The sequence below is a fragment of the Carcharhinus amblyrhynchos genome, chromosome 6, assembly GCF_965287045.1.
Source record: "Carcharhinus amblyrhynchos chromosome 6, sCarAmb.v2.hapA, whole genome shotgun sequence".
Lineage (NCBI taxonomy): Eukaryota > Metazoa > Chordata > Chondrichthyes > Carcharhiniformes > Carcharhinidae > Carcharhinus > Carcharhinus amblyrhynchos.
The window spans coordinates 114,854,858-114,999,036 of NC_137329.1; the positions used below are offsets into that span (position 1 = coordinate 114,854,858).

At 43.7% G+C, this 144,179-nt stretch overlaps 1 protein-coding gene across 2 annotated transcripts; it reads right to left on the reverse strand.

Annotated features, from left to right (window-relative positions):
- Window positions 1-4,982: 4,982 nt before the first annotated feature.
- LOC145344553 (amphoterin-induced protein 2-like) lies at window positions 4,983-74,851 on the reverse strand. Of its 2 annotated transcripts, XR_013886884.1 has the most exons (3): window positions 74,236-74,851; window positions 71,894-73,895; window positions 4,983-5,061 (listed from the first exon to the last, which is right to left on the reverse strand). XR_013886884.1 is itself a non-coding variant. In XM_080191749.1 (2 exons), exon 2 carries the CDS (start codon window positions 73,764-73,766, stop codon window positions 72,213-72,215), a length of 1,554 nt encoding a protein of 517 aa, XP_080047875.1. In that variant the 5' UTR covers window positions 73,767-73,895; window positions 74,236-74,851; the 3' UTR covers window positions 71,742-72,212. The 2 variants fall into 2 exon arrangements, 1 of the variants encoding a protein (XP_080047875.1); XM_080191749.1 differs by lacking the exon at window positions 4,983-5,061 and having other exon boundaries at window positions 71,742-73,895.
- Window positions 74,852-144,179: the final 69,328 nt, after the last annotated feature.

The window sequence follows — 144,179 nt, forward strand, 5'->3', positions numbered from 1 at the left end:
GCGAAGAGAAAAAGCAAACTTCTAGCCTGGCTACTAAGCCAGTTCCTGTGCTATACTGGACAGGATCTCAAAAACAAACTGCAAACTGAACACATTGTTCCAAACTATATTTCAACCATTATCTCATTATTGTGAATGTTTTCCGCAAGCTGTCTCTGTCTAGAGAAAGCAGGTTTCACAGCTCTTGTTATCAAAACTTGTTTTGCTTGCTGTGTATTTTTCAGGAATGCGGTCAACTTTCAGCTAATCCAGCATGCCTTCTAAGTTTTAAAATGTAGTCAACTTAGCTTTAAAAGTTAGCAGAGTTAGTTAGCCCCTACAGTCGAGCATTTAAATATAATTGCATGGACAGAAATATCTTAAAATGAAATCTTTGCATTAATGAGGTCTTTGCATAGACTGAAACAAACAGAAGAAAGCATACATAGGATCTCACACTCATCTTGCATCCATGACTAGCTGGATGGTTTTCCCAGGGTTGAAATAGGCATTTGTTCAGCTTGCTGACAACCATTATTTGGTCCGGTGTACAGTCTGTTTCTGTAATGACATCCACCTACTTGGTGGCCTCTTTTGTCAGATCTTGTGATGGGGGTGTTAGGTTTGCAGGTGGCATAGCATAGCGAGATCAGGACTAAAGCAAACACAGTAAATTTACTTCTAGCAGACTCCAGACACCCTACACACTTTGTGGATCCTGAGCATTTGCAATATCTCTTCAACTTGCCAGAGATCAGATGCAATCCTCCTTCACTACTGAACATATGACTCAAGAATTTAATTCTGCTTTCATTGAACATGCACTTGTCCTTGTTCAAGGTGCGATTGCATTCTCTAAGACATTGTAGACAGTGCCTGCAGATGTGTCCTGAGTTTATTTTCAGGGTGAGAATGTCATCACTGATGTTGAACATGGATTCAAGTCTTTGAAGTGCAGATTGAATCATTAACTGAAAGACCTCAGCGGCTGAATGAACTGCAGAGTCTCTTGCACTGAAAGGGTCCAATATGAGTGTAAAATACTGTAAGAAACCTTGATTCTTCTCAAGTCGCACTTGATGCTAAGCTGCATTGAGGTCAAGTTTAGCACCGTGCACTTTCTCTATGATGTCATTGATTATCAGTGTCAAGTATTTTTCTGATTTATTTTAGTGACTGTATGTCAACACAGCTTTTCATCTGCTTCACATTCTTGGGTTTCTTCATGACTTAGATGGGTAAGACCCAAGGGGTTGGCTCATGCCAACCTTCGCAATGATATAAAGGTCACGTAGAGGCTGAAATTCCTTCTCAGTCTGTTTCCTGATGTGAAACTGCTGCTGGCACGTGACTGGGGAAACATTCGGATCGATGTCTAACTTGCATGTAACATGTCCTTGTTTGCTGTTACCAGTGAAGCGGTCAGCAGAACATTCATGGATGTTGCTGGTATGCCCAGGAATCACGTGTGTGCTGGCAATCATATGCAGATTTGTTGATGTATGGAAATGGATAAGTGTGTCACATTCTTCAGATATGACATAGAGTACAGCTTTTGTTCAGGGGAAATTTGAGTGGTTTGTCATTTTTGTAAGAGGGAAATTGTCACATTCCCTGCTTTGTAGAGAATGGAGCAATCTTGAAGTTTCTTGAACAGTTTCTCTCCCACGACACTGACAGAGTTCTGTACTTACGAGAGAAACCACATTGGAACAGTCAATGATCACTATCACATATGGCTGGTTGCATAGTCTGAAAGAGAGCACATAAGTACGTTCATGATGTTCATGGTCATGTCTCTACATTGGCTACATTCTCCCACCCTTTTACATGTTGGTCCCAACAGTTAATTATCCTGATGAATGATCAACATCGGCAAAGTGGGTGCTTTTTCCACAAGCGTGTCTCGTTTACTAGTGACAGGACGTTCTATCCCGTGTGGGTAAAAAACCAGCACGGATGAAACAGTATTCGGAAAAGCCACAACTCTGGTAATAAGAGCGAAATACTGTGGAAATCTGAAATAAAAGCAGAAAATGATGGATAAACTCAGCAGGTCTGGCAGCATCTGTGGAGAGAGAAGCAAAATTGACATTTCATGTCTGTGTGACTCTGTTACAGAACTGTGAGCCTACTTTTGCTGTTTTATTCCCTGTCACATAAAGTCTATCTATGAGTGACACAAGTAGGTTTACATTAACATTGCAATGTTGTTACTGTGAAAATTCCCTAGTCACCACACTACACTGAGGGAGAATTTAGTATGGTCAATGCACCTAACCAGCATGTCTTTCAGGCTGTGGGGGGAAACCCAAAGGAAGCCCATGCAGACACAGGGAGAACATGCAGACTCCACACAGACAGTGACCCAAGCTGGGAATCGAACTCGGATCCCTGGTGCTGTGAAGCAACAGTGCTAACCACATCAGGCATGAACAGTGTTCACAAGAGTTGAACCTGTAGTGTGGTAATTATTTTCAATGGACTCAATTCAGTAGCTCTGGACTCTGAAAGCAATAGCAATCCTGCTGACTCCAGCAGTTCTGACAGTTTCCTATCTTTATCAAATACGTTTTGATGTATTTTACTGGGGAGACAACCTTCAAGTTGTTTGTGCTTTGATTTGTCTTTCAGCATGTTGTGACATGGTAGCACAGTGGTTACCACTCTGCTTCACAGCGTCAGGAACCCGGGTTCGATTCCCGACTTGTGTCACTGTCTGTGTGGAGTTTGTATGTTCTCCCCATGTCAGCGTGGGTTTCCTCCAGGTGCTCCGGTTTCCTCCCACAGTCCAAGGATGTGCGGATTAGGTGGATTGGCCATGCTAAATTGCTTCTTAGTGTCAGGGGGGCTAGCTAGTGTAAATACATAGGGTTATGGGGATAGGGACTGTGGTTGGTGAGGACTCGATGGACCAAATGGCCTAATTCTGCACTGTATGATTCTATGATTTTGCTCGGATGTGTCTCAGAAATATCTTCCAGTGTTTCACTGCCATAGTGGAGATGAAGGGCCTTTGTCCTTCTGTCATCTTTGTCATTGTACCTTCAAAACCACTTTTGCAGCCAATTTACTATTGTGGAAATAGAGAAAGTGGGCAGAATTTTGCCTTCCTGCCTTGCCTCGGGAATCATAGCGGGCTGGACACGGATCATGCAAAGGTTGGTTGACCTCGGGTGGGATTTTCCGGTCTTGGGGCGAGCGCACCCGGAAAATCCCGCCCAATGGCTCAACATGTACTGCAAAAGGTGGTAGATTAAAGAAAGAAGAAAGGAAAGTACAGCACAGGAACAGACCATTCAGCCCTCCAAGCCCGTGCCGATCATGATGCCCTAATTAAACTAAAACAAATCTTCTGCTCTTGCTCGGTCTGTATTTCTCTATTCCCTCCCTGTTCATGTACCCATCCAGATGCCTCTTGTACTCAGTTGGACACATACAATTCCATCCTTCAGCAACAGTGAGGAAGAAACATATCTGAAAAGCTTTCCTGTTTATTTGATCCAAGTTTGTGCGCCTTCGAAACAGACGGAATATTCCCTAAGTCTGTATTTAAAATGCTGTGTCATCCATAGAGAGGAAAAAAGCCCTCCAAGAATAAGCATATCCCTTCATAATTTGCTTTGATAGCTTTGACAAAGGGGCATCTGGACTCAAAATAGCAGCTCTTTTCTCTCCTTACTGATGTTGCCAGACCTGCTGAGATTTTCCAGCATTTTCTCTCTTTTGGTTTCAGAATTCCAGCATCCGCAGTAATTTGCTTTTATGCTCCATAATTAGCATTTCCTCTTCATTAATGTAAGGTTCTTGAGAAAAGTTTACTTATTAGTCACACAAGTAGGCATACATTAACACTGCGATGAAGCTACTGTGAAAATCTCCGAGCCGCAACACTCTGGCGCCTGTTTGGGTACACTGAAGGAGAATTTAGTGTGGCCAAGTCACTTAACCAGCATGTCTTTTGGACTGTGGAAGGAAATCGGAGCACCCAGAGGAAACCCACGCAGACATGGGGAGAACATGCAAACTCCACACAGTGATCCAGACCGGGAATTGAACCTGGATCCCTGGTGTTGTGAGGCAGCAGTGCTAACCATTGTGCCACCATGCCACCCCAATCTTAGGGCTAAAACAGACGGCCCAGAGTTCAAGCGTAATGGCTTCATTTATTAAAACAGCTTCTTCAGGCTCTACTTCTGGGCCATTTCAGAGGGCAGGGTAGTTAAGACCCAGCCTCATTTCTGTGAGTCTTGGTTTCGAGTCACATAGAGTCATATAGCCTTGCAGCACAGAGGCCCTCAAGCACCTCTCTATCCCAATCCCATTTTCCAGCACTCAGTCCTTCGACTTGTGTGATGGCATTTCAAATGCTAAATGTTCCTTAAATATTGTGAGGGTGTCCGCATCTTTCAGGCAGTGAATTCCAGAGTCCCATCACTCTCTGGGTGAAAAAGGTTTTCCTCAAATTCCCTCTAAATCTCCTGACCCTTACATTAAATCTACGTCCACTGGTTATTGACCTCTCAACTGGGAAGATAACTTTCTTACTATCTATGCTATCAATGTCCTTTATAATTTTGCACATCTCAAATAGGTCCCCCCTCAGTCTTCTCTACACATAGAATAGAATCAGAGAATCATAGAATCCCTACCGTACAGGAGGAGATCATTTGACTCATCGTGTTTGCACCAAACACAATCCTACTTAGGCCCTATCCCTATAACCCATGTATTTACCCTAGCTGGTCCCCGTCACACTGAGGAGCAATTTAGCATTGCCAGTGCACCTAACCCGCACGTCTTTGGACTTAAGGAAAACAAACACAGCCTAACCAGCATAGGAGTTAGGTCATAGATCAGCCATGATCCCATTGAATTGCGAAACTGACACAAGAGGCTGAATGGCCTCCTCCTGTTCCTATGTTTCTTTGTTAACTTTTGAAGAAGTTAATTCCATGACTTCCCCCTGTAGTTCGGGTGCCATGTAATGCATGTGTTTGTGTGTGACTTGAATAGAACTTGGTCAAGAGGAAAATCCCATGATGGTCTAAGCAAGCTCTGCAGTACATTGTGTTCTGTCACCTGCCGAGAAAGGAAGAAACAAGCAAGAACTGTTAATCTCAATGTGTGTTAAGAACAATAGAAATCCTGCAGAGAAATAGGAGGATCAAAAGAAATCAGAATAATAACAGCCAATCTTAACGGTGCTGACTCAATTAGATCAAGAGACAGACAAGCTGTACACAATACTGCTCCATTTGAAGTTACTATTTCATCAGGTTTTTTTGTCCATTAAGCAACAAACACTGACTAGAATCATAGAATCCCTACAGTGCAGAAGAAGGCCATTCAGCCCATCGAGTCTGCACCAACCACAATCCCACCCAGGCCCTATTCCCGCAATCCCATACATTTACCCTGCCAATCAATCTTTGGACTGAAAACATGTTACATTACAAATGATGAGCAGAATATTTCTTGTCTACAAAATGGTGAGAGATTTGAACCCATGACTATTTTATAAATTTTACTTTAAATGGCTGCAGTGATGGAATATTTACAATTATACATTTAAATAAGAATTCAATGGTATATCTAACTTTCTACAACTGTGAGATTATGAGTTATCTTTACTGCGACTTGATAAACTGCTTTAAGATTTTTTTTGCATGAGGGTTTATCAAAAGATTTTTGTGGCATATGAGTATTAATCCTGTGATCTTTACACAGCTATTAATACAAAGAGTTGCACATCAGTCATTTTATTGTGAGAACATTTCAGTATACTTATGACATCAGTTGAAATCTTCATACGATGGGTGGCATGGTGGCATAGTTGTTAGCACTGCTGCCTCACACACACCAGGGATCCACTTCAATTCTGGTCTTGGGAGACCGTGTGGAGTTTGTATGTTGTCCCCATGTCTGCATGGGTTTCCTCCGGGTGCTCCGGTTTCCTCCCACAGTCCAAAGATGCACAGGTTAGGTGGATTGGCAATGCTAAATTGCCTCTTAGTGACCCAAGATTTCCAGGTTAAGGGGATTTGCAAGGATAGGGCAGGGGTAGGGTGTGCGCCTGGCCAGGGTAAAATACTCTGTCGGAGATCAGTGTGGACTTGATGGGCTGAATGGCCTCCTTGTAGGGATTCTATGATTCTATGAATAACTTTAGACAGACAAAATCTTGAATGTGCATCTACCAGTCACTTTTTTGTTATTCATTTGTGGGGCATAGGCATTGCTGGCTGGCCAGCATTTATTGCCCATCCCTAGTTGCCCTTGAGAAGGTGGTGATGAGCTGCCTTCTTGAAACATTGCAATCCACGTGCTGTAGGTTGACCCACAATGCCATGTTTATAGCAGTAATGCACAATGTTAATAAGTTTAACATTCTTTGAAGGTCTTTGAGGATGTAACAGGCAGGGTGAATGAAGGGAACAGTTAAATGTATAGTGTTTGGATTTCCAAAAGGCATTTAATGAGGAACCACATGAAAGTTTACTACACGAGGTAAAAGCTCATGGTGTTGGGGGTGATGTATCAGCATGGATGTAGCGTAGACCAACAAACTGGGAAACAAGAACTCAGGATAAATGGATCATTTTCAGATTGGCAAACTGTAACAAGTGGAGTGCCACATGGGGTCAATACTGGGGTCTCAACTAGTAAAAGCAAATTACTGCTGATGCTGGAATCTGAAAGCAAAAGAGAAAATGCTTGAAAATCTCAGCAGATCTGGCAGCTTCTTTAAGAAGAGAAAAGAGCTGACGTTTCATGTCCAGATGACCCTTAGAAGGGTCCAATGACACTCAAGAGACTTGATACCATCCAGGATAAAACAGCCTATTTGATTGTTATCCTTCCACAAACAATCCCTCCAGTGCCAATGAACAGTGGCAGCCGTATGCACCACCTTGAACATGCACTGCAGAAACTCATCACAGTTTAAAGTTTATTTATTAGTGTCACAAGTAGACTTACATTAACACTGCAATTAAGTTAGTGTGAAAATCCCTTGGGTACACTGAGGGAGAATTTAGCATGGCCAATGCATTTAACCAGCATTCCTTTTGGGCTGTGGGAGGAAACCGGAGCACTCAGAGGAAACCCACACAGACACAGGGAGAATGTGCAAACTCCTCATGGACAGTCACCCGAGGTTGGAATCGAATCCGTGTCCCGTGAAGCAGCGGTGCTAACCACTGTGTTGTCCATTTCATATGGAGATGAGGAGGAATTTTTCCTCACGGGGGATCATTATTCTTTGAAGTTCTTTTCCACATGGAGCAGTGGAGCTGGCTCATTGAATATAGTCAAGGCTGCATTAAGTTTTCAATCTGGAAAGGAGTTATGGGTCATGGGGAGCAGGTAGGAAAGTAGAGTTAAGGCCAAATCAGATCAACCATAATCTTATTAAGAGCAAGACTGATGGGTCAATTAGCCTACTCCCACTCTCATTTCTTAAGAGCTTATGATACTGTATGGTCTTCTGTGACTATGATTTCACATTGCCAGATAACTTGCTTGCACATCAAAAAGTGAGGATTCAATTATGTTTCTTGAACATCAATCATAATTGGTTCATCTCAAATGCCGGTTGCAGAATTACAATTGTATGTTGCATTTAGAAATCGCACATAATTAGTTTACTATTTGGCAATCAAAGCTAATGCAATGAAAGGAGGAAAGAACAACTTGTCATGTCACCACTACTGGATGCCTCAAAATGCATTACAGGCAATGGAATACTTTTTCTAGTGTAATCACTTTTTGAAACTTCGGGAACGTGACAGCCAAAGGCAGGAGCGATGGCCGAGTGGTATTATCGCTCATCTATCAATCCAGAAACTCAGTGAGTATTCTGGGAATCTGGATTCGAATCCCACCATGGCAGATGGTGGAATTTGAATTCAGTTTAAAAAAAAACTGGAATTACGAATCTACTGATGACAATGAAACCATTGTTGATTGTTGGAATGACCCATCTGCTTGACTAATTTCCTTCAGGGAAGGAAATCTGCCGTCCTTACCTGGTCTGGCCTACATGCGATTCTAGAGCCACAACAATGTGGTTGACTCTCAACTGCCCTCTGAAATGACTGAGTGAAACACTCAATTCAAGGGCAACTAGGGATGGGCAATAAATGCTGACCAGCCAGCGACGCCCATGTAAAAAATAGATGTTAAAAAAAATCTGCATGCAATAAACTCCCACAAACAACAATGACCTGTTTTTGTAATGCTTTCAGAGGGATAAATATTGACCAGGACCCTGGGCATAGCTCCCCTGCTCACTTTCGAATTAGCACCATGGGATCTTCTACATCAACCCCAGCAGGCAGATGGGGCACCACCTTTGCCAGTGCAGTCCTAGTTCAGGTCCACGATGGAGTGCTGGCCTTGATTTTTATGCTCAAGACTTGAAATGGAACTTCACGCCGGAACCTTGTGATTCAGGAACAAGAGGGCCAACTGTTGGGCCAGGGCTGAAAGAGATCATGCAACTAACCAAGAATAAGCTCATTGAAAATTTTAAAGGGCTTTCTGTTTACTGCTTAACTTCTAATTTTGAACCTGTTTACATTGTGGTGTTAAAAGGAAACATTTAAATATCACCATAAATAGATAACCTGCATTCCTTCAGCATCAAAATCACAATTTAAATTTATTTATTAGCATCACAAGTAGGTTTACAATAACACTGCAATAAAGTTACTGTGAAAATCTCCTAGCCGTCACATTCTGGTGCATGTTTGGGTACACTGAGGGAGAATTTCGCACCTAACCGGCACATCTTTCAGACTGTGGCAGGAAACCCATGCAAACACAGGGAGAACATGCAGGCTCTGCACAGACAGTGACCCAAGCCGGGAATCGAACCCAGATCCCTGGCGTTGTGAAGCAGCAGTGCTAATCATTGTGCCACCGTGCCGCCCATTTACCATGCAAATGACTGATTATTGTCTCCCCTTGCCTTCTGCAGGGTTAAACCTAAACATTCATTTTTGAGTCGTTCAGGACAAGATGCAGGTTGCAATGGATTTGGGTGGATTTCTCCGCGAGAAATAGCTGTAAAATAAATCTGACGACATTACCACATTGATGTTGTAAATTGTCGAGGTTTTCTGTTTCAGCCGAAACATGGTGGAAACAATAAGCTGTGAGAAACAATAATTGAAGAAGTGATCACTACGGCCATAAGAAATGTAATGTAATTTTACAGTATTGTAGCATGCTGAAACCTTGTTTATTTTTCCCATTTAGAATAATTACTGTACTTACTTAGAAGGAAAAAAGCAGGAGTCGTTAATTGGCATACATTTGCTTTTGTGTCAGATGAAATATTGGGCCACCCAAGACTACATTTTCCAGCAAACCCTTCATGTCGGAGGTTGTTATTCTAAGCATATTCTTACTACAGCTAGTAGATGAAATATATGTGATAATTCTATTCGCAAAACTATAATTAGCTTCAGGACTTTTAGCAAGGTGAACTTTGAACAGTGTGTAATCTTTCTTTTTGATGGGTTTCATGAGATACCTCAGTTATTTGCTTATTATTCTGTTATGTACCAAGGTTTCACTCAGTGTCTCTGAGGGTGGTGGGTGAGTGGAATCGGCTGCTGTTGGTGGTGGTGGAGGCAAACTCATTGGGGTCTTTTAAGAGACTTCTGGGATTTAATGGGATTGAGGGTTATAGATAGGCCTGGTAGGTAGGGATATGATCAGCGCAACTTGTGGGATGAAGGGCCTGTTTGTGCTGTAGTTTTCTATGTTCTATGTTTGTTTATTTATTTATTAGTCACAAGTAGGTTTAAATTCACACTGTTTTAAAGTTACTGTGAAAATCCCTGAGTCGCTACACTCCAGGACCTGTTCGGATACACTGAGGGAGAAATTAGCACGGTCAATGCATTTAACCAGCATGTCTTTAGACTGTGGGAGGAAACCGGATCACCCAGAGGAAATCCACACAGACTCGGGAAGAATGTGCAAACTCCGCATGGACAGTGACCCAAGCCGGGAATCAAACCTGGGCCCCTGGCACTGTGAGGCAGCAGTGCTAACCACTGTGCCATCGTGCTGCCCTGTTTACATAACTGCCTCTTGTCCAGGACCTTTCCTTTCAAAAGACAAATGGTGCCCACTCTGAACTGACAGTTCTCTCTGTTTTTTCCTAGATTCGCATATCTGAGCCCCTTAGGCAATGAATAGGAGACAAGCAGCACAAATTCTAGCTGTCGGGAAAGGTCAACATGTTCTGTAAACAGGCATCTGAAGGCATCCTGCTGCCTTCACTATAGGATTAACAGGAAAAGCAGTAGGGCTTTTTATTATGTGTGCACGGATGCAACAGTGAGCCTGTCTCTCAGATGACTCAAATATGGCAAGTTCAGTGGAAATTTCCATAGTATTCAAACGGGGCTGATTGCTCTGCATTGCCCTGTCGTCCACCTCTCACCAGAAAATCAAAAGTTCAACATAAGATTGTGTTTGGATACCACAAAGTAAATGATTCTCTAAAGAAACATTTAAACCTTTTCTATCTGAAGAGTCAAAATAATCCTATACTTTCCTAAAGCTTTAGTTTTAGCTCAGCTTTGTTCGCACTTATGTGCACAAAAGAACTTATTCACTTGGCAAAAGCTCAGAATAAGTGATAACTTTAATCTTGTGGAAAAGGCAGTAATGTCACAGGATTGTTCATATTCAGAACTAGGGATCATAGTTCCAGATGTAGGGATCACAGTTTGAGGATAAGGATAAAACCTAACAGTACTGAGGTGAGGAGAAATTTTTTTATCCAAAGGGTGGTGAATGTGTGGAATTTGCTAATACAGAAAGTCATTGAGACCAAAACATTGTGTGATTTCAAGAAGAAATTAGTTCTTGAGTTAAAGAGACCAAGGGATATGGAGGATCAAAATGGATGACGGAGCAGGCTCGAAGGGCCGAATGGCCTACTCCTGCTTCTAGTTTCGATGTTTCTATCTCTATAATTGGAATGATGAAACTGTTGAGCAACTCATCAAAAGACAGCATTTCCAACAATGCCACATTCGCTCAGTATGATCCTCTGCTCACCAACTCTTCCAAAGATCCCTTTCTGCACCCTGGCTTACACTTTTCCCACATCACGGAGACTGTCCTGATCAAACTCATCTTTCTGTGACTGTGCCTAAGATATGTTGGACAGGGTTCTTCACTCGTTCATGCCAGTGGGATTCTCCGATCCCGTTACAGTGAATGGAGACTCGGCCAAATTCTCTATCCTTGCTGGCCGAATTCTGGTCATTATCTCTACTTCTCTTCCTTAATCCGACAGGATTGGACGAGGTGAGCCATTCCATCCTCTTCTACCTCCAGGGCCCTCTTCATAGAATCAAAGAATCGTAAAATCCCTACGGCGCAGAACAAGGCTTTTTTTAATTTGATTTATTATTGTCGCATGTATTAACATTCAGTGAAAAGTATTGTTTCTTGCGCACTATACAGACAAGTCGTACCGTTCATAGAGAAGGAAATGATCAAACCTGCACCAACAACATTCCAACCCAGACTTTATTCCCATATCCCCACATATTCACCCTGCTAGTTCCCCTGACACTAAGGGACAATTTGGCATGGCCAATCAACCTAACTAGCACATCTTTGGACTGTGAGAGGAAACCAGAGCACCTGAAAGAAACCCACACAGACACAGGGAGAATGTGCAAACTCCACACAGACAGTGACCCAAGCCGAGAATGGAACCTGGGTCCCTGGCACTATGAGGCCACTCACATTGTCTGTACCTTTAAGACTTGATTACCTGAAAAGACTCGCATTCCAACCATTATTTTGTAAATTGAGTTTGTGTCATTATATGTCCTGTTTGTGAACAGAACTTCCACTTACCTGACGGAGGAACAGCGCTCCGAAAGCTAGTGGCTTTTGCTACCAAATAAACCTGTTGGACTTTAACCTGATGTTGTGAGACTTCTTACTGTGTTTACCCCAGTCCATGCTGGCATCTCCACATCATAGCTATGAGGCAGCAGTTCTAACAACTGTGCCATTGCGCCGCCTAATTGGTTCCATTCTTATCTGTGCTAACATAGCCAGAATATCTCCAGCAATGAGTCCCACTCCCGATTCACACAAATTCTTTCCGATGATCTCAGTATTCCATCCTTGCCTCATTTCCTTTTCCTCATTCCCATCCTGACCTTGGAGACAGAAGGCAAGGTGTGAGATTTCACTTTTCTGCAATAATTTCAGGCTTTACATTTGTGCCAAAACACTTTCCATGGTATCCTCTCTGTTCTAAAACTGTCTACCCTGCAACAAGTTGTGAGTTAGCTGGACATTTCTGGAAATGTAAACTGTGCAAGCCATGTGTTACATTTACAACATATAATGAAATCAAGTTGAGCTGCCAGACTGGAACTTTTGACCCTTTTGATTGTTTTTATATTTATTTGTTAATTTATACCCTTTACAACAGTGTAGCTACTATTTGGGGGTCTATACATTATTCCTACCAATGTCTTCCTTCCCTTACTGTTTTTTACCTCCACCTAAATGGACCCTACATCATCCCTGTCTAGATTTTCTCTCACAATTGACTTCATTTCATCTCTCACTAACAGTGCTACCCCACCACCTTTTCCTTCCTTCCTGCCTTTCCGAAAGGTCGAATATCCCTGGATATTAAGTCCCCAGTTTTGACCTTTTAACCTTGTCTTCATAATGGCTATGAGGTCATATACTTGTTGTAGACCCTGATGACTTCATGAAGCAATCGAGAATAGATCATTTGTTACATGTCTTTGAAACAAGGTAATTTTCCCAAAGCAGCCTCTGATGTGGAGGCCCATTCACTGGGAGGGAGCCTCAGAAATTCAGGCGGTTGCAGTGAGGAATACAGGCATGCTCCATTCACACGGAGGGCTGGAAAATTGTGGGAAACATGCTCTGAGTGGACATGGGCTTGGCATCAGCAGCTTTGAAAGATGTCAGGGGCGATTCTTCCAGCCCACTGCACTGTTAGAACAGCGCAGTGGGTCAAGAGACATAAGCGGATGTTTAGTGGGCTTCCCATGGAATTCAGCATGGAGCTGATTAAAATATTTAAATCTTTATTCACATCTTATTAGTGGGCTCAGGACTGAAGTCTCCAGATCTGCTAGCCTCTCCCCTCCCCGTTAGGAGTTGTTCATTCCAGTGGGGTTTACAACAGCTCCTCACTAATTGACCCTGCTGGAGTGAACAGAAGACATGGAGGCCCCCAGGAGGTTAGGGGTAAGGGAGGATGCTCCCTGGGCATTGCCACTGGCAGTGCCAGCCTTGGCCCCAGGCACTGCCCAAGGGGCATCTTGGCAATGCCCAAGGGGCACCTTGACACTGCCCACTGGGCACCAGGCAATGTCAAGTGAGGGTGAGGTCTGAAGAGGTGGGGCCTATTGGGGGGTGGGCCTATAGGGGAGATCAATGGGTGTTGGGGGCAGAGTTCCACTGCTACTCTGCACTTGGGATCAGTGACAGGGGGAGGCAGGACAGCGATTGGGCCTGGTCACCAGAGTGGTGGGGAGAGAAGGGGAGGTTTGACTTGCTGGGGGGGTTCGGGGTTACGGGGAGTGGGGGGATCAGGACTGCAGTTGGGGGGGTGGGTGGTCGGGGCTGCCAATGAGGGAGACTAAGGCGGGCCAGGGGGTGGAGTGGGGGAAGTGCTGGCCCGGAGGCCAGCGCCTGGTGGGTGGGAATATTAGAGGGGCAGCATTGCGCGATTTGCTAGCCATCGAGCTGGCCAGTGATTGGGAAGCCAGCGGTGTGGCGCTACTGCACATGCACGTGATCTCCACTCTGGTAGATTGACCATGCTCAGAGGCCCACTCAGCTCTATGCTGCCGGCCTCTCCAGCTGGAATAGGCCCCAGCCCTGGACTTATATTGCGATTCACACTGGGGCACCCTGCAGTGCACAGAATGTGAGAGGTTCATTGTGAAAATCCCACTGAGAAAACAGCGGGAGTTACTCCAATTTTGACGTGAATTTGACCCTTAAAATTTCTTTGGGAGAATCCTGGCTGACGGTTGTTCAATTGGTTGATGAAGTAATTTGGCTGATGGAACGTCAAATAATGAATCATTAACTACAGTGAACTTTCAAACGTTATTCCCTGTGACTGCCATAGAACAGATGCCAACTGGTGAGTGCCATCTGGTGGACACAGTCGCTGTTCGAAATGTACCTCTGAAATTGCACAGCTTAGCCCAGCACTGCTCACGTGAAGTGAGTGCTGAGAATTTGGGTGATGAGATTAGCACGTATGTACAAACAGTGTTACATCCAGGCCAAATCCCCTCAATGAACCATAGTCATTGCAAAGCCCAGCAACTTGCTTATGCAATCTTTCCCTGATCCAGCGCCACATTTTAATCACAGTGGTAGTTCATTTCACAGATTTTTTTAAATGCAAAATGCATACAGTTCTTAGTATATTTTACAAAATGGTTTTATATAATAAACCTCTAGAACTGCGGGGTCACTATTTAAAAATAAGTGGTTGCCCGTTTAAAACAGAGGTGAGGAGGAATCTTTTCGCGGAGGGCCGCCAGTCTTTGGGACTCTCTAGAACTTGGCAAAGGAAGAAGGAGGAGGATCTTTGAACTTACCTTTTAAAAGTTCAGTTCATGGGGACTAGGGTTCATGACTGAGGGGCCGTGAACCATGACACTTTAAAAACATGGCCTGACTCCATTTCATTTGTGGAGGAGGACAAGCCTATTTCTGCAACGAAAGTTGCCAGTTCGGGAGTCCCTGATGCAGGCTTTTGACAGGAATCAAGCCGTACCCTTTAAAGGCATTCCCGAAAGTCAGACAGTAGGGAATCCCAGAATGCGGACCAGCCTTCCATTCCTTAAAAGGCTCCTGAGTCATCCCAACTTAGTGGAAATCCAGCCCTTTGTCCTCAGAGTGGCCTATCAGACAATACTGCTCTCCCTCTGCACAGCACCAGAGTGACAGACTATTTTATATGCTTACGATTCTAGAGTGAGTCTGGGACTGTCCCCCCCCACCCTCCCGCCCACCCCCGCCATGCCAAGCTTCTGACTCAGAGGTGACAGTGTGACCACATGAGCCAGCACTGATAACTGAGAATGAGTGCAATGGGACTGTGCTGCTTTGTGTGATTAGGCACTAGCATCACGTTCTTTTGGATACGTTGAAGCTTCTGTAAGGTTGAGAAAAAAGTGTTCTAGTGATGGCCCAGCTAATAAAATAAATGTATTTAACAACTATGTAAAAAGTCCCAGCTTTAGATTTCAAGTTTTTTTTGATCCCAGCTGTGATGTTAATAGGTGTGCGACCATTGTCTTTAGTTCCACAATGCTAGAGAAGGAAAAATCATTGAATGATCTCATAGTCTACTGCAATCCTATAGGGAAGCATGTCAGTATGAATACAAGTTGAGGATAAGATTGGATCGAACTCTGGTATCCCCTCTCATGGCTAACCCCACCCTGCAACTTCTTAATCCTACTAGTGAATAGCTCATTCGGGAAAACACTGAGGACATTAGCTATCGATGGAATCATTTTCCAATCCATAGAATCCCTACAATGCAGAAGGAGACCATTCAACCCATTGAGTCTGCACCAACCACACTCCTACCCAGGCCCTATTCTCATAACCCCAGCATTTGAACCAGCTGGTCCAGTTGACATTAACCGGCAATTTACCATGGCCAATCCATCTAACCTGCACATCTTTGGATTGTGGGAGGAAACTGGAGCATCTGGCGGAAACCCACACAAACATGGGAGAATGTGCAAACTCCACACAGACAGTGACCCTAGCTGAGAATTGAACCTGGGCCCCTGGCACTGTGAGGCAGCAGTGCTAACCACTGCACCACCATGTCACCCCAATCTGTACCAATAACTTCAGGAAGTTGGGGAAAGAGAATTGGTGTAGGAAAAGCGGTGCAGTGGCACAGTGGTTAGCACTGCTGCTTCACAACTCCAGGGATCTGGGTTCAATTCCACCCTTGGGTCACTGTCTGTGTGGAGTTTGCACATTCCCCTTGTGTCGGCGTGGGTTTCCTCTGGGTGCTCTGGTTTCCTCCCACAGTCCAAAGATGTGTGAGTTAGGTTGATTAGCCATGCTAAAAATTGCCTATTAGTGCCCTCAGATGTCTACATCTAAATTAGAGGGATTAGTGGGTAAATATGTAGGGATATGAGGGTAGGGCCTGGGTGGGATTATGTCGGTGCAGACTCGATGGGCCAAATAGCCTCTTTCTGCACTGTAGGGTTTCTGTGATTCTATAAGCACTGATTTTTGCTTTAAATAATTTAATACTAACAAGATACTAGTTTTCTGATGATTATGGTACTGATAGCAATTAATGAGTTCCAATCTCACAATAGTGTTAATTCAATGAATGTTATAGGTTGCACATTAGCTTCACAAAACGTGCTATGAAAGCTGCTGTTTTATTATGACACTGTGTGGCACGGTGGCACAGAGGTTAGCACTGCTACCTCATAGCGGCAGGGACACAGTTTCAGTTCCAGCCTCAGGTCAGTAAGTGTGTGGAGTTTGCACATTCCCCCCATGTCTGCGTGGGCTTCCTTCATGTGCTCTGGTTTCCTCCCACACTCCAAAGATGTGCAAACTAGATGGATGGGCCAAGCTAAATTGTCCTTTAGGGCAGCATTTTCTGGCTGTGCTTGTCCCAAGACTGGAAAATCCCACCCTAGACCTTTGCATGGTTCATCCGCCCCACCAACTCTCGCCCGTGACAATTCCTGTGGCAGGTGGGCTGGTAAAATTCCTCCCATAGCAATATTCCTTAAACGGATTAGCCATGATAAATAGCATGGAAATAGGCCCTTCGGCCCAACTTGTCCATGCCGCCCTTTTTACGTACAGGATAACGGGGTTCGGGTGGGGGAGCTGGCCTCAGTAAAATGCTCTTTCAGAGAGTCAGTGTCGATAGGCCAAATAGCCTCCTTTTGCATTGTAGAGATTCTCTTCTAACTTAACTGACTTGTTCCTCATGGAAAGAAAACAAACCTGGTTGGACCTATACATTCCTATCCCCTAAAAAATGTTTTGTTCTTCATGGCGTTGAAGTGGCTAGTAAAGATATTTGATTGTAAAAACAATAAATGAGAGGAAAGCCCAGCACCTTCTCAGGACAACTGGTCATGAGTAATAAATGTGGTCTTGCCAAGCTTACCCTCAATCTGAGAACACATAACAAAAAAGCAGATTTTCTGCCTCGCTGCTCTCAATTAAATTGTGCAAACCCGGCCAACTTAATCCATTAGTTTTAATAAGGAAAATCACTAGCTGCGGATGATGATCTCCGGACCTGTGGAAGCTCTTTTTTGTACAATTAGCACCAAAGGGAAGTCGCAGCATTAAAATAACCTGAAGTTAGTTGGTAAAACCAAGTCGTACGAGCAATGTGGATGGATTAAACTGGATAAGATAAAAGATATCTTGTGACTTTGAATATTATTTCTCACTGAGAAGTTTGCATGTCTTCGAAGCAATGTTATGTAACATCTTTCTGTCGAATTAGCGCTCATTTATAATGTGATCTGCAGAGAGTTATTTGTCATTTATTTGATGTCATACAAAATGTTCCAAGGCCATTAACCGGAGCAATTAGGAACAATCATGTCAGAACCTTTGGAGAATTGTAAAATTTGGAAAACAATCACACCAGAACCAGAGTACAAGCAGTGGTATTGAAGGTTATGAAGTAAATTAATGTACTATGAAGGAAAAACTTCCCTGGTGAGACAGTCTTTCTTTTGAGTTTGAAAAGTTTCCCAGTGCCATCACAGTTAGACTTCAGTTAGAGTGCCAAACTGTTGTTTTCAATTCCTTCCCTCGCACATAACCTCAATCAAATCCTGTTTGTTTTCTATCAATGCCAGAGTAATTGCAATTATGCGCTTTGTTCTAATGGGACTAAAATCCGTAGGGCAGTGTTGTGTAACTCAAACGTGTGTTCATTTTAACCTGGTGCCCATTGGATTACAATCAAAATTCACTTCAGCTGAGATTGAAAAGTTTCCCCAAGAGCTGTTATTGTTGTCAGGGTACCAGTATGTGTTACCCCGGAGGGTACCATCCTTTATACTTTACCGCTTTAGGATTCATAGAATCCCCACGGTACAGAAGGAGGGCATTCGGCCCATCAAGTTTGCACAGACCACAATCCCACCTAGCCCCTTTCCCACATATTTACCCTGCTTGTCCCACTGACAGTAAGTGGCAATTTAGCATGGCCAATCAACCTGATTCGCACATCTTTGGGATTGTGGGAGGAAACCTGAGGAGAACTCATGCAATCACGGGGAGAATGTGCAAACTCCACACAGACAGTGACCCAAGCTGGCAATCAAACCCCAGGTCCCTGGTGCTGTGAGGCAGCAGTGCTCACCACTGTGCCACCGTGCCGTCCCACTGGGGTTCCTTACTTTTCATTTTTAATTATTTTACACTTTCTACATTTGCCCTAATTAGGTGTCACGGTAAGTCACACCAGCACAGGTACAATTTTAACCTGTAACCTGCCTGTCAAAAAACTGATGGAAATCGGGGGAAATGTTGGTTTTACACCCCACTCAATTTTACACTCCGCTGAGTCCCATGGATTTCCCGACTGGTGAGTTCAGTTAAATTGACCACCAATGTTCTAAGGCCCGGGGAGGAGGTAGGGGGATGGGAACAGGAGTGCAGACTGATGTTATTGGGACTGAATGCTCCCCTGGAATGATATCCCGGTGACCAGATAGCAAAGCACAAAAAACAAAAACAGAAAATGAAGTTGACAGAATGTTTTGTTAGTATAAGAACGTAAGAACATAAGAAATAGGAGCAGGAGTAGGCCATCTAGCCCTTTGAGCCTGCCCCGCCATTCAATAAGATCATGACTGATCTGAAGTGGATCAGTTCCACTTTCCCGCTTTCTCCCCATAACCCTTAATTCCCTTGTCTGTCAAAAACCTATCTACCTGTGACTTAAATATATTTAGCGAGGTAGCCTCCATCACTTCAACGGGCAGAGAATTCCAGAGATTCACCACCCTTTGAGTGAAGAAGTTCCTCCTCAACTCCGTTCTAAACCGCCCCTCATTTAAACTAAACTATGCAGCACGTTCTGGTGATCCAAGTTACTGACAGGTTTTATCCTGCAACCAATCATGATTATTAGTGCAGTATGTTTGGTACATATCATCAAAAACCACGGGTGGCATGGTGGCACAGTGGTTAGCACTGCTGCCTCACAGCTCCAAGAATCCGGGTTCGATTCCAGGCTTGGATCACAGTGTGTGCGGAACCTGCACATTCTCCCCATTTCTGTGTGGGTTTCCTCCAGGTGCTCCAGTTTCCTCCCACAGTCTTAAAGATGTGCTGGTTAGGTGCATTGGCCATGCTAAATTCTCCCTCAGAGTACCCAAACAGTCGCCGGAGTGTGGTGATTAGGGAATTTTCACAGTAACTTCCTTGCAGTGTTAATGTAAGCCTATTTGTGACACTAATTAAAACAAATTTTAAACTTTATCCCTGATGCTAGCAGCCAGAGTTTCTGTAAAAATTAAAAAATGCCATGGGATCATCCCATCCATGCTTCTGTTGAGGGCATATTTCTTCATGGTGCTGAATAATCAATCATGATAATCATTTCTTGAAACAATACTATCGAACACTAAGATTATTAAACATATGGTAATTATACTTAAGCATATAGATAATCATATGATACTTACAATCAGACTAGATAATGACTGGGAAAACAAACACGTAATAGCTTTGGTGTGACGATCCTGTGCCTTTAAGAAATGTATTTTACTCATGTTTCTCTGAACATTTTTCAATCAGGTCCAAGCATTTTATTGGCACCCTTATGCTTGTAACTGGTGTCCTCTAATTATTACTGAAGGAATATAATAGATATAATGCTGATTTTAATCTGGACTAATGCGGATTGTTCTCCGGAGCATTGAACCTGGTGGCTGTGGCTGTGGTGAGTGCCTGATTTAAATTGAAAACCGCTTTTTTCCTGTACTTCCGGTTCTCGGGGTTTGTTAGAGAGTAGTTTACTTCCGTACCGGAAGTTAGGCGAGGGGATTGTCGGTAAGGGGGAGCAGGGGGTATAAAAAAGGGGTAGCAGCACACAGCGGGCAGCGTCGGGAGCGGGCAGCGGAGTGAGTGGGAGCTGAGTGAGAAGGGCTTTGGCTCGCTGGGCTTAGGCGAGAGTAGGCTTGGAGAAGGGGCGTTGCACATTTCTACCTTTCGCCGCTTACAGGAGGTTGGGACATGGCAGGGAATATAGGGAGCAATATAAGCTGTGTCAGGTGCCGCATGTGGGAGTTCTTGGTGGCATCACGTGTCCCCAAGGTCCACATCTGTACTAAATGTTTAGAACTGCAGCGCTTGAGGGCCCGGGTCAGGCAACTCGAGGGCCGTCTGGAAGATGCGTTTCTAGTCAGGGAAAACGAGGAGTTCATGGCTAGGAACCATGAGCAGGAAGAGGTCCCAAGGGCTGAAGAGCAGGAAGGGTGGACGACTGTTAGGAGGAGAAAGAGGAAGAAGAAGAGTAGTCAGGGTCCCCCGGCCTCCCCAGAGGCCCCCCAAGGTTCGTTGACAGGGGCACAGAAAGATAGGCAGGAGGGTCAGAATGACTTAGAGGGACAGAAGGGGGCTGGCAAGGTGATAGTGGTAGGGGATGGGAGGGTCCGAGGCATTGATAGGAGGTTCTGTGGACAGAGGCGTGACTCCAGGATGGTGGTCTGCCTCCCTGGAGCAGGGGTACAGGATGTAACAGAAAGGGTAGAGGGAATTTTGAAAGGGGAGGGGGCACAGGCTGAGGTCATAGTACATGTAGGGGAGGGGGACATAGGAAGGAGGAGTAGGGTAGAGGTCCGTAGGCAATTTAGGGAGTTGGGGTCCAAACTAAAGAGCAGGACCTCCAGGGTGGCATTCTCTGGGTTGCTGCCCAGTACCAGCAGGGCTAGGAATGACGAGATCATGCAGCTGAATGCATGGTTGAGGGATTGGTGTAGGGTAGAGGGCTTTACTTTTGTGGATCACTGGGAGGTGTTTAGGAGAGAAGGGCAACTGTACAGGAGGGGTGGGGAGAATTTGAATGGGAGGGGAACTAGTGTCTTAGCAGGGAGGTTAGCTGGGGTGTTTAGGAATGGTTTAAACTAATAGGGAGGCGGGATGGGGATGTGGCTGGGAGAGAGTCGGGTGAAAGGAAAATTATCAGGGAGAAGGAGGTTCCGAGGGACACTGGTGGGTTGAACTGTGTCTGTTTCAATGCAAGGAGTGTGACAGGAAAAACGGATGAGCTTAGGGCCTTGATGTTTGTGAGGCAGTTAGATGTGGTGGCTGTAATGGAGACGTGGTTACGTGAACAAAGAACAAAGAACAAAGAACAACCCAGCACGGGAAACAGGCCCTTCGGCCCAACAAGCCCGCGCCGCCGCATCACCCTACACCTATCCTACCCTGCGTATCTACAAATGAAGGGCAGGACTGGCAGCTGAATGTTCCTGGGTGTAAGTGTTTTAGGTGTGACAGAGGAGGGTTGGAGAGAGGTGGAGGGGTGGCACTGTTAGTAAAGGAAAACATCACAGTAGTGCAGAGGGAGGACAATATGGAAGAGATAGGGATTGAGTCACTGTGGGTGGAGTTGAGGAATAAAAAGGGAGAGATTACGATGCTAGGGGTATACTATAGGCCACCCAACAGCCTGAGGTCAGTGGAGGAAGGCATTTGCAGGGGCATTTTGGATAGGTGCGGGAAGAATAGGGTGGTTGTAGTGGGTGACTTTAATCTACCTGGAGTGAATTGGAGGGGGCCTAGAGCTGGGGGTATGGAGGGAGATGAGTTTGTAAAATGTGTTTTGGAGGGGTCCCTAGAGCAGTATGTAACTAGCCCGACTAGGGGAGGGGCTATACTGGATTTAGTGTTGGGTAATGAGCCAGGGCAGGTGGTTGAGGTTGAGGTAGGCAAACATGTGGCTAACAGTGACCACAAGTCCGTCTAATTTAGGATAAAAATGGAAAGGGATGAGTGCCAGCCGAACGGGAGTGTGCTGAACTGGGGGAAGGCGCGCTATAGCCGGATTAGGAGGGAGCTGAAGGACACTGATTGGGAGGGACTGTTAGCTGGAAAGTCCACGGTTGGCAAGTGGGAGGCTTTTAAGGGCAAAATGAAATGGCTGCAGGAAAGGCATGTTCCGGTTAAGCGGAAGGATGGGAAAGGTAGGATTAGAGAGCCGTGGATTACAGGGGGTATTGAAGACTTGGTCAGGAAGAAGAGGGAGGCGTATGTTAGGTCGAAACAACTGAGTACGGAGAGTGCGCTGGAGGAATATAGAGAGAGTAGGAGGGAGCTAAAAAGGGGAATTAGAAGGGCGAAGAGAGGGCATGAAATGGCTTTGGCTGGTAGGATTAAGGAAAATCCAAAGGCATTTTATTCCTATATTAGGAGCAAGAGAGTAGTTAGAGGGAAAATTGGTCCTCTTAGGGACAAAGGTGGGGAGTTATGTATTGAGTCGGAGGGAATGGGGGAGATCCTGAATGAATACTCTGCGTCGGTATTCACGAAGGAGAGGGGTTTGGAATCGTGCGGTCTCTTGGAGGGAGCTGAGGATCAGTTGCAGGAAATATCTATTACGAGGGAGGAAGTGCTAGGGCTTTTAGGTAGCGTAAGGACGGGTAAAGCTCCGGGGCCTGATGGTATTTATCCCAGGCTGCTTAGGGAGGTGAAAGATGAAATTGCTGGGCCTCTGGCGCAAATCTTTGTCTCTTCTTCGGACACAGGTGAGGTCCCAGAAGACTGGAGGGTAGCAAACGTGGTACCGCTGTTTAAAAAAGGTAGTAGGGATAACCCTGGAAATTATAGACCGGTGAGTTTGACATCAGTGGTAGGGAAATTAATGGAAAAAATACTTAGGGGTAGGATGTATGAGCATTTGGAGCGTTGCGATCTGATTAGGGATACGCAACATGGCTTTGTTAGAGGGAGGTCTTGCCTTACGAATCTGGTGGAATTCTTTGAGGAGGTGACAAAAACGGTTGACGATGGGAGAGCCATTGATGTCATCTATATGGATTTCAGTAAGGCGTTTGACAAAGTCCCTCATGGTAGGCTGGTAGAAAAGGTTAAGGTGCATGGGATACGAGGTCAGGTAGCTAGGTGGATTGAGAACTGGCTGGGCAACAGGAGACAGAGGGTAGTTGTGGAGGGGACCTTTTCGGGCTGGAGGCCAGTGACCAGTGGTGTGCCGCAGGGCTCAGTACTGCGACCTCTCCTCTTTGTAGTATACATAAATGACTTGGAAGCGAGCGTAGGTGGTGTGATCAGCAACTTTGCAGATGACACCAAGATGGCAGGGTTGGCGGGTACTGAAGTGAAATGTCAGGTGATACAACAGGATATAGATAGGTTGGTGCATTGGGCAGATAGGTGGCAGATGGAATTTAATCCTGACAAATGCAAGGTGATGCATTTTGGAAGGAATAATGCAGAGAGGAGCTATGTGATAAAAGGTAGACTGATTAGGAGTATAGAAATACAGAGGGACCTGGGAATGCAGGTTCACAAATCCATGAAGGTTGCGACACAAGTGGAGAAGGTTGTTAGGAAGGCTTATGGGATGTTAGCCTTTATAGGAAGGGGCATAGAGTATAAAAGCTGCCGTCTAATGCTTCAGTTGTACAGAACGTTGGTTAGACCGCATTTGGAGTACTGCGTCCAGTTCTGGTCACCTTACTACCGGAAGGACGTGGAGGCTCTGGAGAGGGTTCAGAGGAGGTTTACCAGGATGTTGCCTGGTATGGAGGGGCTGGGTTACGAGGAAAGGTTGGAGAAACTGGGACTTTTCTCCTTGGAAAGACGAAGGTTGAGGGGGGACATGATAGAGGTATATAAGATACTGAAGGGATTAGATAGAGTCAATAGTGAGAAGCTGCTCCCTAGACTGGGTACAATTATGAGAGGTCATGATTTAAGGGTGAGGGGGGAGAGGTATAATTTGGATGTGAGAGGAAGGTTCTTTATGCAGAGAGTTGTGGGGGCATGGAACGCGCTACCGAGTAGGGTGGTGGAGGCAGGAACGTTGGACTCGTTTAAGGTTCAGTTAGATAGACACATGAGTGAAACGAGGATGGAGGGTTATAGTAGGGGCTATTAAATAAGGTCAGAACCTCGGGAGACACCGGAAATGCAGACTTGTAAGTTAACATTTTTGTCTTTATTCCGCAGGTGGAGGTCCACCTCGTTGTCAAACAAGGGGCATGCACACGGTGGGTCGTGCGTGGGCTGCTCTTGGAGGTTCCGGGAGTGGCCTAGTACTTCATGTCGGTGTGTGTGCTTGATCCTGGACCGGTAGACGGGCGCCGCAACAGCTCGGTGACTAGCACTGCTGGCTGTGCAGACACATGGATTTGGGCCTGTGTCTGTGGGAGTTTGTGCATTCTCCCTGTGGTTGTGTGGGTTTCCTCTGGGTGCTCCGGTTTCCTCCCACACCCCAAAGATGTACTCTTAGGCTGATTGGTTTACCAAATTGACACTATTCTCCCCTGAATCTGGCTAAGTTAGGGGTTCCATTCGTAGACACACAGGGTAGAATAGGTGTAGGGTGATGCGGCGGCGTGGGCTCGTTGGGCCGAAGGGCCTGTTTCCCGTGCTGGGTTGTTCTTTGTTCTTTGTTGTTCTTTGTAATGCAGTGTCCCGTGCATTTTAATGATCCCTTGAGATTGCTGGGTGGAGCTTGATTGACGGTTTATATCCTGTGGCTAGGGACAGCTGTGCTCCACAGAAAAGTCCAACTTTTAGTTTCAGTTTGTCAGATGTGGTTTGGACTTGAAGCAGAAAACAGTGACTCTTGATTTTCCCTCTCTGTGGTTAGAAATTCTGCTGCTGTTGAATCTGGTTGAAGAAGACAGTGACTCTCTCTCTCTCTCTCTCTCTCTTTCTATCCAAAGGCTTTTTTGGAATGTTTCAGGCCTGAGAAGTCTCAGAGTTTTAATTCAACATTGAAAGGGCCAATTCACATAGATGTTAAAAAGCTGCACAATCCAGCATCACATGGGCATATTTGCTTTTTGTGCCAAGTCTAGAAAGGGATGAATGTTTGTGGGATGTTCTTTGACTTGGAACATCATTGATAGCTAGCTGTTAAGGTATATGCTGTATCAGGTTTGAATCTTGTAATTGGTAAACACTATGCTAAATCTTTCTATTTCATTTAACTGTGTTCTAAATAAACTTTGTTTGATAAAAGCTTCATAGTGGGTCACTTTAATCATTCCTGTAGTGAACACCTAATGCTCACCTGTACCAAATTCAAATGTAAAAACTTCTAGTCTCGGATACCTTTGTAAAACACCTTGGAGTTTCTGGCCTAGGTCATAACATTTGATTTGATTTGATTTGACTTATTATTATCACATGTGTTAACATACAGTGAAAAGTATTGTTTCTTGCGCACTATACAGGCTTATAGAGAAAGAAATGAGAGAGTGCAGAATGTAGTGTTAGAGTCATAGCAAGGGTGTAGAGAAAGATCAACTTAATGTTAGGTAGGTCCATTCAAAAGTCTGATGGCAGCAGGGAAGAAGCTGTCCTTGGGTCAGTTGCTATGTCCCTCAGATTTTTGTATATTTTTCCTGAAGGAAGAAGGTGGAAGAGAGAATGTCTGGGGTCCTCCTAGGAAAAAGCTTCTGTCCTGCCCAAAATGACTTACGTGTTTCTCGACATGAACAGTGACTATGGCTGGGATTTTCCGGACAGGTTAGAGAAACTTGGTTTGTTCTCACTGGAGTTTCGGAAGTTGAGGGGAGACCTGATAGAAGTCTACAAGATTATGAGAGGCATGGACAGAGTGGATAGTCAGAAGCTTTTTCCCAGGGCGGAAGAGTCAATTACTGGGGGGCACAGGTTTAAGGTGCGAGGGGCAAAGTTTAAAGGAGATGTATGAGGCAGATTTTTACACAAAGTATTGGGTGCCTGCCACGGACAGCTGTCATTTGGATTGAGGTAGACCTGGGTCCTCATCCTCACTCTGCCCCATAGTAAAATTGAGGGCTGCAGAATGGAATAGAATGCAGTGGCATAATCCCTGATTTGATGACACTTAAATAATCAAGGATGCTAGCTAAAGCCGATTCTCCAATAATTTCTCTCTGCTGCTGTTAATTATCTTAAGTTCCTTCCTCCTATTAGCCCCTAGGTTACTGTCTTAAAATCTGGTGTGTAACTTGTGTCATATACTGCTAGGGCAGTCACAAAATATTTGTTCAACATCTCTGCCACATCCTCATTTCCCATGACAATCTCTCCTGCCTCTAATTTAATTAACTGCAATTAAAATCTTCACCTGCTCTGTGAGATTTAAAGTCATGTCTCCAGGTCATTCATCCATCTGGATTACAAGTCCAGCAACGCAATCTCTTATGTTATGCTGCCCATATGCTGGCAGGAAGTGGTGGCCAGGGATAACACTAACTGCAGAACAGATGGAGAAGATGTTTGATAGGTCACGATTGAAGGAGCGCAGAGCTCTCAGGGGCTAGGACGAGGTTGCGGAGATAGGGAGCGACAAGGCCATGGAGAGATTTGGAAGCACGGATGACATTTTTAAACAAGGCTTCATAAATCAATGGAACTTAAAAAGATGCTGTGTACAGTTTACAAGTGACCACTAGAGGAAGCTAAAGTCCACTCGAAACAATCCACTCTGCTATCTCAATTTATAAGAACATAAGAACATAAGAAATAGGAGCAGGAGTAGGCCATCTGGCCCTTCGAGCCTGCCCCGCCATTCAATAAGATTATGGCTGATCTGTCGTGGCTCAGTTCCACTTTCCCGCCCTCTCCCCATAACCCTTAATCCCCTCTCTTATCAAAAACCCATCAACCCGCTTCTTAAAAATATTTAGCGAGGCAGCCTCCACCACTTCAACGGGCAGAGAATTCCAGAGATTCACCACCCTTTGAGTGAAGAAGTTCCTCCTCAACTCCGTTCTGAACCGCCCCCCCTTTATCTTGAGGCTGTGCCCCCTAGTCCTACTGTCTTTTTTGAGCGGGAAGAGTCTTTCCACCTCTATCCTATCCATCCCATTCATCATCTTATACGTCTCAATGAGATCTCCCCTCATTCTTCTAAACTCTAACGAGTACAAGCCTAGTTTATTCAGCCTCTCCTCATAGCTCAACCCCCTCAACTCCGGTATCAGCCTAGTAAACCTCCTCTGCACTCCCTCCAAGGCCAAAATATCCTTGCGCAGGTGCGGCGCCCAAAACTGCACACAGTACTCCAGCTGCGGCCTCACCAGTGCCCTATACAGCTGCAGCAAGACCTCCCTACTTTTATATTCAATCCCCCTCGCTATGAAGGCCAGCATCCCATTCGCCTTCCTGACCACCTGCTGCACCTGCAGGCTGGGTTTTTGCGACTCATGCACAAGGACCCCGAGGTCCCTCTGCACCGTCGCCTGCTGCAGTTTTTCGCCACGTAAGTAATAGTCCTTCCTACCATTCTTCCTACCAAAGTGGACCACCTCACACTTGCCAACATTAAATTCCATTTGCCATTTCCTGGCCCATTCGCCCAGCCTATCTAGATCCTTCTGCAGACTCTCCACACCCTCCGCACAATTTGCCTTTCCCCCAATCTTGGTGTCATCAGCAAATTTCGACACCCTACACTCGGTTCCCTCCTCCAGATCATCTATATAAATGGTAAATAGCTGAGGCCCCAGCACCGACCCCTGGGGCACCCCACTAGTCACCAACCGCCAATCTGAATAGCACCCATTGACCCCCACTCTCTGCCTCCTATTTGACAACCAATCCTCTATCCACGCTAACACCCTACCCCCAACTCCATGTCCTCTGACCTTCTGCAGTAACCTCTTGTGAGGTACCTTATCAAACGCCTTCTGAAAATCCAGAAAGACCACATCCACCGGCTCTCCTCTATCCACCACCCTAGACACATCCTCATAGAACTCCAGTAAATTTGTCAGACACGACTTCCCTTTAATGAAACCGTGTTGCGTCTGCCCTATCAAGCAATTCCCTTCAAGATGCCTCGCAATTTCCTCCTTAATGACGGATTCTAACATTTTACCTACCACAGACGTTAAACTAACCGGCCTGTAATTCCCCGCCTTTTGCCTGGCACCCTTCTTAAACAACGGCGTAACATTAGCCGTTTTCCAATCCTCCGGCACTTCCCCGGAATCCAGCGACGTCTGGAAAATAACCACCAAGGCATCCACTATCACCTCCGCCATTTCTTTCAGAACCCTCGGATGCATTCCATCCGGTCCTGGGGACTTGTCCACAATCAGCCCCTCCAGTCTGTTGCGCACCACCTCTCTAGTAACAGTAATGTCATTAAGACCCTCCAGTCCTACCACCTTTCCATCGCTAACACCCGGCAAATTATTCACGTCCTCCTCCGTGAAGACAGAAACAAAAAAGTTATTCAAGACCTTAGCCATATCCCCATCCCCTACCACTAGGTCCCCTTTCTCATCCTCTAAGGGACCAACGTTCACCCTAGCCAGCCTCTTCCTTTTTATATATTTATAAAAACTCTTGCTATCCTTTTTTATATTAAGCGCTAGCCCAGCTTCATAGCTTCTTCTACCCTCCTTTATCAACTTTTTTGTCAATCTTTGTTGACATTTAAACCTCTCCCAATCCTCTTCTCGCCCACTGCTCTTAGCTACTCTAAATTCCTCCGCTTTTAATTTAACACTTTCCTTCACCTCCTTCGTTATCCACGGCTTATTACCTCTCTTCCTACTGTCCTTTTTAACCATCGGAATAAATTTCTGCTGAGCACCAAGAAAGATCTCCTTAAAGATCCTCCACTGCTCCTCAGCAGACCTACCTTCCAACGCGCTCCCCCAGTCCACATTCGCCAATTCTTCTCTCATCCTACCATACTCCCCTCTATTCAAACAAAGGACACGTGTCCGGGAACCCACTTTCTCCTCCTCCATCTGCAACAGAAACTCCACCATACAATGATCACTCTCTCCAAGAGGATCCTTCACCTCAAGGTCCCTAATTCTACCCGCCTCATTACATAGCACCAGATCCAAGATAGCTCGCTCCCTCGTCGGCTCCAACACACACTGTTCCAGGAAACTATCCCGGCAGCATTCCAAGAACTCCTCCTCGAGCCCACCTCGTCCAACATGGGTCGACCAATCAATATGCAGATTGAAATCCCCCATAACTACTGCCGTCCCATTCCTGCACGCCGCACTTATTTGCGCGTTAACAGCCCGCCCCACCTCCAGATCATTATTCAGGGGCCTATAGACGACACCCACCAGCGTCTTCCTCCCTTTGCTGTTCCTAATCTCCACCCACAACGATTCCACTTTCTGCTCTTTGGCTCCGATATCATCCCTTGCTACCACCTTGATGCTGTCCTTAATCAGCAGAGCTACGCCACCCCCTCTTTCCTCCTGCCTATCCTTCCTAAACACTTGATAGCCCTGTACATTCATCTCCCAGTCCCTGTCACCTTGCAGCCACGTCTCTGTAATGGCCACCAGATCGTATCCATTTGTGTCGATCTGCGCCACCAGCTCATCCACTTTATTCCGAATGCTTCGTGCATTCAGATAAAGCGCTTTCATCCCAGCCTTCTTCTGGACCCTATTTGCCGTAACGCCACCACTTGGGACATCCTCAGCCTCTTCCCTTACCTGTACCCTATCCTTAACTGTAGACCTCCTAACATCACCTACCCTCGCACCCTCCCCCCCCCTAATTAGTTTAAAGCCCTGTCTACAGTCCTCTTTACTCGATTCGCCAGCACTCTGGTCCCAGCACGATTCAGACCAACCCCATCCCGCCCGAACAAGTCCCACCTACCCCAATACTGGTGCCAATGCCCCATAAATTCGAACCCATTCCTCCCACACCAATCCCTGAGCCACCCATTCACTTCCTTTATCCTGTCAACCCTACGCCCGTCTGCACTCGGTTCAGGCAGTAGCCCAGAGAAGACCACCTTGTCGGTTCTACTTTTTAATTCCATTCCCAGCTTCTCATACTCCCTCCCCAGATCCTCAGTCCGCACTTTGCCTACGTCGCTGGCACCCACATGTACCACCACAACTGGGTTCTCACCCTCCCACTCCAGATTCCTCTGCAGCCCAGCTGCGACATCCTGTACCCGAGCACCAGGCAGACAACACACCCTTCTGTGCACTTTGTCATTGTGACAAAGGACAGTGTCAATACCCTTCACCCCACTATCCCCAATCACTACTACGTTCCTTTTCTCCTTCTCTTTGCCTATGTCCTGCTGCATCACTGTACCGTGTGCAGTTTGCTCACCAACCTCACCTGCCTCGTCCTCTTCCAGAGTGGAAGCAAGAACCTCAAACCTGTTATGCAGATTAAGAGGCTGAGGCCTCCGCTCCTCACCCCCCTTCCTCCTCCCAGCAGCCCCCTTTTGTTCCTGACCCTTAGATTTAGACAGTCTAGAGGGGGTGGATGTCACTTGCACCCCATTGACAATGACACCCTCTCTCCCCCTGATGAGCCTCAGTGTCTGTAGCTCAGAGGCCAGCTCATCCACCTTGAGCTGGAGCTCCTCCAGCAACCTGCACTTACTGCAGACATGGTCTCTGGGAAGGACCCTGGGGTCCACCAGTTCCCACATCATACAGGAACCGCACATCACATGTCCCTCCATTATTCAATATAATTTGTTGTGGGAAAAATTTTTTCCTTGTTTTTTGCTGTAGTAGTTTTGAAAAAAAAATTTTTTTTTTTCCTTGTTCTTTCCACCTGGCCTTTTTACCTTCCAGCCCTTTTTGATATTAAGCCCTAATAGCTCACTCTGCTTCCCTCTCACTCCGCTGCCCGCTATCTACACCAGGCCTCCTTTTAAACTTGGCGCTGATTTAAAGCTGATGGGCCACAACTGCCTGATAATCACTCCCTCACAATTCTTAAAGCAGTAAATACAATAAGTAAATGCTTTAAACAGTTCTACAAAGAACAAAGTGCTTTAAACTTATTTTAAACAGGTTTTTAACAGGTAAAGTCTTAGCTTTCTCTCTGATGCTCCTTCCTCGTCTGCTCCAGCAAACAATGTAAGGCTTCACCGTGTGGACACTTGATAATTAAAGCTGATGGGCCACAACTGCCTGATAATCACTCCCTCACAATTCTTAAAGCAGTAAATACAATAAGTAAATGCTTTAAACAGTTCTACAAAGAACAAAGTGCTTTAAACTTATTTTAAACAGGTTTTTAACAGGTAAAGTCTTAGCTTTTATCCTCAGTTACACCAAGAATTGGTCCTTTGAACCATATTTTGAATGCCAAATATGTTTTGATGAAGGAGATGCAATTTATAATACCCAGTTGTGCAGCAGAGATTGTACTGATCCAGCTTAGTAATCTTGGCCATATGCCTGACCAGATAGTGTGGGGAAAAAAAACTGCAGCTCTAATACTCCCGTCTTCGTGCTATTCTGAAGCATCCCTCAGTCTCTAGGTCCCACAGAACACACTGGGAGGATATTAAAGTGAAAAATGCAATAGCGTCTAGTTTGGGGATGAGGTTGGGAGGGGAAAACAAAATTAATAGGTTTACGGTGAAGGGGAGGAGAATTTCTCCTCTGGATCCTCAAAGATGGGCCGGAATTCTCCGATCTTGTACCGCCTGTCACCGTTGCCCAGTGGAAGTGGAGAATTTGGCTCTCAGCCAAGGATCTAACCACTGCAGTGGGACGGGAGGATCTCAGCCATGGATGAGGTCAGAGAATGCTGGCCGTAGCTTTTCATGACATTATTTGATGGCAGTTGTCTGCAAGCAGAGCAAACATGTCCCCAACTCCATTCTGCAACCCCCAGTTTGAAGGTGGATGCCCATTCCTGGCTTGGGTCAGTGTTTGTGTGGAGTTTGCACATTCTCCACGTGTCTGTGTGGGTTTCCTCCAGGTGCTCCGGTTTCCTCCCACAGTCCAAAGATGTGCAGGTTAGGTTGATTGGCCATGCTAAATTGACCATAGATGCATAGGTTAGAGGATTAATGGGTATAATATGTAGGGATATGGGGGTAGGGCCTGGGTGGGATTGTGGTCGGTGCATACTCGATGGGCCGAATGACTTCTTTCTGTACTGTAGGGTTTCTATAATTTTATAAGATGTGTCAGGGCCCTTATTTACATACGTTTTATATACTTGATCAAGTGCCTTCCAGAGTCAAACATGTACATTCACATTCACCCCCAGATGGGGTAATGGGAGAGGGCGAAACCTCTCCAAAATTCAGGGTAACGAGTCTGTCACTAAGAACTTTCATGGATTTAACTGGTGAGAAATTGGAGACTTAAAAAGTTAGAGTTTATTTATTTAGTTATCAGTCACAAGTAAAGCTTACATTAACATTGCAATGAAGTCACTGTGAAATTCCCCTAGTCACCACAGCCTGGCACCTTTTTGGGTCATTGCACCTAACCAGCACGTCTTGTGGGTGGAAACTGGAGCACCTGGAGGAAACCCATGCAGACACAGGGAGAATGTACAAACCCTACACTGACAGTGACCCAAGCCTGGAACCGAACCCGGATCCCTGGCGCTGTGAGGCAGCAATGCTAACCACCCAGAAACATAAAAGTAAACGTCCATTCTTGCGGTGGTTTTGATTGATTTTCTGCCAGAATATCGGAGGGAAATCGGGAGCATCTTGCAGATATTCTCCTCTGTGAGAATGCCGGTGGGATTATGAAAATGGGCCAAATGGAACCTTGTCGCCCTCGATACATCTCTAGGCATAAATGTGTGGAAGAATTAGTCAGGCGTTTTGACACTATCAAAAAAATGAGACGGAGGACAGATATTACTAGATATTTTGTTCTTAACATGCATCTAGATGATTTAATAAATGTTATTTTGACAATCTGATCCTCCCATTATGCTAATAATACACACTTGTATCATTCTTGGAGAAACCTGTGATAAAATATTGCATTGCAAATTGGAGCCACGGCTGATGTTGATTAAACTGACTCAATGATTAACATTTAATACTCAAGCTACCTGTTCTTTGAACTTTAGGTTGAGATTGATGATTCCATATTAATCATTCTAATTTGGATTTTCTTCAAAGGATCTTGGATCCTACACAATATGAAGAATTGCGTATTTGTGTCAGTTAATACAGTGCCAACCTCAGTGCCACAGAGAGCTATTTAAAGCTCACCACTGGGCTATTGCTCACAGACAATATGGATGAGTTTATAACAGGCCTGGAGTCATCAATTAATTAATTCAGGCAGAGGTGTCATTATTAATTATAATGAAGAACTTATTGTCTCCCATATATGATTTATTTTTCAATTTCATACGGAGCATACCAGTTGAGAGAAAAGCAAAGATCAGCATTAGCAGCGATCTGGATGATTATATAAGGGAAATACAGAATTCATCACAGATTAGTTGCAAATTGCCATTACTGTGACATGAGGCATCAATTTTATTCAATCATAAGTGAAGATACAGCAAAGTATCGGACATAATTATATTTCAAGAAAATGTGAGACAATGTGCTGTATGAGTTACTGGGCAAGTGGCAAGATTCATTATATTGGCTCTTTGTCTTCTGGTACTAGTGAATGACTAATGGGCGGCACAGTAGTTAACACTGCTGCCTCACAGGGGCCCGGGTTCGATTCCCAGCTTGGGTCATTGTCTGTGTGGAGTCTGTGCATTCTCCCTGTGTCTGCATGTGTTCTCTCTGGGTGCTCCAGTTTCCTCCCACAGTGCAAAGATGTGTTGGTTAGGTGGATTGGCCACACTAAAATTGCCCCTTAGCGTCAGGGGGACTTGCTAGGGTGGAAGTAGGGGGTTATGGGGACAGGTTCTGGGTGGGATTGTGGTCGGTGCAGACTTGATGGGCCGAATGGCCTCCTTCTGCACTATTGGGGTCTACGTTCTATGATTTCATGTGTCTGAAAGGTCAATGTGATGCATCCAATAAGTGGGATGAAGAGGGTTAGTATGCTTTCTGCTCTTGTGTGCTAATCTTTTTCTCGTTTTTCAGCCGACACTGGTGCCTAGCAGTGATGTGAAAGAGCCAAATGTGTAAGTCTCCCTCTATCTGTACACAGCCTCTCTATCAGCAAGTCCTCAGGTGTGCCTCCTTGCGGCAACACATGGAAACTGGATCCCGCACAGAGAAAGTTCGGCTCCCAGCTATGCAGCGCAGAGGCCTACCAGCCAGTGGAGCCTGGCACTCTTCAACTCAACTTCCAGCTATGGGCAAATACCTCAGAAGACATGAAGCCTGCATGAACTTCGCTGTCTCTGCTACAGGGAGGGGTCAGTGCTTCAGGATAAGCACTGATGCAAAGATTGTTACCCTGGACAACAGTGACTGCAGTGATTGTGATAACCACCATGGCATCTTCCTGTGGAGCATCCTGGGAAAAGTTGCTCTTATCAGTCTGCAGATGCTAACTGGATGAATCTATTCTGAATCCTGGTACAGTTTTAGAACTGGAGGATCTACAATTCACAGCATCTTCTCAGTCCAACAGCTGCAAGAGAAATGCTGTGTACGCCATCATCAATCTTACCAAGGCATTCGAGCATGTGAGCAGAGGGACTCCATTTAATCTGCTGGAGAAAATTGGCTGTCTGTTGAAGCTACTTAATATGATCTTCCGTTTCCATGACAACCTGACAGGAAAGGTCTGCTTCGATATGCGACCTTGGAAACCCTTTAAGATCTGCAGTGGGGTCAAAAAAAATTGTGTTCTGGCACTGATGCTCTTTGGCATGTTACTTACTTTTCTGTAATCATCTGCCTTAAGGCTATCTTTCTGGTTGTATCACAGCTTGGTATGGCTCCGACTCTGTCCAAGACCACAAGGAACTACAAAGGGTCTGTAATCATCTGCTTTAAGGCTGAACGAAGCCCAGTCCATCACTCAAACCAGCCTCCCATCCATTGACTCTGTCTACACTTCCCACCGCTTTGCCAGCATTGTCAAGGACCCCAAGCATCCCGGACATACCCTCTTCCACCCTGAGGTCAAATACCAACGGATTCAAGAACAGCTTCTTCCCTGCTACCTGAGGGTTTCCTACCCTCAGACAAGGCCCTCGACTGCTTCTGTTCCAGTTTCCATGTTACTGCTTTCACCTCTTCCTCTTGCTCCCAGACATTTGAATGGACCTACCTCATGTTAAGTAGATCTTTCTCTAAACCCTAGCTATGACTGCAATACTATACTCCGCACTCTCTCCTGTCTTTCTCTATGAATGGTATGCTTTGTCTGTATAGCGGGCAAGAAACAATACTTTTCCCTGTATACCAATATATGTAAGAAGCCTCACAACATCAGGTTAGTTACTGTGTTTACTCCAGTCCAACGCCGACATCTCCACATCATGACTACCAATATATGTGACAATAATAGATCAAATCAGAATCAAATCTACAGAAAGCATCCACTTACACAACAGAACTGATGGAAAGCTATTCAACTTTGCTTGCCTGTGGTCCAACCAAGAAACACCAATTCCTCATCGCTGCTCCACACAATAAGGCTGCATTAACATTCTATACTGAGGAGCAGCCACAAAAGATAGACTCTCTCACACTAGTAGAGTTTGGTTTGACCACTAGCATCAGGAAGACAAACATCATCTTCAGGATGTTGTCATTCTGCCATCTATCAGCATAGACAATATGACTCTGGAGGTTGATTGATAGTTTCACATACCGAGGTTCCACAACCACCAGCAATCTATCACGTGATGCTGAAATCACCATATCACATCCCAAAAGCTGTAGCTGTTGTGTCCAAGCTGAGTAACAGAATGTGGAGCAACAGCTCCTTTTTACTGGTAAAACCTGGGCAACATAGTCTGGTAAGAAGTCTCACAACACCAGATTAAAATCCAACAGTGAAGAAACTTGGTGTCCGTGTTGATATGCGCAATCTTCTTGGAGATCCTCTCCACTTGGAGCTGGCAGTTGTGAGACTTCTTACTGTGTTTACCCCAGTCTAATGCTGGCATCTCCACATTACAACATAGTCTCGGCAGAAGAAAAGACTGAACAGTTCCACCTTCACTGTCTCAGAGGTATCCTCAGCATCTTTTGGCTGGACCAGATTATCAATGCAGAGCTCCTGGAGTGTGCTAATTCCATCAGGATACACTCATTGCTAAGCCAGTGACTGCCACATCCATCAGACGGACGACAGCTACATACCCAGAGTCCTTCCACATAGTGAACTGGTCACTGGGCCACCTCAGCACCCATACCTCTGCTGCAAGGTCACATACAAGGGAAATGTTAACATGATGGATATTGAAGATGAAAATTAGGACACAGTCACTGACAGCGATAATCTGCAGAGGTTGACTGATTGGAAGGGCATTGGATGGGGCGAGTGTAATAATTCTTGTTCACCAGTTAAGGGAAAAACAAGAATTTTTAATTGAGAAGAAGCAAAAAGCTCAAAGGACTGAGCAGAGGACCCAAAGAAGGCACCCATCGCTGGAATTCGACTGTCCCGCCTGCCACAGAATTGGAGCGAGCAAAGGGCGGACAATAGAAACTTCCATTAACCTCAGGCAGGATTTTCCGTTCTCGGGTCGAGCGAGGCCGTAAAATCCCACCCAGTCAATCCAGAACCTTCTGAACTCACTACCTTGCTTTGCAGCAGAAGCTGTCAGGTCAAAGGGGAGCTCCTGAGCCACTGCTGGCCATGCCTAACACAGTTAAGTGTTATAGTGCAAAACATCATCATACGAGATGGAAGGCAGCCACCAGTAAATGGATTAGTGTTTTCCTTCTTTCAAGAAAATAAACCGTTCAACAAAAAGCCTGCAGCCTTTCAAATGCATAATTAATAACTACATATTGAGAGGCGTTTCATACTGGTCTATTTTAGAATAAGATAGGATCCCTACAGTGCAGAAGGAGGCCATTCGGCCCATTGAGTCTTCACCGACTCTCTCTGATATATCATCTTACGCTATCCTCATAACTTCATGCATTTGTGACACTAATCCCCCTAACCTTCACATCTTTGGACACTAAAGAGCAATTTACCATGGCCAATCAACCTACGTTGCACATCTTTGGAGCGTGGGAGGAAAGGCGTGTGGGAGGAAGCTGGAGCCTAAAGAAAGCCCTGTCAAGACGCGGAGAAAATGTGCGAACTCCACACAGACAGTGACCCAAGGCTAGAATTGAACCCTGATGCTGTGAAGCAGGAGTGCGAACCACTGTGCCATTGTGCTGCTCTTATTTTCTCTAAATATGTTAAGCATTTGAATTGGAATTACATTTTATTGGAGAACCTTTCTGCTTTAATTTTAAAAATGCACTCATTAATCAGCCTCCACAGCAATCTGCTGTAAACATGTTTACATAGCAGCTTTATTGCATTGTCACGCTTGTTCAATTATACAACTTTCATGTGACAAGTATAAATGAGGTACATAAGCTCACCATCTTAGCAGGAACAATTTTTGCAATTCAGCAGCACAGTAGATTGCATCTGCACTGGTGCCTAATTTGAGCAGTGGAATTAAGCGCAGAGACAATTTGCACAGCAACAAAACTTGCAATACTGATGTTGTCTATAAATTAAAGTCACTTTACACTTTGTGGCTGAAGTTGGTAGTTGGAATAAGACAGAGAGTGTGTGTGAGAGAGAGAGAGAGAGAGCGTGCACAGATTCACTAAAACCTACTCACAGAACAGTACAGGAATAGGTCCTTTTGGCCTGTGATGTTGTGCCAAACATGATGCCAAATTGTACTAATCCCTCCTGCCTGCCCTTGGTCCATTGCATATTCCTTGCATATTCAAATGTTTACCTTAAACCCCTTAAACGCCCTTATCGTACCTGCCTCCACCACTGTCTCTGCCAGTGCATTCCAGACACCTACCATGCTCTGTGTAAAGGATTTGCCCCTCACATCTTCTTTGAACTTTTGCCCTCTCACCTTAAGTGCATGCCCCCTGATATTAGACATTCCAACTCCAGGAAAAAGATTCTGACTGTCAACCCTATCTATGCCTCTCATAATTTCATAGACTTCTGTCAGGTCTCCCCTCAGCCTCCACCATTCCAGAGAAAACAACCCTAATTGTCCAGCCTCTCCTTATAGCTCCTACCCTCTAATCCAGGCAGTAAACCTCTCCTGCACCCTCTCCAAAGCCTCCACATCCTTCCTGCAATGTGGCAACAAGAATTGAATGCAATACTCTAAGTGCGGCCTTAGCAAAGCTTTATAAAGCTGCAACCATGACATCCTGACCTTGGTACTCAATGCCCTGACCAATAAAGGCAAGTATGCCTTCTTTACTGCCCTATCTACTTGTGTGGCCTCACTACTCAGGGAAATGTAACAGACGCCATGCTATTATTTGCAGAGCAGGAAAATTCTCCAACATTTATCTCTCATATTGTTTGAGTTCCAATTATACAGAAGCATTGCAGATTGATTCTCGATTGGCAAAGGAGTCCAAGGGGTCAACAGGAAAGTAGAATTGAAGCCGCAATCAGATTGTCCACGATCTTATCAAATAATGGAGCAGACTCAGATGGCAGAATTGACTATTTTTGCTCCTAATTGGCAGGTTTGAATATCTTTTGAAATACAAAAATTCCCAACTTCGAATAACAGCATTCATATTTTTCCAAAACTTGTCAGTAACATTGCAAACATAGAAGCCCAGGAATTTCAAGGCGAGACAATATTCTATGTTTGACCTTAAAGCTGTCAGAGCTATCATTTGCAGCAGTGAACATTTGCAGAGTGCAATTCAAAACAAAACCTCAGTCGTTTAGGATATGCCAATTAAAGACTAAATACTGTCACAATCGAAGCACAGAAAAGACATGAGGGACAGGAGAGGAAGAAAGACCATAAATTTAGGAGCAGAATTAGGCCATTCAGCCCATCAAGTCTGCTCCACCATTCAATTATGGCTTATATGATTATCATCCCCATTCTCTTGCCTTCTCCCCAGAACCGTTGATCCCCTTATTGATCAAGAATCTATCTATCTCTGCCTTAAAGGCACTCAATAATTTGGCCTCCACAGCCCTCGGTGACAAAGAGTTCCACAGATTCACCACTCTCTGGCTAAAGAAATTCTGAAGAATTACTGGCCTTTCTACAGTGCCAGGACATTACAATACTCTTTATAGTTGATGAAGTACATTTGTAGTGTAGTCATCACGAAACAATAGTAAGAGTTATGAGCAGTAGAATTGAAATGCAAGGTTCTTTCTCCCTTCAAAAGTTATCAGAAACATAGCTTGCATCCTGAGATTTGATAAAGAGAAGTCCAGCCTTAAAAAAAACAGATATTTCTGGCACTGTCTATTTAATATGCAAACACAACAAATGTCAGCAGAACACAGCAACCAGTTGTTCTCAATGAATTTGCTTCACAAGTGAAGCGGGGAACAGACCGGTTTTCTGCAAAGCGCACCAGGGAACAGATGGCTTATTTGTGGAGTGTTCTCTCGAGGCCACACCAGATCCAAAAATAACAACGTCTGAGTTTTCCACTTTCGTCGGAGCGTCCAAAAGCCCAGTGACAGTGTCAACTCGATTTGCCTCTTTCTGTTAATTACTAAGCTAAGGAAAAATCTGATGGAAAATACACTGGACTGATTTCACGATATCCCCTGACAGGACAAAGGCTTTCGATGAGCAGCGCCGTAGCTCAAAAGAACATTCCCAGTTTATGCAATGAATGCAATTGGGAAAATGGGACAGATCTGTCACATCTGGTGCAATCCTTGAAGTATATGCTGTAGCTGTTAGTGAGAGCTACTAATTGAGGAAAGGTTAGGACATCATTCTTAAGTGTACATATTTATATGAAATATATATGTACATATATTTAAATATATATATAAAGAAAATTACAGCACAGAAACAGGCCCTTCAGCCATCCAAGCCTGCACTGACCATGTTGCCCGATTGAACCAAAACCCCCTATTCTTCCGGGGACCACATCCCTCTATTCCCATCCTATTCATGTATTTCCCAAGATGTCTTTTAAAAGCAATGACCGTATCTGCTTCCACTACCTCCCCCGGCAGTGAGTTCCAGCACCCACCACACTGTGTGTAAAAAATCTGCCTTGTACATCTTCTTTAAACCTTGCCTCTCGCACCTTAAACCTTTGCCCACTAGTAATTGACTCTTCCACCCTGGGAAAAAGCTTCCGACTATCCATTCTGCCCATGCCTCTCATAATCTTGTAGACTTCTATCAGGTCGCCCCTCAACCTCCGTCGTTCGAGTGAGAACAAAGTTTCTCCAACCTCTCTTCATAGAGGGCTAATGCCCTCCATACCAGGCAACATCCTGGTAAATCTTTTCTGTACCCTCACCTTTCTGGTAGCATGGCGACGAGAATTGAACACTATATTCCAAGTGTGGCCTAACTAAGGTTTTGTAAGTTTGGAACATGCCAATTTTTAAACTCAATGTCCTGGCCGGTGAAATCAAGCATGCCATATGCCTTTTTGACTACCTTCTCCACCTGCATTGTCATTTTCAGTGACCTGTGTACCTGTACACCCAGATCCCTTTGCCTATCAATACTCTTAAGGATTCTGCCATTTACTGTATATTTCCTATCTGTATTAGGCCTTCCAAAATGCATTACTCATATTTGTCCCGATTAAACTTCATCTGCCATCTCTCAGCCCAAGTCTCCAACTGATCTATATCCTGCTGTATCACCTGATCGTCCTCATTGCTATCCACCAACCTTTGTGTCGTCTGCAAACTTACTAATCAAACCAGTTACATTTTCCTCCAAAACATTTATATATACGTTACAAACGGCCAAGGTACCAACACTGATCCCTGAGCAACACCACTTGTCACAGCCCTCCATTCAGAAACAAACCCTTCCACTGCTACCCTCTGTCTTTGACGAGCCAGTTTTGCCAGCTTACCTCTGATCACACGCAACTTCACCTTCTGCCATTTCACCTTTCAAAGGCCTTACTGAAATCCATGTAGGCAACATCCACTGCCCTACCCTCGTCAATCATCTTCATCACTTCCTCAAAAAACTCAATCAAGTTAAGGAGACACGATCTCCCTTTCACAAAACCGTGTTGCCTCTCACTAATACGTCCACTTATTTCCAAGTGGGAATAAATCCTGTCTTGAAGAATCCTCTCCAATAACTTCCCTACCACTGACGTAAGGCTGTAATTAACTCAATTATTCTTGTTACCCTTCTTAAACAAAGGAACAACATTGGCTATTCTCCAGTCCTCTAGCCAATGAGGATACAAAGATTTCGCTCCAGGTATATGTATATATATATATATATATATGGAACAGATTCTACCTGTTGGAGTTTGTGGGTAATGCAGGGGTGAGGGGGGAGTGGGGGTGTGATGGTAAAGAGGGAGAGGGAGAGGGAGGAGGGAGGAGGGGGTGGGGAGTGGGGGAGGGCAGGGAGAGTGGAGGGGAAGTGGCAGCGATGAAGGGAAAGCATATAGAGGGGAGGGAAGGGGTATGGGGAAGGAGTGTGGGGAGGGGATGGTGAGTGGAGGGGGGAGGAGAGAGAAGGGGGAGAGAAGAGGGAATGATGGAGGACAGGGGAGGGAAAGAGTGAGGGGGTGAGAGAGAGAAAGGGGAGAGGGAAGATAGAGAGGGAGAAAAAGGGGAAGGGGAGAGGGGAGGGAAGTCAAGGGGGAAGGGTGAGGGGAGACAGGGGGAGGGAGGGGAAGGGGAGGGGGACGGAAGGGGAGAGAGAAGGGGAGAGAGGAGGGGGTGAGCAAAGGGAGGGAGAGGGGGAGTGGAAGGGGAAGGAGAGTGGAGGAGATGGGGCCAAGGGAGAGACGAGGGAATGAGGGAGGGGAGAGGAAAGGGAGGATGAGAGGGGAGGGAGTGAGAAGGGGGAGAGGGAGGGTAGAGAGAGAGGGAAGAGAGCGGGGAGGAGGGAGGGATGGGGAAAGAAGGGAGGGAGGAGGGTGTGAGGGAGAGGGGAGATGGAGTGGGGTGAGGGGAGGGGGAGAGAAAGAGGAGATAGGAGGGGGTGACTGTGGGGAGAGGGTGGGTGGAGAGGGAAGGGAGGGGTGGGGAAAGGATTGAAGAGAAGGTGCAGAGTGGAGAGGAAAGTGGTGCAGGAGGAGAGGGGTGGAGGGGGACAGGGGAGATGGGAGAGGCAGGGGAGGGTGAGCAGGGGTGAGGGATGGGGCCTCCAGGCCTTGTGAACACAGTCTAAAAAATAGAGCGAGACATTTCAGGGTGAAGTTAGGAAATCCTTTCTCGACACAAAGGCTGGTGGATATTTGAAATTCTCTTCTGCAAACAGCAAATGATAGTTTGTTAATTTTAGATCTGAGATGGAAAGTGTTTTGTTAATTAGAGATATTAAGGGATTTGGGGAAAAGCCACAAAAGTGGAATTAGGTCACGGATCAGTCATGGATCTCACTGAAAGGTGGAACATATCAACATGGATAAATGACCTACTCCTGTTGTACTGAAGGAAACTGCTGTTTATTATTTAACCAAGTAAAATATTCAGGTGATCAGCTTACCCAGAAAGCAATTTAGTTTTATATCAGCACTCCTAACTGTATTCCCCAGGATCTGGGTTCCACTATTTACATCGCTGACCTGGTTTGTCTTTTACTACAGCCAGTGCGTACGTCATTAAACCACCAAAAATTCTTAAATTTCCAAAACTGTTTCATTTGGAAGGAGTGAGCAAAATAGAATCGAACCTGCCAGCAACAGGGAACACAACATAAAAAGATACCTCCCTTGCTGACCCTCGCAAGTACTGGGTCTGAGATGTATCGCTGGATTCTTCTTGTGCATCCCAGTGCTTCCTGGCAATTATTCTCCACATTATTGCTTTTCCTTTTGACACTGAAATTGGCAAGTTTCAATTCTGCTCCACTTTTTTAGAATCCCAGCTGACACCGTAAGTGTCTGACGCAGAAGAATGTCCTGTCAGCTGAAGCCAGACATCCTATTTTATCTGTTCGCATTTGAGAAGGAATCTTAACTAAGCTCGTTTCAGGCTGGTAGAGAAGTGCGACGGTTACAATTTTAGCAGCGGGACAGGTTATGTGAATCTATGCATGAGTTTGGGCCATTGTTAAATTCGTCAGTGCCTTTCTTCTAAGGCCTGCAACTCGGAATAACTGCATTGCGTTGTTAAAATAAAGATCCTGCTCTTGATTCAGGGTCCATTTGGGATATTTATCAGTGTCTAATTGCATAGCCCTTGAGTTTTCCCAGCTACTTTTTGTTGGAAGAATAAGGACACGGGCTTTATTTACAGCTCCATTAAGAACATGAGATAAGTCACTGGTTTGTTAACATAGGCTATTAGTGAGCTCTGGCCTTTATACAGTTAATTGGTGGGGTTGAAGGTCCTGATAGATTTCACGGGATGGCAAACATCAGTGCAAGATGGGTGGCCTTTTGTTCCATCTTTGGATCCACAACACAAGAAGGAAAGGTAACAACAGCAGAGAGCGAAGGGAAGAGGGGGTGGGGGAGACATAAGATCAGAATTTTGTAGCTCAACTTGACAAGAGGACACACTGCACCGGTTGGTTCCATTTCACAAGGGAGACGGAGACTGAACTTTTTAAAAACATTCATTCACGTGACATGGCTGGCTGGCCAGCATTTTGTTGCCTTTGTTCAGAGAATAGTTAAGAGTCAATCACGTTGCTGTGAATCTGGAGTCACGTGTAGGCCAGACCAGGTCAGGATAGCAGATTCCCTTCCCTAAAGGAAACCAGATGAGTTTTCCTGACAATGGTTTCATTGTCATCAGTATATTCTTAATTCCAGATATTTTTTATTGAATTCAAATTTCACCATTGGCCTTGGTTTGATTTGAACCCGGTCCACAGAACATTAGCTGAGTCTCTGGACTAATAGTCTAGCTATAATACTGCTAGGCCATCACCTCCCCTGGAACCGACAGTCACAGCTCAGGGCACTTACAGCCCTACCTGTGGTGTTGTAGGTCACTGAGCCCCCACATTTCTTGAAGCGCAAGGTCCTTTCGACATTCAGCAGGTAAACCACACTTACATCTGCCAACTTGCTCTTCACAATGTGAATGAGGAGATAACAGTTGCACTGCTTAGCAGGTGCCAGCAACTCTGCACAATGGAGGCTGCCAAGAAAGAGGACAACACACTGTGACCAACAAGAGATGTTGGCTTTCCTCAGGTGAGGCAGCATTGGAAAAAAAAAATAAACTTACAGTTCAATTCACACTTTCTAGAACAACATATCTTCCATAATATCAATCAATCTCTCTGCAACTACTTAGCACCATGTAAGCCCTTGAGGCCAGTTAGCACATGTACTCATGCATCACGTTGGCCACTCCAGTGAGGTGGCACCTGAATGAGTTGAGTGATAAGTGACTGTCATGGTGCTGCTGTAATATTGAAACCTCAGATGACCCTTAGGCAATCCTAAGTCCTGAAGAGCCAAAGGGGACTGGGTCCATGTCTGAAACTCTCTCCTGTTAAGGAAATGGCTGGGTGTCTTGACAAAGCGGCCTCAATGACTCACTTTGGGAACACAGCCACATCTTTTCCCACTGGTGCTGGGCACAGTTTGACGAGTTGGACTTAATGGTTTTAAATCAGGGCTTGAAAACATGGTGAACATATCCTCCATACAACATTGATGGCGGCAATGTGAGTGACCAAATTTCTCAGAAGCTTCTACCTTCATCAATGCAGTGGCATCAATTATTTGGGGTAGGTTTTAGAAGGATTATTAGGTGCATTGGCTTTGCAGTGGCTTTAAGGTGACAGCATCTAAGAACTTATTTTACTCCAGTTAGTTCCCCAAATTCTCCCCAAAACAGGCAATGACACAGCGGAAAGCCCAGGGCTGGGATTTTCCTGCCATTCATGCCCCACCATCACTGGAAGCCAGGATCCTCAGCCAAATCTCCATTCACTGCAACAGGACCAGAGAATTCCGCTGGCATGATTGGCCAGAAAGTCCTGCCCCAGGCCTTTGTAACTCTGGTGTGCTTGCAGATTTTGTTCATTCATTCTCTGCTTAAGGAGCAACTGCAATATCATTGCATTGCCACTAGAGGCAGAGCTGAACCATGGAGCATCATTGCTTGTTTACTAGTGAAGGAATTCACTTGCTGGTCCGCAATAATCTTTAGTGAATCTTAAAACATATCAATCCAAAATTGTTAGCATCATTCCTCATCGCATCATTTATTACTACAAGTCTTGTGTCTGGCCTAGGTAGAGGCCTACTCAAAACCTCTGTCAAGACAAACTATTAATAACTATTAATTACTGTGGGGTTTTGTTTTTACTCTGAAATCCTGACCCGATCCCACACTACACCTTAGACCTTGGACACAAATTCCCCCCTAAATTCTAACTGTGTAAGGGTGGCTCAGTAGTTAGCATTGCTGCCTCCCAGCACCAGGGACCTGGGATCAATTCTTGGCTGAGTGTATTGAATTTGCATGTTCTCCCTGTGTTCGTGTGGGTTTCCTCTGGGTGCTCTGGTTTCCTCCCAAAGTCCGAAGATGTGCTGATTAGGTGGGTTGGCCATGCTAAATTGCCCCTTAGTGCCCAGAACTGTGTCGTATAGGTGGATTAACATGGTAAATATAGGGGGTGGAAACTCTTTTGGAGAGTTGGTGCAGATTCAATGGGTCAAATGGCCTCCTTCTGCACTGTAGGGATTCATAGAATAGGACAGAATCCCTACAGGGCTTAGGCCCATTGTCACTGTGCTAGCTTTCTGAAAAAGTTATCCAATTAGTATCTTCATTAAACTTTTCAAATATGTTCTGGTATCTCCCCTAATCCTTTCCCTAACAACACCAGTCTCACTAACATATCCTTGCCAAAATAGCTGGAAATTCTATTTATAGAATTAACAGAGAAAGTTTTAGTGTGTTCACATATTTCTCTATCTGCTCCTTTATCAAACATTTATAAGATTGAACAAAATAAAGACAAAGTAAAATTTCCAAAGGATGCTGAGTCCTAGCAGTTAACCAGTTTGCTTGCTATTGTTTGTTGATATTCTTCTGTGTGTCTTGTCAAGTCTCTAAACCTATTCAGTTTAGCTCAGTTAACTGGATGGCTAGTTTACAACATAAACCAACACCAACAATATGAGTTCAATTCCTGCTCTGGCGCTCTGGCTGAGGTCATTCATGAAGGCTGCATCATCTCAACATTGCCCCTTGCCTTTAGAACATAGAACATTACAGCGCAGAACAGGCCCTTCAGCCCACGATGTTGCGCCGACCAGTTAAAAAACCATGACCCACTAACCTAAACCAATCCCTTTTCGTCCATAAACCTATCCACGGATCTCTTAAACGCCCCCAAACTAGGCGCATTTACAACCGCAGCAGGCAGGGCATTCCAATCCCTCACCACCCTCTGGGTAAAGAACCTACTCCTGACATCCGTCCTATAACTACCCCCCCTTAATTTAAAGCCATGCCCCCTCGTGCTAGCTTTCTCCATCCGAGGAAAAAGGCTATCACTGTCCACTCTATCTAAACCTCTAATCATCTTATATGTTTCAATAAGATCCCCTCTCAGCCGCCTTCTTTCCAGCGAAAACAACCCTAAATCCCTCAGTCTCTCCTCATAGGACCTCCCCTCCATACCAGGCAACATCCTGGTAAACCTCCTCTGCACCCTCTCCAAAGCCTCCACATCCTTCCTGTAATGTGGGGACCAGAACTGCACACAGTACTCCAAGTGCGGCCGCACCAGAGTTGTGTACAGTTGCAACATGACGCTGCGACTCCTAAATTCAATCCCCCTACCAATAAACGCCAAGACACCGTATGCCTTCTTAACAACCCTATCTACTTGATTCCCAACTTTCAGGGTTCTATGTACACATACACCTAGATCCCTCTGTTCATCCACACTATTCAAAGTCCTCCCGTTAGCCCTATACTCAACACATCTGTTATTCCTACCAAAGTGAATTACCTCACACTTCTCCGCATTAAACTCCATTAAACTCTAGGTGAACCTTAGGTTAAATCACCACCCTTTGAGGACAAGAGCAGCCTATTGTTTTCTGGGACTGTAGTGACTTTACCTTTACTATCCATAGCCATGGTTTCTCTGAAATCCCTACCATTTTGATGATTGGAACTTCTTGGGCTTCATTATCTCCTTTCCATCATGGATGTACCTCCTTCCTTACCTGATTAGTCTCCAAGTCCTTTCACTTTTCATCAAATCAGCCCAAACTATCCACCACCATCAGTACCTTCTGAAGGCCCAGGGCACCCACAAGCAATGAACCTCTTGATTATACTAATAGGATACTGAATACCTATTTCAGGATCCCAGTGCCAAACAGGGAAACTTATCAGCATGCTGTGCTGAGTTTTTTCCAGATCTCTGATGGCCATTTTCCCACCTCAGGACTTGGGAAATATGATCATAACATGGCCAAGCAGCTTGTTTATAAACTTGCAGTCATGCCAATGACAGGCGGTAAGAAAGACCCAATTCTTTTATGTGTTGTTCACATGATGGAAAGAATGTTGGCGCCTCTATCATCACTATCCACAGTGCCAAACTCCAACATGCATGGAAATGTGCATGTTGCCGTTGCAACTTAGGCACTCTACATAAACTGCAATACACCATAATAGACATTGAAGAAGAGTTGAGCTTTGCTTCATCACTTACCTCAATGTGGAGACAGAAGGTACAGAGTTGCCTCCAGTTCCTTGATGAGTGCCTGCAGATTGTCAGTGACAGACACAATGAGGTTGTCAGTGATCCTGTTACTGGCCTCTTAGCCACGTGAAATATGTCGGCACAATCTCATAGATACAGCCTGAATTCAGGGTGCTATTCGGATTGGCGGATGGTGACTAGTGGGGTGCCCCAGGGGTCAGTGCTGGGGCCTCAGCTATTTACCATTTATATAGATGATCTGGAGGAGGGAACCGAGTGCAGGGTGTCGAAATTTGCTGATGACACCAAGATTGGGGGAACGGCAAATTGTGCGGAGGGTGTGGAGAGTCTGCAGAAGGATCTAGATAGGCTGGGCGAATGGGCCAGGAAATGGCAAATGGAATTTAATGTTGGCAAGTGTGAGGTGGTCCACTTTGGTAGGAAGAATGGTAGGAAGGACTATTACTTACGTGGCGAAAAACTGCAGCAGGCGACGGTGCAGAGGGACCTCGGGGTCCTTGTGCATGAGTCGCAAAAACCCAGCTTGCAGGTGCAGCAGGTGGTCAGGAAGGCGAATGGGATGCTGGCCTTCATAGCGAGGGGGATTGAATATAAAAGTAGGGAGGTCTTGCTGCAGCTGTATAGGGCATTGGTGAGGCCGCAGCTGGAGTACTGTGTGCAGTTTTGGGCGCCGCACCTGCGCAAGGATATTTTGGCCCTGGAGGGAGTGCAGAGGAGGTTTACTAGGCTGATACCGGAGTTGAGGGGATTGAGCTATGAGGAGAGGCTGAATAAACTAGGCTTGTACTCGTTAGAGTTTAGAAGAATGAGGGGAGATCTCATTGAGACGTATAAGATGATGAATGGGATGGATAGGATAGAGGTGGAGAGACTCTTCCCGCTCAAAAAAGACAGTAGGACTAGGGGGCACAGCCTCAAGATAAAGGGGAGGCGGTTTAGAACGGAGTTGAGGAGGAACTTCTTCACTCAAAGGGTGGTGAATCTCTGGAATTCTCTGCCCGTTGAAGTGGTGGAGGCTGCCTCGCTAAATATTTTTAAGAAGCGGGTTGATGGGTTTTTGATAAGAGAAGGGATTGAGGGTTATGGGGAGAGGGCGGGAAAGTGGAACTGAGCCACGACAGATCAGCCATGATCTTATTGAATGGCGGGGCAGGCTCGAAGGGCTAGATGGCCTACTCCTGCTCCTATTTCTTATGTTCTTATGTTCTTAAATCAGAACAAAGTTTAATGGGACCAAATTACCCTTTAATGTCCCAAGGATGTGCAGGTTAGATGGATTGACCATGGTAATGTGTGAGTTACAAAGATAGGGCGGGGGAGAGGGCCTATGTAAGGTACTCTTTCAAAGAGCCGGTGCAGACTCGATGGGCCAAATAGCCTCCTTCTGCACTCCATTTACACGCCTAAGAAGATGGAACTTCACTCTCTTTGGCTTCTGACCAGCACTTCAAACTTAGCATTTTTATGAAGCGATTTAAAATTTGTGATGATGTTCTATTTGTTGAATGCGCAAACATCATTGGATCATAGCAACATAGAAAATAGGAGGAGGAGTAGGCCATTCGACCCTTGGAGCCTGCTCCACCATTCATTTTGATCGTGGCTGATCCTCTATCTCAACACCATATTCCTGTACTGTCCCCACAACCCCTGGACAACTCGATCATCAGAAGAATGCATGCGTGTTAGCAGAAGCTTGCACCAAAAGTTTCAGTGACTTAATCATTGGATTAACTGATTAATTAATTATAAGTTACCGCACGGCAGTTATGATAGAAACAGGATTGAGCCTCAACTAAAAATTCTGCAGTGGAGCTATCTTCGCAACATTTAGCACAGCTCGAGTCAAGCTTCTTTGTAAAGAAAAAGGATAACCTAAGTTAGAAACATGAAGGAAAGTTTATTGGAGGCTAATGCAGTGAGGGATTGCTAAACTCGCGCTAATAGAAGCTTCAAATACTGGGCAGACCAGTGACTTAGATGAAAGCCTTCTTAAGTTCCTTGTAAATGGGTAATGAGAGATGCATAATCACTTGATCACTGCAATGAGCAAGAATTAAGCTAAACTATCAGACACTACTCGAGCTGCCAGTTATCTCAGTCTGAAGCAGTGGGAAGGAGGAACACCCGATATGAATACGCAGTGAATATGATCCTGAAAATTATGAAAGAAAAATACTGTGGAAGCTGGAAATCTGACACGAACACTGAAAATGCTGATTAATTCCCAACAGCCAAGGCAGGTTATTCCTGCAGACGCTGCTTTTATTAGTAATGTTGATGGATCTGCTGTGTAAAGCCCGACGGCACTTTATTGTGGCTCTGAATTGCTGGGCGTGTTTGTCTGTCCCAGTGTTTGTCAATGTCACACACACACACTGAGTTGTGGTGGAAGAAATTCTTCTTCTCCCTCATTGCGTTCGATTGTCATATTTTGGTTCAATTGGCCAAATAGCTCGGCAAGTGTTGCCATCTATTAAAAATCATGTTGGACTGCATTATGTTGGGCTGACTGGAATCCCGCCCTTCGGTTGGAGAAATGACAGGGATCCCCGTCTGTTATTTGTGAGGGAGTGCGACGGGATCAAGAGCCCTTGAGGCAATTAAGTAGCCATGTTGGGCCTTGTGATCTGCAGAGAGCTGTTGGCCAAACAAAGACCAGCTCCTGATCATTGTCATGACAAGGGGCAGTTAGAGCTTTTTTTTAAATTTGCTCTTAGAACGTGGGCAAGTTTAGCATTTGCTGTCCATCCCTTAATTACCCTGGAGAAAGTGGGGAAGATGTTTCCATTAGTAGGAGAGACTAGGATCTGAGGGCAGAGACTCACAATAAAGGAATGCTTTAGAACTAAGACTTCGAGGAATTTCTTCAGCCAGAGGATGGTGAATCTGTTGCCACAGAAGGCTGTGGAGGCCAGCCCACTGAACGTATTTAAGAGACAGAGACAAATAGATTCTTGATTGGTAAGGGGAGCAAAGGTTATCGAGAAAAAGCGGGAGAATGGGGTTGAGAAACCTATCAGCCATGATCGAATGGCGGAGCAGACTCAATGGGTTTAATTCTGGCCTAATTCTGCTCCTTTGTCTTATGATCTTCTGGCAAAAGGCTAATAGCCAAGCATATTGCTCTGCATCTGGAATCGCATGTAGACCAGACCGGTTAAATGTGGCGGATTCCCTTCACCAAAGGGTATTGTGAACCAAATGGGTTTTTAGGGCTATTGATGATAATTTCATGTTTACTGTCACTGAGTCTAGCTTTCAATTCCAGTTTTTATTAATTTTGTTTTAATTCCAGCAGCTGCCGTGTTGGGATTTGAGCCCAGAGTATTATGTTGGGTCTTTGGATTACTGGCCCTGTGACATTATCACTGTCTCCCAAAGTGCTGCTGGCAATGAAGCCACCTGAGGCCTAGGCGCACTGATGGACCCCAGGCAAAAGGTGAGCAAATCTGGGATAGGGATTGCAAGATGTGGGAGTAGAGGGTTATGGCTGCAGGGGTGTGAGTGTCAAAAGCGAGGGTAAGGGCTTTTATTGATCTTCCTCCCACTTCCTGATGAGGGGTCCTTCAATCCAAGATTATGAGGGTTATTTTTGAATGTCCCACCTTCTCAACTTTGCCCCTCGCCTGAGATGTGGTGTTCCTCGGGTTAAATCATCACCAGTCAGCCCTCCCCCCTCAAAGAAGAGAGCAGTCTTTCATCATCTTGGACTTTATCTCTACGAGGGATCCCCTGCTATCTCAGGGAGGCTGCTGGATACGCTGCATGGGCCCCGTTTAAAACCTGTGCCACCTCTAAATTGCAGAGATAACGAGTGCCGATCGGCTCATTATTGAGTCTAGCTGACATCCCTCTGCTGCTGGCAGCCAGGAATCCCATGCCAACCCCATTCACCATACAGCTTAACAGGGGCGGGTAAAGCTGCTGGCAGGAGACAGACATGCGGCCTCTTCCATGACTAAGTGAGCCCAGCTGCTATGTTTCCTTCTGGGATGGGTTGGATTAAATCTAGCCTGTCCTGTCTGATGGAATCGTACTTTCATTCACGACAACATTATAAGGTTTAAGGTCGAGGTCTTGATGTTGGCAACACAGGAGGGTGCTAACTTTGCACTGGGAAGCTGCAGCATGGCATCGATCTTTGCTGAATTGGCCAATTAGTGGCCAGAAGACATGCTTGGCACTGAATTCAGGGACTTGTTATCAAGGGTCTATCAGGGCCCTGTAGGATCTGAAGCCAGTCGTTATACTCTACACTTCCAAAATATTTGGCCAGAGCTGCTGAACTATCATTTTAAGTCAGAGGTTTTAACTTACAGGGGAGTCAAAAGTTGTCAGTGATAGGTGACAGTATGGAATTGAGGCCACAATTGAACCAGCCATGGTTGGCACAGTGGTTAGCACTGCTGTCTCACAACGCCAGGGACCTGGGTTCAATTCTGGCCTCAGATGACTTTCTGTATGGAGTTTGCACATTCTCTCCATGTCTGCATGGTTTTCTTCTGGGTGCTCCAGTTTCCTCTCACACTCTATAGATGTGCAGGCTAGGTGGATTGGCCATGCTAAATTGTCCCTTAGAGTTCCAAAATGTGTAAATTGAGGGGATTACTGGGGTAAATTTTCTTTTCTTTAACATGGGCAGACAAGAGGGGTTCAACATCTGACTCTAAGTCCAGCACCTGTATAGTATTCCTGCAGGATGGAATCCACAATATTCTAACTGAAAAGGTGAGAGTGTTATTAATGGAGCCAATCTGACACCACAACATTTGCACACCCTGCCCAATATTACTTAAAAAATTCACTCAGATGTGAAGTGGGCCGTAACTCTAACGGATAACTTTAAGTGAACCCAATTTGACATGCTTCCAATTAGAAACCAGATGTGGAGTTTGTACCTTTAAGGCATCCAGCACATCACAAAATCTTGCTTGTGTGCCAGATCAGAAACCCCAAGGTATATTACGAAGCCAGATTAGACCCCAACAATTTTCTATTTGGCATTAGCGTGAGGGTAAAATAGTTCATTTGAGGTTTGATTCTACTAACAAAGTAGGAAGATTTATGAAAACAAATTTCATTTAACAACACAGTTTAACTCTAACAAATAAATTAACCTAACCTTTAACAATTGAACAATGTTTAAACATGACAAGAAACAATTCTTAACTGCCAATTTATCATTATCATTTCTAATCAAGCAATATTTCTCTTATAGGCATAAACCCCTTTTTAAAATTAGTCATCAAAACACAGATATACTTGCTTTAACTTGGGGTAACAGCCTTTATTAATAGTCTTGGGCATTTCAAAAAACTTCTGGAGAGAGTGAGAGAGCTTCCTCTGCCTACCAGCTCCAGGCAGCAACTGCTGTCTATTTTAGGAATGAAAATGAAACTGCTTTTTCTTGCAAGCTTAGCTCCTCTCATTAACCATGTCATCATACAATCCTGTCAATGAACCTAATCAAAAACTCACCTGACTACATGACCCTGTATACTTAATTCACTTTTCTATTATTTTAATCCAGAAGACACCTCAACGATCCTCTTCTTTGGTAAACAAAAACTCATTAAGCCTTTGGCTCAGTAAACAGTTACATAGCTAAAATGAGTGATTATCCTGCTTTCCAGACAAACTAACACTCTGTAGAAGAATTTTATATCTTATGGCAGTCCCACCTTAATTATAGAATATATCAAAATAACGCAACATCACCACAATACATGAATTAGCATGAAGTAAATGTGCAATACTGATTGGGCATTTTTTTGTTACTTTTAATATTTAATTATCAGAGCGCAAATGCTAAAATATGCTTATGTTAGCACACATTTTATAGGTGCTGGCAATTTATGGAAACACAACACATTAAAAACAGAGCTCTGAGAGCAGGTCTCCATGAATCCTCATGCATGGTCCCTTTGCAATATCATGGCAAGTGTGGTTTAGGTCTGTTACCAATAGCTGCCTATCTGTACCACAGCACCCTCAACCAGCATAGTGCTAACAGGTCACATCCAAAAGACAGAATCAAATATCCGGGTCACCTGTTTTTTATATTTAAGGGGATGTTTTTGCAATGCTGCATTTGCAATTTTTTTTTTTTGTCTTCCTAGCCTGCTTTAATGTAGAGGTGTTGGATTGGGGTGGGCATAGTACGAAGTCTCACAACACCACGTTAAAGTCCAACAGGTTTGTCTGGAATCACAAGCTTTCAGAGTGCTGCTCCTTCATCAGATGAGTTACCTGAAGGAGCAGTGCTCCGAAAACTCATGATTCCAAATAAACCTGTTGGACTTTAACCTGGTATTGTGAGACTTCTTATCATAGCCTGCTTTAGATTAAGGATTTATGAAATCATTATATGGTGCTTAAAAGGATCACATTGCATTCTGGATAGTGTTCTCAATTCACTTAAAACTTCTTCTCTATCGAACATGCATAAGTGGATAATCTGATTATTTTAACAATTACCACAAACACCACAGCAGGCCACTTAACGTGATCTGTTTCTGAATTATGCTAGTTGAAGAAAGGGCTATTTTCCAAAACCATGTTGAGTGTGGCATTTTTCTACACTTTGGAAAGTCCCCAGTCTGACCCAGAGAGGGTGGGCAAACATTTGAAATTTGTCAAAGCCCAGCTAAACTGCAGGGTATCGAATCTGACTAAAGATGCAATACAATTGTCATATTCAACAATTACCATGAACACAAGCAATATTGCAGACCATTTTCCCTATATTTTTGTTAGGAATACAGTGGCAGGGAGATGTCAATAATCTCAAGATCATGTTGCAGTAAAAAATTGGCCTTGGTTTCCAGACATTTCTATAGCTTTATAGACTTATAATTCTCTTTCTTCTCTCTCACAGATTCATAAGCTCATGATTTTTTGATTTATGTGCAGAGTTAAGAAAAGACTGGAGTGTCATGATTACAAAGTTGATTTCATCGCTGGTGTCAATGAAAGTGGTTCTTTTATCCTCCTTTCTGACCATATCTCATCAATACTGACTTTAGATGTTTGGCAGAAACTCAGAAAGATATATACTGCTGCATCGTCCTCCATCTTATGTATGACACAAAACAATAAAAGCCTTGATTGAATTCACCAATGCGCTGATAGATCCTTCTGCCTTTGCCACACTGAAAGGCTATTTTGTTTGTAAAAACGGTGTGGCAATGCGCAATTTTCTATGACAGCGGCACCTCCAGCTAATTTGACCCGATTGATTATCAGTGCCCTAGGAAGCGACGGAAAGAGGCCTTGATTCCCTCGCTGTCTCCAGTTCCCTCAGCACAAGTTGGACGTTCCCTCTTGTTTTGAAAATGGAGGCTGTGCTTCAAAAATGGCAGCAGTGGCAAATTCCTCTCAGAGAACAAAGAAAATTACAGCACAGGAACAGGCCCTTCGGCCTTCCAAGCCTGCACCGACCATGCTGCCCGTCTGAACTAAATCCCCAAAGAACAAAAAAAATTACAGCGCGTGAAGAAAGTTACAGCACATAAAGAAAATAACAGCACTTGATTACAGCTTCTGGTCAGAATTTCCAGCAGGAAATACCAGACTGCTGATAATAAAGACAGATTAAATTTGCCTTTCAAGATCAGAGCCATGGGAGGTGGCGGGGGGGAGTCTTACCAAAACGTCCCCAAGTGCCAGGCTCGGACAGAAATCCAGCATGAACTTCTCCAGCTCCAAAGGCCAGTTTTCTCTCCAGATTTGGAGTCCCATAGATAAACAAAAGTGAGTGGGTGTGGTTGACACTGTCACATTGGCGGGGTGCAGACTCATAGATCTGGCAAGGCAGACTCCACGAAGATTGGGGCACACTCCTCCCTCCCACTCCCACCCTCACTGTCCTCTCCCCCCCAGTTATCACTGGCATTCCAAAGAACAAAGAACAAAATCAGCCCGGGAAACAGGCCCTTCGGCCCAACGAGCCCGCGCTGCCATCTCAACACCACCAGTCCACCTCTCTACCCACGACCCCTGTCTAATGTTTTATGGCCATCCAGATTGAGGGAATCTGATTTAGGGACAATTTATTCCTGCCAATCAGCCTAACAGCGCATCTTTGGGGTGCGGGAGGAAACCGGAGCACCCGGAGAAAACCCACGCAAGCACGGGGAGAATGCGCAAACTCCCACAGACACCGGCCCAAATCCATGTGTCTGCACAGCAATCAGCGATAGTCACTGAGCTGTCGTCTTGCCCAGTATCTGGTCCAGTTTAGGCACACACTAACGACATGAAGCACTAGGCCAATCTCGAACAACCAAGAGCAGCCCCAGTACGGCCCATCGCGTGTATGCCCCTCGTTGGACACGAGGCGGACCGACTTAAAACCTGTGAATGAAAAGAGAAAAAACATTATTATCATGCCATATCCATTTACATTACCAGGGACACCCCAATGCTAATGACCCTTATTTAAAAGGATCTCCTATATCCACCCATCTCCAACTCAGTCATGTGCCCGTCTAAGTTACTCTTAAAGGATTCTAGTGTGTTTGCCTCCACCACCTTACTTGGCAGAGCATTCCATACCCCCACTACCCTCTGTGTGAAAAACCTCCCTCTAATATCTGTGTTGTACCTCTCCCCCCTCACCTTAAGTCCATGGCCCCTTGTCCTACGTGTCTCTATTATAGGAAATAGCTTACCTCTGTTTACTCTATCTATACCCTTCATAATCTTATATACCTCTATTAGATCCCCCCTCAGTCGGCATCTTTCAAGGAAAAAGAGCCCCAATTTCTTCAATCTCTCCTCATACCCCAGTCCTTCCATACCAGGCAACATCCTGGTAAACCTCCTCTGCACTCTCTCCAGAGTCTCCACATTCTTCCAGTAGTAAGGTGACCAGAACTGGACGCAGTACTCCAAATGTGGCCTAACAAATGTTCTGTACAACTGCAACATTAGACTCCAGCTCTTATATTCTATACCCCTTCCTATAAAGGCTAACATACCATAGGCTTTCTTCACCACACTCTCCACTTGCACTGCCACCTTCAAAGACTTGTGCACTTGCACCCCCAGGTCTTGCTGCGATTCTATACTCCTTACGGGCTTACCCTTTATCATATAACTTCCCCCTACGTTATTCCGGCCAAAATGCATCACCTCACATTTATCCGGATTAAACTCCATTTGCCATGTATCTGCCCAATCAACCAGCCTATCAATATCCTGCTGTATTGCCAGACACTGCTCCTCACTGCCTGCCAATCCAGCCATCTCGGTGTCATCAGCAAATCTGCTGATTCCCATCATCCCCATCTCCGCAACATTAATCCCGGTATTCACATCCCCCATCCCCACACCTTTACAATCATCACCAACATTCCCATTCACCTTTCGCCCTCCACAGGCATTGGCAACATTTCTGTCTCCCCCACACTGACAATCATCACCAGCTTTCCCATCCCGTATCCCCACCCCCCAATCATCCCCACCCCCCAATCATCCCCACCCCCCAATCATCCCCATCCCCACCCCCCAATCATCCCCATCCCCACCCCCCAATCATCCCCATCCCCATCCCCCAATCATCCCCACCCCCCAATCATCCCCATCCCCCAATCATCCCCATCCCCCAATCATCCCCACCTTCCCAATCGTCCCCACCCCTAATCATCCCCACACCCCCAAATCATGCCCACCTCCCCAATTACCTCCACCCCCAATCATCCCCACCCCCCAATCTCTCTCATTTGCCCAAACCTGTAGTGAACCTCTCTGATGTGTCTGAATACTCAGTGAGGGTGGATGGATCATGCAGTGGGGGATTTGGGGGGGTGGGGTGTGGCCAGTTTATAACATCTACTTGAGGGCGTGAACCTCATGATGTCACTGGCGAGTAGTAGAGAAAATCGGGAGATGTGATCTCTCTGGATCTTGCACTGTGCCGTTGACCCCGTGCACAGAGAGTAGAGGCTCAAAATCACCCCCAGAGAGTCATGGGGTGGCATTTTAGGGCCTTGCTCACCCAAAACCATAAAATCCCACCCAAGGTCAACTGACCTTCCCGTTGTCTGCCCCTTGCCCGTTCTGATTCCCCTGGCGGGCGGAAAAAGCCCGCCCATGGAGCTGTAAAGCAAATAAAGAGGCCATTCGGCCCCTCACATATGTGTTGGCCATCAAACACCTGTCATCCCATTCTCCAGCACTTGGTCCTTAGCTTAGTATGCTATGGAGTTTCAAAGGCTTTTCTAAATGCTTTCTAAATGTAGTGAGATTCCCGTCTCTACCACTCTTTCAGGCAGCAAGTTCCAGATTCCCAGCACGGGACGGGCATTAAATGCTGGCCAGCCAGCGATGCCCCTCTGGGTGAAAAAGATTTTTCTCAAATCCCCTCGAAATCTCGTTATCTTCAATCTAGATTCTTGCATCTCACACACGAAGAATCATAATGTAGGCTGAATTACGTGAATACTGTATCGCCTTTTTACATCATTCACAACGTGGCAACACCACATCATATTACGACTGACCTTTTCGAAGGTGAGTTGTAATGGGAAACTAGTTTGCTCAGAATGAGATTATGCAGCTGCTGAGGATTTATAAAACGGCATCGCACATAATCACTTCTCGTTACAGCAAATAGGTACAACTGTCAGATGATTACATGTGATACATTAGAGCGGGGTTGATGGATGAGAACATGTAGCCCCGCTTTTCCAAGGAACCAAACGTTAACTGTGTTCCCTTGGAAAGCTCAGCTGCTGACGGAGAGGCAAATTTAAATTCAATTTGGGGAACACGGAGGAAAGATATTACAATGAACAATAGGGATATGAGAATACATTTTCATTTTTAATTTAAATTCTATTCAGCAGTTCTGTAACCTTGTGGAAGATTTACCAAATTAAACACATTACTTCGCTTTAGGCTTCAATGCATGAGCACATTTAAATTCAATCTGTTTCCATTCTCACTTCTGTGCTTTGGCGAAGGCCATGATCTGGAGTTGCTGACTTTGGCCTGGAGTCGGCACAGTAAGCAGTCTCACAACATCAGGTTAAAGCCCAACAGGTATATTTGGTAGTACGAGCTTTCAGAGCGCTGTTCCTTTATCGGGTGAGTGCATGATGATACTCGTGCTACCAAATAAACGCTTTGGACTTTAACCTGGTGTTGTGAGACTACTTACTTGGCGAGGGCAAGACAGAATTGCCGGAATTCAACTGCCACACAATCGGAGGGGGCGAGGGGCGTACAATGGAAATGTCCATTGACCTTGAGTGGAAATTTCTGGTCTCAGTCGGGTGAGGATGCAGGCCTGGAGGAGTGTCTTAAGGTTGAGATAAACACAATAGTAATGGAAGTTCTAATTGTTTCTCCACGGATAGCATGAAATCTGCTGGCAGTCTTACCTCATATCATCAGCAACTACCTCCACCACCCCCCAATAATGTAGCCACTTAAGGGCCTGTTAGCCCAAGGGTGGACGGGTGGGTTACTCTGTATATATCTTACCACCAGCAGAAGCAGATAGACACTGTACATGTGCCCTCCACAGGGCCAGCTAACTTTACACAAAACTGTTGGCTATCAACCTGCCTCTAAAATTCCAGCCTCTTTATTTTTTATCCCTAATGGAATTATGTATTGATGAAAATAATGATTTGATATGGATCCTATGATTTTTCTTTCCATCCTGGCCTGCTTTGATGACTTTTCTTTCAATTCATTTACAGGATGTGGGGGGATCAGAGGGCATTTAAGAGTCAACCACATTGCTATGGTTCTAGAGTCACGTAGGCCAGACTGGGTAAGGATCTCCTTCCCTAAAGGAACCAAATGAGTTTCTACCACAATTGACAATAGTTTCATGGTCATCACTACACTTAATGATTTTTTTTATTGATTTTTTTTATCACCATCTGGGATCTGAACCCTGGCCTCTAGCTCTTGCCTGGGTCTCTGCATTACTCATCCAGGGACAATACCACTATGGCACTACCTCCTCACTGGTTTTTGGATTCAGCCTTCTATTCAATGCTGCCCACACTGGGGAAAGATACCTGGTGCTCTGTGTATCACAAAACTAGAAACCCAATTAAAGAGGGCTTTCTAATTTGGTTACACAGGGTACACAGAAAAAAAATTCCCTCTTCCACCTCCTCAACCACCCCCCCATTCTACTCCCGCACTGACTGCTTCCACACTCTGCTTTCATTTTCAGTGGGACTGCAATGGTTGGAGGCTGTGTGGAGGCTGTAAATGGCAGGTTATTCATCTGTGGGAAAGCACTAGATAGAGGGAGCTGGCAGCAAGCTGTCTTATCAGCCATTGATTTTGACTGTGGGCAGAACACTATCATACAATCATGGAATCTCTACTGTGCAGGAGGAGGCCATTTGGCCCATTGAGTCTGCACCAACCCTCCAACAGAGCACCTTACCCAGGCCCTATCCCCGTAACTCCACATATTTACCCTGCTAATCCCCTTAACCTACACACCTTTGGACACTAAGGGACAATTTAGCATGGCTAATCCACCTAACCTGCCCATCTTTGGACTATGGGAGGAAACCCATGCAGGTGAATGTGCAAACTCCACACTGACAGTGATCCAAGGCTGGAATTGAACCCTGGTCCCTGGTACTGTGAGGCAGCAGTGCTAACCATTGTGCCGCCCATAATAGAGAAATTCTAATGGCCCAGATCTTGCAGGATTTTAGCATCAGTTGGATTGTCATCATCATCCTTCAACTTGCAAATTTTCTGTACCACAAATTGTTGATAATGTGGCGATAGCATAGAGGCGTCTGGGGCCAAGGTGGATGACGGCACCCACAGTCTATTTTCATAACTAATGAGATTGCAGGATTGTGAAAGAAAGTGAGGAATGAGGGAGATGCATTAGAATCATATCAAGTTCAGGGAGCATGGGAAAGAGAGATTGGACAGAGAATGAGAAGTGAAAGAGAAAAGTAAGGGAAAATAATAACAACAATTTACTACCTGCAAGAATGAGGCTCCACAGTTTCAAATATCCTTGCTGAGCTGGAGAGGTCACTAGTGTTGCAGAAACGGAAACCTTCACATTTAAAAGACGCTGTTAACTTCCAGTCTTAATATTGTGCAATGACTTTCACTGGCAGTTAATACTCAAATGAAGTACCTTCTTGAAACTCACAGGGACGTTGATGGGGAGTGACCATTTTTGTAGGGCCTATGGTACAGCAATGCAAATCTCACCCCCCGCCCCCCCCACACTTGTAGATATCAACAACCCACAAGCTCTCTCTTCCTCGTCACAAGTTTGTTATACAATTAAAACGTTAACAACAGCACACTTCATTCAAATCACAGTTCTTTTGGCACCAAAATCTGACCCAATGCCTCTAGGAATAGTCAGCATGATTTGCAGGAAAATGGTTATCAAGTGTCTCAGTTACAGAATCTCTTGACAGTTCTACTGAAAATTGTTGACTAACAGGCAACCCGAGATGTCAGCGCTGTAATGAATAACGAGGATTTGTATTTAATGTGAAAATTCAAATTTCTTCTGACAAAAGCTACACAAAATCTTGATTCAATTTTTTTTTAATTCATTTATGGGACTGGGCATTGCTGGCTGGCCAGCATTTCTTGCCCACCCATATTTGCTTGACGGCAGCTGAGATTTAACAAATTGCTGTGGCTCTGGAATCACATGTAGGCCAAAGCAGACAAGGGTGGCAGATTTCCTTCTCTAAAGGACATTAGTGAACCAGATGAGATTTTCCAATAATCAACAATGCTTTCCTGGTCATCACTAGATTCTTAATCCCAGTTTTTTTTATTGAATTCAAATTCCACATGGTAGGATTTGAACCTGGATCCCCAGAATAGTAGCTGAGGTTCATAGAATCATACAGTGCAAAAAGAGGCCAGTTGATCCATTGAGTCTGCACCGACCACAATCCCACACAGACCCCATCCCCCAACCCCACGCATTTACCTAGCTAGCCCCCCTAAAACTAGAGTCAATTTAGTATGGCCAATCAACCTAACCCGCACATCTTTGAACTGTGGGAGAAAACCACTCAAAGGAAACCCAAGCGGACACGGGGAGAATGTGTAAACTCCACACAGATAGTGACCCAACATGGGAACCAAACCTGGGTCTCTGGTGCTGTGGGGCAGCAGTGCTAACCACTGTGCCACCATGCCACCCCTAAAGTTTCTGGATTAATATCTAATGATAATACCATTAGACCACCACCTCCCCAGTACTTTACAGTATGAAATGCTTATTAACTGAGAAATGGTATTTCCAGGATTCAATCCCACTGTTTTGATATTCAATCTAATAATTTATGCTATTTGATACAAGGCAAAAAATTGTGTTTCTTATTGATCTCATTTGGCATCTCTGAGTCTTTTGCTGCTGGTGAATACATGCAAAACCTTTTGGCCAATTTATAATTGATGTTGCATAGCAGTGGCAATTAGACACAGCATTCCATTTACTTGTCAATGAACTCTGAATGCCACTTGGATGCCTCTAAGCACCAATTACACTCAAAGAGTGACTACAATATCAAACCTGCAACCACAGCTTTCTGTGGGTAGCACTGATGCACATAAGGGGTGAGGCATAAAAGCACATGAGCGATAAAGATGTAGAATGATACCTTGATAGGGTTAGGGGAAGAAAAGTGGGAGGAGGCTCCCGCAGTAATACACTGTAATCAAATCCAAATGTGATTTCCAAATTAGGCTACAGACTCAAGGGTGGCACGGTGACAGAATGATTAGCACTGCTGCCTCACAACATCAGGTATCCGAGTTCGATTCCCGGCTTGGGTCACTGATTGTGTGGAGTTTGCACATTCTCCCTGTAAGGGTGGCAGATTTCCTTCTCCAAAGGACATTAGTGAACCAGATGGGATTTTCTGCGTGGGTTTTCTCTAAGTGCTCCGGTTTCCTCCCACAATCTGAAAGACATGCTGGTTAGGTGCATTAGCTGTGCTAAATTCTCCCTCGGTGTACGCAAACAGGCGCCGGAGTGTGGTGATTGGAGAATTTTCCCAGTGAGTTCATTGCAATGTTAATGTAAGCCCACTTGTGACACTAATAAATAACAAAATAAACACTGTAATGACTATCAGTTGGGAGTGCAGACGAGTAGGCTTTAAAGGGAGAGTGTGAACCTACACAAAATATTAATTTGGAAAATTTTTAAATATAGATTTGCTGTTGCTTACATTTTATGAGTAAAAACGGAGCTACAATTTTTAGGACTATGATGTCCAACCAGTGGATAGGTTGGTAACCAAGGGATACCAATTTAAAATAATGGGCAAAAGAACCAAAGGGGAAATGAGAGGATTTTTTAAAAAATTACATAACAAATTGTTATGAGATAAAATGCACCACCTGAGAGGGTGTTGGAAGCAAATTCAAACGTAACTTGCAAAAGGGAATCAGATGTGCACTTGTAAAGGAAAATTGGCAGTGCTATGGGGCATGAGCAAAGGAATAGGACTATTTAGATAAATCTTTAAATAGAGCTGGCATAGGCATGGATGGTAGAGAGGTTTTATTGTTTTTAGGCAGTGTTTCTCCGGTAATTACACGACAGAAATGGGGAACTTAGTTCGATTGAAATGAATAGTTCCGATCAGTAAATTCCCTGCCGAAATGATCAGAATTGCTGAGCGAAATCAGTTTAACTGCACAAAGCCGAGATATGTAAAGGAAAGTAAATGTTATTCTGAAAATCTGAAATTAAAAACTGAAAGCACTGAAACCTGTGAAAAGGGAAATCTCTCAGGTGAAACTCTACATGAAATCATTCTGTATGTTCCTTTGTTCAACTGTCCAGTATATAAGCAGTTTCATTTCTGTTACTCAAAATGAATGCAAGTATCAGCAGAAAGATAAATTATTCTGCATTAATTTTATCTCCTTAAAATTGTGGGTTAGGTGTACGGGTTAGGTTAGGTTGATTGGTCGTGCTAAATTGACCCTAATGTCAGGGGATCAGTGGGGTAAATACGTGGGGATGTGGGAATCAGGCTTGGGTGGGATTGTGGCTGGTGCTCACTCGATGGGCTGAATGGCCGCCTTCTGCTCTATAGGATTCCATGATTCTATGATTTACAACTTTTGTCTTTCTTTCTCTGTCAGTTCTGATGATTGTCAGGTAAGAGTGTGATGAAATGAATAATCATAATCATGTGAGTCAGTCTGACGGCAAAGCTTTTTTGTTTATGCAAATGTATTTGATTAAGAGATCAGGTTTGCATAGCAAATGATTGGGAACATGTCAGGACTTTGAACCCTTGTGCACTTCAACGAGCCACTTGACTAAGTGAAAAGAAGTAATCTCGCCTTTTGAAAAAGAAATGGTTTGTCGTTTTTGCTGTTGTTTTGTTAAATGGAGGTGCCACAGTCTGAGGGGAGGAACAGAATATAGCGATAAAAATGCTACATAGCACAGCTGTCAGAAAAATGGTCCCAAGTAAGTGAGAGTACATATTTCTGTATGATTATAATTCAAGGAGACCTCATGGAACAAAAGGATATTGGTATATTTGGCACATCATCAGCCACTGAGGAATTTTCTCTTGTTCTCCAAAGAAGACCAATAATACCTTAGTAGGCAGTGAAATGAAGATGTCTGGACATGTTCAGCTAACTATAAGTAGGTCAGTCGATACATTTTGATTGTTATGAGGTTAATAATGACCAAAGGGGTATTGCTTAAATAAAAACTGCTCTTCAGCCATTCCCTCTTCAAAAACCATGAACATTTATTGAGTGAGATACACAGCTTTTCCGTTGATCAGAAGACAGATTAGTTGCTTTGTATACTTAAACAGGCCTCATTGAGAAATTTGTTCCAATTGAATTACGCTCTGAAGGAGCTTAACAGGGGAAACGAGGACAAGATATTTCCACGTGCAGTGGTCCAAAAGTAAGTCCCACGTACATAAAAGCAGTCTCTCAGGAATTCAAGAGAGTCCTCTTTTAATAGCGTGGTTAGAATTTGAAACCTGCTACTTGAAGCGAATGGCATGAATGTGTTTAAGGGGAAAGTAGATAAGTGTACAAGCGCAATGGAATAGAAGATATGCTGATGATGGTAAAATGATCGATGCAAGGTGACCTGAGTGGACTACTGACATAACATGGACATGTGTTGAATGGTCCCCATCAGTGCTGTGAAAGAAACATAGAAATGAGAAGCAGGACTAGGCCATTCGGCCCTTCGAGCCTACTACGCCATTCATTTTGATCATGGTTGATCATCAAATTCAATATCCTGATCCCTCCTTCCCCTCATATCCCTTGATTGGGGCGGCACAGTGGTTAGCACTGCTGCCACACAGTGCCAGGGACCCAGGTTCAATTCCCAGCTTGAGTCACTGTCTGTGTGGAGTCTGCACGCCCTCCCTGTGTCTGTGGTTTTCCTCCCATAGTCTGAAAGATGTGCTGGTTAGGTGCATTGACCCGAACAGGTGCTAGAATGTGGTGACTAGGGCAATTTCACAGTAACTTCATTGCAATGTTAATGTAAGCCTTACTTGTGACTAATAAATAAAGAATTTTAAATGTCAAAACTTTAAACTTCACACTCCCAAGAGCTCTGTTTAATTTCTTCTTGAAATCACACAATATTTTGGCCTCAACTACTTTCTGTGGTCGTGAATTCCACACATTCACCAGTCTTTGGCTGAAGGAATTTCTCCTCACCTCAGTTCTAAAAGATATACCCCTTATCCTCAAATTATGACCCCTAGTTCTGGATCCCCCACCATTGGGAACTCTTTCTGAATCTACCCTGCTTAACCCTGTTAGAATTTCATATGTTTCTATGAGATCCCCTCTCACTCTTGTAAACTCCAATGAATATAATCCTAACTGACTTAGTCCCTCCTCTTATGACAGACCTGCTATCCCAGGAATCAGCCTGGTAAATCTTCACTGTACTCCCCTATAGCAAGGACATCCTTCCTCAGATAAGGACACCAAAACTGCACACAGTACTCCAGGTGTGGTCTCATCAAATCTCTGCAGTAAAACATTTCTATCTCTATATTCAAATCCTCTTGCTATGAAGGCCAACATATCATTTGTCTTCTTTACTGCCTGCTGTACATGTTTACTTTCAGAGACTGATGCACAAGGACTCCATGGTCTCACTGAGTATCCACTTCTCTCAATTTACACCCATTCAAGTAATAATCTGTCTTTCTATTATTACTACCAAGTGGATAACCTCACATTTATCCACATTATACTGCATCTGCTATGCATATGCCCACACACATAGCCTGTCCAAATCACACTGAAGCATCTATGCATCCTCCTTACAGCTCACCCTCCCACCCAACATTGTATCATCTGCAAATTTGGAGACAATACATTTAGTTCCCTCTTCCAAATTATTAATATATAATGTGAACAGTTGGGGTCCTAGTGCAGATCCCTGTGGACAACATACCCTGTAATAATGTAAACTTCATAATACAGTTGCATCTTTTCATTAAGATTTTTGTATCTGATTACAACAGGTTGTAAATATGCTTGGTTTGCAGGAGGTGAACTTAACCTGTCTGGAAGAAATTGGGAAGTTGAGCATTTAAAATGTCACCCTCATTCAATCTGGAGATACTAGGAGCTTACGTTTTTAACATATATCTGAAGAATTCTAATGATGTCATCAGGGCTTGGCAACAACTTTGACTGATAGGCCCGTGAGATAGAGACAGCAGGTTCTTGTTGGCCTGAGCAGCAAGGAACGAGATAGAGTCAGGGAGGCTTAAGGGGTTAGATAAATGTTTTATTTATTCCCTTGTGAAGTTAGGAGGAGCAGGGATTGTGGAAACCCTGAAAGGACAAGGCAGACTTACTAACTCTTTGCAGCTAGTGGTAGCATTTGCATAATTGCTGGGTATTAAAATATCCGGTGCCTCATTTTCCTGCATTGTGTGGTAATAATCATGCGATTGATATGGGTATATATATAAATACATAATATACATTTTTTGTGTTGAAGGGGAATGTTTAAAGATTCAGCTTTATGCTTCAGACATAAATAATGTCTGGTGGAAATGCAACTCAGATGTTAAGAGAGCAGGATAATTACTCACTTTAGCTTTGCAAATGGTTATATTCAGTAGAGTTGATGGACTTTTGTTTACTTAAGTTTCCCCTGGGATTTCTGATGAGAATGATAATGTGGTTTACGTTCAGCCCTGCATCTGTAGCACAGAAAAGCTTTTGCAGAGAGCAGTTTAGTTTGCAGCTGAAGCCTGCTTGAAGTTCAAAGGATTTTGCAGGTTTCTGGAATTCTATCTCACTCTGAAAGACAGGATGATCTAGACTCATTATCACAAGTATATTTATGTCGCTAACTGGATTTAAAATGACATTTAAGTTTTGAGAGGAATGTTGCTTATTTGGAACTGAAACAGTGATAAGTTAGAAATTAAAGTTGTTTCCTTTTCATTTTTAAGTATTGTTGAACTGTAATAAGTTAAGTTGCTTCATTTGTCAGAGTCATATTTAAACCGTGTTATGAAATAAAGTTTTCTTTACTATAAAAGATCCCTACTTTGTCAGTGGAATCATTCCTGAAAGGACGTACTCTTACCTCACATTTATGCCAAAATAGAAACATTGTTTAGGCTGGTATCCCAATTTAGGGTTCTGGTTCAAGACACTAACAATGGGATAACTTTCAAACTGACATCAACTACTAAAGATTAGCCTCGCATTAAATTCCGGACCTGAGCTTGTACTATTAGGTATACTATCAGTCTCTGAAAACTAGGTAGTCAAATGGAAACAAAATAAGTTTTATTTCAGAGAGTGCCAGCATAGGACTAATCTCTTTCTCAGAAAAAATGCACGATCTTTTGATGGAAATTATTTTATGTTTAAGATATTTCACATTCCATCAATTCCGTCTTCTAAAACTTGAGCATGAATTTATAAAGATACACTTAATTAATGTACTGTATAAATTGTCATTTGGATTTGTTACTTATCATGGAGACATGCAAATTTAATTTTGAGAAAATCAATTTCATGGTGTTCGAGAAATCTTTGAACCATATAAAACTTCTGGCATTTGCAAAGTTACTTGTAAAATAATGTTGATCCCCAGATGCTTTGAATGTTGACTGACAACTTATTGGAGTTATTTGAAGGTGTTACATGCGCTGTGGGTGAAGGTGAACCAGTCAATGTGTTGTTCTTAAATTTCCTGAAAGTATTTGATAAAGTGCTACATCAAAGTTTGTTGCAGAAAATAAAAGTCTGTGGTGTACAGTGTAACACACTGGCATGGATAGAAGGTTGGCCAACTAACAGGAAACAGAGGGAAACCATAAATTTGCCTTTTGCTGGCTGGTAGAGTATAATGAGTGACATCCAAAGGGCTCAGTGCTGGGATCTCAACTTTTTACAACTTATATTAATAACTTGGATGAAGAGACTGAAGGTACATTTGGTGATGACACAAAGATTGGTAGGAAAGTAAATTGTGATGAGGACATAAGGAAGCTACAACACAACATTGATAGGTTAAGTGAGTGGGCAAAGGCCTAGCAAATGGAGTATAATGTGGGAAAATGTGAAATTATTCACTTTTGCAAGAAGAATAAAAAGGTTATTATATACAGAATAACATTCTGAGATTCAGAGGGATCTGGGTATCCCAGTGCATGAATCACAAAAGACTAGTCTGCAGATACACCAAGTAATTAGGAAAGTTAATGGCATGTTATGGTTTATTGTGAGGGGAATCGATTACAAAAGTAGGGAGCTAATTCTTCCATTATGCTGGGCAGTGGTGAGACCATATCTGGAGTATTGCATGCAGTATTGGTCTCCTTATTTAAGGAAAAATGTAAATGCATTAGATCAGTTCAGAGAAGGTTCAGTAGACAATACCAGGAATGGGAGGATTGTCTTGTGAGGAAAGGTTGAACAGGTTATGCTTGTATCCAGTGGAATTTAGAAGAGCGAGAGGCAACTTGATTGAAACCTTTAAGATCCTGAGAGGTGTTAACAGGGTGGATGCAGACAGGATGTTTCCTCTTGTCAGAGAATTTAGAACTAGGGGTTTGGGTTTAAACATAAGGAGTTGCTTACTTAAGACATACACAAGAATAAATCTTTTCTTTCAGAGGATGGTGTGTATCTGGATGTCTCTTCCTCAACAGTGGAAGCAGAGTCTTTGAATGTTTTCAAGTCAAAAATAAATAGATTCTTGATAAACAAAGGGGAAAGGTTGCTGGGGGTTGGCAAGAATGTGGATTGGAGGTTACAGTCAGATAAGCCATTATCCTATTAACTAGTGGAGGAGGCTCAAGGGGTTAAGTGGCCTACTGCTGCTCCCAATTCATAATTTTGTATATTCATATGCGTGTTGGTGTAGTCTCTGCTGTGTCTGTCTTTGAGACCTGGGGGAGCAGAATGTCACTGAGGTCAGTAACAGTACTCCTTCCTTTGTGTGCCAGTTACAGGACATCAAGTGTTCTCTGTATTTTAGTGAGAAACTCTTCAATCTAGTGACAAGCTAAGGACAAAATTAATATTGGTGATGGGAGGTCTTGCTTATCAACTAGAGAGCTGCCAAAAACTGCCATTTTCCTTCTTTTATGTGGGCCCACCACATTAACTCCAGTCAGGCAGTTGCAAGCCCTCCCCGGGACCAAGGGCCCACTACTGCTCACCAAGAGCTATTGAGTAATCAGACTCTGGCAGGTCTTCATTGATTGGCAGTGTCACCAGGGAATTACTGGCTGCTACTGGTAAAGTGCACCTGCCTGAGGCCCAGGATGACTAAAGGATCCGGGTCAGAGGTGAGAAATAGTAGGAGGGGGACACTGGGTGTGGGTTTGCAGAATAGTGGAGGAGGGGGAGTGGGGGGAGGGGCTGGTGGCAGTAATGGCAGAGTGTGTCTCTCAGAGGGCGCTACCTTCCAATGCTAGGTCACTTGATCAGGCACTGAGTGCCACTGAATGAGGCACGACCTCCCAATCTCCTCCCTGCAAGCAAAGAAGGCAGGTTTGTGTTTTGGGTTTCCCATACGGCTAGTCCCCTACCTGCCGCCGGGCGCCGGGTGAATATGAGCAGTGATGGGATAGGAGGTCCTTAAGTGAGCATGAATGGCCTCACTTCAGAAACCCAATTGACTTCAAATTCCACCATCTGCTGTGGTGGGATTCGAACCCAGATCCCCAAAGTATTGGTGACGCTGAGGGGAAGATTGTCTATGAGCCTTCCTGCCAAAGGACTGAATCTGGAGATAGGAGAGAAGGCACTGAGGCTACCCTCCTGTTTCATTAAATGCTCCCATCACTAAATTTGCCACGGTGTCCGCTTAAAAAGTACAATTAAGCAACATCCAATGGATAAAATCGAATCAAATGTGAAGAAACCGTTACACTTCTTTTTTGTCTGTTTTTGTATTTCCAATAGCATAATTCTGTTTCAAATCTACAATTTTGAAAACCAGATATTACAAACTAAGACAATGGATAGCAAAGGCCATTCTAAATATACAGATTATACAATAAAATTCCTAAGATTAAGTATCTCCTACAGTAAGTTGATACTACAAAATATTGCATTTACAGACTTTTATATTTTATTAAATACATCAGTACAAACTAATCATTTCACATTCAGAGTACTTTGTTTTCGACTATCCATTTTGATGCTTGGAATAAATCCTTTAAAATTAAATAATTTAATTTAAAAGATTATAAATGACATATCATGGATAAATGATTAGGGAATCTCATATGACTTAATTTATTTTTTGTAATTCCATCCCTTTTCCCCATCTTCCTGAGTTCAATAGAACTGTGTGTTCCTGGCAGCGACAATACTATTCCTCGGCTGTAAGCACTGAGAAGGATGGCTGAAATAAAAAAGGAACCACTGGAGGGTTCCTACTAGACTCCCTAGACAGTCTCGGAGCTGAAGTTGAGCTGATGAAGGTTATCCGGTTGGGAATGTTGAGCATGAGCATCTTTTGGGATTGGCATTTAAATTGGCATTTGCCAGCTACGAGTCCAAAATTTTCATCACATATTAACTGGGTCATTGCATCAGAACCCTTCTGGCTGCATGTTTTCTCTGTGTGGACTTTAATATTCGAGACAACAGGCTGCTTCCCTTAATGCTGGTAATCCTTACTAATGCTACAAATGATGTGAAAGGACTCTTAAAACTTTGGGTGGCATGGTGGCACAGCGGTTAGCATTGCTGTCTCAGAGCACCTGGGTTCAATCCCTGCCTCAGGCATGGAGTTTGCACGTTCTCCCTGCGTCTGCGTGGGTTTCCTCCGGGTGCTCCGGTTTCCTCGCACAATCCAAAGATGTGCAGGTTAGGTGGATTGGCCGTGCTAAATCATCCCTTAGTGTTAGTGGGATTAGCAGGATCGATATGTGGAATTACGGGGATAGGGCCTGGGTGGGATTGTTGTTGCTGTTGGCTCGATGGGCCAAATAGCCTCCTTCTGCACTGCTGGGATGCTATGGTTAATTACATTGCCAGAACTGAGGTCACTGAAATCTGCCAATTCAATTGCCAGAGGCTAAGTTAATGTGTCATTCATTACAACATCTGTTATAAGTGTGGACAACATGTGGGCAATGCCTTAAATTTTTGTGTCAAAGTTTAATTTATACTCTAAATTTAGGCTCCTAGTGAATATGAGTTCAGCACTGAGTAGACAAATGATCCTGTGCATGTTTATATAGTCAACAAGCTGGCTAGAATAATGGTCTGTCATTGGTATTTTTTAAAAAATGTAAGTTGTGGCTGAAGGTTTATGAAACATTGACTGTAGTTGTAACAGTGTACTGAATTTGTGTGGCAAAGATTAATCATTTTACACAGCTTCATTGGTTACTAGAGCAAAATTAGCATTGCATATTATTTGCCGGTGTGTCTGAAGCAGATGCAGAACCATTAATAAGGCTTCATTGTACTCGCGGCTTCTAAGGATTTAGTAAAGCATCACTAGGCTTATTCCATCACAATGAGTCCTTTAAAAGGGCTATGTCAACTTGAAAGAAAGACTTGTAAACATGCAGCCTAGACGTTGCTGTAAAACAACTTCATCGCAGCATCTCACCTCGTTTTAAATCAGGGAGGGGGATTTTAGTCTACGAAGAGCAAAGCTGCCAGGGTAATTTGTGGAATTCAGCAGATAGAGTGGTGCACTCATGAAGAATCTTCCACGTTCCAAACATGGAGTCCATTGATAAAGCTCCTCTCCAAGGTGACATAGCCCTTTTCACATTCAAGACAGCAGAGTAGTTCTTCTGTCTGGTTTTCACATTTCCGCAAACATGGAGCTTTGACAGTAAATGCCAGTGTTAGGATGGACCCTCTCACTATGTCTCATTGGCGGCAATCTAACTTCTGACAAAGCCACATTCACGATGTGTAGGCTACGCCACGATCAGCTTATCAGAGAACACAGAACTGATGGAATCAATGTCGGCTTTTCCTCTGTTGGCTCTGAGGATCTTTTCAGCCATGCTGTGATTGGTAGGGAGCAGTTTCATTTTCCCATTCTGTCCCTTCACTGGCTCTTTGACTGGCTCCAAGAAGACCACCCGCTTGCAGGTGCTGGCCTTCCTCTCTCCGCCCGCCTCGTGCGAGGGAGTGGTGCTCAGGATCGAAGAGTGAGCGCTGTTGCCGTTTGCCTTTCTGTGTTTCTGCTTGGCTTTGCACCAGCAGCGGCACGGCGTCAAGTAAAGATAGATCAAGACCAAAATAATGCTGGCGAGGCAGGCAGAGAGGGTGGTGAAGGCCGTGTTAAAGGTCTGCGAATGCTGCCCGTTCTGTGTAAAGTTGTGCACCTTCAGCGAAACCTCTATGGTCTCGTTTAACATTCGCCTGCTGTTAATTGCGATACAGGAGTAGGTCCCCTCATCTTCAGGTTGGACCTGCTGAATCTCGAGGCTTCCATTCAATAATATCTGCAGACCCTGGTCTTGAATGCCTGGCTGCAATGTCTCATTCCTGGGTGTGACCCATAGGACATTTGTGTTTGAATCCAGTATCTTGCTATCACAGTTTATCACCAGCCTTTCTCCCAAGTGGGCCTCGTAAATCAGCCCCAAGGCATGGAAAGAGCCATTCACCGTACTATTGGAGCAATTCAACAGGTCATCATGGATCAGTAAGACACTGACACTTCTCTTGGAGTCAAGCTGATAGTAACACCTGTAATCATCTTTAAAATCCACTGCGGACTTAAGCCGCCTGTTATACCAGTAGGTGACCATTGTGTAAAAAGAGCAATCGCAGGTAAATGGGTTCGCATGGAGGTACAAACCACTCTGCAGCCTAAACGAGAGCGCAGTTAACTGCAGGACTGGCACAGAAGTTAATTTGTTGAAGGACAGATCCAACAGTTCGAGCAGCGGAAGTTTCCACTTGCCTTTGTATAACTGCAAGGGGAAGTGCGAGATCAGATTCCGGCTGAGATATAGTTTCTGGAGTTTGTACAAACCTTCGAAAGCTCCGGCACTAAGCTGTGCCACCTGATTATTGTAAAGGAGCAGCGTCTCCAAGGAGCTCAAGCCTTGAAACAACGAGTCGTCCAACTTTTTCAGCTTGTTGGAGGACAGGTCCAGGTATCTCAGTTGCGGGGTGGAGGCGAAGGCCCCTCTGGAGAGGAAATCGATGCTGTTGTGATTGAGGACGAGGGTTTTTAGTCGGTCTAAGATGGTCGGGGCCCAGTCAGAACCAAGCGCGCTGATGCTGTTGTAGCTAACGTCCAAGCTGGTCACAACCCTATGGAGCGTCCTTGGCACAGCGGTCAGGTTTTTGCTTGTGCACGTTATGATATCGCTGGCACAGATGCAGACCGGAGGGCAGATCACAGAAGCGCCACCTGCCATACTGGCACAAAGCAGCAGCAGCAGCACAACTCTTTGGGATCTGAAGGTGAGACCTCTGAGAGCAGAGGACAAGGCTGGGTGGCGGGAGCACATTGTGGCTGTCTCTCAACCGTCTCCCAGTGGTCCCTGCCGCAGGATGTGCATGGGGGCCGATCCCATGGGACTGAGTCTGTCACTGGGGAGAAGAGCCACCACCACCAAGTTCATCCCAGGCACAATAACCTGCAATAACCAAACAGGATCACATTAGTGGAGCATCAATTTTAAGTATACTCAGCAAATAATCTGCCCTTGAGCAAACCACTTTCTGCAATGTAATTTGGGAAATAATCTAGTTATATCTGAGATTCAGCGTCTAAATGAAGCCTGTCATTGCAGGTGGGAAAACACCATTGCTTGTACATTTCACTCCGAAAATTACTTTTATGACTTTGGTCAAATTTTAACTCACTGAAGGTAAAAGGATAAAACACAATTGAATCAGCGAATAAATAAACGGTAACAACAAAAGTTGGGGACAGGTACACAATCATGCTGAAACGTGTTAGCATAAAAGGACTACCTTAAATCTGAAGAAAATAAGGAAGTGGCTGAAAGATCCCGCTGATGGTTGTTTGCAGCTCATAGACACTTAATGTTTACCACATCTCCTGCTGCCGTGAGGATCCGGCCACCGGGCTATTGCAATCCTATTTTCTGAACTTTCAAAGTGCAGAGGCAGGCTGGCTTGCTTCTGGGGGGCTCTGTCTCCCTCGTATTCCATCGTACAACCGGCCGCTGCATGTAAAGACCAGGAGTGGCGAGCGGAGAGGCAGCAAAGTGACGACTGCCTGTCATCGGTTCGCCGAGATCGGCTCCACACATCAGGGTGGGAACCTGTCAAAGATTACAGATGCAGATAGAGGCGAGGGGCGGGAGTTGCAGCTGTCACATTATTGGCAGAAAGTACTGGAGCTCTACCTCGTCCTCCCCCCCCCCCCCCTTTTCATGTTTACCGTTTCACGCTGAATTTGCACAAGCTCTTTTTTTAAAAAAAAATTCCATTGCTTGCTTCCCCCGTTTGACCACGCTGCAAGCCATTTCCTGCGAGAAACAACGGAGCTCTTACAAAGCGGGCTGTAGACTAGCTACTCTCAGCGCGGGGGCAAGCAGCAAAGTGATCTAGAGTGATCGCGGGAGGTCCCTGTCTGTCAGGAATCAGGGTAAGGGGATTAATTAACATGCTACGTGCCATCCTTTTTTTTTGGTCCCAGCAACCAGCTCTTGTTGCTAAGATTCGGAATTGTCATTTGCTGCAAGTATTGGGTTTCACTGAATGCAACAAAAAAAAATCAGAAATTTTCTGTCCGTAGCACTGGCGATGAGTGACTTAGCTGACAAATGTCAGGTAGTTAAAATGCTCTTGAGTCCTTTTTTTAAAAAAAGAATGGAGTTCCTTGCGATTGTCAAACTGTTTATAAAATGCCAAACTATAAAGGGTTGCAAATGCTGCAGGTTGTCCACTGTTAATGTTGCAGTCGGCAGCGTGTCTTATACAGTATATTTTATGTAATACCGGTATAAAATAGGAGGAGATGAAAGTGGAAGAGACAAGGTCATTTATTTCAACTGTCTCTTCAAGATCCTCAAATATTCATGGATCTTTCAGACAGTTTTCACGTTCCATTATCAGAGTTTCCATGATCAGAAAAATAGAATTTTCTATTTTTTTACACCAGCAAATCAAACAGTTGTTTTATTGGGTGATCGTACGTTCTGTAAAGCATTGTCGTGAGAAAGTTTTATGAACTTGTGGTCCAGTTTGTAAATGCAAACATTTCCTATGGATTTTGCCAATGGATTGAAGTATGGAAAGAACATAATAAGGTATTGAGGTTCAGAGTATAGATGCGAAAGTGATTTAATGTAAAGATTCTGCAGTATTCAGTTGCTGGATATTCAGTTTAATGTAACTCAGACAGTTCCTACTTTTTAAAAGCAAATTACTGCGGATGCTGGAATCTGAAACCAAAAGAGAAAATGCTGGAAAATCTCAGCCGGTCTGGCAGCATCTGTAAGGAGAGAAAAAATCTGACGTTTCGAGTCCAGATCACCCTTTGTCAAAGCTGGGTCTTTTTTCATTAGCAATGAATGACTTAGATTCTACTTTTTGTCAGCTTCTAATTTTTTTTCCATGTATTTCTTTGTTGCTTTTCCTTTTCTGGGAGTGTGTAATGTGAAAGCACTGGAAGAAGTCTAAAGATATGTAGGTTAGGTTGATTGACCATGCTGAAACTACCCCTTAGTGTAAGGGGGATGAGCAGGGTAAATACGTGAGATTACAGGGCATGGGAGGGTTTATGGTCGGTGCAGGCTCAATGTACTGAATGGTCTTCTTCTGTACTGTAGGGACTCTATGATTCTATGATATTTTTAATCCAAGGTGCCTATTATGAGGTAAAGCACTCAGCAATTGAACATAGAACATAGAGCAGAACAGCACAGGAACAAGCCCTTTGGTGCACAATGTTGTGCCGGACATGATGCCAAATTAAGCCAATCCTTTCCTCCTGCCTTTGGCCCATATCCCTCTATTCCTTGCATCTTCATGTACCTATCTAAATGCCCCTTAAATGCCCCCATCATATCTGTTTGCACCACCACCCCTGGCAGTGCGTCCCAGATGCCTACCATTCTCCATGTATAAAATTTGTCCCTCACATCTCCTTTGAACTTTCCCCCCCTCACCTGAAATGCATGCAAGTGTAAGGAAAATATTTGTAGAGTGCAAGGGGAATTAATAAGGTTTAACACTTGCAACTTTGCTTTTTACTTTTTTCTGTATTTTTTAAACTCCTCTTTCCACTCATTAACATTGAATTTAACCTTTCAGTTGATGTGTTCCTTTCTCAGCTGTTTTCTTTTTTCCCCTTTCTCTTGCTCAGATTTTGGTGTTGTAATCTTGCCCATCTCTGTGCTTTTCCACTGCCTTTTTCTCCCTATTTTCTCTTTCTGCTCTGGATTAGAAATACGAAGTTTAGAAATCTACAAATGGATATGGATAGGTTAAGTGAATGGGGCAAAATGTGGCAGATGGAGTTCAATGTGGATAAGGACACATTGGGAACTTTCAAGTGGTTATTGGATAGGCACATGGAGCACAGCAGAATGATAGGGAGTGGGATAGCTTGATCTTGGTTTCAGACAAAGCTCGGCACAACACCGAGGGCTGAAGGGCCTGTACCGTGCTGTACTGTTCTATGTAAGTGTGAGGTTATCCATTTTATTAGGAAAAACACAAAGGCAAACTAGTATCTCAATGGAGAGAAACTTTAGAGTGCTTTGGTGCAGAGGGATCTGGGTGTCCTCATGAATAAATTGCAGCAAACCAGTTTGCAGGTACAAGCTAAAAGCAAAATACTGCAGATGTTGGAATCTGAAACAAAAACAGAAAATGCTGGAAAATTTCTGACAGAACCTGTGGAAAGAGATTAGAACCAACATTTTGACTCTGGATGACCCTTCGTCAGAATGGATGGCCCTTTCTTTAGACTCAAAATGCTGGCCTATTCTCTCTCCTCAAATGCTGTTGTACCTGCTGAGGTTTTCCAACATTTTCTGTTTTTGTTGCAGTATGCAGGTACAGAGAATAATAAGGAAGGCAAATGGAATCTTGGCATTTATTGTTAAAGGAATAGAATATAAAAGTGAAGCATTGCTGCTACTGTACAAATCATTAGCGAGATCCCGTTTAGAATATTGTGAAGAGTTTTGGTCCCCTTACTTGAGTAGGGATGTAGTTACATTGGAGGCGGCCGAGAGGTGGTTCACTAGATTGATTCCAGAGACGAGGGCCAGAATTTTACTATCCTGCCACCATGGGAATTGGAGCGGGCGGGTGGCGGACCATGGAAAGATTGTTGACCTCGGATGAGATTTTATGGTTTCAGGATGAGCGAGGCCCTAAAATCTGTCCAAGGGGTTTGTCTTACAAAGAGACATTGGACAGTCCCAGGAGTTTGGAAGAATGAGAGGAGATCCAGTTGAGGTGTTGAAAAGGATAAGGAGATTGACAAAATAGATGTGGGAAGGATGGGAATAGAGGGATATGGTCCCCGGAAGGGTAGTGGGTTTTAGTTAAGTTGGGCAGCATGGTTGGTTCAGGCTTGGAGGGCCAAGGGGCCCGTTCCTGTGCTTTTCTTTGTTCTTTGATGTTTCCTCTTGTAAGACAATCTAGAGCAAGAGGTCATATTTTTAGGATCGGGGTGGCAGAGATGGGGAGAAATTACTTCTCTCAAAGGGTAGTGGGTCTATGGAATTTAGACCGTGGTGGATGCTAGGACATTGGATAAATTTAAGGAAGAGGTGGACAGATTTGTAATTAGTAAGAGTTTGAAGGACTATGAAGAATGGGCAGGAAAGTGGATTTAAGGCCGCGATGAGATCAGAATTATCATATTAACTGGCAGAGTAGGCCGAAGGGATTAAATTGCCTATTCCTGCTCCTAGTTCTGAGAATTTTAGTTATAATATTCTTTTTCAATTTTTCTCTTTACGTTTGCACTTGCTTCCTCCCTTTTGTGTACACTTTCTCTAGCCCCCTGCCTGAGATGGAAGCCTTCCTTGGATGGATCAGCTCCAACAACTATTGAAACCCTTGAGATCAGATGCTCAGACACTCCTTGATTGCTATGTTAACAGTTAGCAGGGAAAATAGGAACCCAAACCCATTTGGGACATGGACTTTTGCCAGAATGGGCGGCACAGTGGCTAGCACTGTGGCTTCACAGCGCCAAAGACCTGGGTTCGATTCCCAGCTTGGGTGACTGCACATTCTCCCTGTGTCTGCGTAGGTTTCCTCCGGGCACTCCGGTTTCGTCCCACAGCCCAGAAGACATACTGGTTGGGTGCAGTGTACCCGAACAGGCGCCGGAGTTTGGCGACTAGGGGATTTCCACAATAACTCCACTGTGGTGTTAATGTAAGCCTACTTGTGACACTAATGAATAAACTTAAAAAGAACCAGATTTTCTGACTTTTTTGTTCACATTTGCAATATTTTCTGTATTTTGCCATCTGCTCATTGTATTTAATTCATTGCCAGCCCTGTCCACCTTGAAGCAGTGCTGCTCTTTTCTGGATGTGATTTTTATTAGTCTCTTTTACCCGGTTCACCTGTATTACTGTCTCTTTCCCTGCTTAGTACTAAGGCCCATTTTTTTTTTGTAGCATCTGCCCTGCCTCTGGCTCATTCCAGTTGGTCTCAGCTTAAAATTTCACCCTTCCCATTTCAGGTCCACTCACAATCACCGGTATTTCCTCGATGTTCAACAGAGAATTCTTGCTGATTCATGTAATCAGCCTCTTTACCATACATCAGTGCACGCATGTCCTCAGACTTTCTCTTCAGAAGCATTCACTCACTTCACTTCAGAGCTGTCCTATTGTCAGTTCTCATAAAGGATCCATACTCAATGTGTTGTGTCTGTTCTCTCCATGGAAGTTGAGTGTTTTTGGCATATTCTGCTATTGTTTTAGTTTTTTCAAAAACTCATTCATGGGATGTGAGCCTCGCTGGCTGGGCCAGCATTTATTGCCCATTTCCAAATGTCCTTGAACTGGGTGGCTTGCTAGGCCATTTCAGAAGGTGTCAACCACATTGTAGCTTCTGCAAAACTGTATGTTTTGTTCAAAGCATTTAGCAACATTTCCTACATTAGATAAGCAAGGATGAACCCAGCACATTTTGCTCAGGTCTGAATTTTCGTAAAGATGGAAGAATCCCTCTGATGTTACAGAAAAGTAAGAAATCTCACAACACCAGGTTAAAGTCCAACAGGTTTATTTGGTACTTCTTCCGCACACATGAGGACGGCCTCAACTGGGATCTTGGGTCCATGTCACACTATCTGTAACCCCCATGACTTGCCTGGGCTTGCAACATCTCACTTACTGTCCTGTCTGGAGGCAATACACATCTCTTTAACCTATGCTTAATGCTACCTCCACTCACATTGTCTGTAACTTTAAGACTTGATTAGCTGTAAAGACTTGCATTCTAATCAGTATTCTGTAAACTGTGTGTGCCTTTATATGTTCTGTTTGTGATCAGAACTCCCACTCACCCCGAAAGCTAGTGGCGTTTACTACCAAATAAACCTGTTGGACTTTAACCTGGTGTTGTGAGACTTCTTACTGTGTTTACCCCAGTCCAATGCCAACATCTCCACATCATGGTTACAGAAAAGTTGCAGAGGCCCAGATCTGGACCTCAAACACGGTTTCCACCAATTTTATGAGGGATGGGAGTGAGATGCAAATTGTACATGAAGTGGTTCCAGGAGGTCGCTTCCCATGTCAAAAAAAAGCTGCCTCCAGCCAGGTCGTAGGTTCACCAGCTAAAGAATGGGAAAAATAATGGGTGCAGATGAGATGTGATCAGGGCTAGTCTAAACTTTGTGTAGTTTTTGGATGATGGGGTACCTGGAAAGGTAAAGCATCCTTTTTGATACCACTCTTTCAGGGAGGTCAGGTGCCCTTTGGGCGAGGTGAGCCAATCTTTGGAGAGATTAGGTATGCTTTGGGATTTGTAGAAGTAGACATGAATGTGCGTAAGAAGTGCATAAAGACATTGACACATCAAACTCATTAGAACTGTCAAAGGGACCATTGAATGGACCTTTCAAGCTGCAAGGAATTAAAAATTCCTCCCCTTTAAGTATTGGGGAAAAGAACCACCTGTACTGTTAAATAAAAAGTATTTGCTATTTCACTGTGCCTTTTGACATAAGCCTAAGAGTTATCATTACTAAATTAGTGCCTCAAGACTGATTTCACAAATTTCTGTTCTCACAGTTCAGTTCAAATTGTGATTGACAACACTAAGTGATTATAGACTCTTGGAAGTGGGACTATGAACTCCAATTGCTGGTTTCCATAAGGGATTAAAGAAAGTTAAGTATACTGAATGGGTTTCTTAATCAATGACTGTTTTTATTCTTCAATTAACATTTAAGAAGTTGGTGTGCACATGATGGATACTGGGTGAGTTGTGATCATAGAATCCTGACAGTGCAGAAGGAGGCCATTCAGCCCATTGAGTGTGCACCAACCACAATCCCAACCAGGCCCTCTTCCTGTAACCCCACAAATTCACCCTGCTAATCCCCTGATGCTAGGGTCAATTTCCCATGGCCAATCAACCTAACCCACACATATTTGGACTGTGGGAGGAAATCGGAGCACCCGGACGAAACCCACTCAGACATGGGGAGAATGTGCAAACTCCATACAGACAGTGACACAAACCGGGAATGGAATCCAGGTCCCTAGTATTGTCCACTGTGCCACCGTGCTGCCCGCTTGGTAGGTTTAAGGGAAAATAACTGATGAGTGGGAGGCACTAAGTTGGTATAGAGGCTATAAAAAGCAAAGAGGGATGCGTCAAGGGGGAAAGGCTGGTTTGAAGGGCACAAAGGGCCATGGATTAGCATGATTATTGTGTGGAAAGTATGCAGCAGGATGAAAGGGTAGCACTCTTTCCAGGGTCGCCCGCCACTACTCCAAATTTTACCCTTGCCCCTTCACAACCTCGCACCCCCCCCCCCCCCGCCCCCCAAAATCCTCCCCACTCCCCCACCTCACCACAGACCAAAAAGCTGACATTCTGGAGCAGTTTCTCCCTGATTGGATTTACAGAGCTGGAAATTGAACTGGTAGGGTGCATTCAGGCCTCAATAGACAGAAATTTAATTGCCCAAGCAAATATCGTATTTGAGTATGAGTTTGTTTGCAGTCATTTGCAAAAAAAAATGCGTAATCTGATGATGGAAATGGAACAGTTGCTGCATGAAGACTGGGAATTATATCAAAAGTATCATAATTTGTTTATTGGCATGAATGTTACCAAAAATTTGAAGTAAAGTTACAGGCCAGTATGAATATTACTGATAAACTATATTACATATTTTACCAAGTGTTGTGCTGTTCTTTACGAGCTCTTGTAGTTTGATAAAGCTGTCCTCTGTTAGTTGCTACGGTGATGATCACAACTAGGCACAACAAATTGTACTAATTTATAAGGTTTTGAAACACATGGAGGAAGCTAATACATGCAAATACAAAGTAAACTTCCCAAATGAAATACCAAGTGAAAGTAGCACAAAGATCAACGTGAATTATACATCAGACATTGGTTTTTAGTTGCCAGCCACGTGTAAAAGCGATGTTGCACTTTAATTGGATGTTACAGAAACTGTCTGGCTTTTGTCACCTAATTGGTGAATGAACTTTCTTTGAGCTTGAATTGGTTTAGTTTTGATAGCGAGCAGCTAGTCTGCAACAGTTTTCTGTTTGTGTCGTAAGTTGAAATTCATTCAGAAAAATTATTTCACAGCGTGGCATTTTGGGGCAGCACGGTTAGCACAGCTGCCTCACAGCGCCAGGGACACGGGTTCAATTCCAGCATCGGGTGGCTGTTCTGTGTGGAGTTGGCACCCATGTCTGTGTGGATTTACTCCGGGTGCTCTGGTTTCCTTCCAGGTTAGGTAGATTGGCTGTGCTAAATTGTCCCAAGATGTATTGGTTAGAGGAATTGTTAGGGTAAATATGTGCAGTTACAGAGATAGGGCCAGGGTAAGATGCTCTGCTGGAGAGTCAGTGTAGACTCAATGGGCCAAATGCCTTTCTTCTGCCCTGCAGAAATTCTGTGAAGACACTATAACCTTTTATGAACGATGTGGGCATTGCTCTGTAGGTCAGCATTTATTGCCCATGTCTACTTGTCCTTGAGAAGGTGGAGGCGGTGAATGGCTACAGTCCATGTGGTGTTGGTACACCCGTGGTGCTGATTGGAAAGGGAGTTCTAGGATTTTGACACAGCGACAGTGAAGAGACAGTGATATAGTTCCAAGTCAGGGTGGCGTATGGCTTGGGGGGACAGGCAGATGGTGATGTTCCATCTGTAACCCTTATCCTTCCAGATAGAGGTCATGGGTTTGGAAGCTGCTATCAAAGGGGCCTCGGTAAGTTGCTGCAGTGTATCTTGTAGATGGTACACACTGCTGCTATGGTGCATTATGTCTATGGCTTGTAATTCCAACTATTGTGTTGAAAATAATTTAGATTTTATCCAGCATTTTTTCCTATCTCTTCTCTCCATTTCTGATCCATCCTCCCACACACCAGAAACTTAACCGAGAGTCCATTTATATGTGTGAGCCTGGGCAGTTAGTGTTGGCAGGTGACATTAAAACAAGAAGTACTGGAAAAACCCGATAGATCTGACAGCAGGTCTGTGGAGAGAGAAACAGACAGTGGAACCTTGTAGACCCCGCTGTTTGGAGGGTAGGGAGGGAACAATGTGGCAGGAGCAGGAAATTGGGATTTCTCCATGTAAAGCGATGGCGGGGTTTTGCGCTCCAGTCCTCCATGGTAGGTCACAATTTATTTATTTATCTATTACTTATTAGTATCAGCAGCAGGCTTACATTAATACTACAATGAAGCCACTGTGAATATCCTCTAGTCACCGCACTCTGGTGCCTGTTTCGGGTATACTGAGGGAGAATTCAGCGCGACTTTTGGACTGTGGGAGGAAACTGGATCACCCAGAGGAAACCCAAGCAGACACGGGGAGAATGTGCAGACTCAGCACAGCACAGTGACCCAAGCCAGGAATCGAACACATGTCCCTGACGCTGTGAGGCAGCAGTGTTAACCGCTGTGCCACTGTGCCAAAGCTGATTTGGATCCCACTAATCAGATGCAGATGAAGGTCTGACTAGAATTGCACCCCCTCCGCCCCCCACACCCCCCTCCCCATACCCTCTCAAACCAGATCGTCACCCTGCCTGCAGGAAACCACAGTGGTCCAGAGCATGTTTGGGCCAATGTGTGTACCTGTTGGCACTTACCTGAAAAGGGCTGGAGGCAGCTTGAAGAGATGAGGAGAAGATGGAGGCCTTTAGAGACTGGATCCTGGAAGACCATGTCCTGCAGTGGGTGGACCATCAACCACATGGATCTTCTCTGCATAGCAGCTTCCAGCAGGTGGCTCTTCTCAGCTTCTGCCTGAGTCCAGATCTTCCAGCAGCAGCATGTCCCAGGAGATGGACCTTCAAGCTGGAAGTGAAAAGCTGCATGAGGAAGGGGTGGGCGGAGGTAATCAGTGCCGGTGGAGGGTGGGGAGGGTTTAGACAGGGAGGAGAGGAATGATGTGGTGGGCAGGTGTGGAGGCCTAGTGGGGGAGAGGGGAGGTTACAGATGATAGGGGAACAAGAGTGAACCTGCGATCTGCCACTTAAGGCCTTTTGCTGCTCAACCTCAATTTCTAAGCCAGTGGCCAGATGACAGTTCAATGGTGGGGTGGGGACTGAGGGCGGGGGGGGGAATGGGGGGATAGAGTGCCTCCAAGTCTGGGGAGACCCTCCCCTTAAGGCCGAGTGACCTCCTGAACCTTCATCCCACACCCTCCACCCAGCCTATCCCTCAAAACCCCGATTGCTCCTTGCAGTTGTAAAGATTTCAGTCAGGCCAATGAGATTAGCCTATTGGTCTATGAACTCCCTGATTAAGGACTCAATTGATGGGCCAATCAGGAAGCCTTTTCCTGGAATATAAGTGTCAGTTCCTCTGGCATTCCTGAAGGTAGACTGACAGATAGCTCTTTGTGTACTGCGGTTGGAATTATAAATAAAGGGATTTTGATGAAGGGACTTCTGCTTCTGAAGACTTATTTCAGCAAGACGTTCCCTACCCTTCTCTTCCTGACACCCCCTGTCACCGACAAGGCCTTCGGTTCCTTGAACTCAGCTCTGGACAACTCCCTGCAGTACCGCTTCCGGCCAGTATGTGCAGTATGGGTGTCTGGTATTGACGGGGCATGTGTTCCTGACTGAGCCCATCCTAAACATTCAGGCCTCTGAGTCCATTTCAGATCGCCAGCATCTGCAGCATTGCATTTTTATTTTATTGTTGGCGACCTGTTTCATTTGGGGCGGAGATCAAGACTCAGTCTTGTCCTGTGTTGCAATTTGTGGAAGAATAACCATAAGCCCCCTCCAGCCCTGAAAGTGAATTTTACTCCCATTCCAGTCAAACAGAGAACAACCATCTTCGTACAGATTAAGGGAAAGAAATTGCTTATGGCTGATTCTCAGATATACAGCAACGGTGAGCATCCCAACTCAAGGACATCACTTTTTTATTAGAGTTTATTAGCTTTTCATGGAAACCCAACAGTGCAGAAGGAGGCCATTCTGCCCATCGAGTCTGCACTGAGCACAATTCCACCCAGGCTCAATTCCTGTAATCACTCATATTTACCCTGCTGATCCCCCTGACCCTAGGGACAATGTAGCATGGCCAATCAAGCTGACCCACACATCTTTGGACTGTGGGAAGAAACCAGTGCACCCGGAGGAAACCCACGCAGACATGGGGAGAATAATTTCCATTGTCTTTGGGAAGTTTTTTGTAGATTATAACACATTATCTGACCAAGTTCTCAGAATTGTTTCAGTTTACCCAGATGATTAAGCTTGTTAAACAAGCTTTGGCTTTTCTTCTTAAGAAAATAAGATTGCATTTATTTCATGTAAAATTAACAGGAAAGAAATGTTGTAACTTTTTGCTGCACGTTATTGGAAGATAACTTCCTAGAGGAGTGAAGAAGATAAACAGACAATCTGCCTTCCTGATTACTGAAATACCTTAGAAAACCTACAATGCAGAAGGAGGCTATTCAGCCCGTTGAGTCAGCACCAACAACAATCCCACCCAGGCTCTATCCCTGTAACCCACATAGTTAGCCTGCTAATTCCACTAACCTATGCATCCTGGGACACATAGAGGCAATTTAGCATGGCCAATGCACCTAACTCGCACATCTTTGGACTGTGGGAAAAACCAGAGCATCTGGAGAAAACCCATGCAGATACAGGGAGAACATGCAGACTCCACGCAGACAGTGATCCAAGCTGGGAATCGAGCCCAGGTCCCTGGAGCTGTGAGGCAGCAGTGCTAACCACTGTGCCGCCCAGGGGAAATCAGTGTGGCATTAATGATAAAGCATGAACATAGCTAATAACTGGCTCAGATCAAGCATCAGATCAAATCCAAGATGGAGTGAAATGCCTTTCCTTCTCAGCTTGGATCTTGTATCTGAAAAACCATGAATTGGATTCAATTGAAACTTAGGTTTTAGAACAAGCAAGATGATGGGTTAAGGGCTCCTTCAACCATTCTGCACATTGCCCTTGTAATGTTAAGAAAATAATAAATGTTTTTAAAAATAACCAACCAGGAAAGTGGGAAATGTGTTATAATCCACAAAAAGACTTCCCAAAGACAATGAATGATGCATTGCTGTTCGCTTCTTGGGCAGAGTTGATACAGAGGCAATGATAAACAAGAAAAAAAGATTGCTAAGTCTATCACTGAGGAACAAAGAAGCCTATTTATGGAGCAAACTGCCCAGGTAACATTATCATGATTTGCTACTGCGTATCCAATACCAGAATGAGAACGGAAAGTTCTGGAAACCCTCAGCAACTCATCCGCAGAAACAGATTGGAATTTTGCACCCCCCACCCCTCTGGCTTGGAGATGTTGTCAGGCCCAGGTTTGATAGGGGGATGTAAAGTAAGTGGCATCCTGGGGCAGTGTGTGCCAATTGATGGCCACTTAATGGTCTCCTCGTGCCACTGGTATTTTACAAGTGTCGGGTTGATCATACCACGTGTGAGATCACCAGCTGAATACACAGCTTTACTGGGGCCCTGTAAGCTCAGGCACCCAGTGTTCAATGATGGCCCCCAGCCATCCAGTGTGTTCCTCTTCTTGCCTTGTCAAGCTTGCTGTTCTGTTCCCATTCACCTTCTCACCTGGTTCTAGTGACAGTCACCATTGGCCTGTAGCCCTCAGCAGTAGCCAGTCCTCCTGGTGGGGATGCAGGAACTGCTGGCAGTTTGATAAGGTGGCATCCCTTGGAGGTGGGATGGTGTTGAAGTCATAATCTGGCCGAGGCCTGTCTTCTGTCACCATCACCCTTTATCTACGATGTGTTCAAAGTGTGCTCAGTGACTCCAATCCCTGGAGTCTTTGATTGCTGACCTGAGTGAAGCCAGCTTGTTTTAAACCCCCCCGCTGCTCCTTCTTGTTGGGCAAATCTCCACTTGGCTCACAGGGGACCTGATACTCTGCTAGACACAAGGGGAGATTTATTAATGACGCGTCCGCCCCCATGGCCATCATAACATCCCTCCCCCCTCACGTCCATTCTCCCTTCAGACCCTTTTCCGCCGCTTGGTGACTGCCTTGGAGTCGATTGGAGGTGGGACTGGATCAGGGAGTGTGAAGCAGATTGCAGACCCTTGCACACCACTGACACTGGTTCTTCTTGAGGTCCTGCTTCAGTTGGGGCTCCGGTCTCTTCTGCTTCCCTCTCAGGGAATGGGTAGCAGATTCCCCTGGGATTTGCCCTGCCGTGTCACTGAAGAATTATGAAAGATTTTGGGTCAAATTATCCAAGTCCATCAATTCATTAAATGGATTGGAGTCAGGGGTATCTGGGTAGGTCAGACTTTATATTACACTGCAGATCTGGAGCCCGCATATTGTCAACAGGATCACTTTCTGTTTCGCATCCCCCTCAATATTTTTAGCCCAAATAAAATAATGCATGCGCTCTGAGTATTGGACTCAGTCTTCTATGCTTACATCATAGGCATCAAGTTTATCAAAGAAAGGCATTTTTGTTATGCAAGGGTCACTTGCCTTGACGGTAAAGGTTATCTGAGGAAAGAAAATACTCAGTTTGCTCCTCGTTGCCAGTGTAATAATTTTGGTTAGAATAGGCTTCCATCACCATCACCCTTCCTTTACAATGTGCATAAAGTGCTGCTTGGTAGCTGCAGTGTGCAGGTTAAGCCCCAAGTCTATCGATTGCCGGCCTGAGTGGAGCTAGCTGATTTTATAGCCCTCCCTGCTCCTCCCCTGTTGGCCAAGCCTTCACTTGTCTAATTGGGGAGCTCATACTCTGTGAGACCCATGGGAAGATTTACTGATGATCCCCCATGAGCATCATAACAGTTGCCCTCAGTCATTAATAGCTTTTAATAGCTAATACTAAAAGTAATAAAATCATCTTGGAGCTTCCCAACAACACGGAGGTGGTTTTGTCTTCAACTTGTAAACTCGCGATGTGGCCTAGGTGTGAAATTCTACCCAATGTTTCACTCAATGTGGGACTAATTCCAGGTCTAGGTGTTACATGGTGTCTTACTCATGTGTTCACTGTTATTTTTAAAGGAATGGCCAATTCAGGGCTAGCCAGTGGGCTTGCCACCCAACCAAGGATGATGGGTGGTCTCCCAAGTCTGGCAGGTCAACAGAAAGCCCTCATGGATTGGCAGGCCCACCAACTGAGCTGGGAGCTGCCAATGCAGTAAGAAGTCTGACAACACCAGGTTTAAGTCCAACCGATTTATTTGCTATTAAATAAATCGGTTGGACTTAAACCTGGTGTTGTCAGATTTCTTACTGTGTTTATCCCAGTCCAACGCCAGCATCTCCACATCATGGCTGCCAATGCAGACAGGGAGAAGTAAGTCCTTTAGCTTTTCAAAATGGCTACAACTGCCTGGCCGTGATCTGGAAGGGGCAACCCCTCCATGGAACAGAGAGAGACGGCAGCATGGTTTGGTAGTCGTTATAGATATCGGAGGGAGGGTCCCTCACAGACTTAATCATGGTCCTGCCCTTCCCTCCGCAATCTGAGCCCAGCATGTTGATCTGAACATTTTCTGTTGTTCTAGTCTGGGCTCCCGGATAGCCGACTGAAAATCCCAGTTGGCGTGGGAACGGGACCTTAATAGGCCTCTTAATTACATTAAGTTGTTCTAAATTGGCTACCTGCCACTTGCAGGCAAATAGCCATTTGGCAGCCCACCCAGCCTCTCTTGAAATGGATCTGGTTTGGGATCCTGGTGCTGTCCTGACATGATGGCTGACATCTGCTCAATTACTGGCCTACTCATTGCTGACCCTCTTTCGAAACCCAGCCCATTAACCCTTTCTTTCTATCCCCACAGATGCTGCTTAACCTGCTCAGCGTTTTTCACTTTTATTTCAGTCTTCTGGCATCTGCAGTATTTTATGTTTGTTTGAACGACAATTAAAAAAAAAAGGGAATAAAGATCTGTTACACGGTGATGGTTGAATACATCCTTCAGTATTACAATGCAGCAATGAGACTATTCCAACTGTTTTCGCACTGATATCTCTTGAAGATGGCAGAAGTATGGTCCATTAATGTTGGCTTGCCAATTGGGTACGTCATGAGGAGGCAATGGCTTGGTGGAATTATTGCTAGACTATTAATCCAGAAGCTCAGCTAATGTTCTGGGAATTCTGCCATGGCAGATGGGGGAAATTGAATTCAATAAAAATATCTGGAATTAAGAGTCTACTGATGCCCATGAAACCATTGCCAATTGTCAGAAAAACCCATCTGGTTCACTGAAAGGGCCAGACAACCCACTCAGTTCAAGGGCAACTAGGGATGGGCAATAAATTCTGGCCAGCCAGTGATGGCCATGTCCCATGAATGAAATAAAAATTCCCACTGAGTGGGTTTCCTCTGGGCACTCCAGTTTTCTTCCACAGTCCGAAAGATATGCTGGTTAAATCCATTGGCCGTGCTAAATTCTCCCTCAATGTAGCCCAACAGGCGCCGGACTGTGGCAACTTGGGGATTTTCACAGTAACTTCATTGCACTACACTGCCTGAAAGGCTGGGGCAGACAAATTCAACAGTAACTTTCAAAAAGGAATTGGATAAATACTTGAAGCATTTTACAGGTCTGTGAAGAAAGAGCAGGTGAATATTAATTATTATTGTATCTTAAGAGCTGACACAAGTGTGATGGGTTGAATGGCCTCCTGTGTTAAGATTCTATGCGTGATTCAGTGCTTGTTTTGCCTGCAGTTAAGGTAAAGTTTATTTATTAGTCACAAGTAGATTACATTAACACTGGAATGAAGTTACTGTGAAAATCCCCTAATCGCCACATTTCGGAGCCTGTTGGGGTATGCTGAGGGAGAATTTAGCATGGCCAATTCACCTAACCAGCACGACTTTCATGATGACAACTGGAACGCAGAAATCCAGACATCTCAGCAATGCTTACAGGGCTGTGTACGTTGATAAAACTAGCTTTCAAGCAGATTCCTGGAATGCAATTTTTGCTTTTCATCACCGACAAGGGCTGAACCTAAAAACTGAGAGTACTTTGTGTTACTATGGCAATAATCTGCTGACAAAGATAACTTTCAGATCATCCAGTGATACATTAAATCAGATGAATTGGTTTTGCAGTCCTCTCATTCATATTCACACGGTGAGCAGAGTTAATGAAATGGTGCTTAAACACACTGTGCATACAGCCAAAAGGCAAGCCAATTAGACCCAATTTATACTCAACTACAAATGTTGTATAATTCTCAGGCACTGTTTAGGGCAAAGTGTATGAATAACAAGAGACTGCTGTGACTTGCAGAGTATTTCAGGACATTTTTCATGTGTTTGTTTTGTACTTGGGTGTGACCTAGAGCCTTGCTGGCTTGTTTAAGCGAACCTAAAAATCCCAAGGTGCTACTTTAAAGCTCAAAATGGAGAGGGATTCTCCCTGGTCTCTGACCAATATTTCTCACTCAACCAGAATCACAGGAAATGGTTATCTAATCAAGGTGCTGTTTGCATGTTCTTCTGTACACAAACTGGCTGCTGTGTTTCTCATATTACATAGAAACTAAAAGCAGGAGGAAGCCATTCAAACCTTTGAACCAGCTCCATCATTCATTTTCTTGGCTGACCCTCAACTTGAGTATGCTTATCCCCCTTTCCCCCCATAACCCTTGATCCTTTTAGCCCCAAGAGCTATATCTAATTTCTTCTTGAAATCACACATCTTGTCCTTAACTACTTTCTGTGGTCGTGAATTCCACACATTCACCAGAAGAGGCTTCTTCTCACCTCAGTCCTTATTTTCAAATGATAACCTCTAAATGGTCTCAGGATGGCACGGTGGCACAGTGGTTGGCAGTGCCGCCTCATAGCGGCAAGGACACGGGTTGGAATCCTGGCTTGGGTCACTGTCTGTGTGCAGTCTGCATGTTCTCCCCATGTCTGCATGGGTTTCCTCTGGTTGCTCTGATTTCCTCTCACAGATGTTCTGGTAAAGCGCATTGGCTAAATTCTCCCTCGGTGTACCTGAACAGGTGCTGGAGTGTGGCAATTGGGAATTTTCACAGTAACTTCATTGCAGTGTTAATGTCAGACTACTTGTGACACTAATAAATAAGCTTTAAACTTAAATAGATCCTTCATCCCTAGCTCATCTAAAACAGCTCATATCCCATCACACACCAAGTCCCTTTTATCCATTACCCATGCAGCTGCTCACCTACATTGGGTTCTGCTCCTCTCCCTGATCCCAATTTAAATTCTTATCCCCATGTTTAAATCCTTTCATTGATCTACCACTGTCATCTCCACCTTCCTTAATATTTTGTTCCTCTTCCTCTGATTTCAAGTACGTCCAATAGTGATGACTGTGCGGTCAATCCTCAGGTTCCAAAGCACTTGGAATGGCTGCCTTTTATAAACTGTTCTGCCTTGATGCCACTATGGTCTACTATATGGGCACTAAGGTGGCACAATAGTCAGCACTGCTGCCTCATAGAGCCAGGGATCTAGGTTCGAGTCTGGTCTCAGGTGACTGTGTGGAGTTTGCACATTCTCCCCATATCTGTGTGGGTTTCCTCTGGATGCTCCAGTATCCTCTCACAGTCTGAAAGATGTCCTGGTTAGATGCATTGGCCATACTAAATTCTCCCTCAGTGAACTTGAACAGGCCCTGGAGTGTGGCAACTAGGGGATTTTTGCAGTAACTTCATTGTAATGTGCAGGTTAGGTTGACTGGCTATGATAAAATGACTCTTATTGCCCAAAGTAGGTTAGACGGAGTGACCCTGCTAAATTCCCCCTTAATGTCAGGGGGGTTAGTAGGGTAAATATGTGGGACATAGGGATAGGGCTCGGTTGGAATTCTTGTTTGGGCAGGCTCGATAGGCCAAAGGGCCTCTTTCTGCACTGTAGGAATTCCATAATTTCTATAAGGAACACCTTGAAACCTACTCCTCGACGCTCCCTATGTCCCCTTCTTGAGTCTGACTAAAGCCTCGCTGCTTGGATGTTTTTTAAATTAAAGGCTACACACAGGATGTTCTGGTTGCTAATCCGTCTCAATGTGGATTTCTACGTAAAACTCTAGCAAGGTCAGCTCTGGTCAATCATGCCAAGTACATTTCTAACCGTATCTCTGGGAGAAGGGGAGGGGAGCGGTGGGGGAATCAGGAAGGAAAACTATATTTTAAATCCAGTCTGATGCAGCAGAAACATTCCCACCAGCACCCCAGCGGAGTTTCGGAATATGCCTCAAAATTCCTAAAAGGGCAGCATTGCCCTTTACAATGGGATGTATTAGAATTAAAAGTAGTGATTAATTAACTATCGCTGTGGGCAATTAAAATTTTAAACAGCTAATGAAAGCACAGTCCCTCTGATCCAGTGCTGTTCTGAAGCTTAATCTTTGAAGCACTGATTTCACATGAATTTGGCAAGATGAATGAACAATGCTCAACAGGGCTGTTTTATAATGGATGCATGTTTGACTTCATTACTTTTCTGCACAATGGACTTTCGCTGAAAACATTCAAGCATTTAAGGTCGCCAGCTAGGTTATTGTATAATAATTCTGTTTTATTCATTTTTGGGACATGGGTGTCACTGCTGGCCAGCACTTTTTGTCCATCCCTAGTTGCCCTTGAACTGAGTGGATTGCTAGGCCACTTCAGAGGGCAGTTGAGAGTCAACCACATTGCTGTGGCTCTGGAGTCACATGTAGACCAAACCAGGAAGGATGGCCGATTTCCATCCCTCCAGGACGTGTGCGAACCAGATGGGTTTTTCCGAAATCGGCAATAGTTTCATGGTCATCAGTAGATTCTTAATTCCAAGTATTTTTTATTGAACTGAAATTCCACTATCTGCCGTGGCAGGATTCGAACCCAGGTCCCCAGAACATTTGCTGACTTTCTGGATTAATAGTCTAGTGATAATACTGCCAGGCCATCACCTTCCCAAGTTCCATTCTACATTCTCTTATTTTATCATATTTTGTGTTCTGATACAAAACGTAAGCTTTTTTGCTTATCTCTGTCATGTGAGTGTACTCATTTCCATCATTGTGGTAATAAAATCCTGGAAATGCCTGAATTTTCCCAGTGCCGTTTCCACGTGGCTGGCATTTCCTATCTTCACAGGAGTGGGACTGGAGTCAGTTTTAGGATTGCCAAATATGTGATTTGTGGAGACATCACCAGTTGCCTCCATCCAAGTGGAATTTTAGAAAGAATATGGAATCCAGAGTTTGCAGATTAGAACAGGTAGGGGCAGCTTCGAACTTAGAGAATATATTTGGATAGCCAGGATGCCATTTTGGTTGGGTCCTGGGCCACCTATAGAAGAGATCAGGCATCCTTTGGGAGAAATAAGGCGCACATTGGGAGAGGTAAGGCCTCTGTTGGGATTGTTATAAATGAATACAATTACACGTAAACTCACAGACAAACTGTCCAGATGTTAAGGGACTCTTGAGAGCTGTTCAGCTATCAAAACTGTCCAGAAAGTGTCAAAACTGTCAAGGAACTGCCAAGCTTACAAGGTGAGTTATTAGGAGGGGTTAAGGGCAAAATGTGGTTGATGGGAGTATAGGTTGGCACTGAGTTTGCATTAAGTTGGCACGTGGGTATGGAGCAATGGAGATGACTAGAGGGGCATTAAGTTGGTATAGGAGAGTAAAGGGTGGGTGGGGGGCATGAACTGATAAAATATGGCATGGATGGGGCATAGGGAGTGTATGTGGGATGAGAGGGGATGATGGTTATGTGCTGAAGGGACTTATTTTGTCTTTTTTAAAATTTAAACACAATGCCAGGGCACAGAGATGGGCCTTGCGCTCAGCAGGCCTCTCTGTGCCCGATAGCCTGCCAATTCATTCCAGAGTTGCTGCCCCAATTCTGTTCCATCTGAATTCATTCCCCCACTTCCTCTCTCCATCCCATGCACCCCCCCTCTCCAAAATCTGACCTGTTGACAAACATTTTTATAGATCAGGTTCACTGACCCAGATGATCTCCCAACTCGACAAACTTGGGATAAAAATCCGCACCACATGTTTCATCTTAAATCAGAGTTAATTCAAAATCCAAATAATTTAAATTTACATTATGCAGCTGCATTCATATCTAACGCTGATAATCCCTCTGTTGTCTTGGCATTTTATACTTAATGCGTGCTTAAGACCAAATGAATGCATCAGTGAACTTTTAAAATGCATGGATCTTTTCGGACACCTTCTGCTTTCTGTCAAAAAACAAGATCAATTGTAGATATTGTTCAATGATTATTTTATAGTGTCGGATTCTCAAAGCACAAACAATACTGACAAGGATGTCCCATCTCTATTGTACTACTGATAAAATCATATGAATAATCGTGCCCCAACTGAAAAATGTCGCACGGTTACACGGAGTCTAAATCTTGAAGCAGATCTCTGACTCAATTGCTTAGACACCTCCCTGGCTTCCTCCCATATCCCTCTTCAATGAACCCTATCAGCATGCCTCTCCCTGTCTCATGTGCACCCGTAATAATTGCTTCAATGACTCCTTCCGATAATACGTTCCACATCCTACCAGTCATTGAGAACATTTTCCTCAACTACCCTGCTTAATTTATTGATGATGACCATAACTTTATGGCCTTTGTTTTAGACCCCCTCATAAGTGGCAATATTTTCTCTATATCTGCCCTACCAAATCCTTTTATAATTTGTGAGGCAACTAACTGTAAGGTTACTTCCAGGGTTACATGGAGGTAGATGGTGACATCATAGTAATGTCACTGGGCTAGTGACACAGAAGCTCAGGCTGATGCGCTGGGGACACAGGTTCAAATCCCCCCACAGAATCTGGTGAAAATAAGTTCAATCTATAGCATCTGGAATTAAAAGCTAGAGTTGGTGATGGTGACTGTGAAACCAGTGCCAATTCATAGAATCATAGAAACCCTACTGTGCAGAAAGAGGCCATTCGGCCCATCGAGTCTGCTCCGACCACAATCCCTTCCAGATCCTACCCCCATATCCGTACATATTTACCCACTAATCCCTCTAACCAAGCATCTCAGGACACTAAGGGCAATTTTAGCATGGCCAATCAAACTAACCCGCACATCTTTGGACTGTGGGAGGAAACGAGCGCTCAGAGGAAATGAGGAGGAGGAGTTCCAAAAAACCCACGAGGAGGAGGTGTTCCAAAAAACTAATCTGTTCATTAATGTCATTTAGGGAAGGAAATCTGCCGCCCTTACCATCTGGTTTACAGACAATTAGACTCTAGGCTGGCCAGCATTGCCCACATCTAAAGAAAAGAGCTTGTTTAACCTTCTATATCCTTAGTTCTCAAAGGATCCTTGTGAATCTTATATGCATCTTCTCCTGTACCTCTACATCCTTTCTATAAAATAGAACAGAAATGTGCATACTACTCCAAAGCAATGTATTTTTTAATTTTTTAAAATTTAGCATGAGAATTATGAAATATCAATTTTTTGATGAGTGAAAATTCAAACTGGGCTATCTCCCTTCAATATTCCGTTCTCTTAGTACAGGCATTATTCCAATAATCTCCTTTACATCTTTATAATACACACTTCAAGAAACTTTATTCAATTCATTTCATTATTACCCATAGGAAATTTGTTTTGGGTATTTTATTCATTCATTAAAATAATATATATATTAATGAACAATATCGATAAAATAAAGAAAATTACCCTATTGCATAGATGGAATTTTAATTATGCATGCATTAAAGCTGTTTCAGTTCATTAAAATAAGCTGCCCTGACTCCATGTCCCCATCCGCCAATCAAATTCCTATTAAAAGTTCTTATGGAGAAGGACACAAATGAGTTCAAAAACCAATTTGTCCTGCATCTGAGGGATTGCAGCCTTTACCCTGAATGCATCCAATCATAATGCTGAGACAAAGGTGATTCTCATTGGCCATGACACTCTTTATCTTCATCCAAATTCTGTGAGAGTAGATTTATCAAGAGAGACCTCGTCATCAAATACCTTACCTGCCTGGTCAAATAATCTCTGTGTCCTTGAAGAGTCTACTTTTCTAACGGTACCAAACGAGACACTCAGAAAGGACCAAGCCCTCAATTACAACCATTTGAAAGAGCTCCATGATTGTAGGACTAATATGTAAAGGATATTAATTTTCTGAGGTCGTATAATCATGCATTTCCTTCAGCCACCACGGGAAATTTTACCATCCTGCCCACAATCAGAGTGGATGAGGGGTAGACCATGGAAGTCCATTGACTTTGAGGGTGGTTGACCTTGTGTAGGATTTTCGGGGTGAGCAAGACAGGAAAATCTCAGACCACATCTTACACTGTTTCCTCCAATTCACCTTATCGTCTATTTTCACACTTAGGTACTTGCAGTTCATAACTATTTCAATGTCCACATCATGAATCTTCACAGGATCAATATCATAAACAAGCATTTTCCTCAAATCTATAACTAGTTCTTTTGTCTTGTTTTTGTTCAGTTTAAGAGTATTATTATCACAGTTATAATTCAGGTCAGAAACTCTAAAGTATTTTGTGAAGTCCACCTGGATCTAGTTTTGCAATATGAATTTGGCTAGGGTAAGCATGAGACATTTCACTTAAGGTATGATTCAACTGACCCACTAGGGAGCTTTTATCAAATAAAGTTTATTTAAGAATTTAGTTAATGTATAGCGATAACTTTTACCAATTACAAACAAGGAAAAGAAAACAACCACGATATTGTATAACCCTTGACAAATATATGAAATGTTCCAACCAAACAAATCTCCTTAAAAAAAAAACCCTTGCCACAGGTTTAGCACAGAAACTATGAATGCTCATGTGATTCTGGAACTTAGTCCTTTGGTTGGATTTGGCAGCTTTCTTGACACACACAGAGATAAGCTTGAAGTCAGAACTGCTTCCCAAAATACCAGAGAGAGAGAGAGGGACTCTAGTTACTATTTAGCAAACCACCAACAGTAGAATTTTCAGTCCAGGAAGGCAAGCTTCCAGCTAACCAGCAGAATTTACAATACCAGGGATAGAGAAACACTGCTTTGCAGTTTGATGTCCAAACACCTTCCAAACTAAAACAGCAGTCCAAAACTGAAAATGAAAGCTCCCCTGTCACCTGACTTGTCAATCATTCTTCCTCCAATAATTCAGGGTCATAAAAAAAGTCCCAGAAAGTACCTGAGGCCCAGAGTAAAAATAAACAAAACCCCATTTAAGCCATTGAAGCAGCAATGATAAGACTTCTAAATAGAAAACTTGTCAACAGTGGAAAAAAAAACAAGACTGCTTATAACTACAGAGAACATGATTTAAAAAAAAAATGCCTTAAAAGCGCACTAGAGACACATCACACCTTTGAATTCCTATAATTTCCTTTGTTATTCCTTATGAGGCCCACAAGTACCCTAGATCAGCCTACTTCAGGATTGTTACATTGTCATATTTTGAAAAACAATCATTTGTACAAAGGATGTAAAACAAAAGTGAAAGTACATAACCCTGAGGAGATCCAATATTCGTTAACATGGATTCCATGGCCAAGTTAAAAGCTGGAGACTAATATCCATTGTGCCACCATGCCCTTGTGAAGGAAATCAATTTTAATTTTTCAGTAATATTGAATGGTTACATAGAACTAAAAGCTGAAGAAAAATCAGCAAAGATATCGCAGGCATAGTTGCTTGATCTACTGGTATTCTGTTAGATCAGAGGGATCAAAGTCAGAACAGAATCATCCTCTTAAGAGATTGCGAGGCAAACTATAACTGATTAATATGTAGAGGAAGATCTAAAAGACACTTCAACACAACTGAAACACCTCCTGTCTATTGACGCAAGTTTTGGTTGACATCTTAACTGATACTCTTAAGAGGAGTCATTTGATATATTTCATAGAATGGTAGAATCCCTACAGTACAGGAGGAGGCAATACAGTCCAACGAGTCGGTACCAACCACAGTCCCATCCAGGCCCTATTCCTGTAACCCCACACATTCACCTTGCTAATCCCCATGACACTAGGGTCAATTTTTCATGGCCAATCACCTAACCTGCACATCTTTGGACTGTGGGAGGAAATCGCAGCACCCGGAGGAAACACATGCAGACACAGGAAGAATGTGCAAACTCCACACAGACAGTGACCCAGGTCCCTAGCGTTGTGAGGCAACAGCGCTAACTACTGTGCCACCATGCTGCCCTATGTCTGTTTGCAAATTTACTTTACAAAACAATGTATCTATTTTATGCGCAGATTCTCAGTTCTACTTTCACAGTGCAGGTCTAATAATTTGTTGACATCTACCATATCTGCTCTTTCAGCAGATTAAGGACCTGAATTGTGTTGCCTCTCAGTCTTGTCTTAACGATCACTTAGGAACAGAGTTCTGGAATTCCTTTTTGACTCTATTTAATCGATATTTGTATAAAAAGAGAAGGATCAAAGCTGCAGAGGGAAGTTAAAATGCGACACATTATTGACTTACAAAACAATAAAATTACTTGCTTTGACTCATAATCAATAGTTCTCAAAAATCCCGGTGTCTGCAACGGCTTCACATCACCGGATGCTTAGAATGGAAGATCGATAATTGCGCACAAGTTATTTTATTTTTCCACCTTTCTTAATGGAAAAGCCTTTATTCTGTGCATGGTTTCATGATCCCTATCCAATACATTATCTTACATACTGCAACATTGTCATTTCTTAAAGCAATCTATTCACAGTTCGAGGTATCTTTAATGAATGATACCTCATTCTCCATAATACTCGCCAATAAACCACATCATTTAGCATTAGCTGAGTTCTCCTGTACGTTACTTAAATGTCGCTCTGCCCTTGTGAAATGGAAAAACCGTAAAACGTCCCATTCACCAAGACTTGTAACATCCATCATGAAAACGCCAGCCATTCTGGCTGATGATAGCTAATTTTTTTATTCTTTTGTGGGACATAGGCCCCACTGGCTGGCCAGCATTTATTGCCTACCCCTAATTGCTCTTGACTGGAGTCACATGTAGGCCAGACCAGGTAAGATTTCCTTCCCTAAAGGACGTTAGTGATGGGTTTTTCTGATAATCGACAATAGTTTCATGGTCATTAGTAGATTCGTAATTCCAGATATTTTTCAGTGAATTCAAATTCCACCATTTGCCATGGTGGGATTCGAATCCGGATCCCCAGAACATTGGATGAGCTTCTGAATTAATTATCTAGCAATAATACTACTGGTTCATTGTCTCCCCATTATGTAGCTGATCTCAACCCACCATCCAAATGGGGCCATGCAGAGTGAAGAACAAATCACTGATCTAACAGTAAAGGTCCCTGACTTTGATCTCTGTTGAAGACAGAGGATGATACTCAACAGAACTTGCACTGGGCTTGGGCAACGCAACACCAGTTCCATAAGTGGAAGAAGAAGAATGACCCAAAGAGCAATTGTGGCCATTATTAATGTTACAATGAAATGCTTGCTTTAGTCTGCAAATAAGAGCAGTGTGGCGCAATGGCCCATAACCCAGAGGCCAGTGTATCTCAGCAAGGAAGATTGGTCTGTGATTTTGGGGGAGGGAAAGGGGAATCTGTGGCTGTGCTTTGTGGTTTGTTGAATAAACCTGTATTAAGGAACAGACTGGCTCCAGGTTCATCCTTTTCTCAAAGTACAAACAGTGACCTTAAGAGCCATTTTTTTCAAGATGGTGCAGAAGTGAGGCAACTTCTTGCAAGGTGTGCCCAACATACCTTTTAGCGCTATCTTTTACTCTCATTCTATGCTTCTAAAACTTTATTTTAATTCTTTTAAACTCTTTAACAATCCTTTAATTGAATCTCTTGACCTACCTTGCATTAAGTTGATTTTTCTCTACACCCTAGTTATGACTGTAACACTACATTCTGCACTCTCTCCTTTCCTTCCCTTTGTACAATATGCTTTGTGTACCATGCAAGAAACAATACTTTTTACTGTATATTAATACATGTGACAATAATAAATCAAATCCAATCCAATCAAAAATGAATCCCTGATCGTGGAACACATCACATCAACCTGCCCATTAAGACCTGTTGTGGGAGACACCTTATTTCCCCACATGGCCTCTCAGGAGGTTACCCAAACTAGACTCTGCTCCCATGATAGGGAAGTACTTTGATTATGTAAAAATTGCGCGCTCAATAAACTCCCATAAGATTCTACTGGTCTTTAGTCCCAAGGCAGGGCAATTTTTGTTTCAAACCTTCTTCCCGTCATCAAGCCAAGGTTCAAAAACAGTTTTCCAATTTGCCATTTATATCACAAGACTTATTTACATATTAAATTGCCTCACACATAACACTATAATGCTTACCTATTGAATTAGCTCCAAAGCTATGAAATGATATTTATGCTGCTCATGAATGAAAATTTAGCACTAAAATTTACCCATGAGTGAAATATTAATCATTAAGATGCTATCTAATTTAAAACATTTACATACAAAAACAGAAAATGTTGGAAAATCTCAGCAGGCCCGACCAAACCTGTGGGTGGAAAACAGAGCCAATGTTTCGAGTCTAGATGACCCTTTATCAGAGCTCTGACAAAGGATAATCTAGACTTGAAGTGTTGGCTCTATCCTTTCCCTACAGATGCTGTTAGATCTGCTGAGATTTTCCAGCATTTTCTGTTTCAGTTTCAGTTTCCAGCACCTGCGGTATTTTGCTTTTATAAAAAACTTACATTATGCTTCACTTCAAGTAATGAAGATTATTTTTCAAAGCACTTGCATTAAGCTATCAAGCCAAATGTCACCAACACACATCAGTAGCTGGCATGGATTTGACTTGATTTCATTTATTATTGTCGCATGTATTGGGATACAGTGAAAAGTATTGTTTCTTACACGCTGTACAGACAAAACATACTGTTCATACAGTAGAAAGAGCAAAGAAAGTTATAGAACAGGAACAGGCCCTTTGGCTTTCCAAGCTTGCACCACCATGCTGCCCAACTTAACTAAAACCCCCTACCTTTCCTGGGATCATATCCCTCTATTCCCATCCTATTCATCTATTTGCCAAGTCGCCCCTTAAAAGTCACTACTGTATCCGCTTCCACTATCTCCCCCGGCAATGAGTTCCAGGCACCACCAGCCTCTGGCTGCATCAAATTCCAAAAACTGATATCTCTACTAATTAGTTTCCGCTTCATTGAATTACATGGAAAAGGATAACTATTGCCTTGAAATGGTTACTTTGCTCATTCTGAAATTGGCACATGCAGTGCCCAAAGACAGCTTACCACAAGGCTCAAAACTGGAAGAATAACTCATTATCAATGTAACTCTTGTCCTGATAATTTACTGCATAGCTGTCCCATGGATTTGATAACTTTATCAAAGCTGAAAATGCTTTAAATAGCCACGAGGCTGTGAATTTTATCTGCACCAAACAGCCAAAGATAAAAGTCTCACTACGGTATTCTAACCTTACTTTCACTGGGTAGTTATTTAGCAACACCAGGTTTAAGCCCAACCAATTTATTTGACAGTAAACTCACAAGCTTTTGGGGTTTGCCCCTTTGTCAGGTGAATGGAGAGTTCTGGCCTCAGACAGAGCATATAACAGCACAGTTTACAGATTACTGATTAGAATGCGAGTCTTTACAACTAACCTGCTATTCAAGTCTTAAAGATGCCGACAATGTGAGTGGAAAGAGCATTAGGCCTCGGTTAAAGAGATGTCAAATACTGATAGCCAAGTTCTGACACATGAGGATGGTCTCAACCAGGATCTTGGGGTCATGTCGCACTATCTGTAACCCCCATGACTTGCCTGGGTTTGCAAAACCTCACTTACTGTACTGTCTGGAGACAATACACATCTCTTTAACCTAGGCCTGATGCTCTTTCCACTCACATTGTCAGCATCTTTAAGACTTGAATAGCAGGTTAGGTGTAAAGATTCACATTTTAATCAGTAATCTGTAAACTGTCTGTGCTGTTATATGCTCTGTCTGAGGCCAGAACTCTCCATTCACCTGACGAAGGGGCAAACTCCAAAAGCTTGTGAGTTTACTATCAAATAAATTAGTTGGACTTAAACCTGGTGTTGTCAGACATCGTACTGTGTTTACCCCAATCCAACGCCGGCATCTCCTCATCATAGTTATTTAGCCTCAGACAAATAAAGAAATGTAAAGGACAAACAAGTAGGAACTCTTATTGTGAAACAAAATGCATATTACTTAAAGTGAAATTTGAGGCAAAAAGAACTTTTGACGTTGTTTCCTTCCCTCTGTAGATATTTCTATTACTAGTTATTAAATCTGAAAAGTTCAAATCTGGGACCCAAATTTCCATCGTTCAGAAATTGGTCCGATTGGCCACAGAATCATCAGTGCCATCCCCAAACAGGGAACTTGCTATTTTTACAGGGGCAGAAACCGGGACGGTTAACGCATGCATGGCTTGGGGGGGTATTTAAATCATCAGCTGCTTCCATTGAGCCAGGATTTGGTCGACTAGTGCTGGAATTTTACCCGCTCCGCATTCTCCATTGGCCTTGGGCAGGATCTTACAAACCTCAGGCGGGCGAGGTGGTAAAATTCCGGCATTGGAGTCCGAAATCCGAAATGTATCTTAGACCAGGTAAGAGCAGAACTGAACTTTGTGGATTTGTAGGATTAGTCAGCGTAGCGTTTTGTGGGGACAGGTATTCCTTTGGATCTAGTTCTGGGACACATTTAGTGGAGGTCAGGTGCCCTTTGGAATGGTTAAAAACTGTTACAAACGTGCATTAAAAGCGCATCAATTCATTAGGTGGCTGGGCCATTAAGCTTACCGCTTTATGGTAGCTAATGCCATTATAAAAGGGGGCATGTCTTCACTTACCCAGATAATCCTTCACCGCATTAGAAGGACTCCAGGAGCAGCTGACCCCCACATTTCTTAGCAGATCTAGGTGGAAAGTCCGTGTCATAAATGTGCAGTTCCAGACTAAGACAAGTAAAAAGGAACTGGTGATTGCCTTTCTATAGAAAGTTCTGCTCTTTGGCAGGAATTGTCTGACCGATCACACCAATGGGATTTTCCCAACCTGCTGACATTTGGCTTGTCACCAAAATCTCTGCCTTCGCTGCAGTGGGAGTGTGGCAGTAAGATTGCATCCTTTTGTGTCTTAATTTTTGTGTATTGCCTGTCCATTATTGTCCTTGAGAATGTGGTGGTGAGGAGCCACGCTGCAAAGTGGTGTAGGTACACCCACAGTGCTGTTAGGGTAGGGGTTCTAGGATTTTGACCCAGTGACCATGAAGGGATTACAAAATATTTCCAAATCAGGATGATTAGTGATTTGGAGGGAAACGTCCAGGTAGTAGGTAGTTCTCAGGTATCTGCTGGCCGTGTCCATCTGGATGGTAGTGGTTGTGGGTTTGGAAGGTGCTGCCTAAGGATGAGTTCTTGCAGTGCCATCTTTTAGATGGTACATTCTGCTGCACTGGTGGTGGTGGGAGTGAATGTGAATGAGGTGCCAGTGAAAGCGGGCTGCTTTGTCCTGGACGTTGTTGAGCTTTTTGAGAGTTGTTGGAGCCACATCCATTCAGGCAAGTGGGGAGTATTCCATTACACTCTTGATTTTGTGCCTTGTAGATGGTGGACAGTTTAGGGAGCCAGGAGATGAGCTACTCTCTGCAGGATTCCTAGCCTCTGACCTGCTCATGTACCCACGCTATTTATTTGGCTAGTCTAATTCAGTTTCTGGTCAATGGTAACCACCAGGATGTTGATGCTGGTATTTCAATATGGAAAATCAGAGTTTTGTTCTCTCCATTTAATGGTCAAGAATGATCAAGTTGGATATGATCTAAACTGTGCAGACCGGCAGCCAGTTTTATGCTTTAGAATGGTTAATCTCAAAGATATAAGATAGTAGCTAAGCACATTGACTGGGGGAGGGTGGGTTATGTTCGACCACAATTCGATGGAGGATAAGAAGTATTTCTTCGCAGGCATAATGTAAAACATGCAGGCTAAATACGTATAGCGAGTGCTATCTAAACGGTAAAGCATGTGACATCAAGCTAGAAAGGAAATGAGAAGCAAACACATAATAACAGGACAGACAAGATGGGTTAAAAATTATTTTAAGCTAAGAAATGAAATCAGGACAGGTTTAATCTGATAAAAGGCAAATTTAGGACTGACGTCAGGACTTTGCTTTTCATGTGAAAAGTGATCAACACAGGACTTCAGGATGGATTAGTGACATCAGTGAACAATGCAGTGCAGAAGAGCTGCCTGAAACATTGCCTCAAACATAGTTTACTTACCATGGTGTTGCTCAGTGAGTGAGCTGTGCTTGATTTAATGCAGCTATATGGTTGAGGAATTAACATATTAATAGGATTCTGAACAAAAAAAAATTGGAGATTGGTGACTCAACAAAGTAGGACAAGAAAAAATCCTCATCATATCGTTAACTCAGTGCCATTGTATCAATTTGGTGGGGAATGATGACATTGTCAATGTTTTCTTATATAAACCAAACATCTTAAATATGTTAGGAAAACAATAAAGGTTGTACAGTTTATCATTATAACATTTGCTAAGGATACGTATTTTTATCATAATTCATAGGGCTATAGTGCCAATTTTAATTACTTTTATTTACATTGTAGCCAGACATTTTTCATGCTGTGAACTCACTGGTCCAAGACTGAAAACCCAAAATGTTTTAATATTTATCTTTGCTCACATTATTATTCTAATTTTTGCTTGAAACTACAAGATTTATAATGCAATTATAAAGCTGTTTCACAAATTCACCACCCAGACTTGACTTTTAATCCATCCCAAACTAATGGGATTAAATGATTAAATTCTTCCTCTTTAAGATCTTAAGATCTCTGACTTCATAGAATCCCTACAGTGTAGAAGGAGACCACTTGGCCCATCTAGTCTACACCAACCCACCTTTTTTTATCTTACCCAGGCCCTATCCTCATAGCCCCACCTATTCTCCCTGCTAATCCCCCTAATTTACACACCTTGGGGCGTTAAGAGCGGGATTTATCCTGTTGTGCTCACCTCGAAACTTGAAAATCCTCCCTCCCCCAAGATCAACGGAACTTTCCACGGTCCACCCCTCGCCCGCTACAACTCCCTTGATGGGCAGAATAGGAAAATTAACCTCTAAGGTGCAATTTAGCATGGCAAATCTCCCTAACCTGCATATCTTTGGATTGTGGGAGGAAATCGCAGCTGAAAAACCAGTGCGATTATTTGTAACCTTGATCTTTGCATTGCTATCAACTAACCAGGATGGAAATATTTTATAATGAGCTCTGTTTTTCACGCTGAGAAGTTAGACTGCGGCTCGCACCCAATTCCATTTGACAAGGCTATGGGCTTGACTGCAAAGAGTGAGTGAAAAACCCCTTTTCTTTCAGAGTCAAGTGCTTATTACCAGTGTAAAGATCACTTTATGTGCTGAAAGGACACAGCTGGTCCTTGCACTTTTGTTCATCATAGAGCATGCCAGAAAATTATGATAATTACATGGAAATTACAGGAACTGGCTTTCCAATGCAATTGAGGCAAAAATAAGAAAATAATCAGCTTGCAGGCTGTAATTATTCAGTATATGCTTGCACCTGACACAATAGGATTGCTTATTGTTTGAGCCTTTCTTTACTGTTTCACTATAATTGATTAGGAGTGTTCAAACATTTTAACGAGAAAATATGATTAAGATAAAGCCAAAGCAATCTTTGTGGATTATGAAGAGTTGATCGTAATGAACTGAGAATACATCTTAATTTAACAGTGCTTTCTATTAGTTCGCGTTTGGTAGTCTCTGAGATGCTTACCTTTATGTATGGAAACATGCACTGGGAGAGCAATCAGACTCAAACCAGGGATGGACACAGTTGAGTCTGAATGTGATGAAACAGTTTGCTATCTTTGTAACAGATGTAAATATAATGGATTTGTTTTTCCAGTCCATGTTCCCACACAACACACATGGACAATCGGTTGCTTGGGACAAGAGCATTAATCACAAGTAAACCTACAAAAAGTTCATTAATAAAACACAACACTGAAAACAAATACTACTCTTGCTTTAATCAGATACGAATCGGGATTGTAAACAACTGATTTCATGTGGAACACTGGTTGCATAGGTTTGCAATTTACAGTTTCAACGAGCACATTGCCTTGCTATATTAATGCTACATATTCATGGTTCCAGTGTGCAATCGCTGTTAAAATAACTGTTCATACCATCATGGCAAGGCTGATTCACCCAATGCCTACAGCTGCCCATCCCAGTGTCTAACTGTTGACACAGTGTCTACAGTTGATCCACCGAGTGCCTAGAACTGCCCATCCCAGTGTCTAACTGTTGACACAGTGTCTACAGTTGATCTACTCAGCGATAGCTGATTTTTTTTCTAATTCATTCATGGGACATGGGCGTCGCTGCTTGGCCAGCATTTTTTGCCCATCCCCAGCTGCCCTTGGATGGCAGTTGAGAGTCAACCACATTGCCGTGGAATCAAATGTAGGCCAGACTAGGTAAGGACGGCAGATTTCCTTCCCTAAAGGACATTAGTGAACCAGATGGGTTTTTCCGACAATGAACAATGGTTTCATCGTCAACGGTAGATTCCTAATTCCAGATATAGTTTATTGAATTCAAATTCCAAATGGCAGGATTCAAACCCAGGCCCTCAGAACATTAGCTGAGTTTCTGGATTAACGATCTAGTAATAATACCACTAGGCCAACGTCTCCCCATAGATTCACCCAGTGTCTACAGTTGATCTACCCAGTGGCTAGTTGATGCATCCAGTGTCTACAGTTGATCTACCCAGTGACTAGTTGATTCACCCAGTGTCTACAGTTGATCTACCCAGTGGCTAGTTGATTCACCCAGTGTCTACAGTTGATCTACCCAGTGGCTAGTTGATTCACCCAGTGTCTACAGTTGATCTACCCAGTGGCTAGCTGATTCACCCAGTGTCTACAGATGACCCTCCCAGTGTGTTGCAATTGACGTGACGTTTGATTCTCCAGTGTGCTGTAAATGATCTACTCAGAGTGCTGCAGCTATGACCATTACTAATCCACTCAGTTTGCTCCTGATTATCCTCTTTTTATGTTATGTTAATTTTCTACTGCTTTTACAGCTGAGTCCCAATTTTGACAAATGAGAATGGGAAGTGTAAGGGTTTGGAATTACCCTTTTATGGCTTACTCCTTCCATTTTACTGTTTGCTGCCATTTCTACTGCCAGGGAAAGGTGCCAAGTTAATATTCAAGCAGTCATGCGAATAGTCAAATGGAAGAGTTCTATAGTGTTCCTGGGGTCTGTGGCCATGTGAGTCACATGCAGTGACACTTTGGAAATTTGGCTTGATGAGATGTAGGCAGGTGCATTGAATGGGTTTATTGAATGGGTTCCCCCATCAGCCAGAAGGAGCACATGTCTTCCTCTGAGCCCTAAAGCGAATCCTTGTGCCACCCTTGCCAAAGCTGTCCTCTCCATTAACCATAGACCGCCCACCCTCAACCTAGTCATCTCTCTTGCTGAAGTCAATTTCCATGAGTTCTTACCAGCTGAGTGGTAGAGAATTTTCCAACCGGTCATCACAGCTTTGCCACTAAGGCCGGACAATACTGACACCAGCATGTTGGAGCAAGTCTGTTGTTCACGCCAGTCGCATGTTGATCTCCAATTCCAGGTTACAATGAGGGCTTTGATTTTCCCAATGTGTTACAAATGATCCTGTTAGGATGTAACAGCTGTTTCTCTTAGCCTGTGACCCCCTATCTCACCAGGCTGCATGCTACAGTTAAGACTGCAGCTTATCCCCCTAATGCTGGGAAAGCTGGTCAAAGCTCATCGATGGATATAGGGGATAACCGCTTCTCAGGATAAATCCCCCCTTTATAACAAGCTCTACATAAATGACTTTCACTGGTGCATTTACTTTAGTGACACACACATCTGGAAGACATGTCCAAAAAAGCGATGAAGAATGAAAAGGTTTCCATACTAGATCAAAGTGTAAAGTGTATGGCTTTGATCAGTGTGATCTTATATGTTTTATAACTGATTAAAAGAAAGCACCACTGAAGCTTCTGGCAGTGTCTATTCCTGTGGCATACTCACAAATCTGTAACAACATTAAGTCACCAGCATTACCAGGCAAAATATACCATCTGCAATTTTTTTTTATTCATTGGAAATTAAAGCCTCTTTAAACATCACGCATTAAGTAACATTGCATGATTGCAGCATTCTCTGGGGGAAGGCAAGGGCAGGATGTGTGCAATGTTGTGCATCATCTCATCATAGAAGTGGCTGTAGTGAAGTAAATTGTACTTAATCCATAGTTAGCGCTTCCTAATTGTCTACTTTGAAAATAGCCATTCAGTTGCCCAGTACAAATGCATGCAGTTAATTATTTCACCATTTTGATACCAGTCTTGATTGTTTTTAGAAATGAAAATCACTTCACTCCAATTGTCATAGGAATACAGGATTCTAGAGATTGTCCAGTTAATTTTAAAATAAAAGTGGTGTTTAACCGGAAGCTTAGTTTGTACAATTTTCAGCCAATTCATAGACCCATCAAACTGCAAGTGAGACAAGTCTGTCCTTGGTTTTGAATGAGGTCTACTTTCACTCAAGACTCTGGTCCACTCCAGAACTGATGAACTGTAGGAGTTGGTATTTTATAATTATCCTTCCTTTTGGTTTGATTTGATTTGGTTTGATTTATTATTGTCACATGTATTGGTATACAGTGAAAAGTATTGTTCTTTCGCAATATACAATGCATACCGTTCATAGAGTACATAGGAAGGAAAGGAGAGGGTGCAGAATGTAGTGTTACAGTCATAACAAGGATGTAGAGAAAGACCAATTAATACAAGGTAGGCCCATTCAAACGTCTGATGGCAGCAAGGAAGAAGCTGTTCTTGAGTTGGTTGTCCTCAGATTTTGTATCTTTTTCCTGATGGAAGAATTGGAAGAGAGAATGTCCAGGGTGCGTGGGGTCCTTAATTATGCTGGCTGCTTTCCTGAGGCAACGGGAAGTGTAGACAGAGTCAAGGAATGGGAGATTGGTTTGATGGATTGGGCTTCCAAAACAATAGCCAGGCAAACTCGCTGTTAGTAAGTAGAGGCAGCTCAGAAATGTGACAACGGGTGTGATTCTCATCAGAAAATGTATTAAAGTGGCTGATGAATGGATACAAAAGTGATAAAGAATCTTATGTAAACTTATTACCACAGAGCAAGCTGGTTACAGATTAAATTGTAGCACTACTTAATCCTCCTTCTATGGCTTTAGGATTTCCCAAATTGCTTCAGAGCTATTGAAGTACTTTTGAAATGTAATGTAAGAAACTTTACCAGGATAATCCAATAAACCGCTATAAGACAAATGATCTTCTAATTTACGTTGTTTGAGGGATGAATGGTGATAAGGACATTTAGAAGCACTCTAGAATATAGAACATTACAGCACAGTACAGGTCCTTTGGCCCTCAATGTTGTGCCGAGCTATGTCCAATCGCAAGATCAAGCAATCCCACTCCCTATCATTCTGGTGTGCTCCATGTGCCTATCCAATAACTGCTTGAAAGTTCCTAAAGTGTCCGACTCCACTATCACAGCAGGCAGTCTATTCCACACTCCAACCACTCTCTAAGTGAAGCATCTACCTCAGACATCCCTCCTATATCTCCCACCATGAACCTTATAATTATGCTCCCTAGTAACAGCTGCATCCACCTGAGGAAATAGTCTCTGCATGTCCACCGTCTCCTGTTTTTACAGAAGAATTTTAACCTGCACCTCCTCCCTCATTGCCTTCCTCACCAGATTTGGCAACAGAGAGTGTGAATGGTTACACTTGCAGCAGTGCCCTTTTTATCCCACATTCCCGTTTGGATATTACCATAGCAACTTTTATGTCTGATGAGGGGACAGATCCGGGGGTTCAAAGTCTCATCCAAAAGACAATGGCTAGGATCTTCTTTCTGGAATTTACTTTCCGTGGTGGACAAGGAAGCCATAGAATTATAGAATCCCTGCAGTGCAGAATGAGACCATTTGGCCCATTGAGCCTGCGCTGATAACAATCCCACCCAAGCCCTATCCCCGTAGCCCCACGTATCTACCCTGCTAGTCTACCTGACATCCAGAGGCAACTTGGCTTGGCCAATCAACCTAACCTGCACATGTTTGGACTGGGAGGAAACTGGAGCACTGGGAGGAAACCCACGGAGACACAAGGAGAATGCACAAACTCCACACAGACAGTGATCCAAAGCCGGGAATCGAACCTGGGTCACTGGCGGTGTGAGGCAGCAGTGCTACCCACTGAAACATTGAGAATGAGTTTTGCTTAAGGGTGGCAGGACGGCTGCCCAGAGGCAATCTTGTACTGTTCAGCCCATTACGTATGCATCTAAGAGAAGCTTGCTGATTCATTTTAGAGGGTCTGCAGGAAGTTGCCATTCTCGTGGGGTTGAAGGTGTGGCTGCCATATTTGAGGGGCACCTGGATGGCCCATAATATCCCGTCTACTTCTGCTCAGCGACTGATACCACCCTTCCCTGCTCACCCTTCCTCCCTTCCTGGATCACCCTCCACTCAACTTGCACTGCCTCTACTTGGTCTTGTGCAGAGGCGGACATTCACGGGCACATTTCAAAGTGAACAAGGCAGTGGAAACTCACTGTTTATCATGGAAGAAATCAACTCACCAGGTGCTTATGTGCAGAATAAAAGTGAACATTCTAATATCTCACTGGTGGGGAAGTTAATTTGGAGGAGGAGCTTTGTTTGTTGGGAATCTCAACCCTCCTTTAACTTTGAAATCCCGAGACCATAATTACTAAAGTTCACTCTGTTATGAGGAAATTTTTGGCTTCAAGGATGTTTCTCCAAAATAGTCCAATAGTCTCTCAGTATCGCACTGGAATGTCAGCCTAAATATTGCGCCCAGATCTCTAGAGTGAGATCTGAACTCCCATTTTTCTGAACTAAAGTCAAGCAAGCTACCCATTGAGCCATAACTGACATGGGTAGCACGGTGGCATAGTGGTTAGCAATGCTGCCTCGCAGCACCAGGGATCCAGCTTTGATTGGGCTACTGTCTATGTGGACGCTGCAAGTCCTCCCCGTGTCTGCATGGGTTTCCCCCGGTGCTCTGGTTTCCTCCCACAGTCCAAAGATGTGCGGGTTAGGTGGATTGGCCACGCTAAATTGCCCCTTTAGTGTTAGGGAGACAAGCTAGGGTAAATGCATGAGATTATGGGGATAGGGCTTGGGTGAGATTGTGGTTGGTGCAGACTGAATGGGCTGAATGGCCTCCTTCTGCACTGTAGGACTCTATGATGTATACCAGCTAAATGATACTTAAGACTGGATTTTTGATCCAGGATCAAAAATCGATGCCCGGATCATTTCTGGGTCCTGATCCTAGGCTGTGTCTACGTCACTGATGCACTTGACTATTTTTATATAGAGAGCCCCTATTTGAGCTAGCAATGGTGAGCTTGATGCTGAGCATTGCTCAGAAAGAACACTGGTTTTGGAGGGCAAATCTCAAAGGCAGACATGAACAATGGCTGGAATTTTATTGCCCCAATCCTGTCATGGGAATTGGAGTGGGTGAGGGGAGGGAGCATGGGACGATCCATTGACTTCGGGGGGGATTTTACCATTTTGGGTTGAGTGAGGCTGTAAAATTCTGTCCCATGAGTGCCATTGCCATGTGGAATGGAGCAAGCAGAAGAACAACAGGCCAACAGCCTCTGCGACCAAACACGTGAACAAATGGTCAGTTATATTAGAACGTAAGAGCTAGGAGCAGGAGTAGGCCATCTGGCCCCTCAAGCCTGCTCCACCATTGAATAAAATCACGGTTGATCTTTTCATGGACTCAGCTCCACTTACCTGCCCGCTCACCATAACCCTTAATTCCTTTACTGTTCAAAAATGTATCTATCCATGCCTTAAAAACACTCAACGAGATAGCCTCAACTGCTTCACTGGGCAGGGAATTCCACAGATTCACAAACTTTTGTGTGAAGAAGTTCCTCCTGAACTCAGTCCTAATCTTAGTCCACTCTGCTCAAGTGATGACAACTTTGTTTCAGTTTTAAAGTTTTAAGTTTATTTATTAGTGTCACAAATAGGCTTACATTAACACTGCAATGAAATTATTGTGAAAACCCTCGAGTTGCCACTCTCCGGCGCCTGCTCGAGTGCACTGAGGGAGAATTCAGCATGGCCAATCCACCGAACCAGCACATCTTTCAGACTGTGGGAGTAAACCGGAGCACTCGGAGGAAATCCGTGCAAAATCTGGGAGAATGCGTGGACTCTGCACAGTCACCCGAGCCGGGAATCAAACCCGGATCCCTGGCACTGTGAAGTAATGCTAACCACAGTACCACTGTGCCATCCAAGTATCCCTGCTTAGGCATTTCAAATTAGATTTTCCTGTTCCATACAGAGCTTTAAATTAGCAGCAATGATACATGCCTCTGCATTCCCAACAGCCTTGCACTAAGGTGACCCAATTGTTCCCTTTTCCCTTACTCAGCTGCGAAAATTGCCTTCAGTGCTCGTCCAGCTTGTTAACAATCTCTTCCAGCAGCTTTGCAGACAGTTAATTGGAAACATACAGATTTCCAGCATCCACCTCTCGCCTTGAAAATTGGAGAGTGTTCTGGAGATGTCGGAAGGCTTATACGCCATCTCAGAGTGATGTTTTCAAAGTGCGCTCACACCTCGCTCTCAGGCTGTTGAGAATTCAGCCTCTTTTTTGCTTCACTAGAAAAGCAGTGGGTGACACAGTAATTAGCATTGCTGCCTCACAGTGCCAGGGACCCGGGTTCAATTCTGGCCTCAGGTCACTGTCTATGTGGAATTTCCACATTCTCCCCCTGTTTGTGTGTGTTTCGTCTGGGTTGTCCGCTTCCCTTCCATGGTCCAAAGATGTGTGGGTTAGGTTAATTGGCCATGCTAAGTTAACCCTCGTGTCAGGGGATTATCAGCGTAGATAAGCGGACTTACGGGAGTGGTTTCTGGGTGGGATTATAGTCGGTGCAGGCTCGATGGACTGAATGGCCTCCTTCTGCACTGTTGAGAGTCAATGGATTGTAACTGTGTCCTGCTGCGGAAATAGACATATGTCCCAGCAACAATGACACAAATCATTTCAAAACCCACTCAACATTCGAACAACAAATCATTTAAAGAGTATTGCAGATAATTTCATGCTGTGTTTCTCCTTCGAGGCTCGCACAACTACATTGTAATATGTTTTCTGTCCATTCAAACAAAATTACACGGAAGATTCCCATGAAGGTGTATCCTGGCACAGGTTTCTCTGTGACCTACATAGTTAATTAAAACTTTTGCTTTGGCTCATACTGAGTGAGCACGAGAAAGAATTCACAGGGCAACATGCCTGATGTTTCACCAGATGCGGAGATGCCGGCGTTGGACTGGGATAAGCACAGTAAGAAGTCTCACAACACCAGGTTAAACAGATTTGTTTGGCAGCACAACGCTTTTGGAGTGCTGCTCCTTCATCGTGTGAGTGAGGATTTGAGTGAGTGAGGACACAAGTCCTCCCTCACCTGATGAAGGAGCAGCGTTCCGAAAGCTTGTGCTGCCAAATAAACCTGTTGGTCTTTAACCTGGTGTCGTGAGACTTCTTAATGTGTTTCACCAGATCACAGGTCACACAGATTAGTTCAGGTTTCACATTTCCTTTTAAAAAACTCAACAAAATACTGCAATGTTCTTAATTTTTAAAATTTAATTCACAGACGTGGGCATCACTGGCCAGGTCAGCATTTATTGCCCATTTCTAGTTACCCCTGAGAAGTAAGCCGCTTTCTTATACTGCTGCAGTCCGTTTGGTGTAGGTACTCCCACAGTGCTTTTAGGGAGGAAGTTCCAGGATTTTGACCCAGCTACAGTGAAGGAACAATGATATACTTCCAAATCAGGATGGTGAGTGGCTTGGACGGGAACTTCCGTGGCGGTGTTCCCAGGTTTCTGTTGCCTTTATCCTTCTAGATGGAAGTGGTCATGGGTTTAGAAGGTTCTACCCAAGAAACCATCAGCCTAAGGGAAGGCACAGTGACACAATGATTAGCACTGCTGCCTCACAGTGTCAGGGACACCAATCGATCCCAGCTTGGGAGATTGTCTGTGCAGAGTTTGCACGTTCTCCCTGTAACTGAGTGGGTTTTCTTCTGGTTTCCTCCCATAGTCTGAAAGACGTGCTGGTTAGGTGCATTGGCCATGCTAAATTCTCCCTCAGTGTACCCAAACAGGCATTGGAGTGTGCTGACTAGGGGATTTTCACAGTAACCTATTGCAGTGTTAATGTAACCCTACCTTTGACACGAATAAATAGACTTTAAACGTTTGTGAGTTTCTGCAGTGCATCTTCAAGATAGTATACACGGCTGCCACTGTTCATTGGCGATGGAGGGACTAAGTGCTTGTGGAGGCTGTAACAATCACATGGAACGTTTTATTTTGGATGGTGTCAAGCCTCTTGAGTGTGGTTGGAACTACACCCATCCAGGCATTGTATATTCCATCACATTGTGCCTTGTAGATGGTGGACAGGGTTTGGAGGAAGTCAGGAAATAAGTTACTCTTCATAGGATTCTTTGCCTTTGACCTGCATTTCTAGCCACAGTATTTACTTGGCTAGCCCAGTTCAATTTCTGGTCAACGATAACCCCTAGGTAGGGGGCTTTAGTGATGGTAATACCATTGAATGTCAGGAGCCAATGGTTAGATTCTTGCATGTTACATTCTCTTAATTTATTCACTATCACTCAATTTTATTTTCCACATAATCAGAATGCTTTAAAAAGAACTTCTTGTTTCAGCCCTGTTGATTTGCGACCTTCCTTCCTATGGGGTGGCAAGCTGGCACAGTGATTAACACTGTTGCCTCCCAGTGCCAGGGACCGAGGTTCGAATCCAGGCTTGGGTCACTGTTTGTGCAGTGTCTGCACGTTCTCCCCGTGTCTGCGTGGGTTTCCTCCTGGTGCTCCAGTTTCCTCCCACAGTCTGAAAGACGTGCTGGTTAGGTGCATTACCCATGCTAAATTCTCCCTCAGTGTACCTGAACAGTTGCAAGAGGGTAACGACTCGGGGATTGTCACAGTAACTTCATTGCAGTGTTAATGTAAGCCTACTTGTGATACTAATAAATAAACTTAAACTTGTTTCCACCTAAAAATTGATAACAAAATGGTAGTTTGCCTAAATTTTTCCCTCTAACACTCCTTTTTTTTCCTTTCAATGAGATTAGGAGACAAGCAGTGATGTTTACATTTTTCTAGATGAATTAATTGTCTTTAAATAAAATGCATGGTGCTGCATCAGATTCTATGAGAGAGATTTTTCCATCCCGCCCACCATGGGAATTGGGTGGGGGGTGGGGGGGAAGAGTAGGGCGCAGCATTGTTGAACTGTGCAAAGGTCTGCTGACCTCGGGCGGATTTTCCGGTTTTGGGGCGAGAATGGGCAGAAAGTCCCGCCCCCTCATGAGTATCAATCTTTTAATTTTTTATGGGCTGTGGCCATCACCGCCAAGGCCAAATTGTTTCCTATCCCCAGTTGCCCTTCAGAGGTGGGTGGTATAAGATGCCTTCTTGGACTGTTGCAGTCTACCTACTTGTAGGTTCTTCCCCCGGAGCTGTTATGGAGGGAGCTCTAGCTTTCTGACCCAGTTGGATCAGACCCAGTTGCAATAAGGCACAGTGATATAGTTCCAAGTCAGGAAGTTGTATGACTTGCAGAGCAACTTGCAGATGGTGGTGTTCCAATGCATCCACTCTCCGTGTCCTTCAAGATGATAGAGGCACAGGTTCAGAAGGTGCTATTGAAGGAGCCTTGTTGGGTATATGGTTGCCTATTGCTGCTATTGTGCACCAGTGTGGAGAGAGTGAATGTGTTTCAATGGTGAATGGAGCGCCAATCAAATGGGCCGCTTTGCCCTGAATGGTGTGGAGCTTGTTGTTGGAACTGCAGTCATCCAGGCAAATTTTCTATCACGCACTAAAATTGTGTCTTCTGGGTAGTTGGGCAGGCTTTGGGAAGTAGGGAGGTGAGTCACTCACGTTAGAATTCCCAGCTCCTGACCTGCTCTTCCAGCTAGAGTACTTATATGGCTGGTACAAATAGGTTTCTGTTCAGTTATCCCTGTGATGTTGATGGTGGGTGATTCAGTAATGGCAATACCATTGAATGTCGAGGGGACATTTGCGAACAGTCTCCCTAGTGTATGTGCTGTGCAGCAACTGATGGTGCTGATTAGACCATAATTTGTTTGAGGAATCATTGTTTGCTGAACCTTTTGCTGCTGAACTTTAACATTTTCATAAAACAAAAACAATTCAGTTGACAGCTTATCAATTGCTATCTGTCAAAGGCACAGACAGTACAGTAATTAGTCATTCAATTCTGAGATGTAATTTCCTGCATAAACTGCCTGTGACTGGATGGTAGACCACTGGCTTTGTTTCTCAATAACCCAAGTGTAGGATAGCTTGGACCTTTTATTTTTTCATTGATCTGTAATACTTTAACAAATTGCTTGAGCCGTGAGTCTTTTAGTTTTATGGGAGCTGACTCACACTTCCTTATAACTTGCGTAGTAGCGAAGCCCAGCATCAAAAGAGCATTACTCCTGCTCCTATTTCTTATGTTCTTATGATCTGGGCTTGATGTTCATGTCCTTTACCGATGCAATTTTTCAATCTCCACCAATTTAGACAGACTTTAAAGTATAATTTGAAATTAATTAATAACAAATTAATAGTTCTGGGGCGGGTTTACAGGGGATGTTCACTGGGATGTTGCCTGGGATTGAGCATTTGAGCTATAAGGAGAGACTGGATAGACTTTGGATTGTTTCTTTAGAGCAGAGAAGGCTGAGGGGGACAGGATTGAGGTGTGTAAATTTATGAGGGATACGGACAAGGTGAGCAGGGGGCAGCTGTTCCTCTTGTTTGAGGGGTCAATGACAAGGGGACATAGATTACCGTAAGGGGCAAGAGATTCAGAGGGGATTTCAGAAAAAAACTTTTTCACTCAGAGGATGGTGGGAATCTCGAATGCACTGCCTGGGAAGGTAACGGAGGCCAGAAACCTTACAAACTTTTAAAAAGTATTCAGATTAACAGTTGAAATATAACATTCAAGGACATGGGACAAGCGTTGGAAAATGGGATTAACATGTCTTTAGTGATAGTTATTGTCAGGGCAGACTCGATGGGCCAAAGGGCCTTTTCTGCACTTTATGGATCGATGATTGTAATACAATAGAACATCATTCAAGAATTACTGAAAGTGACTAAATTAATCAAAGCCCCAGCTTAATTAAATTACACACACACACACACACACACACACACACACACACACACACACACACACACACACACACACACACACACACACACACACACACACACACACACACACACACACACAATTCCAAAAACTTTGAACAATAATGCATCCTTCACATGTTTTTAATCACAGCTGTTTTATTTCATAGTAAGATGAATATACAGAATAGCCATTAGGATTTTTCCATAATAATATAAAATAAGTAGTCACATTCTTAGTCCACATCAGTCAACCATTAAGAGATTGAATAATTTTTTTTCTTTAAAAATCCTGGAACAATTCTAACCTCCTCAGTCTCAGTAGAAGCTCTTACAGATTTCCCTTTAATAAATCAAGCATTCTTCGCATCTCGCCTGTGTCATAAAGCTGTTCTCCTCCTGTAACCTTATGTCTTTCTTTTTATCTCTCTCTTCACATACAGGAAGAAATCAAATGACTCTTGAACGTAATGGATGTGAAACATTTTATGGTTGCGTGGACAAGCTTGCGTTTGGTCTTTTGGTAAAAAATGGTTTCCATTTTAGTGCAACCATCTATTATTTAGTTGTCTTTTTGAGAAAAAATGCAATAGTACATTTTTGCTGAAAAATAACACTATTTTTAAACCTTTTCTCTGCAGAAGTGAACCTGATATCACTGACAGTCTACTTCAGGATTGTCTGTCTCTTGTATAATAAAGTTTATTTATTAATGTCACGAGTAGGCTTACATTGACACTGCAATGAAGTTAGTGTGAAAACCCCCTAAATGCCACACTCCGGTGCCTATTCTGAGGGAGAATCTACCATGGCCAGTGCACCTAACCAGGATGTCTTTCGGACTGTGGGAGGAAACCAGAGCACCCAGAGGAAACCCACACAGACACAGGAAGAACATGCCGACTCCACACAGACAGCGACCTGAGCCAGGAATTGAACCCAGGTTTCCGGGGCTGCGAGGCAGCAGTGCTAACCACTGTGCCACCATATGTATAGTGACAAAGGACTGATGAGAAGGGGGAGGTGGTGATCACACAGCACTGTTCCATCTGTTTGCCCCCACACAGTTATTTACAAGGCAGGCTGAAACATTTTGCCTCATCAGCCATTGCACCATCACTGGTAACAGAACAGGGACCCAACGACAAAGAGCTGAGTGCCCACTGAGGAGGAGTACGTGGAAACAAAAGGATTGAATACACCTCATCATTTTTTTAAAAACTCTATTACAGTGGAAGTACTTTCATTGCAGTAATGTGAATGTCAAAATGTATTGATCGGAGTAGGATTTATGTGAACTGAAATGAAAAGAATTAAGAATGTTAGCCTAATATTTTCTGTATTGTATTTTGTGTGTTATGCGCTGAATGTAAAAACATAGTTTGGATGATTAAGTTGAGGACATTGATTCATATTTCATTTGAAATGTTACTGATTAAAAAAGGATGGCCGGTTATGATCCAGGCAGGTTTTGTCTGTTTTTTTCCTCTGTGAATATAAAAAACATGCATGGATGGAATTTGTTCATATATCCTTGATCAAAGCAATGCATCACCATAATTAAAGCATTGTAGCATGGCATTGTTAAGGATCCTATCCTTTTCTCTAATAGATCCACACTGATATAAGATTCTGCAGTTAAGTTGGAAGGAGCATACCGGGAATTATTACAAAGATCTTTTGTTCCTTGTGCTGAAGAGGGATCCAAACAATGGAAATGCACCTCCAGAAACTCAAATTCTCTTTCAGGAACTGGCTGCAATCAATTAATGACCACATGGATTTATGCGCTTCACCTTATCTGTGTTCTGCAGGAGTTTGTGGTTTACACAGTGCAGTCCATCAGCCACGATGGCTGAATGCCAACCCTGCAATCTCCCAGTGGCTGGTTCATGTTGTCTGTCATCTCTCCCTTTCAACTCACTGGGGCAGAATGAATGACTCATGGACTGAGGACGGGTAGTTCTTGAACACGTTACACGAAAGTATGTGTATTCATTGAACTGAGGCCCTCCTTTCGATTCATCTGCACAAAGACTTTAGGTACAGTGAATTTTCATGAGATGCCTGTGGATAATAACAGGACGGAGCTGCAGAAAACATCTATGGCATAAATCTCAGGTTAAGTGGTTCCCTCCTACTCCTCTGCTTGAGGAACATCTACTCATTGTGAAGCTCTCATTAGTAGAATTCCTGTATCTAATTAGATTTTGTATTAAAGCTTTGCAGACCTACATAGGACCAATAGCATAAAACTATCATGACACTGCTACTTGGTTAAAGCCAACTTGTATGTTATATTCTTTGAGAAGGCCTCATTCACCAACCTCTCCCTACGTAAGTTCCTTGCCATTGTAAAACAACTGTTGTTGAATTTAAGGTTCTGCAAATATGAATTATGTGACTAATATAATTGCGTATGAGCTTATCCTGTCTATTTAACCCAATTGCAATTGTAACTTACATAAATGAGTGCATGAAAATAATCATTATTATGGCAGAGAGTTGGTGTTAGGTTCATCTTATTGGGCTACATCAGTTGGATTGGCAATTACCAATTTATGTCTAATACATGAAAAATATGACTGATCAGTAACAGCAAAGAATGGTTGGGATCTTGAGACCGCACTCTCCATGTGCAGGATCATTGGCGAACCCCAAAAAATCACAAATCTTGCCAGCGAGATTGTGATTTTTGCCATCCCTCGCTGGCAACGTAAGCATGTTCACATCCAGGATTGGTAAGAACATGATTTGTATTCATTTCAATAAATTTAAATCTAATTAAAGACGTGCCCCTCCCTCATCAGATCTTCATCCCTCACTAGATTTTCATGATGTGGAGTTGCTGGCATTGGATTGGGATAGGCACAGTCACAGTAGGCACTCACCTGATGAAGAAGCCCCGCTTCGAAAGCTCGTGCGACCAAATGAACCGGTTGGACTTTAACCTGGTATTGTGAGACTTCTTCCTAGATTTTCATACTTTGCCCCTTCCCCTGCCTCCTCCTCCACCCCCTCTGTAATATGAGCTCTGTGTGTGGCAGGATTAGTGATCCATTGTCATCTCCATCTCTGCAGACTGGATGCATTACACCCATGAGGCCTCAGCGATCATGTGGTGAAGTCCATTATGCATGGGCAGCATCAATGCCAGGCTATCAATGGACTATGATCTATTTCCCACACTGTCAGGTGGGTTAGGGCAGGAGAGGGATCACTTGGCGGCACAGAGGAGTTAATTCAACATCTTATGCCTTGTTTGCACTCACCACGGTGTTGACTACCTCTCACCATGCAGAACAGGTGAGTCACAGGGGCCTCCTCCTTCCATCCTTGGAGTACAGGACATTCCTCCTCTCCTGCAGTTAGATGTACCTCCAGGGATGTGTCACTAAGTCTGGGTTCTGGTGTAGCTTGCTGACTCCAGAGTATTTCCTAGACTACTCTTCAGGTTCGGCAAGAGCTAATGGATCTCCTTTTAAATATGGCAGCTGGATCTGACAGCAGAGCATGTGACATCCTGTCCACCCTGCTGTGTGAAAATGTTAGGAAGCACCTGGTAGTACAATGAAGGAGCCCAGCTTGGCACAATTTGGTGCAATGTCCCGCTCAGCTCCACAGAAGGAAATACTCCCACTCACTACCCCCGCCATGGGATGCAGGCCCAGAGCGGAAAATCCCCAGCCCTCGATGGTAAAAGGTAGACAAAGAATGCTCTTTTTAAAGAGCCTTGCAAACTAATCCGTACCTTCAGAGCAAGATTAACATGGAGATCCATGTGGTGGCCAATGCCCTCTCAGAGCCTGGTATCTGCAGAGAGAGTCAGACAGAGACACTCATAGAATAATCCTTGGTTCGTAATCATACACAATATTTTGTGTAGAAATATGCTTCATCACAGCAATACAATTCATAGCTTTGACCTTAATGATCACACACAGGCCTCACCACCTACATGTGGATGTTTCTGTCATTGAGAGCACTTTCCTATTTATGCAAAAAAAGGTCCATCCATTAAGGGCGCATTAAACTCGATTTGCTGTCTGAATCAATTTCAGGAGCATGGAAAATTGGTGTCTGCTTCTTTAATATATAAAAAAATTGCAGCACAGAATACGTACAGCCCAATTAGAGTGGTGGCAACACTTCAAAACAGCCACATTGATTGCAAAGTGCTTTGTCAAGAGCTTCATAGACTGGATGGTGCTATTTTAGTGCAAGTTCTTTCTTCGCATCCTTTCTTAATAATTTTTGAACTGGAATTTAGTCATCCATGCCCTGAAAACACTTTACAATTTACAGGGTGATCAACACAGGGTGTACTGTGACCATAGGGATCTGGGCTGTGGTTAGCAGTGCTGCCTCACACTGCCAGGGACCCAGATTCGATTCCCAGCCTTGGGTGACTGTCTGTGTGGAGTTTGCACGTTCTCCCCGTGTCCGCGTTGGTTCCCTCCGGGTGCTTCAATTTCCTCCACAGTCCAAAGATGTGCAGGTTAGGTTGATTGGCCATGATAAATTCTCCCTTAGTGTCGGGGGAATAGCCAGGGTAAATGCATGAAGGCCTGAGTAAAATACTTGTCAGAGAGCCAGTGCAGACTTGATGGGCCAAATGGCCTCTTTGCACTCTAAGGATTTTATGATTGATGCCAATATATGGAGAAGAAAAATCTGAAGCATTCTCATGATACAGCATCCTTTTTTGGTCTGAAATTACATAAAATGCTGGAAGTGTTTATTAAAATGAAAAAAATTCAATTTTTTTTAGGTCAGCAGACATTTTCTTTAGACTTGTAGCTTTGTCAAGCATCTGCCTCTGATATGTTGATTAGTTATTTTGCAATTTCGCTGCTGCAGAAGAAGTCAAAGACCATTACTTTCACATTTTTGCCCGTTGGAAAATGAAAACTTCCATGGCTCTCCTCCAATTGCTCCAGTTTCCTCCCACTGTCCAAAGATGTGTAGGTTAGGTGAATTGGCTATACTAAATTCCCTCTTAGTGCCCCAAAATGTGTAGATTAGTGCGATTAGTGGGCAAAATACATGAAGCTACAGGAATAGGGTCTCGATAAGTTGCTCTATCGGAGATTCGGTGCAGACTCGATGGGATGAATGGCCTGTACTGTAGGGATTCTATATCAAATACCTAACCAATAGCCAACTCAGTGATGTTGTCACAGTTTATTAATCTGCTGTATAAATATTATCATTCGGTGTTAAGGATGTAGACTCCATGCTAGTTGGGAAAAGAAGCTAATCAAAAAAATCAATATAAAACCCATGTAATGTTAGAAGACAGCATAAGGCACAAGAAATTGGGCTCAGAGCTGTGCTTGAAACCTGAGCATCTGAACTTCTGAATAAGATTCATCTGCTACAATTACTCTAAGGAGCCCAGTTTTGTTAGCAACCCAAAAGAGAAAATATGAAACAGATTTAGTGTTATTAACCTTACTTTTGGACCATGATGAAGGTTATAGAACAAGAACAAAGAACATAAGAACATAAGAACATAAGAACATAAGAAATAGGAGCAGGAGTAGGCCATCTGGCCCCTCGAGCCTGCCCCGCCATTCAATAGGATCATGGCTGATCTGTCGTGGCTCAGTTCCACATTCCCGCCCTCTCCCCATAACCCTTAATCCCCTCTCTTATCAAAAACCCATCAACCCGCGTCTTAAAAATATTTAGCGAGGTAGCCTCCACCACTTCAACGGGCAGAGAATTCCAGAGATTCACTACCCTTTGAGTGAAGAAGTTCCTCCTCAACTCCGTTCTAAACCGCCTCCCCTTTATCTTGAGGCTGTGCCCCCTAGTCCTACTGTCCTTTCTGAGCGGGAAGAGTCTCTCCACCTCTATCCTATCCATCCCATTCATCATCTTATACGTCTCAATGAGAACTCCCCTCATTCTTCTAAACTCTAACGAGTACAAGCCTAGTTTATTCAGCCTCTCCTCATAGCTCAACCCCCTCAACTCCGGCATCAGCCTAGTAAACCTCCTCTGCACTCCCTCCAAGGCCAAAATATCCTTGCATAAGTACGGCGCCCAAAACTGCACACAGTACTCCAGCTGCGGCCTTACCAATGCCCTATACAGCCGCAGCAAGACCTCCCTACTTTTATATTCAATCCCCCTCGCTATGAAGGCCAGCATCCCATTAGCCTTCCTGACCACCTGCTGCCCCTGCAAGCTGGGTTTTTGCGACTCATGCACAAGGACCCCGAGGTCCCTCTGCACCGTCGCCTGCTGCAGTTTTTCTCCATGAAAGTAACAATCCTTCCTACCATTATTCCTACCAAAGTGGACCACCTCACACTTGCCAACATTAAATTCCATTTGCCAGCTCCTGGCCCATTCACCCAGCCTATCTAGATCCTTCTGCAGACTCTCCACACCCTCCGCACAATTTGCCTTTCCACCAATCTTGGTGTCATCAGCAAATTTTGACACCATACACTCAGTTCCCTCCTCCAGATCATCTATATAAATGGTAAATAGCTGAGGCCCCAGCACCGACCCCTGAGGCACTCCACTAGTCACCAACCGCCAATCCGAATAGCACCCATTGACCCCCACTCTCTGCCTCCTATTTGACAACCAGTCCTCTATCCATGCTAACACCCTACCCCCAACTCCATGTCCCCTGACCTGCAATAACCTCTTGTGAGGTACTTTGTCAAACACCTTCTGAAAATCAAGAAAGACCACATCCACCGGCTCTCCTCTATCCACCGCCCTAGACACATCCTCATAGAACTCAAGTAAATTTGTCAGACACGACTTCCCCTTAACGAAACCGTGCTGCGTCTGCTCTATCAAGCAACTCCCCTCAAGATGCCTTGCTATTTCCTCCTTGATGACGGATTCTAACATTTTACCTACAACAGACGTTAAACTAACCGGCCTATAATTCCCTGCCTTTTGCCTGGCACCCTTCTTAAACAACGGCGTAACATTAGCCACTTTCCAATCTTCCGGCACTTCCCCGGAATCCAGCGATGTCTGGAAAATAACCACCAAGGCATCCACTATCACCTCCGCCATTTCTTTCAGAACCCTCGGATGCATTCCATCCGGTCCTGGGGACTTGTCCACAATCAGCCCCCTCCAGTCTGTCTAGCACCACCTCTCTAGTAACAGTAATGTCATCTAGACCCTCCAGTCCTACCGCCTTTCCATCTCTAACACCCGGCAAATTATTCACGTCCTCCTCCGTGAAGACAGAAACAAAAAAGTTATTCAAGACCTCAGCCATTTCCCCATCCCTTACCACTAAGTCCCCCTTCTCATCCTCTAAGGGTCCAACGTTCACCCTAGCCAGCCTCTTCCTTTTTATATACTTATAAAAACTCTTTTTTTTATAAGTATAACAAAGAACAGTATGGTACAGGAACAGGCCCTTTGCCCGATACATGACACTTTTCTAAACTAAAGATCATTTACCTCTATGCAGTCCTTTTCCCTATATTCCCTGCCTATTCATGTATCTGTCAAGATGCCTCTTAAACGTTGCTATTCAATCTGCTTCTCCCACCTCCTCTGGCAGAGCATTCCAGTTATTTACCACCCTCTGTGCAAAAAACATCTCCTTTATACTTTCTCTCTTTCACCATAAACCTATGTTTTTCTAACTTATTAGTATCACAAGCAGGCGTACATGAACAACGCAATGAAGTTATTGTGAAAACCTGTGAGTCACCACACTCTGGCATCTGTTAGGGTACACTGAGGGAGAATTTAGCATGGCCAATGCACTTAACCAGCAGATCTTTCGGACTGTGGGAGGAAACCGGAGTACGTGGAGGAAACAGACACGGGGAGAACGTGCAGACTCTGCACAGACAGCGACCCAAGCCGGGAGTCAAACCAGAGTCCTTGGTGTTGTGAGGCAGCAGTGCTAACCACTGTGCCACCATGCTGCCCCCGTGCCACCGTAATTTACATTCCTACCCTGACTCCAACTATTCATTCTATCCATGCCTCTAATGATTTTGTAAACTTCTATCAGACTACCACTCAGCCTCCGATGTTCAAGTGAAAACAAGTCAAGTTTGTCCAATCTCTCCTCAGAGCTGATGTCCGTATATCAAGGCACCCCATTCAATATTGCCCAGCAACTAATGAATTTATTCAATCACAAATATTCACATATGTTCTATATTCATTTTAAATCAAATGATACCATGGCTAAGATTATAATAATACAGAACAAATTGGTGATTTATGTGTGGTCACTCTTGACTGTTTATCAGTGTTTTTAAACTTAGTTTGGATACAAAAAGACATTTGACTGGACATGTGGGAAAAGTGGTATGTAGCCCATTGGCACCATTGCTGGCTTTTACTGCCATATTTTTTGACGCTTAGTCAAAATAAATCCTGGAGGCGGGTCCCACAAAGTCGTGCTGAAGGACGTGGGCTGTGGATAAGCCTGCCTTGCCAGCAATCTCTGCTTTCAAGTGGCCAGATAGTTATTTTTAAAGATATAAAAACAAATTAAAAAGCAACCGCCCTCCCCGCTATGGACACGGAACTCCCCCTCCCCTCCTCAGAGAATTTCCCACCTCCCCCCACTTCACGAACATGGGAGCCATCCTACGAGCATACCCACTTTCCCACCCCCCTCCCCTTCCCTCGTCCCCACCCACAAGCCCCACTCCATGAACATAGGAAACCACCCCATGGACACAGAACCACCCCCCACCTTCACCCCACCTCCAGAGCTCCCCAAAAGAACCCACTCCCTTCCTGGCAATGCCCCTTGGCACTTTCCCCTGGCATTGCCCAGTCGCTTCCTTCTCACGCAGTCCTGGCACCACCCTTACAGGAGCCAAGCTAATGTGAATAGAATCTGAGAAGGAACGCGCCATCAACCTAAAATTTAATTAGTTATTTTATGCTAATGGATGTACTTTGCGCTATTAAAAGTTGATAGCAGTGACGGAAGGCTGTTCCTTCTTGTGTTTTTATTCATTATTAACTCCCACGCTGAAATGTGCCTCAAGTGTTTTCCTTTGCGAAGGGAAATGTATAAATACAAGTTGTATTATCATCATCAATGTTCAATTTAATGTTATCACGATTTATTTGCACAGCAGCTTTGGTCTCAGAGTCATATTTTCAATCTAAGTAATAAACTGCTTTACATTGAGAACTATTTGTATTATCACTAATTATGCAAACATAGCTATTTGACTTCCTCCTTTGAAGTTGATCACTTCAATATATTAAAATAATTTTCCATTCATTTCAACATTCTATTTATCACTGAAAGTGAACTGAAATGTTAGCGAGTTGTTTACTCTGACGACATGACACGAAACTAAGTAATGAGGCAGTTCTTTAATTTAGCAGATGATTGCTTTGCTGTACATTTGATAAATTAATGCGGAAACAGGTGTCCACACAAAGATGATTTGCGCTCGTATGCGAAGGAAATGAAATGCTTGAAAAGGAACCACTTTGTAAATGGCAAAGGCTGTAGGTAGTAAGGCAGAAATAAATAAAATCTTCCGTTCATAAAATCCCACAAAGACGGACACCTAAGGCCGGAATTGAACACAGGTCCCTGACGCTGTGAGGCAGCAGGTACGATGCCGCTGTGCTGCCCAACCCTTAGAGAGTTATGCCTCTTCTCCAGAGTTGCAGATAGATCTTAAGATCTACCTTTGTCATCACCAAACCTTAGGGGCAGAAGAAATTGAGAATTAAATCCTGTTTAAATGCGTGGAAGAGTTTATGGGTATAACAAATGAATACATAGGGATTTAAGCATTCCTAATTTCCAGTTCAGTTTCAAAATTAATGTCTTAATGAAACAATGTTTGCAAGGTAGTTATGGCTGTAATCTTGATAGAGACCTGTAGTATTTTTTTAGAATGTGAAAACCCAGTGATTTAATGCAGCCACTAGGCTCACCTTTAATACACTTAAGTCAAAGAATGTGGATCCTAATAATTACATTACCCTAAGCAGTCCATTAGATTAAAGATACTAAAAATACAGTAAACTCAATTACTTATAATCTGTATAATTTTCTCCACTTTCCTTTTGCACCCATTTGACTTACATCCCAAAATACAAGTCAAATCCTTATCAAGAGTTAGAAGATTAACTGCTTGGAGTGACTAATGTTTTGAAGATTTGGTTGAGATTTCTTGGGTTACTTCTGCCAAGATTGTCCCTTCGTATCTCCTCCAACCATCCTGAGGTTGTAAGTATCCTAATGTTTCTAGTGCCTTAGCTTAGCCGCTTCAGGTTAGAATTATTTCGGTTCTAATATTCCTTCCTTCTAGAGTTTTGTATCAAAAGCTTGAGCTGGAATTTTCCAGTCATTCTCGCCAGCGACATCTTCTGGCCCTGCCAACAACAAAACTCTGCTGCGGGTTTCCTGGCGTCAGAGGTGGATTCAGTAGGAAATCCCACTGACAGCAGTGGGACCCTTGTCTGCATGCGTTTCCTCCGAGTGCTCCAATTTTCTCCCACAGTCCAAAGATGTACAGGTTAGGTGGACTGGCCATGCTAAATCTCCCCTTGGCGTCAGGTGGACTAACAGGGTAAATACTTAGGGTTACAGGGATATGGCCTTCATGGGATTGTTGTCGGTGCAGACTTAATGGGCCAAATAGGGTGGCTTGGTGGCACAGTGTTTAGCACTGCTCATTGCACCAGGGACCCAGGTTTGATTCCGGCCTCGGGTCACTGTCTGTATGGAGTCTGCACATTCTCCCTGTATCTGTATGGGTTTTGTCCAGATGTTTCAGTTTCCTCCCAACATTCAATGATGTGCAGGTTAGGTTGTTTGGCCATGATAAATTGCCCCTTTATGTCAGGGGGACCAGGAGGGTAAATATTACAGGGATAGGAACTGACTGGGGTTGTTGTTGGTGCAGGTTCGATGGGCCAAATGGCCTCCTTCTGCACTGTAGATTCTATGAGTCTATGAATGGCCTCCTTCTGCACTGTAGGGATTCTATGATTGTTTGACTAGAAGATCCAGCCACTGGCCAATGGTACGCTCCTTCCACCACCGCAAAACACTGCATGGGGGGGGGCACAGAAAATCCATTCTCTGTCTTTCCTCAGCTTGGCTACACCCCAGAATGTACCAACTCAATATTAAAAGCCCTTCAGTTAACAAGCATTTAAACTCTTCTAGCCAGCACACAAAATTTCAACTGAACTCTGTTTAAGGGATGTTTTCTTGAATCTGCTCATTCTAAAACTTAAAGGTAAAACCTTGCTTGAAACAGAACCACACAAACAACCCCCATTCCCCCTCACTGTTCCAACCTCCTGATGAATGTTGGGGAGTATGGAGGGTTCTAGGGCAAAGGGTAGTTTGTGGGGGGTGGGACATGGGTTGGAATGAAGTGGCACTAAGTTGGCTTAGGAGTTATAAATATTGTGGGGTATGGATGGATGGGCATAGGGTGGCATGGAGAGTATGGGGACCATGACGGGAATGTGGAATTGAGATGAGCTGGCATAGTTGGCCAGGATGGGGCATGGAGGGAGTATATGGGGCAAGGGGTGGCATGATTGTACAGTGGTTAGCGCTGCTGCTTCACAGTGCCAGGGACAAGGGTTCGATTCCTGGCTTGGGTCACTGTCTGTACTTAGTTTGCATGTTCTCCCCGTGTCTGCGTGGGTTTCCTCCAGGTGCTCCGGTTTTCTCCCCATTCTGAAAGACGTGCTGAAATGCATTGACCCGATCAGGCACCAGACTGTGACGACTAGGGGAATTTCACAGTGACTTCATTGCACTGTTGATGTAAGCCTACTTGTGTGTAATAAGTACAAACTTTTAAACTTTAAGGGGTTATGAGGATTGAGGGCTGTTTCTGGTTTTAATGGAAAGTGCCAGATCACCGAGGTAATCCATTCACATTGCCTGCCCTTGCACTCAATGGTTCCTTTGCTGCCTCGGGACTGCTTCTGGGAATAGTGAACATGACATTGCCTATTACCTGCTGTCAAGTCAGGATTGTGGTGCTGGGAATTTTCCTGACGCTGTGCTTCCAATCCAGGAAAGAAATCAGACCAAAGAGTTTTAATTTGCAAAGATGTGGCGGAACTATATCACCGGAGGTATAAAGAAATTCTAATCTGGTTTGATCATTTTAATTGGCTGTACCTTGTGGTGCCTCTAATCCTTTCCTTACTTTTAACAAAATATCCAATTAATTAGCTAAAAGGATTCACTCTTTTATCCTGATCTGATGATACAATGACACAGACTGGTGTCTATAGGGTGCAACGTAATGCTGCTGCTCCCCGGTTATACCCTGGGCTGCAGCTTAGTTTTATAAGGAAACTGGCAGGAGAAGTCCTTCTATCCCAATATGAGAAAGATTCCACATCAAATATATAACTGCTTGGGCAATCAAGTGGGACCTGCATCAGGCTGGATGTATAAGCTGCAAAGTACAAAGCCTCAGTATGAGACAGGTAATCTCCTGCTCCACACCTGCAGGGATCAGAATAGAATCCATAGAATTGCTACAGTGCAAAAGGAGGCCATTTGGCCCATCGAGTCTACACCAACCACAATCCCACCCAGTCCCTATTGGTGTAACTCCACCTATTTACCCTGCTCATCCCCCTGACATTAGGGCCAATTTAGCACGGGCAATCAACCTAATATGCATATCTTTGGACTGTGGGAGGAAACCAGAGCAACCGGGGAAAACCCACACAGACATGGGGGGAATGTCCAAACTCCACACAAATGGTGACCTGAGGCCAGAATTGAACCTGGGTCCCTGGCGTTGTGAGCAGCAGTGCTAACCACCATGCTGCCCACCAATAAGGCATACTGCCATTTTTATCCATCTGCACCCCCCCCACATCCATAAGTGGCTTCATAGCAACAAAAATATTACAGTACAACATAAATCTTAATGAATCTGTTAGGATATTTTGGTGATGTTACATCCTGTTATGCAAGGCTATTCTAATTGTCCATCTATTCATTCTTTCATCCCTCTTGATCTCCAGCCGAAATCTTGGTTCCATGGGCAGCTGGTTCCTTGGAGCTGGTCCTTGTATATCACCTTAAACATAGCTTCCACCACACTTGAGGCAAAGTGATTCACTGAGCTGATTTAATGGCCAGCCCAATTTCATAGATGGTCCTCAGTGGACTTTAGAGGAAGCTATTTTTCCCATTCTGGAATCAAAATTTTCTGGAAACATGCTGCAAGCTTAAAAAAAAGCTTGCTATTTCACTCTCTATGGTGACATAAACCTGAGGATTGTCGTTATAGGATTTGTGCTGTATGATTGGTTGAAAAAGAACACTAGAAAGAAAAAAACAATTACATAATAGAAAGAAAAATCTTGCATTTATATAGCACTTTTAAATTATGTTTTGAAGATCCCAGTGATAAAAATTGAACCTGTTTCAAGGTAGCTGAACTCTTACACATGTGGCTGCCTCTGGGAATCATGGGATGTGCAAGCTGCAATCTCCCCACACAGGCGAAAATGGTGACTATAGGGTTCGGGCATTGTATTTCCAGTATTGGGTCTCCAGAGCCATCTTAGCTAAGTTGGAGACCCTCTCTGTTGTGGCAATTCAGGTCAGTGTATTTATTCAATGGCATTTTGGCTAGCCCCTGATGAAACTGAATTTACCTCTCTGCCTGCTGCAAAGATGTTGCTGTACTTTACGATACATGGAAAAAGACAGCATTTGTTACTTTGTGTTAGGATATCCAGAAAACCCAAAATAAACCCCATCTAGATCCTGAACTTGAGATGAAGTGGTTACATTTCTCAAAGCCATGTGATCAGATGTCACGTGGAATACTGGAATACTGGAGTTGGCAACAGCCCTGTTTTCCAATATGATAAATATTAATATATCCCATTATGGAATAGAATTACTCTCAATGGGGTAAATAGACATTTGCATCTCCTATTAAAAGTGTTTCTCTCTCTGCTTGACTTTTATTACTGTGAATAGCACACTAGTTAATCTAAATCTGTTTAGACTGTCTCGAAGACCCATTGATGTAGCAATTTAGTGTGTTAATCAATGCCAGTTCTACCTAGATTTACATGTCTGCCTGTGGTTACAGGAGATGTTAGATATCCGATAGCATGTTCCTTTCAAAGCCCAGTTTCCTTAGAATACACAGTTATCTATGCATTAGAGACAAGGCCATCAACAGTCATGGCAGCAGTAGCTGAAGATTCTTTGAGGCTACAACCAGATTAGCCATGACCTTAAAGCTTAAACTTTATTTACTTGTCACCAGTGAGGCTTACATTAATACTGCAATGAAGTTATTGTGAAATTCCCCTCATCGCCACACTACAGCACCGGCTTGGGTCAAGGAACCTAACCAGCACATCTTTCAGAATGTGGGAGGAAACTGGAGCACCCAGATGAAGCCCACGTAGACACAAGGAGAACATGCAAACACTTCACAGACAGTGACCCAAGCCGGGAATCGAGCCTGGGTTCCTGGCGCTGTGAGGCAGCAATGCTAACCACTGTGCTGCCGTGCTGCCCAACACTGAATGGCAGAGCAGATTTGAAGGGCTAAGTGTCCCTGACTCCTATTATTGTGCCTCCATTGGTTTTGAGCCTCACAGAACCAATTTCCTCAGTTGTCACTGCTCTTCGTCCTTCAAATATACCTGAGCATTAAGAGCATGCTGCAACAGCAATGCGACAGAGTCCTCCAATTGACTCCTCTTTGATTAGTTCCAGAAGCTACCTCTTTGCTCTGCTGCACTTGAGTGCTGCCAGTTCCCCCACCCTCCCCTCCCAGTGCTCTCATCTAAGCTTCTAATTAATGTGATGTGCTCATCATGTAAATGCTGAGTGCTTTTACACATTGATTGCTGCTTCGTAAGCAGGTAACAATTAACATTGGCTCGGTGCCTGAAAGTGTGTCGCGCCTATTTCCTCACCGGGTATTTGAAGAATAGAGGTGGAAGGTCACAGCCACTCTGTTAACGTGAACAACATTGCCACGAGTACAGACTTGCATTCACGTTGAACCTTCCACAACCTCTACATGTTCTAAGGTGCATGACAGCCACTAAAATATAACCATTATTGCCACCTAGGAAAAATGGCAGCCAATTATGTACAGCAACTTCCCACAATCTGCAATGGGATAATGACCAGATCATTTATTGTAGTGAAGATGTTTGGACGATAAGTGTGTGGCTCGGAACAATCTCTGCTCCTCTTCAATTTATTGCATTGAGATCTTTCATCCGACAGGGCAGACAATGTCCATTTAATGTTTCATGTGAAGACAGGATTCTTCCTTATGGCATGCACTGACTGTAGATTTTGCACCCAAGTCTCTTGAATAACGCTTGAACCCATGATCTTCTGATGCAGAGGTAGGAGTGCTACCCATTGACCCACCCTAATATATATAAGGTGATCATGTTATTTGTCACACGTATAATGACCCAGGAGTTGTACAGGACAACATAAAGTGGGACAAACCAACAGATTTTACTTTTCTACCTTTTCAGGGTCACTACATGCTTGCCCTGTGACTTTTTATAAATAAACACATGGCAAATTAACACATAAGAATATCGGAATTAGGAGCAAAAGTAGGTAAATTCAGCCTTTCGAGCCTACTCTGCCATTCATTCAGATCATGGCTGATCTCTTCTCAGTTTCAAATCCACCTCCCCACCTGTCTTCCATACCCCTCTTTCCCTCTTTTTATGAGAAACACGTCTATCTCCCTCTCAAAACCATTCAACGATTCAGACTCCACCACGCTTTGGGGCAACGAGTTCCACAAATTCACCACCCTCTGCGGGAAGTAGATCTTCCTCATCTCAGCCTGAAATCTCCTGCTACTCAACCTATACCTGTGACCTCTTATTCTCGATTTCCTCAGAAGAGGAAACATTTGATCTACTTTTACTTTATCAGTCCCTTTTAAAATTTTATATACTTCGATCAGATCCCCTATCATCCTCCTGAGCTCCGGTGAATATAAGCCTAAACTGTTCAATCTCTCCTTATATGTTAATCCCTTCATCCCTGGGATCAATCTCCCCTGAGCTGCCTCCAATGCCACCATATCCTTCCTCAAATAAGGAGACCAACATTAGATTCAGTATTCCAGGTGTGGTCTCACCAACACGTATACTGACACATGTGACAATAATAAATCAAATCAAATTAATATAGACTGTAAACAGTTGAGGTCCAAGGGCTGACCCCTGCAGTACCCCACTACTTACATTTCCCCAGACAGAGAAGGACCCATTTATCCTGACCCTCTGCTTTCTATCAGTCAGCCAATCTTCAATCCAATCCAATACTCTACCCCAATCCCCCCACAGATCTCACCTCCGGATCTGTCTTTTATGCGACACCTTGTCAAATGCTTTCTGGAAATCCAGAAACATCGGACGGGATTTTACAACCTCACCCAAGGCCAGTGGAGAATTCCATTCTGTAAGCCTTGCCTGCCCTGATTCCAGGGCTGGTGAGGCAGCAAAATTCTGGCTGCCACATCCACAGATTCCCCACTATCCACCTTGCTTGTTATGCTGTCAAAGAACTCAAGCAAGCTTGTCAAGCATTTCTTATCCTTCATAAAACCATGCTGACAATGGCGGATTGAGCTTTGCCTTTTAAATGCTCATCCATCTCCTCCTTAATGACTGATTCCAGCAACTTCCCCACTACAGAAGTCAAGCTAACAATTCTTGGAACAAACTGTGCTCCACTATGCCTGGCACAACACTGAGCTGCATTATTTTGCTACTGATTCTCTCAGTCATCCATTATACTATCAAATGAGCCTTGCAGTCTTTATCATTGTGGAATACAATAAAGCTATCAGAATTTTTTGTTGTTGTTAATCGGATAATGTAGGCTCCTTTGGATTCTCTTCTGGGCTTTAATTCTGACTTGTACACAAAATTTGTGAAACTGTTTGAGATATTGTGAGAGATAAGGACATGTCATTATCGCAGTAATAGTAGCAAAAATAACTAGAACCATTTGACTGTTCCACTTAGAGCTAAATTCCGAAATGTCTGATTAGAACAATGCCTATTAGTTAACGTGAACAACAACTATTGCCTTGATAATGCAACTTGATACCAAAGCTTAAAAGCGTCCTGAGGTTTGAATTGCTGACATTACTTACTTCAAGGTCAGCCTGTATATTGTGAGGAAAGTTAATTTAATTAAAACCAGAGTTAGCATTGACACAGAAGAACTTGGTTGTTCCACTGAATAGATTTGTATCTTTAAGACGGTAACGTTCTTTGTTAGGTTATATGAATGCTCTGCATTTGTAGACTGTAGTTAATTATCTGTATGTGGAATTTCTAAGGGTAACTGAAAACTTGAATTATAGAACTTACAGCCCATTGTGTTCATGACAGTACTAGTTCTTCAACTGGAACTATCTACTTTAATCCCATATCGTTTTATCTTTTTATGTTCTTCCAATGCAATTCAAAAAATTAACAGCAGAATGGGATTCTGCAATCCTGAAAGGAAACAAAAAAAATGTGCATTTATATAGCACTTTATGATGTTCTAATGTGCTTTATAGCAAATATCTGTATTTTTGAAATATAGTTATTGTTGCATTGAGGGAAATTTGGTAGCTAATTTGGAGCATGGCAAAGAGGGCTAGACTTACATGTCTCTGCCCATGTCAGAATAGAAGCAGCGGGGATTTAAAAATAATAGTTGGAATCTAATTCTGTGATTCCTAGCTCCATTCCAGTTCTATGGAATTATTTTGGCCCTGGGATAAGGGTGCAGTGACAAGAGCCCCACTCAGCACTCCTGCTCTTGCCAACTCTTCTGCATTGGGCATTTTAGACCAAATTTTCCTAGAGTCGTTCTGTTAGGAAACATGCTTTACAGCACCTCAGAGGAGTTGTGGGCTTTATGGAGTCAGAAACCTTTTGATAGGTAGGTTTTAAACAGTCTTTCCAATTCCAGTTGTCATTATTAGAAGCTGTGTAACATGTTAAAATCTATTATGAATGCCATGATTGATCATAACATTCTGTCCTTAACAGGTAAGTGATCATTAAATTGACCAGTATTGTTTTAGTGTTCACATGCATGAGAGTATTTGATCCATTGGATAAAGCCCTCCTGTATTCAAAATAACTTAGAATCTGCCTATAATATGTTACCTGGTTACTGGCTGGAATTTTTCAGTCTCATCATTCCGCTCCCGATGCCAGTGAGAATGAAAAATTTGGCACTCTGCAGTGGGACCAGATAATCCCAGTCGCAGGCAAGGTCAGAGAATTCTGATCATTGTATTGTTATATTTCCACTGATGCATAGTCCAGTGATCAGCTGAGATTTTGAAACACTTTTCCAGTATTGACTATGAACAGAACTCATAAGTCCAGTAATAATAGTGGGAAGTATTTGAAATGCTCATGAAATTGTTAAAATAAACAAACATCCATTAAAATTCCCTCTTTATATTAAGTACTCATAAAACAATCAAAATGAACAGATGCTAAACATCACTTCTCCAAGCAGTTCATAACATTTTCAATTACTGTGACACCGGCATGTTGGCACAGTGGTTAGCACTGCTACCTCACAGTGCCAGGGACCCATGTTCAATTCCCAGCTTGGGTCACTGTCTGTATGGAGTTTACACATTCTCCCTGTGTTATAGTAGGTTTCTGCTGAATGCTCTGGTTTCCTCCCACAGTCAGTAAGACGTGCTGGTTAGGTGCATTGACCTAAACAGGTGCCAGAATGTGACAACTAGGGGAATTTCTCAGTAACTTCATTGCAGTGTTAATGTAAGCCTTACTTGTGACTAATAAATAAACTTTAACTTTGCTTTAAATCAAAGATCAAAGTCTCTTCAAAACTATATAAATAACCCCCACATAACTGAAGCTATTAGTGAAGCTTGCAGCTCATCAAAACATTAGTAATGGATATCCATTGCACAACTGTGTCAACAAAGGCTCCAAAGCTGAATACATTGAAACCTTTGAAGCAAGCTGAACAGATGGTTTACCTGTTAATCAAAGCAATTACATTAAACATTTATAACCACATTTGGAGATTCAGCCACATCTGGAGATTTGTGTCCAATTCTTGTATTATGCTTTAGGAAGGATCTGAAGGCTTTGGTGAGGTACAGAAGAGACTCACGAGGATGGTGCTAGGAATGAGGGATTGCAGTAACATGGATGAACCGGAAAAGCTGGGGTTCAAACTTTTTGAGCAGAGAAGGCTTAGGGGAGAACTATTAAAAAATGTTTGAAATCATGGAAGATTTAAATAGATTAAGTAAATAGAAATAGATTCTGGTAGCTAAAGGGTTGATAATCAGAGGGTGCAGATTTCAGGTGTTTGGGGGTAAAAGAGATGCATCATGAGGAAAAGAATTTTATATAATAAATGGTTAGGTTTGGAATGCAATGTAAGTTAATGGATACAGATTCAGCAATAGCCTTCGAAAGGGAATTGGATAAATACTGAAAGTTGATATGGAAAAAGAGAGGAAAGCGGGACTGACTAGCTTTGAAAGAGCCAACACAAACTGTATGGATTGAATGTCTTCCCTCTATTCTGTACTATTCTATGATTCTATTAAGATGGTTATTGCTCATTTCCAGCACAGGATGTATGCTATTTGGGACAATTAGGCATGCATTTTGTGCTTGTAAAATGGACATTTCTTTTGCAAGCCTCCAAGCTATTGCTCCTGAAGCCCACATGGATCTTTATTGAAGGTCTGTATGAGCTAAAAGACAAAGAGGTCACAGTGGGGATGAAAGGGTGTAGTTAAAATGCCAGTCTGTTAGAAGCTTGGGGTAGAATGGATACGCGGTCAGAACAGTGACCTAATCTATGTTTGGTGTTTGTAGTGGAGAGCAGCACACCACGAGTGGTAAACAAAATGCACTAGATTAGAAATGGTACAAGTGCTTTGTTGTGTCACATGGAAGGAATGTTTTGAGCCCTGGATAATGGTGTGGGACAAGTGCTGCATGGATTTACAGTGTCAACAAACAGACTTCGTCTTTCACAACTGATAGTACTTCTAAAAATATTGTTATGAAGGGCGAGTAGTTAAGAAAACCAGAAACAACTTTATCATAAACATGGATCACAGAATCCCTTCAGTGCAGAAGAAGGCCATTCAGCCCATCAAGTCTGCACTGACCACAATCACATCCAGCGCCTATCTCCACATCCCACGTATTTATCCTCTGATCCTCCAATACTAAGTGGCAATTTAGCATGGTCAATCTACCTAACCCACGCATCTTTGGACTGTGGGAGGAAACCCACGCAGACATGAGGAGAATGTACAAATTCCACACTGACAGTGACCCAAGCTGGGAATCGAACCCAGGCCACTGTGAGGCTAACCAGCATGCTGACCTGTTGATATTGATCTAGCAACTTTAATTTTGTCAGTTTTGCACAGTGCTTCATGAGTCTACAGAACATGAAGTTTCAGACTGGAAATACATTGCAACTTCGTTCAAAGTTAATGGGCAGAATTTTCCCATCCTGCTCGCTATCGGCATTGTAGCTGGTAGGACAGGACCATGCAAATGTCCATTGATCTCAAGCGGGATTTTCTGGTTTTGGGGCGAACGCTACTGGAAAATGCTGCCCTGTATTTTACACACAGTGTTTCGTGAGATCTGGAAGTGGGTTTTGATAATGGATCCACTCAGGCTGATTTTTGTTCTCAGCCAATACTAACAGGCACGTCCCAAAGCCCAACAGCTTTCACCCTCTTTCCTTCATTAATAATTCACAGTCAAAATTTGATTCCACTACACGTAACAGTTCTTCATTTCAGCTTTTCCGTGCATTCATTGCTATTTGTGTCTCATCAGGAAATGAAAAAGTCTGTACCTTCACGCAGCTCGACCTGGACAACAGTCAGGGTTGGACTGCTTAAGTGGCAAAGAAGACTTGTGCTACACAAGTGCCAGGCATTGGCAATCAGCAACACATGAAATTCTAATCATTTCCACTTGACATTCAATATATTAGCATCACTGAAGTAGCCCAGCATCAACATCCTGGGGGTTACCACTGACCACAAATTTAAATGGACCAACCAAATAAATACTGTGGCTACAAGAGCAATTTAGAGACTGGGAATTCTGTGACAGCTATCTCACCTCCTGACTCTCCAGTGCATTTTCATTATCTACAAGGCACAAGTTTAAGTGTGTAAAGGAATACTCTCTGTTCTTCTGGATGAACGCAGTTCCAACAACACTCAAGGAACCTAATGCCACTAAGAAGAAGGAAGCCTGCTTGATTAGTACCCCATCCGCTATCTTCAACATTCATGCCTTCCACTGATGAACATTAGAAGCAGTGTATACCATCTATAAGTTATATACTGAAGCAATTTACAAACACTCCAGCCACAGCTCCTTCCAGACTCATGACCTCTACCATCTGGAAGGACAGAAAACACAAGGGACATCACCACCTGCAAGACCTTCCACAAGTCACACACCATCTTGACTTGGAAACGCATTGCCATTCCTTCAGCATCAAAATCTCCCCAACAGCAACCTGGGTGTACCTGCATTCACAGGCTGCAGGGGTTAAAGAACACCATCTCAAAGACATTAAAGAATGAGGAGTAAATTCTGGCATTGCCAGTGATGCCCACATTGCATGAATGGGAGAGCCCAGGGGTCATAGTTTGACATAAGGGGTAAACCTTTTAGAACTGAGGTTAGGAGAAATTCCTTCTCTTAGAAGGTGAGGAATGTGTGGAATTCACTACCACAGAATGTAGTTGAGGCCAAAACATTGTCTGATTTCAAGAAGGAATTAGATATAGCTCTTAGGGCTAAAGGGATCAAGGGATATAGGAAGAAGGGAGGGATCAGGATATTGAATTCGATGATCAATCATGATCAAAATGAATGGCGCAGCAGGCGCCAAATGGCCTACTCCTGCTTCTGGTTTCTATGTTTCTTCGAACAAAATCAACTTGCCTTGGTTGTTCATGTATTGATTCCAGATCTAAAAACTGTGGCCTTGTCATAATTTCAAAATGTAACAATTGCTTATGAATCATTTTTATATAACTAGTTCTTTTAGTTTCCTTTTTCTCCTTCTCAATTCTCCCCTGCAGTCTCAGGATGTCGTTGCAGTAAATCTTTCTTCAGAGTCTCAGCAGCTAAGCTCAGGTTGTGGTTGAGGAAGGGCTGCATTGCTGCATTGCCAGATGACACAATGAACCAATGCCCAGTTTCGGATACCATGGCATTATTCCATTTAGGGCTAGGAGGTTCCCCTTGTCCTGGCTGACTTTCCTGCCACAAGCACAGCCAAAGTATACTTCAGTTGCTCATCTATCTTCATTTCTAATTGTGGGACCTTGCTTTCCACAGCTTGTTTTCATCACAACTGTGATTACAAAGCAGAAAAGGGGGCACGGTGCCACAGTGCTGCCTCACAGCGCCAGAGATCCAGGTTCGATTCCCGGCTTGAGTCACCACTGTCTGTATGGAATTGGAAGTTCTCTGTGTGTCTGTGTGGGTTTCCTCGGGGATGCTCTGGTTTCCTCCCGTAGTCCGAAATACATGTAGGCTAGGTGCATTGGCCACGCTAAATTCTCCCTCAGTGTACCCCGAACAGACACCGGAGTGTGACAACCCGGGGATTTTCACAGTAACTTCATTACAGTATTGATGGAAGCCTACTTGTGACACTAATAAATAAACTTAAACTGTCTTTCTCTTGGGGCAATCTTTGATTCAACACCAGGTCCTTCATAACTAGACAGTTATTGGAACTAATGAGGTTGTAATGCACGGAATGCCTAGAAGAATGCAGTAACCTCACACATTAGACATTCCTTTCCTCAAAACATGGGGAGAATGCATTCAGGAATTTAAACATGGCATGAGCCTGTGTCCATCCAAAACTTCAGCCTGCCAGTAGCTGATCCATCAATATCCTCTGTCAAGCTGTATTTCAGTTCTGTGCTGTTTAAACTTACATGGAACAATGAAGAAGTGTGAAACAGCATGGAGCTCCAATTAGTTACAGCAGGTTTCCTTTCTGCAGTGCCACTACACCTACGTTAATGCTACACACTATTCTTGAGCTCCATTCAGTGCTGTTCACTTTGACCTTTCATGGAATTTAGACTTCCTTTTCTCTCTAATCACTTTTCATATTTTCTTGTTCCTTCAGTGCAGGAGGAAGCCATTTGGCCCATTGAGTCTGCACCAACATTTCGAAAGAATATCTCATCCAGGCAACCCTCCACCCCCTCCTTTACCCCCCAAAACTCACACACGCAAACTCAGTCACCAAAGTTGGAATCAAAGCTGAGTCCCTGGTGCTGTGGGGCACAAATGCTAACCACTGTACCCCCTTTAATCTCTCTTAAATCAGTAGAGCTCTCTAGAGTATATCCTCTGATGCCAGTACATGCCTTTAATGTTGATGACGGGAGTGTGGTGGTGAGATTTACTCTTGATAGAGAGCAGCTCCCTCTCCTAGGGCTGTTGTATATCTGTAACAAGAGAAGAATATATGCATGATAAGTCAGTATATAAAAGCCATGCCATCAGTTATGTGCTGATTGTACACAACATTGAATGGATACTGCTTTGTATCCTATTTTTTAAGAACTCTACCCAATATAATTACACAAGAGCATAAAAATTCTCCTTAAAGCCAGGCCAAGGTCAATCAAGCTCCTTCCCAGGTTTTGAAAGTTTGGGTGCAGAAAAGAGATAGCCTCTTAAAAATGGGAAAACAAGTTGGACGTGTAAATAAATGTAAGCTTAAGTTGGACGTGTAAATAAATGTAAAGCAAGAAATCTATGTACCTTGTACAGAATTTGAAAATTATGGAACTTTATCATTAAGGAGGGAGGAGTGTAATAGCATCCTATTGTGGTCATTTTTGTATGTATGTATATAAACCATAACCAGTTCAACTGGGTGCTTCATGTGTATGCACCAGTGTTTTTACCCTGCCAAGATATTACAGCTGACAAGCTGAAATGTTAACTCTGTTTTTCTATCTGGCTCCATGGATGTGACACCACTATCTGTCAAGTGTCCCCCCCTTCTCAGTACCCTGAGCAGCACAGCCTGTGTGGGCCTCTAATATCCACCCCTTCTCACTGGTACCCCAGGCCCCAGAGCCCATAGCTGGCTGCCCCAGAACATTTGAAGTGCCCTCTATGCTCTGAGCGGAAGTGGTGAACAAGATGAATAGTGTGCTCAATGCCAAACTCCCCTCTGTTAATTCTGGCTTCTCTCCACTGATGTACTGTCATGTCCACAGACATTACCACTTGGCAAATTATGTTGAAAATTAAATTTCGGCAAAGTCACCAAATTACCACAAATGTATCACTTTTTAAAGTGCCAAGAGATCCTGCAAGCCTGAAATTCTACAAAATTAAAATGTAAGGAGGCTTTTTAAAGCCAAAATAATCTATGCAATGTCCTTACTGGGTAACTGATTTCCTGTGCCAAACTGATGGTTTCCTGCTATCTCCAACAGCTTGGGGACTGTAATGCTGTTCAAGCTTAGGCAAAATATCCAACACCAATACCCCAAAGTATCCCAAGCAGCGTAGGTTAGATGCATTAGCTGTGGTAAAATGTGTGGGGTTAGAGGGATAGGATGTCTGGTTCCATGTTTTCAGAAAGCAGTCAAGGCAGCATCCAGCTGGGAATACTCTCCAGTGTGGGGAAGGATTGCCGTGAGATGCCCTATAACTAAATGTTAATGTATGCAAAGAGGCTTCCTGATATTGCATGGCAGAAGCTCCTTTATATCATTGGTGGGGTTGAGGGGGGTTAGAAGTGGAAGATAGGAGGGGATTGTTGGTATTAGGGCAATCTCTGCAGGAAATCCCATTGGCAATTTTCCCACTTTAAAGTTAAAGTTTTAAAAGTTTAAAATAAGCTTATTTATTAGTATGACAAGTAAGCTTACAATGAAGTTACTGTTTTGGTCTATTGTGATTTTTAAAATTAATTCGTGGGGCATGGGTGTTGCTGGCTGGCCAGCATTTATTTCCCATCCCTAGTTGCCTGAGGGCAGTTGGGAGTCAACCACATTGCTGTGGGTCTGGAGTCACATGTTGGCCAGACCAGGTAAGGTCAGCAGATTTCCTCCCCTAAAGGACACGAGTGAACCAGATGTGTTTTTCCGACAATTGACAATAATTTCACCTGTAGATTCTTAATTCCAGATTTTTTGTTTTATTGAATTCAGATCCCACCATCTGCCGTGGTGGGATTCGAACCCGGATCCCCTGCACATTAGCTAAATTTAATATTCTCGCAATAATACCATTATGTCATCACCTCCCTATGTCACCATTTACAGTTGCGGCACACAGGGGCCCAAAATCTCAACCGTTACCTCTTGTTTCTCTCTCCACAGATGCTGCCTGACCTGCTGAGTTTATCCAGCATTGTTGTTTCAAACAGTTTTATTTTCTTATTCTCATATTTGCAGCCTTAAATGTAAACTCAAAGTCTCGCAGCTAATCACAAATGCCAATCTTTGATCCTTTGTGGACTGTGGTCTTAATTCTTGCCATGTTTGTCCATTACCATAACTCCCTTAATTCTGACACCTCAAGTACATATAAATTCCTTCACTAGAAAGGTTACAATATCAATACTGATGTACTGCCCACTAAATAATTTAAAATACCACACATCATACGCACAGTGAATTAGCCAAGGCATCACATTATGGGGAATAAAGTGAAGCAACTTCATTTCTCTAATACTTCACTCAGCCCAAGAGGAGTTGATTGTCCTTTTAAAAAACTACAGGCAGTTGCTGTGTTGTTCACAATAGGTTTAACTGCTGCCAACTGGAGTTAAATCGTTAAATCTGTAAGGAGAGAAATAGCTGACGTTTTGAGTCCAGATGATGCTTTGTCAATGCCTTTTAGTTTTGATGAAGCATCATCATCTGAACTCGAAACGTCAGCTCTTTTCTCTCCTTACAGATGCTGCCAGACCTGCTGAGATTTTCCAGCATTTTCTCTTTCAGATTCCAGCATCCACAGTAATTTGCTTTTAAATCGTTAAACCAGAATATAATTTACCATTAACAGATCCAACTCCCCTGAGCATTTCACTTACGAACAGCCCTCACAAGGGCAATAAAACATTAAAGTATTTGTAAATGTAAGCCTGGAATCTGAAAAATGACAGCTGACTCTGATTATAATTCCTAGTTAAACGGTTTCAAACTGATTGCTCCATTAATTTGTTTCTAAAATTGTTCTGATAAATATGTAATCACTTGTCTGGTTTTTCACCAAAACAACTTTCCTAAATCAACATTACTCGCTAATCAAGTCAAACATTGTGTTCAGTTCCCTGCGTATCTTTGACAACTGCTAGTCGAGCATCAACCAACCAGAAACGTGACTAACCTTTTTTGTAAAATTGTATCTCTTTTTCATGACAAACCGTGGGTATTGAAGGAATTTTTTTTCAAGTCACCAGTTCTGCTGTAATGAACTTGCATTAATCGATCAAATTGGTGGCCTGGGCCTTAACCTTCATCAGTTTCTTCACGGTGTTCATGTATCAGAGTTAGGTGGTGTGTGAAACCCTAGATAGAAATTGATAGCTTTGGGCAGCAGTAAAAGTTGATGTTCATTTTCACTGCCTCATGTTCTTGTGAATGGTGCTCTGGAGAAACAGATGTCTGTATTTTTCACCTTGACGCAATGTACCAACACTTAACCAAAACAACAAAAGGACTGAAAGTGCAAACTTATAAATCCATTTGCCAACCGATTCTGAAA

Bases quoted from the DNA above. Each gene is read 5' to 3' on its own strand.
- LOC145344553 (XM_080191749.1), bottom strand. From the start codon at position 73,766: ATGTGCTCCCGCCACCCAGCCTTGTCCTCTGCTCTCAGAGGTCTCACC.